Genomic DNA, 140,110 nt, shown 5'->3' with positions numbered 1-140,110 from the left:
TCATTGACTCACACTCTCCTGGTGTTCATTGACTCACACTCTCATGATGTTCGTTGGCTCACACTCTCATGATGTTCATTGACTCACACTCTTATGATGTTCATTGGCTCACACTCTCATGATGTTCGTTTGCTCACACTCTCATGATGTTCATTGGCTCACACTCTCCTGGTGTTCGTTGGCTCACACTCTCCTATGTTCATTGGCTCACACTCTCCTGGTTTTCATTGGCTCACACTCTCCTGGTGTTCATTGGCTCACATTCTCCTGATGTTCATTGGCTCACACTCTCCTGGTGTTCGTTGGCTCACACTCTCCTATGTTCATTGGCTCACACTCTCCTGGTGTTCATTGGCTCACACTATGATGGTGTTCATTGGCTCACACTCTCCTGATGTTCATTGACTCACACTCTCCTAATGTTCATTGGCTCACAATCTCATGATGTTCATTGGCTCACACTCTCATAATGTTCATTGGCTCACACTCTCCTGGTGTTCATTGGCTCACACTCTCCTGGTGTTCATTGACTCACATTCTCATGATGTTCATTGGCTCACAATCTCCTGATGTTCATTGGCTCACACTCTCCTGATGTTCATTGGCTCACAATCTCCTGATGTTCATTGGCTCACACTCTCATGATGTTCATTGGCTCACACTCTCATGTTCATTGACTCACACTCTCATGATATTCATTGAGTCACACTCTCCTGGTGTTCATTGACTCACACTTTCATTATATTAATTGGCTCACACTCTCATGATGTTCATTGGCTCACACTCTCCTGGTGTTCATTGGCTCACACTCTCCTGGTGTTCATTGGCTCACACTGTGATGGTGTTTATTGGCTCACACTCTCCTGGTGTTCATTGGCTCACACTATGATTGTGTTCATTGGTTCACACTCTCCTGATGTTCATTGGCTCACACTCTCATGATGTTCCTTGGCTCACACTCTCATGATGTTCATTGGTTCACACTCTCATGTTCATTGACTCACACTCTCATGATATTCATTGACTCACACTCTCATGATGTTCATTGACTCACACTCTCATGATATTCATTGGCTCACACTCCCCTGGTGTTCATTGGCTCACACTATGATGGTGTTCATTGGCTCACACTCTCCTGGTGTTCATTAGCTCACACTCTCCTGATGTTCATTGGCTCATACTCTCCTGATGTTCATTGGCTCACACTCTCATGATGTTCATTGGCTCACACTCTCATGATGTTCATTGGCTCACACTCTCATGATGTTCATTGGCTCACACTCTCATGTTCATTGACTCACACTCTCATGATATTCATTGACTCACACTCTCCTGGTGTTCATTGACTCACACTTTCATTATATTAATTGGCTCACACTCTCATGATGTTCATTGGCTCACACTCTCCTGGTGTTCATTGGCTCACACTCTCCTGGTGTTCATTGGCTCACACTGTGATGGTGTTTATTGGCTCACACTCTCCTGGTGTTCATTGGCTCACACTATGATTGTGTTCATTGGTTCACACTCTCCTGATGTTCATTGGCTCACACTCTCATGATGTTCCTTGGCTCACACTCTCATGATGTTCATTGGTTCACACTCTCATGTTCATTGACTCACACTCTCATGATATTCATTGACTCACACTCTCATGATGTTCATTGACTCACACTCTCATGATATTCATTGGCTCACACTCCCCTGGTGTTCATTGGCTCACACTATGATGGTGTTCATTGGCTCACACTCTCCTGGTGTTCATTAGCTCACACTCTCCTGATGTTCATTGGCTCATACTCTCCTGATGTTCATTGGCTCACACTCTCATGATGTTCATTGGCTCACACTCTCATGATGTTCATTGGCTCACACTCTCATGATGTTCATTGGCTCACACTCTCCTGGTGTTCATTGACTCACACTCTCATGATATTCATTGACTCACACTCTCCTGGTGTTCATTGACTCACACTCTCATGATATTCATTGGCTCACACTCCCATGATGTTCATTGACTCACACTCTCATGATGTTCATTGACTCACACTCTCCTGGTGTTCATTGGCTCACAATCTCATGATGTTCTTTGGCTCACACTCTCATGATGTTCACTGGCTCACACTCTCATGATGTTCATTGGCTCACACTGTCCTGGTGTTCTTTGGCTCACACTATGATGGTGTTCATTGGCTCACACTCTCCTGATGTTCATTGGCTCACAATCTCATGATGTTCATTGGCTCACACTATCATGATGTTCATTGGCTCACACTCTCCTGGTGTTCTTTGGCTCACAGTCTCCTGGTGTTCATTGGCTCACACTCTCCTGGTGTTCATTGACTCACACTCTCCTGGTGTTCATTGACTCACACTCTCAGGATATTCATTGGCTCACACTCTCTTGATGTTCATTGGCTTACAATCTCCTGATGTTCATTGGCTCACACTCTCCTGGTGTTCATTGGCTCACACTCTCTTTTTTTTTTTTTTTTCAGAGCTGGGGACCGAACCTAGGGCCTTGCGCTCGCTAGGCAAGCGCTGTACCGCTGAGCTAAATCCCCAACCCCAGCTCACACTCTCATGATGTTCATTGGCTCACACTCTCCTGGTTTTCATTGGCTCACACTCTCATGATGTTCATTGGCTCACACTCTCATGATGTTCATTGGCTCACACTCTCCTGGTGTTCGTTGGCTCAGGGCCTACAGGAGAGCCTTGGCAGAGGCATCAGCATCTCCACTATCATTGCTTCTCCATTTGGTAGCTAGGACCTCCTAACTTAGTCTTACAGCACTGCTTGGGTGTGGCGTAAGCCCCAAGCCTCAAGCCCTGGGATACTGCAGCCATGTCTGGAACCCTTCCCACAGAGGCAGACCAGGGAGGAGTTGAAGGCAGGCCACATCTCTGCCCCGACATTTCTGCATCATGATGCTCACACTTCTCCCCCACAGTTGGCTGGAGGCACCCTCACCTCTAACATGCAGCTTGTCTGCACCCACACATCTTCTTCCTTTCTCTTGGTCCACTCAGAGTCTGTGCCAACACCCCCTCTTCAGCACAAGATCATGCTCACAGCACTCATCACCCCCAAATCCTACCCCCTAACCCTCCCCTTGTACAGGGCTCAACTTCCTCACTACCCCCAAACTGATGGCATTGCAGTTACCTTGGTAACAGATGCCTTGTGGGTGGGCAGGAGAAATGGAGAAAGAAGGCTGTGCTTCAAGACACTCTCAGAAGCATAGGGAACCAGGGTACCATCTCAGCACAGGGCCAGGGGAGGGCTGCTAGGACAATGACCCCACACAGCTGCAGTGGCCGCAGCCTATATCCCTAGTCTCAGGAGAAAAGAAACAGCGGGAGACATCTTTGGGACGGAGGGGTTGCTTTGTGGAGAAAAAACTTCCCCACCTCCATGTCCCCTCACACAGAACATGTCTCCTGGGGTTATGGCGAGTGTGGGGGCAGCAGGGAGGAGGGTGGGAGGGACTGCACACTAGAGCTCAAGTCGTTCCCTTCAGGATGCCTGGGGCACATGAGGCCCAGAGACAGTTTCCTCACACTGGGTTAGGAACAGTGCCACAGGCAGTAGGAAGGCAGTTCTGAGCCAGCGTCCCGAGTGCCAGAGGCTGGTGGCAGCAGGGGCTGGCAGGGGCCCTCCTCCAGCCCCTGGGGACCTGGCTGTCCCAGATGCCACAGCCGGGAAGTGTGTCAGGTGCTTGCGTAAGAGCCTTCTGTGTTTCCATAAAATCATAATTACCGCTGCCTGCCATGGGCCTTAATCATGACAATGATATTTGTCCCTGAGGTCCCACGCCAGCTGGTGGGGAAGGTAGAGAAAATTGGGGTGAGGCTGAGGGACACTTCTCCCCAGCTGGGAGGTGCAAGCTTAGATGCTACTCACAGCCAAGACAGACTCCTGAAGCTTAGACACCCCATCCAAAAGCTTGAGGGAAAGCCCAGATGATCCTTTTGTCACTTGAGCTGTTCTTGGCCACAAGGTTCAGAGGCCCCTGGAAGGGGGCTGAGTTTGAGTCGTTTCTGAGGGAAAATATGTCAGTCCTTAGGGAAGGAAAAGGGATTCTTCACATCGAGGAGTCTCAAACACTGGAAACAGAGGCAAGACAGCTATCAGGGGTTCCCTTCCCCAGTGTTCCTTAATTAATTAGTCTGTTTATTGGTTTTTGTTTGTTTTGTGGTTTTGTGTTGTTCTTATTGTTTTTGGCTTTTCAAGACAAGGTTTTTCTGTGTAGCCTTGGCTATCCCTGGAACTTACACTGTAGACCAGGCTGACCTCCAACTCACAGAGATCTGCCTGCCTCTGCCTCCCAAGAGCTGGGGATTAAACCGTGCTCCATCACGTCTGGCTCCTGTCCAGTGCTTCTTAGTCTTTCAAGAATCTCAGATTCTCTGAGGAGCAGCGGGAAAGCTCTGGAGCCCCAGTGGCAAGTATAGCGTCTGCTGTCGGTTTTGTGTTCTTCTTTCCAGACGATGTTTACTAGCTTCCACAATCTTACCCAGCCTCAGGGGGTCGCAGACCCCCTTAAGCGCAACCATAAGTCCAGGACCGAGGGTTTCCAGGAACAATAACAGTCACTGATCACGTGCGTCCACTCGCCAGCGTTTTCCTCATTTCCTCCTCAAGATGGTGGGGAGAGGGGCAGGTGACTCGGCGAACCTAAAGACCCAAGTTTAATCCCTAGGTTCTACCAGGAAATGAGAAAATCAGTTTCCAAACACAAATAGTCGTCTGGCCTCCAACAAGCTTGCCTATGTGCCTCTGTGGAGGCCAGCCGTGGCAGTACGAATCTACGATCTCAGCGCCGGAGCAGATGCGGCAGGAGAATCGCCATGAGTTCGGGGCCTGACTGGCCTATGTTGTCAGTCTGCGCTATCCCAGGCTACAGTATGAGACCTGGCTCAAAACAATAACAAAATTTCTTAAAAGAAGCTAGGTGGTGATAGTGCACGCCTTTAATCCCAGCACTCTGGAGGCAGAGACAGGCAAATTTCTGTGAGTTCGGGCCCAGCCCGGTTTACAAAGCAAGTCCCAGAACAGCCAGAGAAGATAGAGAAATCATACCTTGAAAAAAAAATCTTAAAAGAATACAGAGTTGGGCTGGAGAGACGGCTCAGAGGTTAAGAGCACTGACTGCCCTTCCAGAGGTCCTGAGTTCGAGTTCCACCAACCACATGGTGGTTGACAACCATCTATAATTAGATCTAGCGCCCTCTTCTGGCCTGCAGGCAGAAAGCTGTATGATATATACATAATAAATAAATAAATATTTTAAAGAAAAGAAAAAAGAATGCAGAGCTATACAGTATGATCACCCACTATTTTATCTGAGAGGGGTAAGCTTGAGACAAGGTCTCACTCCGAAGTCTGGGATATCCTAGAACTCACTCTAGAACCATCTCGTCTTGCTTTCTGTTGCTATGTCAAACATCATGACCAAAAGCAACTTGGGGAGGAGAGGACTCAGTTCACCTTCTATTTTACAGTCCGTGGAGAAAGGCTACGCACTGGTCTGCTCCCTGCTTCTGCTCAGCTAGTTTCCTTATATAATCCTGGACCGGCCCAGGGCCTGCTCCACCAATCAGCAATCGAGAAAATGGTATACAGACATGTGCTTAGGCCAATCCGATAGAGGCAGTTCCTCAACTGCAGTTCCCTCTTGCCAGGTGTGCCAAGCTAGCAACTAAGATTAGTCATCAGCGTAACTAACCTAGGCGAGGCTCAAACTTACAAAAGTCCTCTTGCCTCCGCTTCTCTGTCACAGTTCTCGGTCTTGCAAACGTGGACCACCTCTCTGTTTATTACCCCTTATTGTAACCCAAATCATTCCAACCTAATCGAATCCACTTCAGCCATTCTAAAAAGAAAACCAAGATTACCCCCAAATTAAGGCTCTATCTGGTCATAAAAGGGGAATAAGAATGGGTCTCAACGTGATGGACATTGCGCATCCTTACATGGCTCTGAAGTCATCTGGTCCACCCCCACTGCTCCTGTCTCAGGTCTCCCAAGTGTTTCAGCCATTCACAAAGCTCTAATCTCCTATTAAGAAGCAGCCTGCAATCCCTCACTCCTCCTAAGGGGGCGTCCCAATCCCCACAACCGTCCTGAGGGGGCCCCTTCCAGGCACCTGACTCTTGCTCCGCCCACCCCACGTCTGAGCTGGGACAGTGACCCTCCTCCGGAGGAGAAGCAGACGTGGCTGCTTCAGCCCTGTCCCTGAGCCACTGCAGTGGGAGTAGTCAGCTCTGAAAGCAATGACTCACACTTAGTTCATGAAAGACTGCTCTGAAATACAAAAGCTGCAGCCAGGAAGGACATCCAGAGGTCATAGGATCCAGCCCCCTGCCTCCTCCACTGTGGCCCCAGAAATGCCTAGACCAGAAATGCCCTGGGGGTGGGGGTCCGCCGACTTCCTTACTCCCTGGGTTTTCCGTGGTGAGTGGTACCTCTGGCTCCCCTGGGAATTCTCCCCTGTGGTTGTCAGTCTCCCTGCCTGTGGATAGTCACTTCTTGGTCACTTTCCCCATAGACTAGAATACCAGGCTTCAAATGGCCAAGGAAAGAGAGCCAAGGAGACTGCATTCTTCCTGCTCCCTTGGGGAAAGTACTGGAAAAGCACAAATCTCCCAGAAGGAGAGGAAGGGAAAAAGTGAGCCCTTTACACTGGATTTGCCTACTGTGAGTGGAATCCTGGTCCCTCTTTTTTTTTTTTTTTTTTTTTTTTTCCGGAGCTGAGGACCGAACCCAGGGCCTTGCACTTGTGCTCTATCACTGAGCTAAATCCCCAACCCCAATCCTGGTCCCTCTTACATACTCCAACAGAGAGGGGAGCATGGCCGACAGGGCACAGTTGCCGTCATTCCTCGTTATCATGTTTGTTTGTTTGTTTGGGTGTATGTGGGGTGTGTGTGTGTCTGCACTCTCACACCCTAGCATGTATGTGGGGGTCAGAGGGTCAGAGATCAATTTTGCTTTTTTCTTTTTTGGGGGCCAGGAGTGGGCTTGGGACAAGGTTTTTCTGTGTAGCCCCCCGACTGTCCTAGTGCTCACTCTGTAGACCAGGCTGGCCTCGAACTCAGAGATGTGCCTGCCTGTGTGTGGGATTAAAAGCGTGGCAAAACAAAAAGATTGGGTTTTTTTTTTGGTTCTTTTTTTGGGAGCTGGGGACCGAACCCAGGGCCTTGCGCTTCCTAGGCAAGCGCTCTACCACTGAGCTAAATCCCCAACCCCACAAAAAGATTTTTAAAGGACTAGAGAGAGGTCTCTGTGGCTAAAAGAACTGATTGTGCAGAACTCAAGCACCCAGGTGGCATCTTATGGCTCCCAACCATCGGTAACTCCAGCTCTAACTCCAGCTGTGTCCATTACCCTCTTCTGGCTTCCGTGGGCACCAGGCATGCAACAGTGCACATCATACATGCAGGCAAAACACTCAAACATATAAAGCAGGAATGAAATCACTAAAAGCAGGGTTGGTGGCATGAACCTTTAATCCCAGGACTTAGGAGGCTGAGGCAGTCACGGGTTTGGGTTTGTTTTTGGTTCTGCTTTTCAAAAACTCTCCAAACCCCAGCTCTTACAAAGAAACAGAAGAGACCTCTGTTCTAAAACAGGAAGCGTGCTTTGCAGTGCTGGGAGATGAATTCTGAGCTTTACGTATGCTAGGCAAATGGTCTAGTACCAAAGCACAGCCCATTGTTAGTCTTCTGTTCTCATTGAGAAATCGAGTGTCTAGCTGAGTGTCTCCATAAATGGCTGAGGTGGGCCCCTGAGGTCTCTGTTGAATGTGGATAGGCCTTCTTCCTCAGCATCCTGAATAGCTGGGCCTGCAGCTATGCATGGCTAGGCTTACTCCAGCCCTGGAGAACCTGATGACTCTTGTAGTCCTGAGCTGCCCAGTGAGGGGAAAATAAATGGGCCCTGGGGGCATAATCCTCAGTGGGGCGGGTGGGAGGGTCTTCAAAGGCTGATAGTGAGGATTCCTATGGGGAGACAGTTGGGAGGGCTGAGTTTAGCATCCACCTTGGTTCCTTTGAGTTGAACTAGGAGCCGAAGGAATTCTGCAGCTGCAGTAGAGATGGAGGGGGTGGGGACTAAGCCCCCACAGCAGCAGCCTGCACACCTGCCCTTGTTCTGTTTCCACCACTGGCAAAGGAGTCTCTATTCCTGGACACAGTGGCCTGAGCGGTGCTCCAAGGGTGATCTCATCCTTGAGAGGACAGCCACTCTGCCCTTCAGGCACCACATGGAGCTGGACGCTTCCATCACCTGGGGCCTTGAGTGCCACCGCCGACAGCAGAGGAAGCAACACACATGAGCCCAGAAGTGTCTCCTCCACATATAACATCTCCCTTCCCTTGATCAGGCAGGCCAAGAGATGAAATTGACTCAGGGCCAGAAAGGTGCTGGAAGACAGGAGTGCTGAAAGGTCTGGGGAAATAGGTACCAGTTTATGGCCATGCATTAGAAGAGGCACCCTTAGGGGATGGAGAGATGGCTCAGTGGTTAAGAACACTGGGCTGGGCTTCCTGAGGATCTGGGTTCAACTCCCATGCACCCACATGGCTGCTCATAACCGTCTGAAATCCAGCTCTAAGTGATTTCACACACACACACACACACACACACACACACACACACACACACACACACACATAGGGAAAACACCAATGCACAAAAATAAATAATTTTTTAAAAAATGGAGATGCTGGGCAGTGGTGGAGGAAGCCTTTGATCCCAGCACTTGGGAGGCAGAAGCAGATAGATCTCTGTGAGTTCAAGATCAGCCTGGTCTACAAAGTGAGTTCCAGGACAGACAGACTACACAGAGAAACCCTGTCATTTTTTTTTTATTGTTTATTTCATGCATGTGAGTACACTGTCGCTGTCTTCAGACACACCAGAAGAGGGCATCAGATCTCATTACAGATGGTTGTGAGCCACCATATGGTTGCTGGGAATTGAACTCAGGACCTCTGGAAGAGCAGTCAGTGCTCTTAACCGCTGAGCCATCTCTCCAGCCCGAGAAACCCTGTCTTAAACAACAACAACAACAAAAAATTACTCTAAAGAAACTGTTGGAGAGATGGCTGAGGGGAGCAGAGCAATGCCTGCTCTTCTTTTAATTTTATTCATTTATTATATATAAGTACACTGTCGCTTTCTTCAGACACACACCAGAAGAGGGCATCAGATCCCATTACAGATGGTTGTGAGCCACCATGTGGTTGCTGGGAATTGAACTCAGGACCTCTGGAAGAGCAGTCAGTGCCCTTAACACTGGGCCATCTCTCTAGCCCAATGGCCGCTCTTCCAGAGGATCTGGGTTCAGTTCTCAGCACCCACATGGCAGTTCACAACTGTCTGTAACTCCAGTTCCAGGGAATCTCACATACACACACATGTAGGCAAAACACTAATTAATGCACATAAAATATATTTTAGAAGAAGGAGGAGGAGGAGGAAGGGAGGGGGAAGGGGAAGAGGGAGGGGGAGGGGAAGGGGAAGGGGAGAAGGGGTGGGGAGAGAACACTGGGCCCTATGTGTGACCAAATTTGAGGTGCTGCAGAATTCTAGAAGGCCTCTCTTAGAGAGGTTTGGGGACTTCCTGAATGAGAATAGAAGTCCATTTCTGCTCAAGTCCAGACAGGAAAACTACAGATCATGGCTGCCTGATTTTTCCATCCATGAGGAAAGGCTTGCTGCCCTGGCTTTTTATTTGGTTTGAGTTTTGTGTTATTTTTATTTTTTCTTTTGAGGTAGGATCTCACTGTTTACAACCTTGGCTGGTCTGAACTTACTATGTAGGTGAGACTGGCCTTGAATTGAGAGTGGTGAGCCTTCCTCTGACTCTCAGCTGCTGTTATTATAGGGGTGTCTCATTTGGCTTCATTTTCGACCCATTAAGGTGTCTTCAGTCTGTAACCTTAACATTAGGGAGGCTGAAGCAGGAAGATGATGAGTTTGAGGCCAGCCTGGGCTACATAGTGAATTCCAGGGCCATCCTGGGCTACATAGAAAGGCCCTGTCTCAAAAATAAAAAACTAGGAGTGCTGAGATAGTTCAGAAGGCATAGCACCTATCATTCAAATACAAGGACCTGACTTTAGTCTCCAGCATGTATTTAAGAGGGCCAAATGCACGGCACTGGGAAGCAGAGAGAAGAGGATTTCTGGGGCTCCACGGCCAGCCACTCTAGCCGAACTGGCTTACAATGAGAGACTCTGACTCAAATTTCTTGGTGGATGGCTCCTGGGGAAAGATACTGGAAGCTGACTTCTGCCAACCAAACTCACACGCGTGCCACTCACGTACCACGCATACAGTCAGACATAAGGGCACGCGGATCATAAACACACACACACACACAAACAGCCTGTTCTCTGCTTCAGGGAATGTCTGTGGTCTAGTAGGTAATATTTGGTGAGATCCTAGAAAGGCATCCAGTTAATGGGGCGAACGGGTCTCTTCCTCTGCCAAGGTGCGGCATCTTCCAATGTGCACTATCAGAACGCTGTAAGTTTGATTTTCCTCTCGGCCATTCTGCGGCAGCCTCGAATTATTTGTATTTCAGGACGCTACTCTCAGCGGCCCAGCCCTCCTTCAATTTTGTCCCCCACCCCCACCCCCCATCTCGGGTTTTTCAGTGTAAAACTACCCCTCCTGTTCTTTACCCTCCAAACCCCTCCCCATCTTGTCGAGCCCCCCAAGACTCCACCCAGCTGGCCCTCCTAGCCACCACCGCAGCCAATAGCTGAGAACCTTGATTTGCATAGCTGCGCGGGGGCGCGGCGGAGGGAAGGGGGAGGGACCAGGCGACCTCCTAAATCAAAGTTGGGAGGCTAGGACTGGGCGGAGGGGCCGCCGGGTGCAAGGCTGGGGCCCGCGCGGGGAGGGGGAGGGAGATGGGGGGCGGGCGCAGAGGACGGCGGAGCCGGCCGGACTCGGACAGCTCGGTCGCTCCCTGTCTCTGCACATCCGCGCATCCCTACTTCCCTCCTCCTCCCGCGGAGCGCAGCATCCTCTGCAGACCCTTGGTCCTCACACCCCGGGTCGTCCCGCTCCGGCGGCTCGGTGTAATTGCCGCCCTCTCCCCTGCCACACCGACAACTTTCTTCCCTGGTGCCTGGGGTTAGGGGGCTGCTTTGCCTGGGAGGGTTTCTCCTAGGGTCACTGGAGAGCAGACCCTGGAGAAAGGCTTGAGAGTCCCAAAGAGACGCCCGCCACTCACAGCCTGCCCCCGGCGGGCCTGCCGTCGGGTCTCCGTACCTTCTCTTCCTTTATACCCCAACCATGACCGAAATGAGCGAGAAGGAGAATGAACCGGATGACGCGGCCACCCATACTCCCCCAGGGACCGTCTCCACCCTCCAAGAAACCAAGGTAAGTCGTGGGGCGCGAGGCCTGGCACCGCCCGGGCATCTCTGACTTGGAGCGCTGATCACAGTGGCTGGGTCCCTTTGGGGTCACGGAAGGAAAACGGGGCCCGCGTGATTCCTAAGGCTGCGCGCCGTGCCGGGGAGGGAGGAGAGGGTTCGCGACGAGGGGACCCAAGGAGCAGATCACAAGAGCACGACCCGCCAGAACGCGCGAGGCGCCGACGCGCTCCGGCTCCCTCCTGGGCGGTTGTAAGTCGGCTTTGTTGGAGGGAATCGGCGCAGCGGAGGCGCAGGGCGTGTGTGGCCGTGTGTAGCGGGTGTGGGCCGGTGTACGCGCGCGTGTGTGCGTGCGAGGCGCACCCCTCCCGGGGCCGCCAGATCGCTGTCTGCAGCTCCCCGGGCCCCCTCTCTCCTGCTCCTCTGAATTCCTAGCCACAACCGTCTCCTCTCTGCGCGTGCCACTCTCCGGTTCTCTTTGCTTTCCTACGTGCTTCTCTGTGTGTCTCCGGTGTCCCTCTCTGACCCACAGCAGCCTGGCACGCACCTCGCGGACCGGTTAGGCTGGGGGCCCGAAAGGCCGCGGCCCGGGGTGCGCAGCTTTCAAGCCGGCGCTGGGGGCTGCGGCAGCGCTGGCCGTCGGTGGCGGGCGGGGACCCGGAGTGTTGCGGTTCCAGAGCCAGAGGCGGCCCCACCCCCCCGCTCGGAGAACCGGGAGAGGGGAGGAGAGAGGGCAGAATCAAAAGAAGAAGTCATCGTAATTAATGAATGTCATAATTAACCCTAATTATGTATGATTGTTACTCTTGCGGGAGTCACAATGAATAAATTATTCTCCCGTGAAGGCAGGCGGAGCCCAGACTGCGGGCACTGAAAGGGGTGGGGGAGGCCGACGCTCACGTTCCACCTCCCACCCGTAATGAGTCCGCCCCCTCCTCAACTTCTAGGTGCCCATGAAGTTCTGTGGGAAGCTACCTGAGCGCCCAGGAATGGGAAGAGCGGACACTGTGGGAGGGAGCCCTCTCCCCTTCCTAGACTTCAGGCCAAGACTTCCTCCTTTCTCCATTCCACCCTGGTGTTTGTTACCATCCTGGTCCTGTGACCAGGGAAGATGTGGTGAGAACCAGAAATGAGCGGTGTCTTGAGGCTCCCTGGAGCCACAAGCTCCTACACAGCACTTCCCACGGACCATCTTCCTTCTCTGTCCATCTTGACGACCCCTCAGAATATGAGGTTAATTCAAGGTCAAGGTCATGACCGCAGTGAGCCCGGGGAGTTGAGCGGGGTTAGCACGGAGTCTTACTGAAGCTATCCAGGTAGCTACCCTGTGCCTGCACTTGGGAACCCTGCTACTCTCCAGGGTTCCCAGTCCAGTCCAGTCCCTTGGCTTTTGAGACCAGAGGTCTCGCTAAGTATCGTTAGCTGGGCTAGAACTCACTGTGTACTTGAGGCTAGCCTCAAACTTTTTGGCCATTTTCCTCTACCTCTGAGAGTTAAAAATCACAGCTGTGCCACCATACCTGGATCCCTCACATCCAAGGCTTCGGTATACATTTGGCCTTCTGCTCCCTTCTAAAAATTACTCTGGCTCCTGGTCCGCATTTTAGACCCAAATTTAGGTGCCAAATCTCTCCTGGAAAGGAAGGAACAGTGAGGATATTCCTTGGGTTACCTGCGACACCAGGGGGGATCCTGGGAGCTGGCCTCACACTGAGCTCTGGTTCACCCTGGGCAGATAGACAGCCCCCCTGCTCTCTCTCCAGAGTCTGGAGGGGCTCCCAGTGCCTGTCATATGAGAACCTGTCAGCTCCTGCCCCTCAGGGGCTCTCCAAGGCAGGCAGGAGCCTGGCTTGGTGCTACCTCAGCAAACCCACAGGCAGCAAGCTCAGCTGTGTGTGTGTGGGGGGGGGGGGTCAGACCCTAGCAGAGCTGTACCTCTCTCCTCCAACCCAAGGACCCTGCAATGTCATCTGCTCTGGGTCTGAGCCGCAGAAGGTCTGGAGGAGTAGAAGAGATGGGCCTCACAGAAGACCCCCTCTGTACCTAACCACTTGGGTTCCCAGCCTTGGCTCCTTTTGTCCTTGTGTAGCACTCTGAAATGATCTCACAGGCAGACCTGGGGATGTGACAAGGGGCTGCTCTGTAGGGCAGAGGTGACAGGGATTTTTGTCATCCTCCTTCAGCCCTCACCAAAGAAGCTTATTTCTCTAGACTTTGCAGACTGAGAGACGGAGAAATTGCTGCCCACCCAACTCTGTGTCAGGCAGATGCGACACTGGGCCAGGTGCCCGGGAGTCATCAGCTTGGTGCTCTGAGGCATTTCTTACCAGCCTTGCTTAGTCTGTGATGGGGTCTCAGCCCTCTCTCCAGCCTACTTAGCAACCTCCTGGGTAGGACCACTCTCTTAGGATCTCATCCATCCGATACCTCTTATCACCTCCTTTGGTGTCCTCCAGGAAGACCCCACCATGCCTGTTTTGCCATCTGAGTCATTTCTTGTCACATCCGACACCACCCACTGCCAGCTGCCTGGTACTGTTTCAGGAGATGGCATGGGAAACCGAGGGGGAGAGGAACCTCCAGGGATCTCCGAGGGAGAGGACACCGGTGGGTTGGGCTCCTGCTCTAAGAAGGGATTGAGAACAGACCTGGTGACCTGGGCCACACACCAGACAGCCTGCGGGTGCCCTGGAAGGAAACCTGACCCAAGTGAAGCAGCTTGCTGAAGTGTCTCAGAAACGGGCCCCTGCAGTGGACACAGCAAGGCAGCCCGTGGGGTTCGGCGAGATCCTTATCACTGTCTTAGTTACTGTTTTATGGCTATGAAGAACGCCATGACCTAGGCAAGTCTTAGAAAGGGAACTATTTCATTGGGACTGGATTACAGGTTCAAAAGTTTAGCCTATTATCACCATGGGGAGAAGCTTTCGGGCAGACCTAGTGCTGGGGAAGTAGCTGAGAGCTCTACATCTGGATCATCGGGCGACAGGAAGAGAGAGACGCTGGGCCCGACTGGCGCTGCAAAAACCTCCAACCCAAGCCAAACATGCACACACACACACACACACACACACACACACACACACACACACACCCCACGTGCTTCCCCCAACAAGGCCACACCTACTCCGACGAGGTTGCACTCCCAATAGTGCTGCTCCCTACAAGTCTATGGGGGCCATTTTTTTTTTTTTTTTGGTTCTTTTTTTCGGAGCTGGGGACCGAACCCAGGGCCTTGCGCTTCCTAGGTAAGCGCTCTACCACTGAGCTAAATCCCCAGCCCCTTATGGGAGCCATTTTTATTCAAGCCACATCAGGTCAGAGAGTCCTTACTACCAATCCTGATGACTTGAGTTCAATCGCCAGAACCCACCAACATGGTGGAAAGAGAGAACCCACTCCCACGAGTTGTCTTCTGACATCCACACATGTGTCATGGCATGTTCATGGTCACACGCACACACAAATAACAAATGTAAACGGAAAATGGAGGGACGGCCGCAGAGACCAAGAGTCTAAGAAGCTGGAATTCCTGGCCTGGTGGAGTCAACCATTTGACAGCTCTGTCCCATCCTGCCCTCTGGCCAGGGGAGGGCCCTTTGACATCTGTCAGTCAACCCAAGTGGCAATTCTTTCTCTCCTCTCTGCCCGCCTGGGATCTGGAGTCCACAGCTGAGTTAGAAACTCAGCAGGCAGAGTGGAGGCTGCCCTGATGCAGGGGAACACTGTGTTCCTGGCACCTCTGGTACCCTTGCAGAGGTGGCTCTGGCACGGAATCCCTGGGAGGGGGTATTCCAATAAAGGGCACAGGCTACAGCTGAGGAGGACGGGCTCAGATTTACAGGAACCACTCTGGAGGGAGTAATAGCCTCAGGAGGGAACACAACTGAAGTCCCCACATGTTGGAATGACTAGGCCAGCCAGAACCAAGAGAGGAATGGGGTGATAGGCAAAAGTCACAGGCGGCAGGCTTCACCGCTATATAGGGAAGTACTTCCTAGCTACTGCCATCGTCCAAAGGTGGAATGACTATCCACCAGGGGGTGTGCTTCCCCTCACAAGAGGTGACCAAGAGCCACTCATTCAGAGACAATGCGGCCAGAGCGATGTTGTGGGGTGGGGGACTGGTCTAGGTGTCCAGTCTTTCCCATCCCTTCTAACCCTGAAGTCCTCTATTGACCCAATAGACAAATCCATGGAACAGCTAAGGAAAGAAAGGCAGAAGACCCAGGCAGGGCTCGAGGCAGCAGGGTACTCCTGGTTCCTTGATCCGAGCAGCCTGAGCCACCATCCAGTTCCTGCCTCTGCTACTCCCCAGCTGAGGACTCAGAGCAGGGGGGCATTGAAGTCCTTTAAACTCCACCCTTCATCTGAACCATGGGTCAATGATGGTCTCCCCCAGTGGGCAGCATGGCATTCAGTGCGAGACTGTGTGTCAGGTGCTAGCCCAGATCCAGTCTTCTAATGCTGAGAACTGTTTATGGGGCCACATTTCTAGTTGGCTGATCTGTTTGGACCCAGGGGTACCCAGTGTTACCTCCTTCTTCTTGGATGTGGGGAAACTGAGACTCGGAGACAGGAAGTCAAGTGATTTACATTCAGACTACAGGTTGGGTTTGCCCTATCCTTAGCACAGCTCTCTGATTTTTGCCTCCTATGTGTTCTGTGCCTGAGCAGAACATTGGTGGGAGGAAGTAGGGGCAGGAAGGGTAGCAATGGTATTCATTTTCCTCTTGGACGCCAACAGAGCCCTACAGCCCTGTGTGGTACTGGCAGCCCCAGCCTGACCCGGGCAGGTATGTGTAGGCTCGTTAGGTTTTCATTGTCCTTCTGGCTCTCCACCTCTGCTCCTGCTGCACACAGGCATCTGGAGCCCCAGGCCTCGCTTCTCATAGGAGCACAAAGAAGCCCACAGTGCTGTCCAGGAAGCTGAGTTTGGAAGCAAATGAACACCTCGGTGTGCCAGACACCCCAGAGCTCTGGCCTCCCAGCTGGCTTCCTAGAGCCTGCCTTGTGCCCAAACATCCCCTCTGCCTCTCTCTCCTCCATTCTGCTGCCTGCTGGCCTCTGGGAAGCTGCAGGGGCCACTATTTCCACCCCTTTGGCATACACAGGTGCTAGGCAGTCAGCCACAGCACACAAGCTGCCTGGCATGGCGGCTGGGAACCCTGGCCAAGACTCCCTGCCTAGAGCCAGACTTCGGCCCCCCTTTTCTATTGCTGGTGGAACAGAGTGGGCAGGAATAAGGTAACTCTCCACAGGACGAGAGAGGCTCTGGATAAGGAGGTCACCATACCTTGCTCTACACAGACTCCAAGAGACTGTGTTTGAGAGAGGAGTGTAAAGAGCTCCAGCCTCAGAGTGCCTCAGCTCTGTCAGTGATGCATTCGGCAGAGGCACTGTGACTAAGTACCTACTGTGTGTTGGGACCCTCGAGGACTGGAGGTGACAGGGCCTCTGCCTCACTCAGCCTTAGGAGCGGTTAGGAGTGGACAAGAGGGAAGTCTGCCCTGATGGAGTTCTGTATTAGGACAAGGGAGCATCAGGAGGAAATGGATCTAGCTGCTGTGAGAAAGGCTCTTCTCAAACAGAGAGGGCCTCTGGAAGTGCGGAAGGCAGAGAAAGCAATATGGGCATCAAAACTCCCAGGCATAAGTACAGAGGTAAGTTTGAGATTCCTGGTGTCAGCTTCAGGAAGACAGAAGTGGGAAGAACATACATCCCCCATCCGCCTGCCATGGGTGTTCCCTGTGGTATTGAACTGTCTCCTGAAGACCTGGAAGATGGCTGGTTTTTTGTTTTTTGTTTCTTTTTTTTTTTTTTTTTCTTTTTTTCGGAGCTGGGGACCGAACCCAGGGCCTTGCGCTTGCTAGGCAAGTGCTCTACCACTAAGCTAAATCTTCGACCCCAATGTTTCTTTTCTTTAAGCTAGCGTTTTCTTTTTCTAAAATCATGAGTATGTGTGGGATTTCTGACCCCCTGAGGTCAGAAAAAGATATGGTGCGCTCTGGAGCTGGAGTTACGGGGGATTATGAACCACCATACTCCCTGGGTGCTGGGACCTGAACTCTGGCACTCTGTAAGAACAGCGCATGCTCAGTGATACGCTGGCTGTAGGGGATGGACCATGGATAAAGTCTGCGGGAGAGGGTTCATTTGGAGGATATAGGTGTGGGGTACTTTCCTGCTCAGCCCCACCTGCTGGAGAATACGGCAAGATTTTGTCTCAACACATACAATAACACTAGATTTTTACAGGGAGTAATGGAGCATGCCTTTAATTCTAGCACTCAGGAGGCAGAGGCAAATGGATCTCTCTGGGTTCAAGGCCAGCCAGGGCTACACAGTGAGAGGCTGAAGAGATGATGGCCCAGTGGTTAGGAGCACTGACTGCTCTTCCAGAGGTCCTGAGTTCAATTCCCAGCAACCATGTGGTGGCTCACAACCATCTGTAATGGGATCTGGTGCCCTCTTCCGGTGTGTCTGAAGACAGCTATGGTATACTCATATAAATAAAATAAATCATATATCAACTAGATCCTTTTCTCTCTCTCTTTTTTCCCCGCCCCCCCCCCCCCGGACCTGAGGACTGAACTCAGGGCCTTGTGCTTGCTAGGCAAGCGCTCTACCACTGAGCTAAGTCCCCAACCCTCTTTTTTCTCTTTTTAAGATGATGTCTCATGGGTGGAGAAATGGCTTAGTAACTAATAGCACTGGCTGTTCTTCCAGAGGACCTGGGTTCAATCCCCAGCACCCACATGGCAGCTCACAACCATCTGTAACTCCAAGATCTGACACCTTCACACACACACACACACACACACACACACACACACACACACACACACGTAAAGCACGCAAAACGTCAATGCCTGTAAGATAAAAATAAATTATTTTTTAAAAGGATAATGTCGCATGCTTCTCAGAGTGGCTTCACACTCTATGTAGCCAAGGAAGATGACCTTGAACTTCTGATCTTCCTTCCTCTGTCATCTCTGTTGGTGAAAAAACCGAAAGACCTGGTGTGTTTTCTGTGAGTGGCCGGCCTTTGTGTGTATGTGCACCATGTGAGTGCCTGGTACCCAGGGAGGCCAGAAGAGGGCGCTGTATCTCTTGGGACTGGAGTGACAGAATGTGGGGAATCAGTTCAGGTCCTTCTCAAGAACAAGTGTCCTTAACTACTGTGCCAGTTCTCCATCCTGCCCTTCCCCTGTCTGTTTTGTTTGGCCCCAAAGGTTTTTGTTGGGTTTTTTTGGGAGGGTGGGGGGTGGAAAAGTGGGGGTGACATGGTTACGGGCTTCACTGGATCAGCCTTAACTGACTGGAGGAGACCAGCAGCTACTCCTTGGCCACTCGACTTCATAGTCTCCACCCTTGCTAAGCATGTACCTGCCCAGCTACAACTCCCGTAGAATTCCCTGTCTGCTCCCACAGCTCTGAGAGGCTGGATGGTCAGAGCAGGGATCTTTGGTAGTTTTTTTCTGTTGACTGTGGACCTCAGCTCTCCTGCTGCCTCCAAAAGAGATGCGGGGAGCCTTCACTGCTCAGCCCTCACGGTTCACTTTCTTTTCCCAGCTCCAGCGATTTAAGCGTTCCCTCTCCCTCAAAACTATCCTTCGAAGTAAGAGTGTGGAGAACTTCTTCCTCCGCTCAGGCTCTGAGCTGAAGTGCCCAACAGAGGTGCTGCTGACACCACCAACCCCACTGCCTCCTCCTTCTCCACCACCTGCCTCCACAGACAGAGGTCTACCCACCCCGACCCCCTCTCCGTGCCCAGTCCCTCGCCCCTTGGCACCACTCAAACCAGTGAGGCTGCACAGCTTCCAGGAACACGTCTTCAAGAGAGCCAGCCCTTGTGAGCTGTGCCACCAGCTCATTGTGGGTAGGTACCTACCTGGGTGGGCCCTGAAGCAAGCTGGTGGGCATCTGGGAATAAGTCACGGAAATCCCTGGCATTGGAGTACCTCAATGCAGGGTCATACGACCCGCTGTGCTTCTCTCCCTGGGGAGACACACGAGTGTTGGGTGGGGGCGAGCTTTGGCTCTTAGCACTTGTCTAGCATGTAATCTTCCTCGGATTTTATATTGCTGACTCTGGAAAAAAAAACGATAGAATCATGAGTGGTAGTTGTTCCCACCGTTGCTCCAAGCTCACATGTAGGCTGTGCTGATGCTGACGACATTATCACTGTAGGAGGGAGGAGTGCCAGGCCCTGAAGCCCAGCACAAAACTATTAAGTGTCTGATGCCTTTCCTTCATGCTTCTCTCCACACTGCTGCCGCCTTTCTTCATCCTCCTCCTCTTCCTCCTCTTCTTTTTTCTCTCCTCCTCCTCTTCCTCTTCTTCCTCTTCTTCCTCTTCCTCTTCTTCCTCTTCTTCCTCCTTCTCCTCTTCCTCTTCTTCCTCTTCCTCCTCCTCCTCCTCCTCTTCCTCCTCCTCCTCTTCCTCCTCCTCCTCCTCTTCTTCCTCCTCCTCCTCCTTTCTTCTTCTTCTTCTTCTTCTTCTTCTTCTTCTTCTTCTTCTTCTTCTTCTTCTTCTTCTTCTTCTTCTTCTTCTTCTTCTTCTTCTTCTTCAACTTCCTTTTCCTCTTTGGTTTTCCAAGACAGGGTTTCTCTGTGTCGTCCTGGCTGTTCTGGAACTCGCTCTGTAGACCAGGCTGGCCTCAAACTCAGGCATGCACTGCCACCACTTTCATCCCCGGGCCCTTAGCCAGGCTTTTTCTTATTGTCCCTGTCTATCGTCTATGGGGGTGTCCTTTCTTGGCCATTTCTTCTCGCTGAACCCACAATCCCTTCTAGGAAACTCCAAGCAGGGCTTGCGGTGTAAGACATGCAAGGTCAGTGTTCACCTCTGGTGCTCCGAGGAGATCTCTCACCAGCAATGCCCGGGCAAGACAGTAAGTGAGAGATGTCATGTGGTAGAATGGCTGAATGGAGGAGGCTCAAGGCTGGTTCCTCCTGAGGGGTGGCCCCAGGTGTGGGCATGACCAAGCCCTGCATAGGTCATTATGTCTCTCTGTTTTCTCTCTGCCTCCTTTTACCTCAGTCCACATCTTTTCGACGCAACTTCAGCTCCCCACTCCTGGTGCACGAGCCGCCACCAGCCTGTGCCATGAGCAAAGAGTCCCCACCTACCGGTAAGTGACCCACACTCTAGCCCCACCCCCGCTTCTCAGAGATCCTGTAAGAAATCAACACATTTCCCGGTTCCATACCTGAGTCACACAAGCACTGCCTGTTCCTGGCACTGCCTACTCCGCTTCCCTGGAGGCTCCTGCCCTGAACGTGGGCTCCATTTACTGATTTCTTCATTCATCTCCCAACCAGCAGTTTATTGAGTACCTACTTAGTTCGAGACTCTGGGTCAGACACTGAGACACCACTGAAGGAGGTGAGACCAAGTTGGGTGTGGCGTTTCATGCCAGGCATCCCAACACTCGGAAGGCAGAGGAAGGAGGATAAGGAGTTCAAAGCCATCTTTGCTACATAGAGACACCGTCTTACACACCAAATACTAATGACACATAAATCGAGCTGGATTGGGCTAGGGTTAAGTTAGCTCAGCAAAGAAAGCCCCTTGCCACCAAACCCGGTGACCCAAGTTCTATTCCTGGGACCCACATGGTGGAGCTTTGGGTGCCAGGCATTGAAGGACGGATGCTCTGCAGGGACCAGCGGGAAGGTGGACCCAGTTTATGAGACCCTGCGCTACGGCACCTCCCTGGCACTGATGAACCGGTCTAGCTTCAGCAGCACGTCTGAGTCCCCCACACGGAGCCTGGTACGCACAGAAGGGGAGGCCTAGGGGAGGGAACCGAGCATGGCTGGGCCGAGGGGCTGATCCTCCTCCTCCTGTTTCTCCCCAGAGTGAGCGTGATGAGCTAACAGAAGATGGGGAAGGCAGCATCCGCAGCTCAGAAGAGGGACCTGGTGACAGTGGTAAGCCAGGGCGAGAAGGCCCCAGGGACCAGAAGACGTTGGGGAGGTATTTCCTGAAGCTTCACAATTTGGCTTTACCTTGCTGTTCCCAGTATTCACAGCCCCAGTGGAGAGTGAAGGCTCAGGAGCAGAGGAGAAGAGCCCTGGACAGCAGGTTTGCCTGGGGTTAGCTTGGAACCCACAGGCCAGGGTGGGAAGAAATGTCACCTCTTGTCATCGATCACTATGCACATAACAACACACTACAAAGGGCACTGACTGTTTACTCCCTCCTGTGTCCTCAGGCCCCAGAGAGAGGCCACAGTCAAAAGGGAGCCATGAAGATTGGGAGGGGACTCCACTGTCTGACTCCTCCCAAGGGGAGGAGTCATGCTGCCATTCTCGAATGCAGCAGTCAGAGGGTGTCTTCCCTCTCTAGATCAGTCCCCTCCCCCAACGCAGGGGAGGGGAGCTACACATGAGACCCTATTACTTACCAGAAATTCACTCTGTCCTACCTCACAGACTCCGGGGGCCAGCATGCATATTCACAGCAAGTGGACAATGGGTGGAGCAAGGAACTGGCCCACCATCACTGACCCCGAACTTTTCCTACAGCCCCCAAAGTTGCCCGTGCGGAAGGATGTGGGGCCCATGTACTCCTATGTTGCCCTCTACAAGTTCCTGCCCCAGGAGAACAATGACCTGGCACTGCAGTGAGTTCTTCCTGTGGTCTCCCCCACCCCACCCCCACTTCTCCCGCCTAACCCCTACTGACCTTGGAGGGGAGGGTGATGGGGACCTTAGCTTCTTGCACTCAGAGGGACTGGGGCTGCCGAAGTGATGGGTGCAGTGTCCTGTCTCCTGCCCAATTCTGGGCTGTTTCAGGGACCTCTGGTCTCAATGGCCTCTAAGGGCTCTGAGAATCTTTTCCCACAGGAGAGGGGAATGCAGGGCGCACGTGCTGCCCCAGCTCTCTCTTTCCTAGGCCCGGAGATCGGATCATGCTGGTGGATGACTCTAACGAAGACTGGTGGAAGGTACCGTGGCAGGATGGGGTCCGGGGTGCAGGGGGGAGGCAGATTCTGATAGCTGTTACTCCACCCTCCCTTGGGTCTTGCTGTCAGTTTCCCTCCCCCTCTATCCAAGGCCGGAAGCCATCCCCCAGCTAGGGGCTGGAATAAGGAGATCCTGAGGTCTGGAGGGCCATAGTCCTGGCTCTGAGTAGGAACTGGGTCCAGAGAAAGAGTCCGGGTAAGGCTGATGCTTGCGCTCACTGACACCCTCGTCCCCAGGGCAAGATCGGCGACCGGGTTGGCTTCTTCCCGGCCAATTTTGTGCAGCGGGTGAGGCCGGGAGAGAATGTTTGGCGATGCTGTCAGCCCTTCTCTGGAAACAAGGAGCAAGGTTACATGAGTCTCAAGGAGAATCAGGTGGGTGCCAGGGCCCTGCCGGGGTTCAGGAATGGAGTATATACTGAGTGAGGGCGTCGAGTGCCCCACAGGAGGGTCTGAAGGGAACAAGAAAGGGAGCAAGCAGGTTAGGAGGGAAGACATTAGAACTGGGAAGTTCTATTAACTATAGCTGGGGGCGCTGATAGACCGCGTGCTCTGGGTTCCATCCCCGGAAGGACATAAACTGGACACCGTGGCACACGCCTGTTTCCTAGCTAAGGCAGGAGGATTGTCTTGGGCCTAAGGCTATAGAGCAGGTGGGCGGTGGTGGTATACATCTGGGAGGCTGAAGTAGGATTTCTGTGAGTTCGAGGTCAAGCTGGTCTACAGATTGAGTTCCAGGACAGCCAGGGCAATACTTAGAAACCCTGCATTGAAAAAACAAAGAAAGAAACAAACAAAAAACAAAGACTGTGTATAGCAAATGTCAAGGCTGTATAGTGAGACCCCCCATCTCCAAAAAACAAAAGCAAAGGAACAAAGGGATGGTAAGTCCTCCCCAGGGCCTTGAGCTGGGAGCTGACTGATATCAGAGGCAGCTGGAATAGAACAGAACACTGACTTATGAATCCACAGGCTTGACTATTTTCTGTTGTTTGTTTTTAATTTATCTTGTATGTGTAGGGGTGTTTTGTCTGCATGCATTTCTGTTGGTTGTATGCCTGCCTGGTACCCACAGAAGCCAGAAGAGGTTGTTGGATCCCCTGAGAGACTGTGAGCTGCCATATGGGTGGTGGGAATTGAACCCAGGTCCTCTGGAAGAGCAGCCAGTGGAGCTCTTTTTTTTTTTTTTTTTTCTTTTCTTTTCTTTTCTTTTTTTTCGGAGCTGGGGACCGAACCCAGGGCGCCAGTGCAGCTCTTAACCCAATGGTCAACCTTCCTAATACTGGGACCCTTTAATACAGTTCCTTGTGTGAACCACAACTGTAAGATTATTTCATTGCTATAACTGTAATTTTGCTACTGTTAAAAATTGTAATGTAGCCGGGCTGGTGACACACGACTTTAATCCCAGCACTCAGGAGGCAGAGGAAGGTGGATCTTTGTGAGTTAGAGGCCAGCCTGCTGTATAAAGTGAGTCCAAGACAGTCAGGGCTACCCAGAGAACCCTGTCTGGAAAAGCAAAACAACAACAACAACAACAAAAAATTAAAAAACAAACAAACAAAAGAATTTGATATACAGGATATGTGATATTTGTCCCCCAAAGGCATCTTGACCCATGTGTTAAGAACAACTGTGATTTAAGCATTGATCTATATATCCTCTAAATATATATATATTTTTTTCTCTAAAAGCTCTGCCCTCAGATGGATATATATATGTATATATATATATATATGTGTGTGTATATATATATATATATATATATATATATATATATATATATATATATATATGTGATCTGTGTGAGGATGTCAGACAGTTGTTTTGGGTTTTTTTGTTTGTTTGTTTGTTTGTTTGTTTTTTTTAGAGCTGAGGACCGAACTCAGGGCCTTGCGCTTGCTAGGCAAGCGCTCTACCACTGAGCTAAATCCCCAACACCTGATGTCAGACAGTTGTGAGCGGCCATGTTGGTACTGAGAATTGAACCCAGATTCTCTGGAAGAGCAGCCAGGGTTCTTAACCACTGAAACTGAGCCATCTCTCCAGCTCTTGCTTTTTGTTTTTATTAGACAGTATTTTACTATGTAGCCCTAGTCCTGGCTGGCCTGGAACTCTTCATGTAGGACAGGCTGGCCTTGAACTCACACATCTGCCAGCCTCTGCTTGTTTTTATTAGACAGTGTTTTATTTGTAGCCTTAACCCTGGGTAGCCTAGAACTCACTATGTAGGTCAGGCTGGCCTTAAACTCGGACATCTGCTCATCTTTGCCTCCAGAGTGCCAGGACTAGTTAGTTTAAGCACTAACTATGCCTTCTGGCTTGCTGGGTCACCTCAAGCTAGTCCTTCCCCCTCCACCACTTCCTCTGTGACCTGGGATCAGGGTTGGATGTAGGTTTAACTGCTCACCAGGCTCAGCTCTGTTGCTGATGTGCCGCTCCCTTGCTGTCCCCTGGGTCATGTCTCACTACTGATCCTTCCTAGATCTGCCTGCATCAGCTCTGTCTACAAGAGTTATGCCAGCCCCGCCCTCCCCCGGGGCGTGTCCTTTGGACTCAAGAGCAGTACTCATTCCTGATCTCTGTTTGCACTCAGATTTGCGTGGGCGTGAGCAGAAGCAAGGATAGTGATGGCTTCATCCGCGTCAGCAGTGGCAAGAAGCGGGGTTTGGTGCCAGTCGACTCCTTGGCAGAGATCTGACAGAAACCGAGAGAACCCAGATGCTACCCCTGCCCATGCCTGGCTCTTGCTTCTGGCCTGAGAAGGAAGCGGGCATCCTGGCCACACCCTTCCTCTCCGCGTCTCTCTCCTCAGCGTCACCCACCCCCCACTTAGGAGCCTTCTGCACTGAGGAAGGTTTTATTTCTTGGGTGGGGTATCCTGAATGGGGTGATCTTCTGGGGCTTGGGGAAGGGAGTCCAAAGTGGGAAGAAATGAGGAAGCTACAGTAGGTCCACCCAGAGCCCGAGTACCACCTAGTCGGGTTGCCGTAGCGAGTCCCACCCTAGGGAGTAATTAGCCTGCTGTCTTTCAGAGACTACCTGCCCATACTGCCTTTGCATGCCTGACTCCTCTCTGCCCACAGCCTTTGCTTGGGTCTGCGTATCCACCCACCCCTTTGCAAGTGGGGCCTTGAGAGAGGATCTTCGGTGTTCCTCAGCCCTCCTCTCTGGCTTGAGAAGACACTGAGGACTATGGGAGAGCCCTAAGCTAACCACCCGTCACCCCTTCAATTCTCAGGAAAGTTCAGGAATCTTTCCAATTACTTGAAACCTGTGCGACAGAGCAGGGTCAGGGTTGAGGTCTGGAAGGGGATGTAACCGGTAGAGGAGTCTGTTCCCTTGAGGACGGTCCCCACAGAACAGTCTGATTCTCCTTTATCTACACGAAATCTGTGTCCAAAAGGAGCCCGGACAAAGACCCAGTGGAGAAGAAGACACTGGACCCTGTGTGGTCAAAACCTTTCACTGTTAGGGCTCCAGAAATCCCTATCACCAGAAGCAGACAGCTGGGGGTTGTGAGGTTTGCTTTCTCTGAAAGCCCTGCCCTCAGATGGACCAACTTACCTTCTCACTGGGCTCTATATGGCGCATCCCTGGGAGGAATGCCTCGGGAGATGGAGGAAGGATATGCAAAGTTCTTTTTGGCCACAGTCAAATGGTGGTCTAGGAACCCTTAACCCTCCAGGGCAGGACCAATGTCCCCTTCCTCAAAGGCTGCTTTTTATTCCTGGTGCCAGCCCCCCTCCTTCCAAGCTCCAGACCCTTCTTTTGATCCTGTCAGCCAATGCCGCCGCCCCCCCCCCCCCGTTCTGGGTACAGTCCTGCCTACCATACAGTGAGAGGACACCAATTCTCTACCCAACACACCTTGCCCCACTTTTTCCCCTAAAAGGGGACTAAAGCCACACTGCCCTGTTTGCTGCCATGAGGGCCCCCCCAGCAAAATCCCCGGGGCGGGCCCAATGCCCACTGTACATGAGGCTGCATGATGGGTCTGTGGGGGCGTTGCTGAGCCCCCAGGCCCATAATTAAATGTTTCTTGTCTCAGCTTGCCTGCTCTGTGTATTTGATTGGGATAGAGAAAGCAAGCGGCTATGAGGTTCGGAGGGGGGCTAAGGGTACAAGAGATATTGACCTCTGAGAGGAGGGGCGTCAGAATAAGATGTGCTAGCTTGGGGATCACGAAAAGATGCGGGAAGGCGGGAAACGAAGTCAGGCAAGGGAGGTGGGGCTGAGGTCACCTCTGGGTTATACGTGCACTTGAATCACCCAGGGACCGACCCACAGTGACCTCATTGACGCAGACCTGCACACATCGGCCTCGGATGCCGCCTATGCCTACGGTGGGGGAATCTGCCTTTCCCTGCAGCCCCTAAGCCTGAGATTCAAACGTGGTAGAGGGGACAGTGGAGGACGTTGGGGCCAGGAGATGACTCAGCAGCGTCCGTAATCAGATGCCTGGCATGGGGGGAGGGGAGGAGGAGGGAACGGTGGGGGGAGGGGTCGCGCACGCCCCTCTGATGCTGCCACCCACCTGCTCCAGCCAAGCGGCCGCCTTCCCGCGCCTGCCCGGCCACGTCACTCGCGCGGCTCGCGTGTCCTGAGCTATTTATAGGCGCAGGGGGGGAGCAAGCGAGCCCGAGGCTACTGCGGGAGTGCCAAGGCAGTGGTGGTGCTGCCAGACCTCAAAAGGTGGGCATCTGCCTGTCTTGACAAATACCCGCGCCTCCATCGAAGTCCGGGTCTCCACCTTCGGTAGTCTGCCTGGGACCAGACTGTGGAGCCTCCTTCTTGAGCATCCTTTGTACCCCTTCGCCCAGTGAGAAAGGGATAGAGATTGAGGGTGCAGAGGGAAGAAAGACAGGCCTCTTCTAGAATTCCTCGCCCTGGAACTGGAACACACACACACACACACACACACACACACACACACACACACACAAACTGAAGGCTTCTTCTTCTTCTTCTTCTTCTTTTTTTTTTTTTTTTTTTTTTTTAATAGAACAGGGTCTTGTTTTGATCAGTAATTGACCTACTTCAACCTCCCAAGTGCTGGGATTGCAGGTAGAAGGCACCACGCCTGGCTCTGAAGACTGTAGCCAGAATTATGTAATCCAAGCATCTACTCCTGAATTTCTCAACCCTCCAGCATTGTGCACCTCTCTAGTAGCTGAGATTACCGGTGTGCAGCTCCATGCCTGCCCAGAAGAGGAGTTCATGTAATTAAGTATATGGTGTGGCCCATGGAGCATGCTAGGAACCTTATGCAATTTGGTCCCCTCAATAACTCAGACCGTGCTGACTGAACCCTTTGACAGATGAGGGGACATTCCGGTAGAGATGGTAAGTAGTTTACCTAAAGTCATCCACTTTATACAGGACAGTCTGTCCCTTTTACACTTAGGAGAACTAATGCCTTTCAAAAACTAGTGACTGGGGGTGGGGGGGGTGTTAACAAGCAATCAGGGGCCTAGACATATGACAGACCTGCCTGTGTCCCTCAGAGCCTCAAGCCACCATGATAGAAGACAGCCTGAGATGCTGCGCCAAGAGCTCCAGAAATGGATGTTCCCAACTCACTAGGGACAAGTGGGAATGTTGAATTCGAGCCTTTCAAGCCCTGCATACCCAGTGTCTGCCACCAGCCAGCAGCTGGCCTGGACCCCCTCCCCCAGTCTGTTTGCTGCACTGCTGACCACAGCAGCTTTTTTGGGTGGCTGAGCCACTGACAGCAGGCTCCCAGCCTAGGGGCTGGGAACAGCTGGTGTCCCCACTGTAGCCTCTGCCCTCCTCCTCCGTGCCTGTTCTTGGGGACATGGACCAGCCACACTACTGGCCTGCAGATGCCCAGAAATCTGCTGCCAGTGCCATGTCTGACCCACACACATCCTCTCTTCCCTGTCTCAGCCTGTGACCTCCCAATACACCCAACTTGGGTTCAAGGGAGACTCAGAAAGAAAAAGACAGGAGCCACAGATGAGGAGGCCTAAAAGGATGGATAATAGATGCTGTAGGTGGAGGGGGGACTCAGGCAGTGAGGCTCTTTTTGTGACCCCACCACCTTGGTAGCCTAGTCCTCTCTTCAGTCTCCTGCACCCCCCAGTCCCCTAGAGCTTGGACCAACTGGGAACCTGTTGGGACAGCCAAGGAATGCAGCTGTGCACTTCTAAACTCGATCTCTTCTGTTTTAAAAGGGGTGGCGTAGCCCACCCCTGCCTGAGTTTCATGGGTGCCACCAGGGAGGAGGCCAAAGCCAGCCTCACGTCCCCAGCCCATCTCCAGCTCACAGCCTACATCTGTGACTCTGTTTCATTGCTCTGTCGGGGCAGTACGCTGAATCACACCCACAGCTGGCAGCCGGAGAGCCAGACTTCTGTGGTACTAGTAACTAGAGAATGTTAAGATTCTGGGAAGTCACTTGGGCCTCAGTTTCCTTATCTAGAAAATGAATTGGATAGCCAGGCGATGTCATATGCCTTTATTTAATCCCAGCACTCAGGGATGGAGGCCGGTGGATCTCTGAGTTTAGGGCCAGCCTGGTCTACAGGATAAGTTCCAGAATAACCAGGGCCACACTGAGAAGTCCTGTCTTGAAAACAAACAAACAAACAAACAAAAACAACAACAAAAAGAAAATAAACAAGGGGCTGGAGAGATGGCTCAGGGTTTAAGAGCACTGACTGCTCTTCCAGAGGTCCTGAGTTCAATTCCCAGCAACCACATGGTGGCTCACAATGGTCTGCAATGGGATTTGATCCCTCTTCTGGTGTGTCTGAAGACAACTATAATGTACTTATTTTTTTTTAAAGATTTATTTATTTATTACATATAAATACACTGTTGCTGTCTTCAGACACACCAGAAGAGGGCATCAGATCCCATTACAGATGGCTGTGAGCCACCATGTGGTTGCTGGGATTTGAACTCAGGACCTCTGGAAGAGCAGTCAGTGCTCTTAACCACTGAGCCATCTCTCCAGCCCATATAATGTACTTATATAATAAATAAATAAATATTTTTAATAAAAGAAAAAACAAGGAGAGAGAGAGAGAGAGAGAGAGAGAGAGAGAGAGAGAGAGAGAATAAGTTGGCCTTTTTTCAGGGTCTTTACCTGGGAGACAATGAGCACCTTGGAAATATATACAACATTATTTGATGGGAATAGTTCTATGCTTTTGTTCTGTTTTGCTCTGTAGCCCCAGCTGGCCTCAAAGCTGGAGCGATCGGGCTCCTGAGTGCTGGTACCACCATGCTTAGCTAGTCATATACTTTTTTTTTCTTTTTTTTTTCGGAGCTGGGGACCGAACCCAGGGCCTTGTGCTTCCTAGGTAAGCGCTCTACCACTGAGCTAAATCCCCAGCCCCTTGTTTTTATTTTTATTTTTTTAAGATTTATTTATTTATTATATATAAGTACACTGTAGCTGTCTTCAGATACACCAGAAGAGGGCATCGGATCTCTTTACAGATGGTTGTGAGCCACCATGTGGTTGCTGGGAATTGAACTCATGACCTCTGGAAGAGCAGTCGGGTGCTCTTAACCGCTGAGCCATCTCTCCAGCCCCCTTGTTTTTATTTTTAATGTATGTGTACCTATGTATGTGCTGTATATGAGTGGGTGCCAAGGAAGGGCAGAAGGCATTAGAGTTACAGGTGGCTGGGACTGCTCAGTGTGGGCTCTGCGACTTGAAATCAAGTTCTCAGGAATCACAGCAAATGCTCTAAGCTGCTACCCGTCTCTCTAGCACACAAGTCATATACTCTGGAATGAAAGGGCCCATCTTGAGAGGCTGGAAGGGTGGAGGGGGCTGGGGCTGGTACTCATGCTAAAATACATATATACTCGGTGTGAAATTGATGTTTATGGATATGAAGTCACCACACCAGAAGAGGGCATCAGATCCCATTACAGGTGGGTGTGAGCCACCATGTGGCTGCTGGGAATTAAACTCAGATCCACTGGGAGAACAGGGGATGCTCTTAACCACTGAGTCATGTCTCCAGCCCTAGGATTCTTTATTTTTGAAGCTGCCTGAAAATTAGACTCCTTTCACATATTTTCCTGTAAAAGTGTCAGCCCATGTGGTAGGAGAGATGTTCCTTCCAGGCCTGAGGTGACTGTCAGGAAAACACAACAGTGGTGTGGAGAATGGTTTGGTGCAGAGCATTGTGTGTCGTGAGTGGGTTTTTTGAGGAGACTCCTCAGCGCATCTGCCACCTCCTCCATCTTGGCTTAGTCTGCTTCTCTGTCACTGTGTGAAAAGGACTGAAAACAACGTGGGGGAGGGCAGAGTTTACTTGGGTTACAGGTCTCAGCCAAGGGAAACCAGGGCAGAAATTCAAGGTAGGAACCTGGGGCTGGGAATGGAGACCATTGGCGAGCACTGCTTACTGACTGGCTCTGGTCTTAAGGCTGGGCGTCCAAGCAGTCCCACTCTGGCACTGAAAGCCTGAGAGAGTCCCTGGTTCAGTCAGCAATGGAAGCCTGGAACTGGCTCTGGCATCAGTGAAGGCGGCAGCAGCAGGGTTAACTTGGTGACATGAGGGAAGGTCAATCAGGCAGAAGAGTAATTGCCCTTCTGCCGTGGCCCTTTTTCCTCTGGGCTGTTTCTCAAAGGTGCCACCCGCCTTCCAGGGTGGGTCTTCCTAACCTCTATTATTAAAGTCAATCGGAATTCTGCAGGTGAGGCTCCCTACATGGCAGATTCTAATTTGTGGCAAGTTAACATTAGAGCAAACCATCATAGGGCTGGAGGCAAGGCTCAGAGGTTGCTCTTCCAGAGGACCTAGGTTCAATTCCCAACATCCAACTCACTATTTGTAATTCCAGTTCCAGCAGACCTGGTCTTCTTCACACAGACATACATGTAGGCAAAACATCACTGCACATAAAATCAAATAAGTCCTTAAAACGAAACAACAAAACATCACTATCTTTCAAAATAACCCAATGTCAACCAAACAAAAAGCTGGCATGAAGCTGGAGCCTGCAAACCACCGGCAAGCAAACAGCGCCATCTTCTGGCTAGGAATGGAACCGTGGCAACTATGGTTGGACCACTGCATTCCTTAGATGGTCCCTTGTAGAAATGGGGTGGTCTCTAAACTTTTCCTTTGGAGTTGGGCTGGAGATGTCCAGGTTAAGCTTAGAGCCAAGGCCACTCCTCCTCCAAGCCTTGCAAAGCTTTTCTATTAGCAAAGTCTTACAGGAAGAGCCCAGAGTAGCAAGCGCAGGATCCCAGAAACCCATGTCCCTTTGTGCCAGGCCTTGTTCCTGGTGACATAGGGAGGTCCTCTGAGTGCTTCAGTCTGAGCTTTGTAGCCTGCCTTCTTCCCTGGCCAGAACTGGATAAAGATGAAGCAGAGCTGTGGGTTCTACTGGTCCCTGCATCTCTGAACACCTACCTCCCCCACCTCACTCTTCCACAGTGCCCTTCTAAGGCTGAGGGAGATCTGAGCTCAATTTTCAACAACCACAGGGTGGCTCACAACCATCTGTAATGGGATCCAGATGCCTTCTTCTGGTGTGTCTGAAGACAGCTACAATGAATTCATATACAGTGAACTCATATACAATCAATCTTAAAGAAAAAGGCGGGGCTGGGGATTTAGCTCAGTGGTAGAGCGCTTGCCTGGCAAGCACAAGGCCCTGGGTTCGGTCCCCAGCTCCGAGAAAAAAAAAAAAAAGGCTGAGGGAGCCACACATTTACCTAATATGGACCCAACTTCCCTTGGTAACCCAAGCTTAACCCATAGCTCACAGATAACACATAACTGGACATCTTTTTTTTTTTCCGGAGCTGGGGACCGAACCCAGGGCCTTGTGCTTGCTAGGCAAGCGCTCTACCACTGAGCTAAACCCCCAACCCCATCACTGGACATCTTATCTCAAACCACCACACTGCTTTCTCTCCTCACCAATGACCTGGGAATCAGTCTGAACTGCCTCAGCCCATGTTCACCTGCCAGCCACAAAATGGATTGGCTGACCCTACTTCAGTATTTTGTGAAGACCAGAGGGTCAATGTAAGAGTAATGTACAGGGGCTGGGGATTTAGCTCAGTGATAGAGCGCTTACCTAGGAAGCGCAAGGCCCTGGGTTCGGTCCCCAGCTCCGAAAAAAAGAACCAAAAAAAAAAAAAGAGTAATGTACAGCAATTACTATACACCTAAACCTGCCCAGCTAACGGGTAATTGCTTTAAGAGACCCTAAGGCAGGTTCCAAGCAGCCGAGTACACACAGGCATACCAGAATTTAGGACTAGAATCCTTCAAGCAGGCTGCTTGATGGATACCATGGTCTCAGCCACTCTAGAGAACCAATCAATACACCGTCACTTAAGCCTATGAGAAGTAGGCAACCCCCTCAACCAGTTCCAATACCACCACGAAACCAAATCCTAGACTCGTAAGACACACCAGCCAAAACTGCTACAAAGAGGGCAATGGACAAGGACGAAGGCTTGTTTTATTTTAATGACTGATCCACGTGAGGCCATAGCCTGGCCACTATGTACAGACACGAGGGAAGCTTCATTTCTTGGTCTCCTCCTCCTTGGACAGAGTCTTGATGATCTCCTCCTTCTTGGCTTGGAGGCGCTCCTCCCGGCGCTTTCGTGCTTCCTTGGTCTTAGACCTGCGAGCCTCAGCCTGGTCACTGGTATAAGGAAAAGACAAGTGTGGGCATGGGCGAACAGCTGAGGAGACAGCGCACCCCCAAACCTCCAAACCCTACGATCTGCTTCAGCCCAAAGAACAGCAGCTCCCGTCTCACCCAGACCAGTGAGAATGGGCAGGCAGTAGGCATGACAGTTGCTCACAACTATCTTTTAAAAAGATTGTCTGAGTACACTGTTGCTATCCTCAGACACACCAGAAGAGGCTATCAGATCCTACTACACATGGTTGTGAGCCACCATGTGGTTGCTGGGATTTGAACTCAGGACCTCTGGAAGAGCAGTCAGTGCTCTTAACTCTCTCCAGCCTGTAATACCACTCTTGAAGAAACTTACGCCAGTAGCTTCTTGCGGGCCTTGTCTGCCTTCAGTTTGTGGATGTGCTCCATGAGAATCCGCTTGTTTTTGAACACATTCCCTTTGACCTTCAGGTACAGGCTGTGATACCTGCAGGGGACAAGGACCAGAAGCTCAACAACGGACATGTGGTTGTTCCTCTCCCCATGGTCACTAAGCCCATGGTTATTTATATAGGACTGCTGCCCTCCCCCCAAAGACCTTTGGGATAGCCCCTACACACAACTTGCTTGGCCAATTCAAATCTTGGGTAGCTCTGATAGCTACCTGATAGCTACTCTGATAGGGGAAACCAACCCACTAGACTTAGACAGCTCCCTTGGCAGGATTCCCTACCCAAAGCCACCGCACAGAGGGGGTGAAAAGACAAAGCTGTAAAAGTAACAATGTGCTTACATATGACGGTCAATCTTCTTAGATTCCCGGTATCTCCTGAGAAGCCGGCGCAGGATCCTCATCCTTCGCATCCAGGTCACCTTCTCGGGCATCCGAGCGTTGGCAGTACCCTTCCTCTTCCCTGAGCAAGAGTTAGAGACTCTGAGCGGTCTTCCCTCACTCAGCTGTCTTTCATTTTAAGAAATATTCAAGTACTTAATTTCTTTTACCAAGTCAAGAGAACAACAGTGGAGGCTGATAGCTCAGTACAAAGCTAGTCAGAGCTGTAAAGGAGACAGTCTCAACGACCAACATTAACCTCTCCTTTTGGGACTGGGGGACAGCATCAAAACTGGCCTTGAGGGGTTGGGGATTTAGCTCAGTGGTAGAGCGCTAGCCTAGGAAGCGCAAGGCCCTGGGTTCGGTCCCCAGCTCCGGAAAAAAAAAAAAAAAAAAAAAAAAAAGAACCAAAAACAAAACTGGCCTTGAAATTGAGACCCAACTCCTGAGCCGCCCCTCCAGCCCCCAGTTTTAAAACACTCAGTATAACTCCCAGCACAATCAGAATATAGATTTAATGTTGACATCTTTTCCCCATCAACAAACCCCATGGATGCTAACCTGCATCCATGCAAAAGAAAATAGTATTTGCCCAGCAATGGCACAAGACGGCAGAAGAGAAGATCACCAGTGTCCGTGTAGACCTCAACCAGGTTCATAAGCTTGCCAATCATGCGCTCTATCACTGTACCCATTCTTTATGAGGCAGGGTGGAAGGTTAGAGCATTCTCACCTATGCCCATATGCCTGCCCTTCCGTCGGGCCAAGGTGTTCTTCCGGCATCGAGCCCGGGAATGGACAGTCACAGGCTTCCGGATGATCAGGCCATCTTTGATCAGCTTCCTGATCTGTTGACCTGGGAAAACATACCTGTTGTTAGCAATGTGCTGGCCACAGAACTCAAAGCTTTCCTGAAAAGAAGCTGAAATCCTGGCAAACACTTATGAAGAAAAGATTATTCACCTCATAAATACTTCATAGCTTATCTGGTCTATCTGAAACACTGGTTAAGGTCCTTGGAGCCACCTGTCTGATACTAACAAGCCTTGCTTATGCCTTAAAGCCTCACCCAGCATACTGTCCTCAAATATCTTTTTTAAACTTCCATACGGCTACAAAATACTTTGCTTATAATCTACTAATGTAACACTGGATGTTGCATCCTGTATATTAATGTATATATAATCTATAAAAATACATATCCATCCTTTGTAGGTGAGGGTGAAGGATCATACTCACGAGAGTTGGCATTGGCGATTTCGTTGGTTTCATTGGGGTCCAACCACACCTTCTTTTTACCACAGCGGAGGACGCTAGAGGCAAGCCTCTTCTGTAGCCTAAGCATACTGGGGTATACAGAAAACACTATTAAGCCCTGAAAGCCACTTCTGAGCAACAACAAACACTCCAAGCAAAATCTCCCCACCTAAGTCTTAGTATCTATTTAAAAAATGGGCAAAGTACACATCAATAGGTATTAAAGGAAATATACTCCCTAGCCCTAAAAATTTTGCCACCCCTTCCTGTCCAACAAACTCCAAATCAAGATCTTAAATCCAAACCAAGACCTGGGCAGTGAACGTGGCCACGATGGTTAGCCATTCGGGATTTGGGGGAGGGGGTTAAGCTCTTCCGGGTATTTGGCTCTGTGAAGACTTTAATGTTAAGTATCGGACACCAGTGGATCAGGGCTGGGACGTAGCCTGTTTACCCAGGAGTACAGGAGTAGCTTTTCGCTTTCTATGCTTTTTTACACTAATACACGCCGTCCAGCCGTTAGGGTGGAGGCCAAACTGGCGCCTCACCCTCAGCACTCGGAGGCCTGGGCTTGCCCGAGACTTGCCCCATGTTAGAGGTCCGCTGGGCCCCAGCGCACCAAGAAGCCACTCAGTGCCCAGTCGTCACCAATCTCCCCGTGTGGTGCCTCACGACGCGGGACAGGCGGAGCGGCGCCCGCCGGAGGTCTTTACGGGCCACGGCGTCCCGCGGCCCACCCTCCGTAGGCCCAGGTCGCGTGTGCTCTCTGCGCTCCAGACATGGAAGCACCACGCCCGCCTCCCCTCTCCCTTTTGCCATTTGTGGTCCCGGCCCGGTTCCCCGCTAGGCTTCGCCGGGCTTATCGGTCAGAAACCGAGAGCCGGGCCTGCTCACCTCATGGCTGCAGACGCAGCAGCGAAAGGAAAGAGCTTGCTGGTCGCGGGCTCCTCCCATTAACTACGAAGGGGAGAGCCCAAGCCCCACTCCATGATTGTCCTGTATTTTCGCTAAGCTATTTCATCTTCCTCCATTTCACACTCACTTACTTTCTTCCTAAAAGACCGTGATCATAGATGATCAAGATCGAGAATCGGTTTTAAGCTTTAAAACACAAAAGGTGTACCCCTTTCGTCGGGCAAAATGGTTCAGTCCAACTCCTCTTCACACATGCGCACTGAGGGCATTTGATCACGTGGGTGTTTGGCTAACCGGAAGTCACGCTAAATCCGCGCAGGCGGACTGAGGCGGTTTTGGCCTGAAAGGCCTAGTCTTCGTAGAGGACTGTTTTCTGTGAAAGGTTATTAAATTAGCCGGGAGAAAATTAGCGAAAGGAGCGCTAGAGCAGAGAGAAGCAAACACTACCTCGCTTTCGCTCTCGTAGAGTAAGAACTCGTGTGCAGGCTAAACCCAAGAGATTTTTGTCGGCGTCACCACCGCAAATCCCTAATCTCTGGATGCTTCAATTACCATGATTGTAGTCTGAACCAAATTCTAATATTTCTGCTATCCATTTGTGAAAATCATATGCGTCTACTTTTACAAAACAGGCATTAGCAAAAGCAAGCGGAACCAATCTTGTTTGGCTCAATCTATACTGTAGCATGCACATGAGAAGAAATACATTGGTTAAGTAAACGAAGGGTTGTCAGAATGAAGAGTCCAACAGCTTTGGAGACCCCTGGTTGAAAACCCAAAGAGAATGTTCTGGGGGCAGAGCAGCTGGCTTCCTTCTTTAATCCTAACAGGAAATGAGATGGAGGAGTTAGCGAGGCGGCCAAGTTTAAGGCGGTCTAGGCAATCTGGACTACAGAAAGATGCTGTTTTAAAAACAAAAACAGTTATCTGGGGGTGGAGAGATGGGCCTTGTGGTTTAGGAGCACTGTTTGCTCCTCCAGAGGTCCTGAGTTTAACAGCAGCCACATGGTGGCTCACCATCATCTGTAATGGGATCTGATGCCCTCTTCTGGTGTGTCTGAAGATAGCAACAGTGTACTCATATAACTAAAATAAATAAATCTTAAAAAAAAAAAAATCTGGTCAGGGCATGGTGGTACACACCTGTAATCCCAGTACTTAGAAGGCAGGAGGATCAGAAGTTCAAGGCCATCCTCAGCTACATGTGGAGTTCAAAGCAAGCCTGGATACTGGAAGTCCTGGAAGCCCATATTCAAAAAATAAAATAAAAACTTGGGAGTGGGACTAGAGAGATGGTACAGGCTTGAGTGCTTGCAAAGGATTGTAGTTGGGTCCCCAACATCCATATCTGGTGGTTAAAACTGCCTGTAACTCTAGTTCTTGAGATCTGGTGCCCTCTGCTAGCCTCCCAGTGCACCAGCATACAATAGGTATGCTGGCATACAGGTACACGTACACATAAATAAAAATAACCCTTGTTTTTAAAGTCCTAGATTTGAGCTGGGCATGGTAGTGTATACCTTGGATCCTGGCACTTAGGAGGCAGGTGAGTCTGTGCGAGTTCGAGGCCAGCCTAGTCTGTATGGTAAGATCCAGGACAGCCAGGACTCCACAATAGAGACACCTTGTTTCAAAAGACAAAACAAGGGCTAGAGAGATGGCTCAGTGGTTAAGAGCACTGGCTGCTCTTCCAGAGGTCCTGAGTTCAAATCCCAGCAACCACATGGTGACTCACAACCATCTGTAATGAGATCTGATGCCCTCTTCTGACGTGTCTGGTGTGTGTAATAAATAAATAAGTCTTTAAAACAAACAAACAAAAAAAAGGGGTTGGGGGTTTAGCTCAGTGGTAGAGCACTTGCCTAGCAAGCGCAAGGCCCCGGGTTCTGTTCCCAGCTCCAAAAAAAAAAAAAAATACAATTTTTCAAAAATCTTCATTTTGGTGGTGGTGCATGCCTCCAATCCCAGCACTGAGGGGGCAGATGCGAAGCAGATCTCTGGAAGTTCGTGGCCAGCCTGGTCCTGGCTCTTACCATGTTGCCGGCTGGGTGGGCTACATAATTGAAACCCCGTCTCAATCAGTCAATCAAATAACACAAACAAAAATCTACTTTGCTTTAGACTTATGTAATAGACTGTCTTTCTTTTCTTCCCCCTCCTTCTCCTCCTCCTCCTTCTCCTCCTCTTCTTCTTCCTCCTTCTTTCTGGGAAGGAATCTGTACACCTTGAGCAGCCTGCACTTCCTCTGTAAACCAGGCTGGCGTTGTGCTCACAGAGACCGGCCTGTCTCTGCCTGTGGAATGCTGGGATTGAAGGCCTCTGCTGTTGTCCTTCCTAGCTAGAGAAGCCCATGCCATTCCTGTGCCCAGCTCTGTTGTCCTCAATACGCAGATAGGAACCCTGCGAGTGTTGGCGATGGTCATGGAAGGATACAAGGTTTTCTCACTGCTCACAGTCCTTATTAGAAGATGATGTGATTAGAGAATCAACCATCACCTCTCAGAGTCCACAGTGAGGAGTCTAAACAGCCCACGGGCTCCAGGCAAGCAGAACACAGAAAATAGTCTTTATTTTAGGGCACTGGACCTTGGCAAGGCTTCATCTTACTTCTTATCTCTCTGCTCTCTGAACAGCGAGCTGGGTGGAGGAGGAGGAACTGGCGTGCCCTCTTGCCACAGATGGCCCCCACATTGCTCATTAAGCACACCCAGAACCCCAGCCATCTTTTTTGTTGTGGGGCATGTTTGTTTGTTCATTCATGTTTTGTCTCTCTTCAAACTTAAGATGAGATCTAGGCTGACCTCTAGCCCCCAGCAGTGCTGTTCACCATCACACCGCTTCCCGGCTTCTTATTAATTTCAACCCGCAAAGACACCATAGTGTTAGCAACATAGTATTAAAGGAAACAAAGAATGACTGGTTTATTCCAGACAGGGCTTCTCTCTGTAGCCCAGGCTGTCCTGAGGGTCACTTATGTAAAGAAGGCTGGCCTGGAATTCACAGAGATCATCCTGACCCTGTCTCCACAGTGTTGGGATTAAATGCGTGCCCTACCACTGCTTGGCTTGAGGACGACCCTTTTAGGATCCAATAACCAGCTGAGCCTGAGCCAAATTGGCCCGGAGTTGCTAGGATCCTACTTCTAGCCACAGTTCTGGGACATTCGTTCCTTGGACAAGGATAAAGGAGAGACAGGCCTAGGTCAATAGTCATGGAATATAGTTTTGAATAGCCCCTCCTCCATCTTCATTCTTCCTCCTCTTTCCTTTCTTTAAGAAGCAACAGGGGCTTACTCCTGCCCTTTTGGAAAAGCCTAGGGGACCTTAGTTATTGATGAGGCCGAAGTAATTCCTGGGTCCCTGGACAGCATTCCTACTATCCCTGTTGGCCTTCTCCTTTGGACACTCACCCCATCATCCATCCTCAGCCTCCAGGCAGCAGTCCTAGAGTCAGTTGGAGAGGGAGGTCTACTCAGCTAGTTTCATGGCGGCCTGGGCCTCACACTGGGGAGAAAGGGGTTAAAGCCAGGTCCCAGGATCACAGGGATCTGGAAGTTCCGGTGGCCCAAGCTGGAGTCGCTCAGGGAGACCAGCTGAGAGAGTAGTTTGGGACAGAAAGGAAAGCGTACCAGTCGAACCAACCTGCTCTTCACCCCCATCAACGCTTGGCATACACTGGTAAACGCCCCCCACCTCCATCCCAGCCTCAAGGCCAGTTTCCCCTTGGTCTCCTGCTGGCAGACCTCATCCCAGACTAATCAGAGGACAGCGGTCAAGCCCCTCCGCCTTCGGGAGGCCAGCCGGGCTCCGCCGCCCGGCCATTGTCTGCGCGCAGCGGGCTGAGGGGCTCGAGGGGCGGGGCCGCGGCGCGGGGCGGGAGCGAGGGAGGGGCGGGGGGAGATGCTGAGCCTTCAGGGGCGGAGGCGGCGGCGGCGGCGGCGGCGGCGGCGGCCGCAGAGAGCAGAGCGCGAGCCGGGAGGGCAGCAAGGCGGCGAGCGTGCAGCTGGGCGACTGCACCCGGTGCTGGCTGCGCGACGCCGCGCTGCTCTCGGCTCGGACGGCCTCTCCCATGCGCTGAGGGCGCCCGGCTGTGCCGGGAGGGCGGCCGGACCGGAGGATCCTCTCCATGGTCCAGAAGAGCGGCATGTCCCGGGGCCCTTACCCACCTTCCCAAGAGATCCCTATGGAGGTCTTCGACCCCAGCCCACAGGTGAGACGAGGTGCCAGGCTCGAGGGAAAAGACCGCTCCTGGGGTCGGCTCGGAAAATCCCGGGAAGGAAAGGGTTATATGCCCCGCGTAGATGGGAGAGGGACGTCTGCGCGACCCTCCATTCCCGAGGGTTAATGATCGATGGACTGTTGGCCCGAGTCGGGCTGCGGTGCTGCGGAGCGAGCGGAGGCGGGTGGAATGCCTGTCAACCTCGCCTCCAGGTCTCCCCCGCGTCCAGGTCCCTGCTGCTGGGGTACCGGCTCCAGCAGGCTGACAGCGGGGATGCTGATGGGGGTTGGGGGGAATCCAGGCCTTGAGAAGCGGAGTTGGAGGGAGCCTGGAGAGCGAATCAGGCGAGGGGGGCGACGCAGAGCACGTTTAGGGGCGCTAGTGGGTGTGGGTGGGGCGGGGGTAGTACTGGGAAAAGGCAGAGACGATGGTCAGAGGGCGTTGCCAACAGGCCTTCGAAGGCTCAGGCGTTGGCTTTCTAAGGTGGGAAAGGGATCAGCTCTGGGTGGCCTTCCCCTAGTCACCTGGTCTCCATCTCTCCCTTGGATGTTTCCCTACTCCCAACACCCACATTAACTTACCCCTCCCCTTACCCCAAGGGGTGGGAGCCTCCAAAGTTTGGAAAGTTGGATGGGTGCCAACTCACTGTGTTGGAGTGGAGGACGCTGTTTTACCTGGGGGAGGGGCGCTGCCTTCTGGCACACTCACTTTCCTATGTGCTTCGGTTACCCCTAGGTAGGGGCATTCTTGGGCATACAAGGTCCCCATAGAATGACCAGCAGGGTATGTGGTAGCCATGCCAGGGGATTTCTCTAGGACTTGTCCTTCTCCAAGGATAGCATTAACCCTTGCATTGCTGTGGCCAGCCTGGAGCAACTGTAAGCAACATGATGTGGTTGATGGGTGTGTATGGGGGGTCAGGTCAGACCTAAAAATACTTTGTTTCTCCACCCCAGGCCCCTTGGAGCCTGGGAGGCAGCTGACTGATGCCTTCCTTTCAGCTGTCCCCTGTCCCTCTGAAGGCCACTCCCTTTGCCCAGTTGGGGTGGGGTAGTGGTGTGAAAGAGTCTGAGGTTGTTCACTGAAGAATCCTCTTAGGTCTGTGGAGAGCATCAACACTAGTTTAGCTGTATGTCTAGTTTCAAAGAAGGAAAGAGGACCATAGAATGTTCAGTCCGTGTGTGTGTGTGTGTGTGTGTGTGTGTGTGTGTGTGTGATAGGATCTTATATAGTTCGGGCTGGCCTTGAACTTCTGATCCTCCTGCCTCTACCTCCAAAGAGTAGAAAATTACAGGTGTGAGTCACTATGTCACTAATCGGCTTCCTTGTTACCAGGTCTTAGGAGTCAGAGCCTACAGTGTGGTTGAGGTGCCCCTAGGTTCTTTGGTCTAAAAAAGTCTGGGATAGAGGCTGGGGGCAGGAGCTTTTGGGCATTCTGCTCATTCTGTACTGGGCAAGGGCCAAGAACATGAGCTTGTGTGTGTGTGTGTGTGTGTGTGTGTGTGTGTGTGTGTGTGTGTGAAGGAGAGAGACAGAGACAGAGAGAGATGCTCAATAACTTTGGCGTGTGAGAGGTCAGACAGGATCCCCCCACCCCAGCTAGAGCCCACTAAGAGAGAGTAACCATCTTACCTGGTACTGGCAGAACTATATGTCCTAGTCTCAATTTGAGGTGGGGCCTAAGGGCCTTTGAGATTGATGGAGCAGGGTTAGTACCATGGGGATGGGGCATGGGCAGTAGCAGCTGGCGTGGGAGTAGAGTGGATCCTGCCTTTGGGAGGAATATAAACACTGATTGCCAGGATGGAGGTTGAGAGAAAGTTCTGCTAGGGTGGAGGTGAGAGTGGGAAGCTGAACAATCTCCCCAGGCACCAGGCCACAGGTTGGATGTTTACTTCTCAGAGACTCCCTCTTTTCCTTCCTCAGAAACATGACTTTGGGTCTTCAAGAGCAGAATGCCTTTCCCTCCCCGCTCTGGGCTCGGGAGAAACCAAGCCTGGCCCTGGGTTGCCTTTTCTCCTCTCTCTGGGGGCACAGCACACTCTGCCCCCTCAGCTCCAGATGCAGGGGAGAGGATGTCCCCCTCTCTTCCTCTGCCCCCCAGTGCTGCAGGCAGCCTCTCCCTTCCCCCCCGAGGCTGCCGCAGCCCTGCCCAGCATCTTAATTAGCTTTGCTGCCTAATGAGCCTTCTATTCCTCGGGCTTTCTGCTTCCCAGCCTTCCACTTGATTCGGGGATTCCTGGGTGTGCATCTCAGGCTCTCTTGCACGGTTCCTCATGGTGGCTGTTGTCTAGGCACTGTCCGTGAGGTGGAAGACCCTCTTTTCTTTCAGACTGGTTACCTCTAGGAGGAGAAGCTGAAGTGGGGGTGGGGCAGAGCGGAGAGTCCCCAGCTAGGCTGACCGTATACAGCCACAGCCCCGGCAGGAGGTGGACTGGGAAGGCAGGCGTCTTTCTGATTCCACTCTTGTTCCTTCCCCACCTCTCCAGGGCAAATACAGCAAGAGGAAAGGGCGGTTCAAAAGGTCAGATGGGAGCACCTCCTCAGATACCACATCCAACAGCTTTGTCCGTCAGGTAACAGGGAAGAGGGCTTGGGAGATGCAGCTGACTGGTGCAGACTGCCTTTCGACGTTCTCGCGGGGCACCTTTTCTCACGTCACTTGTCACCTGCCTGGAACTACCACACCCGACGCCCCGTGACCTCTCTGCACCCACTGCTTCCGCCCCTCCAGCACCAGCTCCCAGCCCCTGCTGCCTGCCTGCCTGCCTGCCTGCGTCATCTCATTCAGGGACAGCCTGGCCTGCCTCCTCCTGGCTTGCTTCGGGCTGTCACCCACTCCCCCTGCCGGCTGTGTGCTTCCATGTCCTCCCCCAGAATCTGTGGTGGGGTGGGGCTGAGGCAGGTGCATGGAAATAAGCTGAGATACCGGGCTCTAGTCAGGAATGGGTCAGGAACATACTCTCTCCACTCCAAACGTCACTCTTGTAAATATGCAGAGAGAGAGAGAGCAACGTGTGGGATAAGGGGTGTTTTATTTTACAGGGATGTAGCCTGTATCCCTAGCTGGAGTTGGTGTTGACAGTAGTTCTCTGGGCCCTCATGCTGAGCTGGGAAAACTGCCACTTTCCTCTCTTCCCTCAACCCCAGGCCATCTTAGGCTGGGGAGAGGCAGTGAGGAGGCATGTGGTTGCTATGACGACTGAGCATCTCAACAAAGCCTGGTACCCGAAAAAGGCAAGGGGGGCTCAGGATCAGACAAGGAAAGGCGTGTGGTGAGAGGGCAGAGGACACTTGGTAGGAGGAGCCCCCTGGGGTAAGAGCCCCACTGGGTCCACAAAGAAGTAGTAGTAGCAGGCAGATCGGGCAGACCCATCGCTGACTGAACTGAGTACTTTATTTTGAGTTCCTCTGCCTCTGGGTTTTCATGTGTGAGCTCGGGCCTAGCTCCAGAGACCAAGGGAGGTTTTGATCTGAGTGTGTCTAAAATACACAAACAGATCCAAGGTTCTTTCCGTAGTAATCATTCCTTTAGCCCTCCTGTTCCAGAACTGGCCAGTGCCAGGTCTAGAAACAGTGACACCATGCTTTTGTTGTTAAGACAGGAAGAGCCTTCAGCTTCCCCTTGCCAGCCAAGGGGTTAGACCCCCACAGACTCCCATTCTTCTTCTCTTAGCTTCCCAAGTCCTACTCCCAGTAGGTGGCAGGAGTGGGGGGCAGACCTTGCCACATCTCTGAGCTAAATATACCCTAGCAGTTTGCACATGTAGCAATTCTGCTTGTAACCTGAGCTCCTGGGGGAACGGGCTGTGTGGGCCACCCCTAGGCCGGCAGGGCTGGGCACTGAGGGCGCCGGGATGGAGGTGCCCAGCCGGACCCTGGTAGTGGTGAGCTGGGCATGGGGCAGGTGGTGGGTGGGTGGAAGAATCCCTCAAACTGCTGTCGAGGGCCTTTCTGCAGCCCATCTCTTTGCTCCTTTACTCTGCCTGTCTCCCATTTCTGGCTGTGTGTGTGTGTGTGTGTGTGTGTGTGTGTGTGTGTGTGTGTGTGTGTCTGTGTGTGTGTGTGTCTGTGTGTGTGTGTGTGTGTCTGTGTGTGTGTATGCATATGCATATGGGAGTCTGCTGGGGTCAGTGGCTGCCTCTCTGTCCATCTCTACTTGTCTCTGGGCACCTGTCTGGCATCTGTATTCTTGTTTTGGGGGACTGTGTAACAAGGGAGAATGGGGGTCTTTTGCTTCTCCCCCTGGTTCTGGGTCTCTCCAGGTTTAATTAGTCACCCAAATGTCTAGCCTACCCTTCCTCCAGTGAACTCCCGTTCTAGGATTTTCCCTGGGAACGTAATGCTTGTCTCACCTGATGACTTAGGGAGAGGTAGGTCTTCGCCTCCACTCTCCCAATACAAACCAATGGACAATCCCGGCCAAGTGACTTTTTCCTGCCCTCAGGAGAAATCCCTCACATACCTGTAACTCCATGTCTTCTCTGTATTCCCTCCTAGACTTGTCTGCCGCCCACCCCCTCCCGAAGTCACACCAAATCCATGCATCCTGTCCTCCGCCACCCTTTGTCTCCCACACTCAGGGACACAGACCTCTGGGACGCCCTTAGTGTCTCAATTGTTCACACCCAGCACACACTCTGGAAGCCACATTCTCGAGCATACTTTTTTGTATCCCGAAATATACACACGTCTGCGCATTCGTGAGCAGTGCCGTGACATCTGTATGGCTTCCATGTGTCTCATCTGATAGATGTGTTGCTACCGGAGTCCTTGGCACTCTGGGACGGTGACTGTAGTCCGCCTTGGGTTCCTGTCACACTCACTCTTCACAACGGGACTTTCTGCCATCTAGCAGCCTAGTGTCAGGGCAGGGACCTATCTTCCACTCTCCCTCACACCTCCTGCTGCTCTGCCCTGAAAATCATAAGGCAGCTTGGCCCTATTCACAAATTCCCAGCCAGAGGAGTTGGGGAGGTGGGTGTTTTGCTCCCCTGAATCTTGATCAACAGTTTTGGTGGCCCTGTGATCCCAGTAGATGCCATGGGCAGCGGTGGGGATTCAGGCCTGAGAAGGTGGCTACAGTCCCTGCAAAGGATGGCGTTGAGTTTCTGCTATGCCTCCTCGGCCACTCAGGGGCAGGGCAGAGAAGGAGGAGCTGAGAGTTAGAGTCATCCCCTGGCACTCCTCCCTCGGGCTGTGCCCCTATCAGGTTCCCGCCCCTCCCAAGCCCCAAGCAGCTGTCATTAGACCTGCCTTAACCTCCAGCTGGCTGCTGTCACCTTTCCTAGGGTCACACTCGTCCCACAGGCTTGCAAACTTTGACCCCTGGCCTCTTTGTTCTAATAATACCTCCTTTCTTGGCCTTGTGGGATTGTGCTGGGCTGATGGGGTTTTGGATTTTTAGAATGGGTGGCATCTCCATGCCGTCCCAGGAGTCAGAAGAAGTGATGCTGGCCTTCAGCTGGTCCTCTCTGCTTTCAGGGCTCAGCAGAGTCCTACACGAGCCGGCCGTCAGACTCCGACGTGTCCCTGGAGGAGGACCGGGAAGCCTTAAGGAAGGAGGCAGAGCGCCAGGCCTTAGCCCAGCTCGAGAAAGCCAAGGTGAGACTAAAAGACCTGTGGGCATCACCTGTGGGCATTATCCCATCCCCTCCCCCACCCTCCATCCTGAGAGAGCCTGGGCAGACTGTCAAGTTTTGGATGAGTTGCTTACAGAGGTCTGTGCCTGTGTCTTTCCCCTGTGAAGAAAGTGTAGGCTGTGATGGTCTCTTCTTCCTCACGCAGCATGTGAAGGGTCTGGTGCTAGTTCCACCTCGCTTGACAAGTGATGGACTTTGCTTCTTCCTGGGCAAGGGACGTAGCTCAATGTAGAGTGCTTGCCTCGCTGGCACAAGGTCCTGGGTCCGTTCTCCAACGCCACAAGGACAATAAACCCACTTTCTACAATCCAGCTATCCCTGCACCTACACACACACACACACACACACACACACACACACACACACACACATGCGTGCGCGCATGGGCATGTGTTTATGGTATACACGTGTGTGTGCACACACCCACCAATGCTGTAATGTAGGCCAGAGGTCAGTGTTCGGTGTCTTCCTCGGTTGTTCCTTACTGACCCTGAAGCTTTCCATCTTGACCTTACTGGCCTGCCTGGATCCACCTGTCTCTGCTGTGAAACCCCAGTGCTCAGGTTCCAGATGTGCACCTCTGTTCCTGGCCTACATATGTGCTAGGGTATTTGTCTAGGGGTGGGACATTGCCACCCCAGGAGAGGATGTCGGCCAGAAGTCTCAGGGCCAATCGACCTCTGACCGCACCCATCCCCACTTTTCCATGACAGCATAGTGTACACAAAACAATGTACCTGATGCTCTGGAAGTACTAACAAGGTTAAATGTCATATTCTAGGTTCCCTTTTTTTTTTTTTAGAGACAAGGTTTTTCTGTAGCCCTGGTTGTCCTGGAACTTACTCCGTAGGCCAGGCTAGCCTTGAACTCACAGAGATCTGCCTGCTTCTGCCTCCTAAGAGTTGGGATTAAAGGCATACACTACCACCAGCCCCACCAAATTCTAAATTCTTTTAAAAGACTGCTTTATTGGGGCTGGACAGATGGCTCAGCAGTTAAGAGGATTATCCGCTTTTCCAGAGGTCCTGAGTTCCATTCCCAGCAACCACATGGCTCACAACCATTTGTAATGGGATCTGATGCCCTCTTCTGGTGTGTAGATGTACATGCAGATAGAGCATTCATATACATAAAATAAGTAAGTGAATCTTAAAAGAAAAGTTCGCTTTATTTATTTGTTTGGAGACGGGGTCTCATTATATAGCTTTGGCTATCTTGGAACTCACTATACAGACTAGACTGGCCTTTCAAGTGCTGTGCTTAAAAATGCCCTACTGGGCTGGTGAGATAGTTCAGTGGTTAAGAGCACTGACTGCTCTTCCAGAGGTCCTGAGTTCAATTCCCAGCAACCACATGGTGGCTCACAACCATCTGTAATGGGATCCAATGACCACTTCTGGTGTGTCTGAAGACAGCTACAGTGTACTTATAAAATATTAAAGAAAAAAAAAGTGTACTAGCACACAGGGCCTCAACATCTCTATCTATCTATCTATCTATCTATCTATCTATCTATCCATCCATCCATCCATCTATCTATCTAGTACTTATGTGTGTTTCTGTATGCTAAGCTTGTATAGATGCCCACAAAGTCCAGAAGAAGGCATATGAAACCTGGAGCAGGAGTTATAGTCCATTGTGAGCCACTTGTGGGTGCTGGGAGCCACCTGTCTTCACCTGTATCTGCTCACATCACTGTGTTGGACATTATTGAGCGTCACTGAGCTGATAAGTGTTATGGATGTCACAGGGAGGTTATACTGGATGAGTGATCAACTCAGGCCTGATTTGAAGTCAGGACTCCTGAAGAATGGCGGCCTGGACCAGGATGTAGTTCAGTTGGTGCTGTGCTTGCCTAGCACAGATATGGCTCTCGATTCAATCCCCAGCATCACAAAACAAAGCAAAACAAACAAACAGACAAAAAACCCCAAGCTTAGTGGCACATGTCTAATCCCAGCAATTGGGAGGTAGAGGCAGGAGGAGAAATCCAAGGTCATCCTTGGCTACATATTGGGTTCAAGGTTAGCCTAGACCACTTAAGACCTTTTCTCATATCTAAAAAAGAGAAAAAAAAGGGGGGGGGTGTGTGGGGCACTGGTAAAGTTGCTCAGGTAGTAAAAGCACTTGCAGGCCTGACCACCAGAGTTCTATCCTTAGACCCATAGTGACAGGAGAGAGTTGACTGCTGACCAGATAGATACTATGGACACACACACACATTTATTTATTTTATGTCTATCAGTACACTGTCACTGTCTTCAGACACACCAGAAGAGGGCATTGGATCCCATTACAGATGGTTGTGAGCCACCATGTGGTTGCTGGGAATTGAACTCAGGACCTCTGGAAGAGCAGTCAGTGCTCTTAACCACTGAGCCATCTCTCCAGCCCATAGATTGCATGTTTAAATACTTAAAATTTATCTTACCTTTGTAAGTCTGTGCTGTATGTGCTGGGATACGTATGGAGGTCGAGGACAACTTGTGGGAGTTGGGGCTGACCTTCCACCACATTAGTCCTGTGGGTTGGACTCAGTTATCTGTCACTCAAACTTGCTGGCAGACGGCTTTGCAGGCTGAGCTATGTTTCTCCAGCCCTAAATTCCAGTCTTTGTTTTTTTCTTTTTAATGAGTATATGTGCTCTTATGTGTTTGGACATGGTGCTGTATGTGTGAGTTGCAGCACACTTACAAAGGACAGAGGATACCCGTGTAAGGTCAGCTCTCTCCATTAGGTTCTGGGGATCAATGCCAAGTTTGTACGGCAAATGCCGTTATCTGATGAGCCATCTTCCCAGCGCCCCACCTGTCTCCATTTTATTGTAAAAGTTACGGGAAACCACACAACCCATTCAGTATACATTTCAATGAATAATTTATTTACAAATTGAACAACCACACAGTCACTATCCCAGTCAAGGGAGGTACTCCTCAGCTTTGGCCCTCCGCCTTCATCCACCTCCTGTGTCCCCTCCAGACCAAACCAGTGGCCTTTGCTGTTCGGACAAATGTTGGCTACAATCCGTCTCCAGGAGATGAGGTGCCAGTGCAGGGAGTGGCCATCACCTTTGAGCCCAAGGACTTCCTGCACATCAAGGAGGTGGGCTGAACTCCTGGCACCTGGAATGGGGCGAGGGTGGGACATTAAAGGTGTAGGAGGGGTGTCAGGAGAGGGGGATACCTGGAAGTCTAGTGGGAAAAACCTGCTGAGCTGTGCGCATCTGGACTGAGTCTGCTGTGCACCTTCAGGCAAACCTCTTCACCTCTCTGAGCCCAGTTAATTTTCATTGCTTGGTAATGTCTAAGTCACAGAGATGCTGAGAGGGCTTGTTGTGAGCCCCGTGATAGAGCGGTGGTGTGCCTGGTGCACGCGTCTGCTTTCACTCCTACCCACGGCATGAATCTCGGAGGCGGGAGTTTTCTTCCCTTCTCTCTAACAGAGGGTGGTCCATGCTCACACAGAGTCCTGGTCTGGTTGATGTCTTGGAAATTGGGAGGATCTTATCAGAGGCTGAAGCCAGGGGTGGGGCTTCTTTGAGGGAGCCATTTACTGGCTGGGTCCGAAGCCTGGAGGTCTCCCTAGAAGGTAACTATGGCTCCCTCCTCCAGTTTCCCTCTTGGTCTCTTGTTCACAGAAATACAATAATGACTGGTGGATCGGGAGGCTGGTGAAGGAAGGCTGTGAGGTTGGTTTCATCCCCAGCCCTGTCAAACTGGACAGCCTTCGCCTGCTGCAGGAACAGACGCTGCGCCAAAACCGCCTCAGCTCCAGGTGTCCGCCGAGGGGATGGGGAGGACACTGGCTCTCCCTGGTGAGGCCAGCAGGGAGGGGAGACCTCAGAGCTAATCCTTGACCTCCAGGGCATGGACCTGCCCATGGCCTTAAGGGGTGGGGGTGGGGGGGTTGGATAACTACCCTGCATGTACGAATGAAGCATCGAAGTCCCCGGCCCACGCCCACCGTTGCTCATCAGTTCCTTTGCTTCTCCACCCACACAGCAAGTCAGGTGACAACTCCAGTTCCAGTCTGGGAGATGTGGTGACTGGCACCCGCCGCCCCACACCCCCCGCCAGTGGTAAGAGCTGCCTGCAACCCAGGGGAGGGAGAGTTTTTCCTGGGTGGGGTGGTCTCTCCACAGGGGTGGTCCCTCCTCCCTGTGATAGGAGGTACCCCAATTCTGAGTCCCCCAAACACACGCAGTAGTACCGCTCCGTTAAGGATAGGCTATCTTCCGAGCTGAGTCTGTCACGTCTCTCCTGTCCCTTTCTGTGGTAGCTCCATCTCTCTGCCTTCCCCCATACCCCCATCTCCCATCCATTCTCCTAGCCCCGTTCCATTCACTTCTTCTTTCTTTCTCCCCCATCCCATCCTTGTGTTCTACGCTGTGTCTCGTGCTCATCTCCCTCTTCCTCTCCCTTCACCTCCTTCCTGACTGGTCCAGGTAACGAAATGACTAACTTTGCCTTTGAGCTAGACCCCCTAGAGTTAGAGGAGGAGGAGGCGGAGCTAGGGGAGCACGGTGGCTCTGCCAAGACTAGTGTGAGCAGTGTCACCACGCCGCCACCCCACGGCAAGCGCATCCCCTTTTTTAAGAAGGTAATTCCGTCTGGTTTCCTGTCAAGACCCAGCTCTTGGCAAAGAAGAGGCTGCAGTAGTACAGATGTGGTTCATTCTCTGCTTCAAGTCTCTGGGCTTTCTGTCTAGCTGGATGTACGGGGCTGGGCTGGGCTGGGGACACACCTCTCTTCATTAAACTCCACTCCTTGCCTCTCAGGAAGAGGCAGCTCTTGCTTTGTCTAGTAATAAACACATCCAGTTTGGTCCTTGTGGCTAATATATGCCCTGCTCTGGATTGAAGAGAATGGAATAGCATTCATTTGTCCCTTTCCAACTCTGAGTAGATGTGTGAGGGGCTCTATTAAATGCAGAACAGGTCCTCAAGGGAACCCTTAAAATATATAGGCAGATACACACTGGGGCAAAGTGTGGGCCCTGGGTTAGGGGCATCCAGTGTTTCTAGCTCTTTTCAGAGCTAGTAGGAGGGCAGGAGGCCTGACCCACTATTCTCAAATCCACTGGATGACTGTCCGTCCTGCCTCCAGCCTCCAAGGCCACCTTTGCTCCCCTGTGGCACGGGGTCCCATACCTTCTCTGGCTCTGTCTGTCACTAACACGCATGCCTGTTATTTTTCCTCGTCTACCTGCTCTCTTGCCCCTTCTCCTGTCCTGGCTCCTTCCTGGCCCTCTACCCCTGCCTGGTGCCTTCCCCTCTCTCCCTCCCTTCCCCATCCTGGCAATCTCTGGACCCAGCCAAACAGAAGCAGAAGTCGGTGAGTATGACAGCCTTCTGTGTCTGCCCCCCTGGGGATGAGCTGGGGGCCCTTCTAATACCTGTTTCCAGATCTTTCTCCCTTTACCCTCCTTCCTAGTCCTGCCTGGCCATCCCCCACCCCCAACCCTCTGACACCGACATTTGGGCTCTGGGGTCAGAGGGAAGAAAGACTGCACGGGGAGCCCAGACACTTGGGGAGAGGGGCTGATGCCGTCTCTCCTTTTGGGGTTTCCCTTCCCTGCTTCCCTCCCAGACAGAGCACGTGCCCCCCTATGACGTGGTGCCTTCCATGAGGCCCATCATCCTGGTGGGACCATCGCTCAAGGGCTATGAGGTAGGAGCTCTAAAGGGTAGTACGGGCCCAGACCTTCACAGTGTGCAGCTATTCTAAAGGGCCCCAAAGCTCATATACCTTCAGGGGAAACCCTTAAGGGAGCCTGACGCGTGGGAAGTTTACTCAGGAGGGCCCAATCTTCTGAGGAAAATTCTTAAGAGCCCCTTTGGAGATGCTATGTAAGAGGCCAATGGGAATCAAGCTGTATCAGGGGCCCCAGACCCTGAGGAAGCTCCCACCCAGATTCTAGAGGCACCTTCATCTCAAAGTTTTGAAGGAAGGTGGGAAGGGGGGTCCTGATGCCCAGCAGGTGGACCTCCTGGGGGGTGGTTTCAGGGCCTGATTTCCCTTCCCCTCTAACCCCTGCTTGACAGGTAACTGACATGATGCAGAAGGCGTTGTTTGACTTCTTGAAGCATCGGTTTGATGGCAGGTAGGACCCTGAGAGTTGACTCTCCACTCGACTGTGGCTCCTTCCTCCCACTTGGGGGTACCCAGGATGTCTAAAGGGACCACCCTGGGACTTTTAGACAGAGACGAGGGCGGCAGGCCTGGAGTCTGTGAGTGGACGGTATGTTCTTGCCCACCCAACCCCTGACCCCTTCCCCGCCTGGTCCTTCAGGATTTCCATCACCCGGGTAACGGCTGACATTTCCCTGGCCAAGCGCTCGGTCCTCAACAACCCCAGCAAACACATTATCATCGAGCGCTCCAACACTCGCTCCAGCCTGGGTGAGCCACCACCTACTCTCCCCGTCCCAGGCTGTCAGGGTGGGTGGGGTGTACAGTACTGGGAAGTCTCCAGAAGTTTCCCTTCGCTCCACTGCCTCCTGGGGGTGCCTTACGATCCCCTCTCCGTCCCCATGCCCCAGCTGAGGTACAGAGTGAAATCGAGCGGATCTTCGAGCTGGCCCGGACCTTGCAGCTGGTTGCCCTGGACGCCGACACCATCAACCACCCAGCCCAGCTCTCTAAAACCTCGCTGGCCCCCATCATTGTTTACATCAAGATCACATCCCCCAAGGTGAGTGCAGGAAGCTGGTGCTTATGGTGGACACGGACTACAAGGCGCTTCTGGAGACAGGCGGGCTGCACGGGTCCTGGCCGGGTGCCTTGGCCTTAGTTTCCTTCTGTGTGAGTCTCATGTGGATATATGGATGGAAAGAGTGGACACACTGCACCTCCTGTGAATTCGATATTGTAAATGTTATTAGGGTTACACAGGTCGGTCTCATTGCCAATCTTCTGGTCCATCACCGGGTCAGAAAAATGAAAGAAACTGGTGTAGCTTGTTCCAAGGTTGCCCAGCTGTGTGGTGGTTGGAAAGTTTTGAATCTTCTAAAGTCAGGCCTTTTTTGCTGTACAAAGTTGCTCCTGCGGGACTTAGACACAGAGGGTGGTGGTAGGGATGCCACGAACTTTCTCCTCCCTCCTTTCAAAATTTTTCTTTTTATTCTCGTTAATTATGTATATGTGTGTGAGTATGTGCATGTGAGGTCAGAGGCACAGAATCTCCCTGGTTGTCAGTTGTCCAACTTGGAGGCCAGGAATCATATTTGAGTCCTCTTCGCCGCTGAGCCAGTATTTCCTTTGCAAGGCAGGGTGGCCCTGTGTAGCCTAAACTTGCTATCCTCTTGCTATCTTAGCCTGCCAAGTATTGGGATCAGTCATGTGACGTGACACTTGGCTCCATGAACTTCCTGTAGATACTAGAGTGGATTTGAGAGGCATGGAGGAAGGATTTAGGTGAAGGTTCTGTTCTGACTTTTTCACCCAGTTAATCAATTTGAAGGCTGGGTCACTTGTAGCCCAGGCTAGCCTTGAACTTACAGGCCTAAGCCAGCACACCTGACTCTAGGATTAGAAGTGATGGAGGGATGGGATTTACATACCTGAGCGTGGAGAGGTTGCAAAGATCAAACAGTGTAATGGATGCAGAAACATTCTGTGACCTAGAAAGTAACAGGTTCGCTTCCTCCACCCAGGTTATGGACGTGGGCTCCGAGTGCCTGGGTTTCCTACCCTGGGCTGTCACTTAGCTCTCCTAGCAACTCTGTGCCCTAGTTTCCCCATCTTCTGCTTAGTCACGCTTCAGTGATCACTGTGAAAACTTACTGAATGCATTAATTATGTAAAAAGCTGGTGCCCACGAAGGTACCCTATTCTTTCCGTCAGCTTTGGTTCCTGTTTTTAGGATCTCATGTAATTTTGCTTTGGCTTCTTAATTCACTATGCAGCTAAGGATGGCCTTGAACTCCCGATTCTCTTGACTTTGTCTCCCAAGTGCTAGGATTTCAGGCACAAGCTAGCATGTGTTGGTTTGGTTTGTTTGTTTGTTTGTTTTTTGAGACAGTTTCTCCGTGTCCTAGAGCTCACTCTATAGACCAGAGAGATCTTCTTGCCCCTGCCTTCCCAAGTGCTAGGATTAAAGGTGTGTGCCACCACCACCAACATGGTTTTGGTTTTTTGTTTGTTTTTTGTTCTGAGACAGGGTCTCCTCTGTCCAGGCTGATCTTGAACTATTTCATGTCAAGAGCTTGTGTGTGTGTGTGTGTGTGTGTGTGTGTGTGTGTGTGTGTGTGTGTGTGTAGGCCAGAGAACAGTATCCAGGTGTTTTTGCGACAGGAGCTCTCGCTGGTCTGGTGGGCTAGGTTGACAGCTGGTCTGGTAGGTTGACTGGTCCCAGGGACCCATCATCCTCTACTTCACCAGCCCTGGAATAATGTTAGCACCACCATACCCAGCTTTTTCTGAGACCAGGCTGGCCTTGAACTCAGATCCTCTGTTTCCCCTCCCCAACTTTTTAATGTTGATTCTGGGTTCGAACTCAGGTCTTCAGGCTTGGGAGGCAAGCACTCTACCAACTGAGCTACTGGTGATCTTGAGCTTTTGGTCTGCCTAATCCCACCTCTTCCATTGCTAGGGACCAAACCCAACGTCTCCCTCATAAGTGCTGTGCCACCAGGCGATACTGCTAGTCCAGTTTTATTTTATTCCAGTTGATTGATCTCTGTTCTTATTATGTAGCCAAGACTGGCCTCATCCCCCAGACCCTCCTGCTTCGGACTCCGGAGTACTGGGATGTCTGTGCCATCATGCCCAGCTCCGATTTTATTTTATTTATTTTCATTTATGGTTTTGTTTGAGACAGGGTTTTATGCCACGTAGCCCTGGCTGGCCTGAGACTCGCTATGTAGACCAGGCCTGTGCTGCAGAGATGACCCACCTCTGCCTCCTGCATTTGGGGACTAAAGGTGTGACCACCACCTGAGCCTTTCATTTCTATTTGTAAGATAATAAATTGTAAGCTCACAAATAAAGCATGAGCCCCTGGGTTCAGTTCTCAGCACACACTTAGGAACAGATCTGCCTTCGTTTCGTTTACTTCAGCTTTTTGGGAGAGTGAGTCAGGAGGGTCAGAAGTTTGGGTCAGCCTCAGCTACATTGTGAGTTCATGGACAGCCTGGGCTACGCTATGTTAACTAAAAATGTGGTGTACACCTTTAATCCCAGCACTCAGGAGGCAAAGCTGGGTAGATCTCTGTGAGTTCCAGGCCAGCTGTAGTTACATAGTGAGACCCTGACTTAAAAAACAAACAAAAAACAAAAAAGCACATATTCAGCTTTTTTTACTGCCCCAATAATCCCCTCCCCCGTCTTAGTTATGGTTTTACTATTGTGAAAAGTCACCATGACCAAGGCAAGTCTTATAAAGGACAACATTTAATTGGGGCTGGCTCACAGGTTCAGTGGTTCAGTCCAGTATCATCAAGGATGAAGCATGGCAGCATCCAGGCAGGCATGGTGCAGACAGAGCTGAGAGATCTACATCTTCATCTGAAGGCTGCTAGGAGAAGACTGACTTCCAGGCGGCTAGGGTGAGGGTCTTAAAGCCCACACCCACGGTGACACACCTACTCCAGCAAGGCCACACTTCCTCCAGGAAGTTTCAGGAGGACTAAATCAGTCATGTAGAGAAGCATAGAGTGGCACTCAGGAGAATAGACAGGAGGCCGCAGATCACTGGTGCCCAGGACCTGTTGGATGTGAGCCTGGGCATTATAGCTAGTCCTCATCTCAATGACCAACAGCCTGGAGCAATGCTAACATCCAGCCAGGAGTTTCTCCATGAAGGATGATTGCTGGACAAGAGGGAGTGAGACTGGAGAACTAGAATATAGTCTGTGGACAAGGGGTGTGTGAGTGTATGAGTGTGTGTGTGGGTGAGTGTGTGAATGTGTGCGAGTCCGAGTGTGTGTGTGCAAGTGTGTGTGTATGAGTGTATGAGTGTGTTGCGTGAATATTTGAGTATGAGCTCGTGAATATGTATGTGCATGAGTGTGTGAGAAAGTGAGAATGTGTGTGAGAGTGTCTGAGTGTGTGCGTGCATGTATGTGTGTGTGTATGAGTATGAGTGTGTGTTGTGTGCCATGTGATTATGTGAGAAAGTGTGTGTGTGCATCTGTCCATTTATTTGTCTGTCCATCCGTGTTGCGTGTTGCCCTAAGCCTGAGCCTCGTGTAGTGGACACAGAGCTTGTGAGCTCATTTTGGCAGAAATGCACAGGACAGAGAATCATGGAACATTCCACCGCTCTGACTCTGACTTCCCACTGGCTCCAAGCAGAATCTGCCTTTTAGACTTGGGTCATTGCCTGTGTCCTTCTAGCTGGCTCTCTCTCTTCCCCTCCAACCAGGTACTGCAGAGGCTCATCAAATCCCGAGGGAAGTCTCAATCCAAACACCTCAATGTCCAAATAGCAGCCTCGGAGAAGCTGGCACAGTGTCCCCCCGTGAGTGCTCAGACCCAGGAGAGGGAAGGGAAGGTGCCCTTTGGGGTTCTCCTGTTTCCTTCAGCCTGCATGGAAGACAGCACGTGGGACAGGTCTTTTGGTATAAACTGGTCCTTCTTAAACCGGCCCTTCGGTAAAGAGGGATGGCTGGTTTGCCAAATGGTTGGCCACGTCTCAACTTCTTGCAGAGTCGTGCCCTGATTTCCCTATCCCTAGAATGACAGGGAGTTGGGTTGAGTTCGGTCACTTGTAGGTCTGAGCGTCCTTTTCTTGCTCCACATCCAGAGGCCTTTTAACCTTGTCCTTCAACCCCCTTGACTCCACCCACTGCACCCAGGTCACACCTTCAACCCTTGGCCACGCCCCCGCTCATCCCAGCCCCGCCCCTAACCCCACCTCCACAGGAAATGTTTGACATAATCCTGGACGAGAACCAATTGGAAGATGCCTGCGAGCACCTGGCGGAGTACTTGGAAGCCTACTGGAAGGCCACACACCCGCCTAGCAGCACGCCACCCAATCCGCTGCTGAACCGCACCATGGCTACCGCCGCTCTGGCTGCCAGCCCTGCCCCCGTCTCCAACCTCCAGGTACAGGTGCTCACCTCGCTCAGGAGAAATCTCAGCTTCTGGGGCGGGCTGGAGGCCTCACCGCGGGGAGGCGACGCAGTGGCCCAGCCTCAGGAGCACGCCATGTAGCCGATGTCCCTCCGGTTTTTCCTCCCACCCTGGAGTGCAGGGCACGTGAGGAAGGAAGGGAAGAGCTTTATTTTGTAAAAAACGTGGTGAGCGGCAGCATCTGGTGTCTGTGGTTTTTGGTGGGACTGGGGGCTGGCTGGTGCTGCCTCCCTGGACCTGGTCCCTTAGGACTGCATCTGCTGTCTGTTGGACTTGAGGACCTCTTTTAAGTCCAGGTACTAGGAGGAAAATCTGAGGACGAACAATAGGCTTGTCCGCTGGACTCCACGCCTTTTTCTTTTTGTTGTTGTTGGTTTGTTGTTGGCTTTTTGGAAACACAGTTTCATTCTGGCAGTAGCTGGCCTGGAATTTTCAGTGTTCCGGACTGGCCTCAAACTGGAGGCAATCCTCCTGCTTCATCCTCCTGGAGGCTGGAATTACAAGCTAGCACTACAATTTTCAGCTCCACACCCACGTTAGATCTAACAGAGTGGGGGCCAACGGATCCAGAAAACTTGCCTTTCCCTGACATCCCTCAATCCTTGAAGGACCCAGCTGAAGCATCTATGAGCTAAGCTGTACCTTCCACCGTCTCCCAGGGAAACAGAGTCCAAGAAAGGCTCTCCTCCCACGGAGCCACAGCCCATCTCTGAGCCCACACCATTAAGTGTGTGTATGGTCTGGCTTAGAGCCAGACCACCATGAAGTCATTCTAGACTGCTGCATCTCAAGTGGGAGCCCACTTGTTCAGTGAAACTGAGCCCCCCCCCCATCCACTCACGGGGAGCTGGAGGCCTAGCCTCCCCTTTCCCAGCCTCAGGGACCACAGAAGCACTTCTTTGCCCAGCCCCACTGCCATAAACCAGCTCCCAGAAGCAGTTGGGAAGCTGGTGCCCTAGGGCAATTCCCATCACGCTCTAACCAGAAGATGGTGTCACAGAGAGGATAGCTCTGTCACACAGCTCTTGGAGGAGTTGTCAGCTACTGGTGATGAGGGCTTCGGGCCACCCTGTGATCTCCAGCTGTGGGTGTGGAGATGGGGAGGGTAGAGACTGGAGTCGTGGGCCTTCTTCCAATTGGCGGCTTTGAGAGCTTTATAGGGGGCAGGAAAGGAATCTCATCAACGTTGGAGACTCAGGGTTAGTCTAAGGAAGAAGTGTGGGTTTCTGGAAGCCTGGGACTGAGGTCTAGTGTGGGCAGAGGAAGCTGGGGGAGGTCAGTGAGTTTGAGCTGAAATTTCAGTGTATTGGGGAAATTGGAGCAATTGACTAACCCGAGCAACGACTAATGAGCGGCAGTACTAATGAGCTGTTAACGATGATTAACCCAGGAAAGCATTAATAACACTCGCTGAGGAAGCGGTGACTAATTATTCAGGGCTCCTTACCATGGTTACTAGGGGAGTTCATGCTCTGATGAAGTTGGGTGCCCTCAGGCTGCTAGAGGGAGGAGCAAATGGCCTGAGCAAATGTCCTAAGGCTTGTCCTTAGGCTCAGCTCTCTCAGCCATCGCTCTGCTCCTGTGTGCCCCACCCCTAGAGCCAGCGCGCTCCAGGAGCCAGGCTGGTGTCTTGGCTCCATCACTAACCTGCCTTGCTTTGTGTTTTTCTCACCCCTGCTTGATCTGCATGGTGCGTGCCGTCTGTCTGCTAACCAGGGACCCTACCTTGCTTCCGGGGACCAGCCGCTGGACCGGGCCACTGGGGAGCATGCCAGTGTGCACGAGTACCCCGGGGAGCTGGGCCAGCCCCCAGGCCTTTACCCCAGCAACCACCCACCTGGCCGGGCAGGCACCCTGCGGGCGCTATCCCGCCAAGACACCTTTGATGCTGACACCCCCGGCAGCCGAAACTCTGCCTACACGGAGCCAGGAGACTCGTGTGTGGACATGGAGACAGACCCCTCAGAGGGCCCAGGGCCTGGAGACCCTGCAGGGGGAGGTACACCACCAGCTCGGCAGGGCTCCTGGGAAGAGGAGGAAGATTATGAGGAGGAGATGACCGACAACAGGAACCGGGGCCGGAATAAGGCCCGCTACTGTGCGGAGGGTGGTGGGCCGGTTCTGGGGCGCAATAAGAATGAGCTGGAGGGCTGGGGACAAGGCGTCTACATCCGCTGAGAGGCAGGGGCAGTTCTGGGAGAGAAGAGGCTCTGAACTCGGGGAGGGGAGGGCAGAGGGGCGCACCACCCAAGATGTGTCTTGCCTCCAGGGGGCGCTTTGTCCCTCATTTTCAGATGCCTTTGCTCAAAGCTTGGGGTTTCTTTGGTGGTTATCATTCCCAACTCCTGGGAGGTCCTTAATCCCCAGCTGTAGGTTTTTCCCTAAACTGCTGTGGGTGGATGGGGGAATACCTACTTTCTGAAGTGCCCCCTTTCCCCATCTTTGGGGCTTTCTCCCTCCCAGAGAAAAGGTGCACTTCCTTAACTTTTTACTCGGGGCTGTAAGCGGAGGTCCTAATTGGGGTGGGGTGGAGGGGTTTCTTCTACCAACGCAGGGGTACTTGGGAAAGGTTGGGTGCTTTTCCTGAAGAGAACCCGCTGAATCTTCCACAAACCCCAGACCCGGGATCCCCCACCATATCCATTCCATAACCTAGTTTCCTAGCAGCATTCTCTGGTGGGTGAAAGCCACAGCTTGGAAACCCATGAAGAGCTTGCTTTGGGGAGCAGAGCTGGGTGCAAACTGACGGGCATCAGTGTGTGCTCTCTGCCCTCCATGGTCATGGCAAGAAAGCAGGGCCTAGAAACTTGAGGAGTGAGCAACTCAAGATGCTGCCCCCCGCAACCCCTTCCAGCCCTTGTCTCCCCCCGGGAATGAGCTTTGTCTACAGCATACCCTGCCTGCTGCCATCAGAAGAGAGGGGCCCTCTGCATCTGAGCCCCACATCTCCGTGCCGCCTGGGTGTGGAGACCATGAGACCATGAATACGTTGGGTCCACCTCATTCTAAACCAAAAAACCTGCTCTTTCACCTTCACCCCGAGGCCCCAGGGAACAGGCTCTATGTGTTGGTGCCCATGAGGTGACCGCCATTCAGGGGCTTCCTGAGGACCTTGGGTCTCCCCTAGGGGTCTTGGTTGCTGCTGCTTCTCTGTATTTGCCTCTTGTGATCCTGTCCTTTCCCGTGTCCACTTTCCCCAAGAGAGGCCTCGGTAGCCCCTCACCCCTGGGGTTCCCTTAGCCTCGGCATCCCTGTAGTCCAGCAGCCCTGCCCCTCCCCAGCATCACAGCTGGTCCAGAGAGAGCCGATTGTGCCAACGAGGACTGGGCCCTGCCCAGCTGCCCACCTCAGGGATGGGCACCTCATGCCTGTCTCGCCACCTCCTGTGCCAATGTTGCCCCACCCCTTCCGGGGGTGGGGCACAGCTTCCACTAACAGGTTAGAAGATAGCACTGCCCAACCTTTCGCTCCCCGTCCCCATCTACTGTCTCGTGCCCATCTGTCTGTCTGTCTGTCTGTACTCCTCTAGGAGAGATATTTTGCCACATATAAAACCGCAGTTCTGTCCTTTGCGGCCACCTCCTGAGCCTGTTTTCTTTGTTGCCACTACACTTTGTCAGCCCGGAAGCCTCACTGTTAGGGAGCAAGGGGGCGTGCGAGCAAACGCTCTGCCCCAGGGCGGCGTCGAGGCTAAGGAGAGATGGTACTTTTATTCCACGGCTTCTGGATTGTCTGTAGGTGTTGCTCATTCAGCCTCAAGCTCACATCTTCCCTGCCAAGGAGGGTGGGAGTGCTGCTAACTGAGGTGCTGCTCACTGAGTGGGCTCAAGCCTCACTGGTTCACATCTTTTTTTTTTTTTTTTTTTTTTTTTCCTTTTCTTTTTTTTCGGAGCTGGGGACCGAACCCAGGGCCTTGCGCTCGCTAGGCAAATCCCCAACCCCACTGGTTCACATCTTAAAGGCACTTTTTATTTTTGCCCCTTTCTGCTTTGACCTCCCTGTGCCCTAGCAGCTCACCTCCCTAGGGAAGAGTGAGCTTCAACTCCGCTGGGACTCAGAGGTTTGCCTGCATCTGCCTCCTGACTGCTAGGATGAAAGACACACGTATGCCCACACCCTCAGCAACCAGTTTGTTGCTGGGTTTTGTTTGTTCTCCACTCCCGAGACAGGGTCTCGCTGGGTAGACACAGCTCACCTGGAGTCCCCATGTGTCTCCAGCTGTCCTGGGATTACTTCAGCTTCCCCAGACACTGGGATCACAGCTGTGTGTGGACTGCCATGCCAGAATATTTTATTTTTGGGACAGGCTTACAATGTAACCCTGACTGACCTGGAACTCATGTAGCTGAGGTGGGACTCAAACTCATATCGATTCTCCTGCGTCACCCTCCTGAGTGCCGAGATTACAGGGTTACAGATGTGCTACTACAAAGGTCCTGAGAACCAGCTTTAGGGCTGAGAAGGTTATCCGATCGTGTGAAGAGGCGACTGTGTGAAGAGGCGGTGGAGACCGGCCCCCTGAGACATGTGAGAACAAAATAAGCAGGTGGCAGGCCCCTCCTCCACCGCCAGCTGGCAGGATGTGGGTTCGGATCGCTGTTACTTCTGTCGCCTGTATCCTGCCTCACACAGCACCTGCAAAGCTTCTTTACCTTCCTGGGTCTTGTTTTTGAGGTGGTGGCTCTGAGAGGACTTTAATATCTGGGTCCTCCACCAGAGAGCTCTGCTCATAGTTTTGTGTTTAAAGGTCAGGGTGACATGGGACCCCCGATGGCCTCCAGATGAGCCAGCAGATCACAGACAGGGCAGGCCAGGGGCAGAGTCCCTTGGGGAATTGATAGAGTTGTTGAGAGCCCGGCTCTGCCTCCCAGCCTTCCTACTATCTTTGCATGGGAATCAGTCTTTCACTTCTATGTGGACCAGCATTGGAGCCAGCATTTATTAAAGATCTCCTACGTGGTAGGCACAAGTCAAGCTCGAAACCACAGAGAGCGCTCTGAGTTTCTTGCCCTGGGGAGAATTTGGTTCTGGGAGCACCAGTCCCTTAACCAGGGAGCTCAGAGAAGGCTTCTAGAGGGAGGTGAGGCTCACTTGAAACCTGGGAACACGGTTAGGTTAACCTATCCAAGGTGGAGAGGGGGGCTGGGAGGGGGGCATGAAGTTGTTGGAGGGAGTTCCTAGTGAGGGGGGGGGACATGCATGACATACACCTGACTAACAAAGCAGGGTGATAGCTGGTGGCCAGAGTGGCAGGAGCAGGTCACAGCAGGCCTTCTGCCATGTTAAGGAATCAGAGTTTTCTTCTGAAACTGACATGCAGAAATGGAAGGACTGTAAGTGGTAGTGACAAGATATAGCCTCCCCTGCAGACAGTGCTCATATGACACTTCTGGGAGGAAACTTAGCTCAGGTCGTAGTGGAAAGCAGCCACTGACCTCTAGAGGAGTCCAGCGGGATTTGAAGCTCTTGGAGGGAGGGAATTAGGTTGGAGAAAATTGGGAGTCACCTGGGGCAACTTCACCAACCCTACAAATACCATTATGTGCTGCCTGTGATCCCCAAGTTCAACTAATTCTTCTGCTCCAGGAAACACTGATTTTGGAAAGAGCAGAGGTCAGGAGGTTGAGGGGAAGGAAGCGGGTGTCCGAATACGTGTTGTCTCTGGGTGCCTTCTGCCTACAACTGCATTTGCTCAGAACTTCTAGGTAGGCATTTCTAGTTGGCATAGAAAATAGAGATGGGGAGAAAGTCTTGTTTTTAGGTAAACACACCCTCTACCCACCCACTCAGGCTGCTGGGTCAGCAAGGCCGTGGACATGATCACGTGAGGCTTTTAACAGCCATGACATCAGCCGGCTCGCTACTGCCACAGCTTCCAGGTCTCAGAAACCGAGGCAGGGGGACCGCTCCTAACCGATACCTTCTCCTCTCTGCTTCTCTGAGTAGCTGCTTCCATTTCTAGTGGATGCTGCCTCCATGACCTGAAGTGGGACAGGCCACAGATCTCAGGTCCGCCCTAAGGTTCACTATCCTGAAGTAGACTGGGTTAAGCTGAGGCCACTCTGGCCCAGGCTGGGCTCATGGTTCCAGTCCAATACCCTAACTCTTGCTCCATAGTGCCTGTCTAGGTTCCCTTCTAAATCAAACCTTCTCAGAGTGTGTGTGCACACGCGCATGTGAGCGTGCACGCCCATGGGTGCAACCGCCATGGAGGCCAGAAGAGGATGCTGGATCCCCTGACCTACATGGATGCTAGGAACCAAACTCTATTCCTCTGGAAGAGCAGCCACTCTTAGCCCCTCTTAACCTAGCCCTCTCCCCAGACCCCACGGCAGTTCTTTTCTGTTCACTCAGTGTGCTTCCAGCTTCCCAAGTATCACTTTCGATTCTGCAACTGGGTGACAAAGCCTTTCTCCCCCTAGAAACCAGATGGCAGCAATACTTAAAACACAGGTGATTTACCCAAATACCTCCTGTGCCTCTGTCAAGCCTCACGGCCCCAATCCCAGCTCCTTTCCTAGGGCTGAAATGGAGTCAACTCAGATGGACTGTGTGGATTGTGGCCATCAACTTTGTGTCGTTCTAGCTCTGTTCACCGAGCAGAACGGGATGGAGACGTGTGTTATATGTGCCTTGGTGGGCCTGTGGAGGTCAGAGGCCAACTTCCAAGGGTTGGTCCTGTTTGTCTTTGCTCACTACAAACATCCCAGTTAAAGGCTTCAAGGCATTCAAGGAGACGCTGAAACACAGGCACACGTGAGAGATCTGGCTGAGACTGGGGCCTGAGTGAAGACCAGCGAATGTAGGTGCTGCAAAGACGGGCAGGCAGGGGCTGTTCATGGAGGCTCTTGAAGGCCACATGAGGAAGCTGCTTGGAACTCTGTGGGCAACAGAGAGGCATCCAAAGCTTATGGAGTGGGGAGCCATGGACCCTGACCTGTCTTTAAGAAAGGTTGGTAGCGGGTACTGGAGAGATGGCTCAGCGGTTAAGAGCACTGACTACTTTTCCAGATGTGAAGAGGAGGGAGGCCTTGAGCTACAGTAGAAGTAGAGGTAAAGTCCCCCACTAAGTAGGGGACAGACAGCCATAAGGGGGCCTTAGGAGGACACTGCAGTGTGGGGATGTGATGACTGCAGCCCCTTTCTTGGAGTCTCCTTTGATTTGTAGTTTGGGAGAAATATATCAAAGATCTCCAGTTTTTTCAGGGCCAAAGAGAAGATGTGAAGTCTGGGACTCTGAGGTTCTCGGCCTAAGTTCTCCTTGCCTTTTCCCACTTCTCTTTTGATTTTTCTGGGTTTACCCCAGGTTGTGAAATTCACAAACAACACATTTTTTGTCCCCTCCCTCTTCCTGCTGGAGCTGCTGTTTTCCTCGTGACCCACAAAACCCACTGTTGAGTCTGCCTGCTGCTAGAGCCTGTGCGGACAGCCCCTCAGAAGTCTGAGGCAGTAGGATTACTGGAGTTTAGGAGTTTATAAGCCAGTCAGAGTGACAGATCCTATATCCAGGTCCTCTGAAAAAAACAAACAATAAACAAACAAACCAATCAACAAATAAAAAGACTGTTTCTCCTTCTGCTGAGAGAGACTGACTGGTTTATATTGTAAGAGAGAACCTCACTATGTAGCCCGGGCTGGGTGTTTACTGTTTTGCTTCTTTTGGGAGGGAGAAGGGGCCTGGAAGTCACTTTGTAGACCAGGCTTGACTTGAACTGAGAGATCCACTTGCTTCCGTCTGTCTCCCAAGTACTGGGATTACAGATGTGTGCCACCACTTTGAAGTTTCCCAGGCTGGTTTTTAACTCAGGATCTCCTCAGCTCGACCTCCCCAGGACTGGAATTAAAGTGTATGCCATGACCTCTGACTCCTCTATGTGGCCTTTTGCCTGGGACCCCTGTGTACAGTCACTGGCCAGAGGATCTAGTCTTCAGGGTTCAAACATTGGCCAACCACCGGAGTGCTCGGATTGTCAGAGAATTGCAGAAAATGACTAGGGGTACCCATCAGAGACCCATACTCTTTTCTAGGGGAGCTCCCTTTGAGTGCACCCAGAAAACTCCCTATTAATGGAACCACTGGAGACCTGGAGGGTGGAGTGTGCTTTGTGAGCCTGACTGAGGTTTTTTATTTTTTTAAATTGGATTTTTTAATTTACATTTTGAATAATATCCGCCCTCAATGCCCCGCCTGAGGTTTTAAGTTTATTTTCGACTTCTCTGTGTAGCTCTGCCTGTCCTGGAACTCACTCTATAGATCAGACTGGCCTTGAACTCAGAGATCCACTTGCCCCAGCCTCCTGAGTCCTGGGATTAAAAGCTCATGCCACCATGCCTGGTCATGGTGATTTAAAATTTTATTTTTAATATTTTTAATTATATATAGGTGTGTGTATTTGCATGTGGGCATGTGCACAAGAGTTCGGGTGTCAGCAGAAGCCAGAGGTGACAAATTCCCTGGACCCGGAGTTAGTTGTCTGATGTGACTGCTCCGAACAGAGTTGGGATCTCTGGAAGAGCAGTAAGTGCTCTAACCACTGACCCATCGCCTCAGCCATCATTATGATATTAGGCATGTCTAACCAGCGGCCTACAGGCTGCATGCAACTGCATGTAGCTAAGGATAGCTGTGAATGCCATCTAACAAAAAATGGGGGAAATTACAACATTATGTAATTAGGGGCCAGAGAGAGGGCTCAACAGCTAAAAACATTTGCTGCTTTTCCAGAGGACCTGAGTTGGGTTTCCAATATACAAGCTGGGATCTGAGGCTATTGTTTGGTTTCCAACGGTACACATGTATTCAAACATGTAGCATGTGGCACACGCTCTCTCTCTCTCTCTCTTTCTCTCTCTCTCTCTCTCTCTCTCTCTCTCTCTCACACACACACACACACACACACACACACACACACTTCTTAAGGAGCTGGGCTTGGTGGTACACGCCTTTAATCCCAGCAATAAGAGAGGCAGAAGTAGGCGGATCACTGATGTTGGAGTCCAGTCAGGTCTACAGAGAGGTCTAGGACTGCCAGGGCTACATAGAGAAACCATGTCTCGAAAAACAAACAAAAAATTTAAAAAAATGTTTAAAAATTTATGAAATTGGTTCGGTAAAACATTTTGAGGTTTTTGTTGTTGTTTGTTTGTTTCTTTTGTAACTCGGTTGCAGGGTTCTTTAGTCTGAACTTTATAGATGAGAACACTGTGTCGCAACATGAAAAAGTTGGACAGCCCTTGGGGGGTTTTGCCCCAGCGGTGGCTGTTGGGGAGGAAGAGCAGACATTCCCTTCGCACATTGCGGACTCTATTTGCATCACTAGAGCATTTAGTCCCAACTTCAGTTTTATCAGGGTAAAGAGGACTCTGGGATTTTCCTTGCACTTTCAATGCCCTGGACCTTCATGTGACATCACTTAGACCCTCCGCACGGGCGGGGAGCTAGCGTCCGGCGGGAATCCCAGGTCTCGAGGCGTCACTTGGGGATTCCCACATCTGATAGGAGCAGCGGGTCCGGCCCTCCCCCAGGCGGTGCTTTGAAGATTTGGGGCCAGACTCCAGCCCGGGAGGCTGCTGAGCCCCGCAGGTCCCCAGCTCCGGGAGTGCCATGGGACAGCTGATAGCCAAACTGATGCGAATTTTTGGGAGCCAGGGTAAGAGGAGCACCGGCCAGCCCAGTGACCTCTTTGAATCCGCTGTCTTCTGGGGCTCTTGGAATTTTGGAGTCGTCGGGGAAGACCGACTGGGAACCTTGGGCTGCTAGCGTTGGTTTTGTGCACTCTCATAGGCTCCGCCGCCTCCTGCCGGCTCTCCTCCCGCGCCCCCTTGACTGCGCCTCAGTGTGCTCGGCGCACAGGGGTGGGAGAACCTTCTGTCCCCAACACCACCTCCCAGCTGAGCTATGCGCGACCCGGATGGGCCCCAAAGTCAGTTTCCTGATACTGTGACTTAGAGCCCAGCATGCTTCAGACCCTTCAGACAATCGCCGTCTAGAAAAGTAGAGGGAGGTGGGATAGGGGTCCTGAGGGGGTGTAGGAGTCCGGTCCGATGGCAAGTAAAGTGGTCCAGTCTCCGGCAGAGGTCTCCAGCCCGCCAGGAACGCGTTTCCCTGCTTATCCTAGGAAAGGGAGGATTGGAGGGAGGCACGCAGAAGGCTGAGATACGGAGCTTCAGTTCCTTCCTTGTGGTTGGGTTCGGAGATTGCCGAGAGATGGGTAGAACCGGGAGAGAAGGCGTCGATCCAGGCAGGAGCGGAGGGTGAGGAAGAGGCCAGGATGAGACGCCTACTGGGGACACCCAAGCCGGTGCTCATCCGGGTTGGTTCTGACCTTACCGTTCCCCTGGATGCCTCCAGAGCACAAAGTCATCATCGTGGGACTGGACAATGCAGGAAAGACCACCATTCTCTACCAGTTGTAAGTAATTACTGAGGGGGGGGGGGGGAACAGAGGGCTGGGCCTCACATCAGACTGATAGTCATTTGCACCAATCACCAGAGCCCTTCCCTGGGTTAGTGGGTAGCAGTAGACAAGAAAAGTGATGGGAGGATGGTGGTGTGACCTTTCTGATTTAGTGGCTGCCGGCCGGGATTTGAATCCTGCCAGCTACGGGCGACCTCAGGTCCCACGAGATCCCGCCAAACACATTTCAGTCCTGGCAGGTGTGGAATGCGTGGCGGCTTCTCGCCTCACTGCTCTTGGCTCCCCCTGGCGGCAGGACCCTTTGTTCTCACGCTTGCCTTTACACCGGGTTAAACCCCAGCCAGGGCAAACCAGAAGCTCTGCTCTATGTACACGCTGTGCGAACAGGCCACCTTCGCTTTCCTAGTCGTTTGCTCCGGATGGAGTCTTTCCTGATGTGGAGACTCTATTGAGAGCTCCCTGCGAAAGGAATATATGTAAGATTAATTAATTAATTAATTAATTAATTAATTAATTAAATTATATTAGAAAAGAAAGGTCTGGAGGTGTTGGTCAACGGTAGAGTGCTTGCCTAGAATTCTTGAGACGCTAGATTCCTGACATTGTAACGTTAGAAAAAAATTAAAACAGTACAAAGATTTCACTCTCAAACTTCCTTCCGTATAACTTCTTGGTAAGCTTCCATAAAACAAGCTTAGGCATTGTGGCCCTTGCTTGTAATCACAGCACTCTGAAGGTTAAGGCAGGAGGATCTCATATTTGACGTCATAGTCACACATACACACACACACACACACACACACACACACCCCAAACACATAAAACAAAACATAAACAAAACCCAAGGAAACCAAACCAAAATACCCCAAACTGACAACAAACAAAATTTTTCTTTTTTTTTTTTCTGTCCTTAAACCAGGAACAGAAAAAAAAAAAAAAAAAACCAAAAAAAAAAACAAAAAAAACAAAATGTCTGATGGCCTTGCGGGGATCTGTCTGTTTTTTTCACAGCTCCTAAAATTCCAGTGTGGTCCACAGAACTCATTAGCACTGCAAACCACCAGGCCTCAGAATCCTAAGCTGCATCTAGACAAGACTCCCAGGTCTTTCTGCCAAGTCTGAGGATTTAGGGTTGTTCTAAGGAGCCTCTCTTCATTGGGGTCCCAGGCCAGGCCACACTCGGACTAACTTGTATCTTTCTTTCCCCAAACCAATCACAGGATGTGTCTGGGCCTTGGTTAGTGCTTGGTCACCCCGAGTTGAGTTGTTCTGGGCTGGACTCAGCTTCTTTGGGAGTAGAGAGGGAGTCTGAGCTGGGAGTGAGCTGGGCAAAGACCATAGAACCTTCTCTTGCCTCCCTAGTCTGACCAACGAGGTTGTTCATACCTGTTCCACCATTGGTAGCAACGTGGAAGAAATTGTTTTTCAGAGGACCCACTTCCTCATGTGGGACCTAGGAGGTCAGGAGGCACTGCGCTCCACCTGGGAGACATACTACTCGAATGCTGAGGTAAGGGGGGAACCAGATCTGGGAGGTCAAAGAGGTGGCTGGGCATTAGCCTGTTAGTCACCTGCCGTTTCTCTGAGCCTTCGGCCACCTGGGACATGGCAGTCACATCAGCCGAGAGGAAAGATAATACATGCTGTGTCAAATAACACAGTGTAGCATCTGGGAAGACTTTTAAAATATTTATTTGTTTGTTTGTTTGTTTATTTTATGTATATAAGTCCACTGTCACTGTCTTCAGACACACCAGAAGAGGGCATCAGATCCCATTACAGATGGTTGTGATGCTGGGAATTGAACTCATGACCTCTGGAAGAGTAGCCGGTGCTCTTAATCTCTGAACCATCTCTCCAACCCAAGACTTTTGAATCCTAAAAACAAAAGATAAAAGAAATAAAAATTTAAATATATAAATATGAAAAGGAGAAAGATTTCCTAAGATGATACATGTGATGTTTCATGCCTATAATCCCAACACTTGGGGGACTGAGACAGGAAGCCCATAAACCCCACACTAGTCTAGGTTACATCCTAGAATTTTTGTCTCCAAAGAATAAAATATAAGGTGGTTAAAAATGGGCCCAGCCTGGTGAGTGGTGGATTGTACAGGTCCTTTCCCATGGGGCTGGCACCTGCCAGGGCAGAGGCCAGTGATCAGAACCATCAGTAGGAAGCATTGTTCACCAAACAGAAAGCTTGCAGCTCACATCTCAACCTGCTGGACAGTTTGTCATCCTTGTGATAGATAGTACTGACCGGAATCGGCTGTCGACCTCCCGGGAGGAGCTGTATAAGATCCTGGCCCATGAGGTAAGCCATGAGGTTTGGGGGAACCCGGAAGTCATCCAGTGAGACCAGCTGTGCACTCTCAGACTGGTCACACACCCTCTCTGAGGTTCATTTCTGAGGTGCTAATTTGAGAGCCCTATCCTTGTAACATGGGGAGAGCTAGTGTACTACAAATGAAGGGTTCTGTCAGCCCCTTCAGAACCACTGAGCACAGAGGCCAGAGTTTCTGGCTCAAGGGCTAATCTTGCCTCTCACCCATTGTGAGACCCTGAGCAAGTTGTTTCATTTCTTTTTTTCTTTTTTTTTTTTTTTTCGGAGCTGGGGACCGAACCCAGGGCCTTGTGCTTGCTAGGCAAGCACTCTACCACTGAGCTAAACCCCCAACCCCAAGTTGTTTCATTTCTAATAGGTTGCTTCACTTCTACTAATAAGGAGGGTCCTTGGATCCTACCTCACGAGGGGAATGGTGGCTCTTGCTGACAATCCAGGAAACTAAAACAGATTGTCACGAGGCTGAGACCAGCCTGCGCTCCATATTGAGTTCCAGGACAGCTTGGGCTACACAATAAGATTTTGTTTTGAAAAAACAAATGAGCAACAACGATGGCAAAAGAATGTCTGAGGCAAATGGCGGAAGTGCACTGTGGAGGCAGAGGCAGGCAGACCTCTGAGGTGGAGCACAGCCTGGTACAGAGCAAGTTCCAGGACAGCCAGGGCTACACAGAGAAACCTTGTTTCAGGGGCTCAAAATCCCAAAAAGCATAAAACACCAATGTCTGAGGTTCTTGTAACCATCCTGTGAGCAGTTGGAATGTGCTGCGTCATTAGATGGGGCTGCTGTTGTTGGGGTGGGCCTCCACCTCTGTCCCACCTGGCCATGGGCCTCTCTTCCTAGGACAGTGGGGCAGGGATCCTAGAGGACTGGAGAGACGGTGGGAGGGAGCTGGGCTGGCTGGCTGGCTGGCTGGCTGACCTGGGCTGCTCTTCTCATAGGCACTTCAGGATGCCTCAGTGCTGATCTTCGCCAACAAGCAGGATGTGAAAGACTCCATGACCACAGCAGAGATCTCCCAATTTCTCACACTCAGTGCCATCAAAGACCACCCGTGGCATATCCAGGGCTGCTGTGCTCTCACAGGAGAAGGGTCAGTCCCCCTCCCCTGCCATCACCTGCCCTGGCCCATGCAGAAGGTTACAGGAAGCCCTCTCTTGTCTCTTTCCAGTCAGAGTCTGGCCCATAGTTGGCTCCAGGCCCAGAAAGATGGACACAGGCCCACTGCTAAGGTGCCGTGAGTCTGCAGACGCCTGTGCTTCAAGGGCTTGCTCTAATAATGGTACAGGCTAAGACTCCCCAGAAACAACAGTGATTTTACGGACTGGGAAACTCTTTGGAGAAAATGAAATGGATAAAGTGAGAGAGTCAGGGGTTGGTCTGATTTTGTTTCCGGGCAGTGATCGCTAAGATCCAGTGAAGAAGATGAAGGAGGAAGAGGAGGAGGAGAGGGAGGAGGGGGGAAGGAAAAGAGGGGAGAGGAGGAGAAGGAGGAGGAAGAAGAGGAAGAGAAGCAGCAGCAGCAGCAGCAGCAGCAGCAGCAGCAGCAGCAGCAGCAGCAGAAAGACCTTGCAGGGACAGGACTTCAGGGCAAAAATCACTGATTCTCTGACTTTCTTACTTGTAAGGGGAAGGGGTAGTACTTCTGTCTCCCCGGTTCTGCAGAAAGTGATTAGTTTTCTTCATTAGACTTTTTTTGAATCCCTACTTGGTGCCTATTCTGGGCACTGGAAAACCATGGCTAATAAACTAGGCAGAAATGCCTGCCTTGGAGCCGGGGCTGTGGCCTAACATGAAGCCCTGAACTATTGCTTATCTGTAATCCCAGCACTTGGGAGGCAGAAGCAAGAGGATTAGAAGTTCAAGGTTATCCTCCACTATAAGTTGAGTTCGGGCTAGACCGGGCTACACATCAATGCCACAAAAACCAAAACCAAAACAAAGAAACAAAGTGATAAACGGGAAGATGGAGAAAGGAGAAGGTTAGGACTAGCTGGAGGAAAACTCACGACTTTGTATGTGTGTGTGCATGTGCACCTGCCGGTGCGAAGGATAAAGGAAGGATCCTAGTGCTTGGATCGAATACTTCAGGGTGTGAAGGGCTAGACTTCTCCAAAATGGCCTTGCATGAGGCCTGGAAAGTTCCTTTCAACTCTCCTGTCTGGACACTCTTTTGATGAAAAGGAAACTTTTAAAAAGTACATCTAAGGGACCACGGATTTCTGGCCACCTTCTTGTTACCATGTTCCAATCTACAGTCTAGTTCTCAGTACTCCATGGGTCCCCGTGTGCCATGCCCTGGGCCAGGCAAGGCTGGTTGATGATAGACAAGGCCATGTTTCCAACTTGGCTCTGGAGGTGCTTGCTTACGGAACCTCTTCCCAAGCCTTCGAGGTCACCCTGCCACTGCCCCCAGTGACAAAGCAGGACAACAAAAGGCTTGTCCAGAGACACTGCTCAGTGGCCCAGGAAGGAGAGTCCCCATGGTGCCTTCTCAGAGGAGCCTCGCTGGTTCCCAGAGGCCTCCGACTCCCTGTTTGTTGGGTTTGCTGGGCTGTGGGTGACCTTCTTCCCAGGAGCCTTGGTCTCCAGCACAGTAGCTGCTGATACGTTCTGGAACTCAACTTGATTCCCTTCTGCCATTAGGTGATTGAATATAGCCTTGGCTCCCCTCTCAGTCTGTCCCAGGCAGAGGCTTGGGGTTTTCCAGCCATCATCGTATGAAAAAAGCTGATGGTTGCTTTGTCCCCTCCTCCCTCCCTGCAGGTTGCTGGCTGGGCTCCAGTGGATGCACTCTCAGGCCACTACCAACTGATGTCCCAGCCCAAGGCTAACCGGAAGCCACATGGTTAGCACCAGTGAGAAGCACCAGTCATTTGTTGGTGGAACAAGGGTGGTTATAGACAGAGAGATTACTACAGTCCTCTCAACTGTCACCAAGAACTGGATCAAAGACTTCAAGTTGGTGCAGACAGGACTACAGATGAAACTGCCCCTCCCCCCAACTCCATCACTGCAGGTGTGTGGAGACATCAGGGAACTCCTGGGGGTACTGGGGACATCAGGTCTCTCCCAGCCCTCACCTTCTGTCTGCCCGGCAAGCAAGAGATCTTCGACATTGTTCCATATCCACTGGACGAAGGAGATTCTGATAAAAGAGGCGATAGGACCTGGCCAAAAACTGGGGGGGTGGGGGTGGAGAGTTGGTGAATGGGAAGATAGAACATTCCAGACAGACGCAGTCCTCCACACTGCAGGATTCTAAGCCCTTCCACCCCCACCCGCTCGCCTTCCTGCTCCTTCTTAGAATCCAGGACTACAGCTTTGGGGGGCCGTGGAGGGGGGAGGAGTCACCACGTGGAATCTCCTTCCCTCTCAGCATCCTTCCACTATGGGTGTGATGGGTTTGAGTCCTCTTAAATGTTAAAGCTTTCTATAGGACCTACTTAGTTTGTCTTTATGTCATATTTTTTTAAACATCTCATTAAGATTTAAAACTTAAAGGTACATAATTAGTGCCCCTGAAAACGCCTCGCCTCTTATTTCTGTCTGGTCTTCAAACTGGCTTTTGTTCTTTGGGGAAAGATCCTCCTTGGAAACGAGGTGGGGGAGCGGGGACTGCCGCACCAATCCATTTGTCTAGAGAACTTGGCCAAGCTGAAGGGCGTTGGTACCAGGCTAACCAGGACCAGAGCTGTTGGCTCTCGGCCTAGTGGAGATAAGCGGCCTGTTAATGATCCACTGAGAAGGGGACCCCAGGGAGATGGGAAAAGCCCCTAAGTCTTTTATAGGCGGTGCTAAAGATGGATCAGAGGCCCACGGTGACCTTCTAAATTCAGGGACCGAGACAGTATAGCCTCTCCCCTTTCCGAGCAGGCAGGGGACCTCTGGGGGATTCTGGGCAGAGATACCAAGTGCCCAGATTTTAATTTTGTAGTTTTTCTGAGATGTGGTTATGAAGGGAGAGATATTTCGGACATACTTTGGATTTTCATTAGGTTTTCCTTGATATAACGAAAAATTTAGAGTACCGTGAATATTAATCACCATGCCACGGCTTCATAGAAATCGATTACATCGAAACCTATTCTGGTAAGCCCTTTTCAGCGGACTGGGGGTATAGCTCAGTGGTAGAGCATTTGACTGCAGATCAAGAGGTCCCCGGTTCAAATCCGGGTGCCCCCTCGCGGTTATCCTTTTGTTATCAGCACACCTAGCTTGAGACCTTAGAGGAGAGATGCAGGGATTTCCCCATCTATTTTGCCACCGTATGCTGTTGTACGGTGGCTGCAGTAAAGTGTATGTCCCTGGTCTAAATGAGACGTGAGCCACCGTAATTCCGCTGGGCAGCCGCTGGAGGCCCGCAGGGAGCGTGGTGCCGGTTGGCGTATTCCGGTGCGGGCGACCTCCACGCCTGTCCCTTAGCGAGATGTGAGTGTTTAGGGTTGGGGCCGGGTTGGAGCCTGAAGGGGTCAAGAAGTCGCGTGAGCGTGTAGGAGGGAGAGAGAACGCGGAGAAGCCGCGGTGGAGCTGCAGAGTGGGACCCCGCCCAGAGGGGCGCCGGACAGAGAGGCGTGCCTCTATCTTTTAGAGGACGTATACTTGTACCTTCAGACGGGATCTCGGATTGTCAGGAAACAGCTTTTGTTTTGAAGCTTGTAACCTGGCACGTCAGCCCTGGTGTTCCTTGATAACTTAGAACCAGAATCTTCTTTCACTTTTAGAGCAGCTTTAGTGCGCTTGCGCTAGAATAGCACTAAGTAGTAACTGTCGCGGAGCTGCCAGCAGAGGGGGTATAGCTCAGTGGTAGAGCATTTGACTGCAGATCAAGAGGTCCCCGGTTCAAATCCGGGTGCCCCCTGCTAGGTTTTTACTTTACATTTTTCCTTAATCGGCTTTCTTACGTCCCACATATATTATGGAAATATTTCCCTCGCTAACTCCCAAACAGTCAGAGAGCGCGGACAGTGGTAAGGAACAAAGAATGTTAAGGCAGTGCCTCTCCGAATGTGATTAGCCCCAACACTTGAACCCCTGCTAGAAAAGATTCCTAGCCTCATCTCTGACCCAGTGAACTATTCTGGGTTGGGGCTAGAAATGTGCGTTCTGAGAAGTGTTTCCCGTGCATTCTGGAGGGTTACGTTTAGGAATTTACCCAAGTCGTTTGCTTCTAATATTTCCAAGTTGTCGCTTTTGCCTGAACCCTAGTAAAAGACTTTATAAAGTGGAGCACGGGCATCGAGACCACGCAGGACGACACCAGAATTGAGGCCGGAGGTCCATCTTGGGACACTATAGACGCCCTCCGCGGCGCCTGCGCGGGAAATCTCTCAACTCTAGTAGATTAAACGCCAGCCCCGTGGCTTATCACGTGTCCGCTGGGTGGCGGTAGGAGGCCACAGCTGGAAGGGACAGTTTCTTAGCTCCCTCAGAGGCTGTCCTGGGAGAATTCAGGCTAGGAATTAGAAATTCAATGGTAAGGAATTAGAAATTCAATGGCCGGCTGGGTTTGGTGGTTTTACCACTGTAATCTCTTCAATAGGCTGAAACGGGAATAGTGATCATGAGTTCGAGACCAACCTGGTCCACGGCGTTACTCCTTGTCTGGAAAAATAACAACATTTCCCTTCAATTGCAGGTCTCAAAGTATTACATGATATTACATTAAGGTCTTGGGAAACCACCCTTAGGCTTTTGGACACAGAGGAGCGTGAGACTGGGATTCTGAAAGATGACAGAATCTTTTGACCTCAGTGCCAGGCCACCCACCTACTCAAACCCACACCCTACTTCTGCCCCCAACTGCACCCTTCTTCCCGGGATTCGCCCCAAGAAGCAGCCTATGCACCCTTTCTTTCCGCACTCTCCAGGTCACGGGCACCGAGGAAGCCAAGAGCCCCTCAGCCCTCTCCACTCTGTAGGCCCCAGTTCTTTGCCTTCCGACGAAGTAGGTCAGAGGCACCTTGGTGCCTTGACCTGATTCCATGCCGTCTATTAAATCTCCTAAATTGCGGGTATTTTTATTCCATCCTTGAAGAGGAAAAAAAAGGTGCCCTATTCCCAGACTCCGGCAGAGTGTGGTGGCAGTGGGCGCCACTTCTGGCTCTGGGTCTATCTTGGACTGCTCTGGCCTTCCTCGGGAGGGGGCACCCGATCTGCTTCAGAGTGGGAATGTGCCAGACTCCAGCACCTACTTGTCTGCTGGACGGGGTCGGAGGAGAGTCGGTGCTGGGGACCCGGTGTGAGGCAGTCAAGTGGGGGGGGGAGATGCAATTCGTGCCTCTCTTGGGGCAGAAGCTGGGGGGCTCGGCTGCGTGAGATTCCTAGTGCATGTCTGTGTGCGCGCTTGTGTACAACACCAGGAAACCACAGAAGTTCAAGGACCAGCTCAGAAAGTCGCGTGCTGTGGGGATGGGTGGTGGGAGCCAACGGCCCAAGTAGGGGCGCATCCTGGGGTCCTCCACCTCAGCCTTTTCCTTAGGTTTCTGGGACAGCCGGGTTCTCTCGGTGACCAGAGATGTCCCGGCGCGGTCCTGGGTCCTGTGGGGTGCGGCGCGGAGCTCCGGGAGGCGGGGACCCCGGCGTCGCGCCCCGCCCTCTGGGTCCTCCCGCCCGCGCTCCCCAAGGCCGCAACGCCGCGCAGCGCTCGCGGTGCCCGCTTCGCTCCGGCTCCCCATTCTCCCAGCCCCGGGTCGCCTCTTCTACAGCCGCTGCCGCTGCGCCGACCCGGAGGTCGTCCGCGCCCACCATGCGGGCTCAGCTCTGGTTGCTGCAGCTGCTGCTACTCTGCGGGACCGCGCGCGCGCTCAGTCCCGCAACACCCGCAGGTAGGACGCGCGTCCAGGGCAGGTGCAGACCCGCCAGGGGTACCCGGGTGCTATCTGCGGGACGCCGGGGATAGGGAACAGGGACCCTACTTTGCCTGTGTGCGCCCAGAGGGTGCGCACTTCCTACTTCTGTCGGAAGGACATGAAGGGATCCAGCCTGGGACCCGCGATCATTCCAGAAAGGCGTTCGCTTTTCTGTGCTCTTCCCTGCTGCCTCTCTCAGCTGCTCTAGGTGGGGTCCCAGTTGGGCTTGGAACTGCGTGGGAGCCGCCGGAGGATGGGAGACATCCTGGCACCAGCGTGGCCGTCTAACTTGCTTCCCCTACCTATTGCGTACTGGTGGAGAGGCAGGGAACCCAGGAAAAAGCAGTTTGCTACTCCCCGATCCCCCTGGGTCAAGGGTCCCCTCCTCCCTCCTGCTTGGTTCTGCTTGGCTCTCAGTTGCACTGGCTGCGCATGGAGACAGGGGAGTGAGGGTGGAGGAGGAGCTCCCATTCCGCACACTCTTAGACCAGTTTCTCAAGCCATTTCCTCCTCTTGGAGATCCTTTCAGGGATCTACTTTGAATCCCTCATGTTATCAAGAAAGGCCGTTTTTAAATATATCATTTAGGTTCTGCACCAGGCTTTCTCGGGGAGGGAGAGCTGGGAGTAAGGGTGGATTTTGTTGTTGTTGTTGTTGTTGTTGTTGTTGTTGTTGTTGTTTTTATTTCTAGCTCCTTAAAAGAGAATTGAATGTCCCACACTTGATCAGGGAAGAGATAGTTCATGGGGCGCTGTTGTTGGCTGTTGTGTCAGCGGCGTGCCCAACTGTGTTCTTGACTTTGATGGTCACAGTATGTAGTCCAAATGAATCTGGGTTGGGATGAGGTATACGGTGGACGATGTTGGTGGTAACCGCAGGGGGGCAGAGGACAGAGAAGTCTAGAGACTAGTATGGAACTCTCAGTGTTCAGGGAGTGCCCAACAGAAGCTAGCTGGACACTTGGCTTTTAGTTCTGCTGTCTCACTTGCTGTGTGACCTTGGGCAAGTTACTTGCCTTCTCTGGGCTTGGTTTTTGATTTATAAAAAGAGGTTATTGACAAAATCTTTGACTGTTGAAAGTGGAATTACAAAAGATTTTTTTTCCCCTTAAGACATTCTTTCCTTCTCAAACATGTACAGGCAACTGATAATTCATTTTAAAATTGTAACTAGGAAGGGACTGAGTGGGTTAATTCCTGGTTCTTTTCAGCCTTAGCGTGGTATATTTCCTGAACTCAGATATAGCTGGGTTGGTGAGGGGTTTGGGCCATGGAGAGGGCTGAGGAAGGGGGTTGGCTACGTCAGGGGGCCCATGCATCACTTGTGTAAATTCAGACTACTGGGTCTTCTTTGCTTTTAGATTTATCTAGAAGATGCAGGGCATCTGCAGCAAGCGAAATTGAGGTTAGACCCTGGGAAGCTATAAAAAGCCATCAGGGCAACTGTTGACTCATCCCAGGTTGGGCTGAGGTTTGGTGGTGAGGTTTTGTAGAGGCCATCTAAGGATGTGTGGAAGTGGGGAAGCCTGGGAGGGGTCCTTTCACAGAGACTGGCTGCTTGCTCTGTATGACAGAGGCGCCATGGCCAGTGAAAGCAATATGGGGAGAGGGACCCAAGGAGGCCTAGCCCCACTGGGGCGATGCTGTCCCTATGAGGGCTGGAGGGACTGGTAAGCAGCAAGGTCTCTCCACCCCTACAACCTTGTTCCCACATTCTTACAACGGGAACAGGGGACATCAATGGCCTGAAGAAGGAGTCTATTGAGGAAAGCAGAAGCAGCCAGAAGTCAGGCAGAGGGTAAAATGGCCTCTAGGTCCAGGAGATGGTCACTGAAGGTTTGGTCCCATGGGAACCAGAGGCACCCAAGACACACACAGAAGGGAGGCCATTTTGAAGGCCACAAGGAGTTCCAACAGCTTCCTCTTTTCCAAGCCAAGGCTGCCTGCCTGTAGTTTAAGGGCTGAACAGATATCTTATAATCCAACCACCCTTAACCTGCTCTCAGTTTCCTCCTTGCCCACCAGGAACCACCCAATAAACCAATACACTGTAGCTAAAATTCAGATTCCTCACAATGGCTTCTGGGATTGCTACTGCTCTGTCAGCTGCAGTGTTCCCCTCCTCAGAGAGATCTACTCTGCAGGGAGGGCCTGGGACCAACCCATACTCTGTCCTGATTCACTGTGCTGTGTCTATGGGAAGAAGACTAGAACGTTTGGGCACAGGAACGTGCCCGCCTGTCTCTGAGAACGCCTCCACACCCCCACACCCGCCCGCCCACACCTTGTGTGGAAATCTGCTCAATAAATGGTGTGTGGAAAAGCTCGGCATGGCGAGCCACACTGAGAAGCAAGGCCACTTGGAGGAAGAAGGATGGGAAGTTCCTGCTACATAGTGAGTTTGAGGCCAGCCTGCTCCATGAGACCCTGCTTAAGCAAAACAAAACTGTTCAACAGTGAGTACACAGGTGCTTCTGACTGAACTCGTGGGGTAACCTTCAGAAAGCAGCACCCCCTCCCCCACCTTCCCCCTCCCCTCCCCTCCCTATCCCCACCTTCCCCCTCCCCTCCCCTTCCCCCCTCCACTCCCAACCCCCACCCCTCCCCCTCCTCTCCCTATCCCCCCTCCCCTCCCTAACCTCCCTCCCCTCCCTATCCCCCCTCCCCCTTCCCCACACCCCTCCCCTGCCCCTCCCCCTCCCCCCACCCTTCTTTCTTTTTTTTTTTTTTTCTTTTTTTTCGGAGCTGGGGACCAAACCCAGGGCCTTGCGCTTGCTAGGCAAGTGCTCTATCACTGAGCTAAATCCTCACCCCCCCTTCTTTCTTGTCCAGTTTTAATCTCCAAGTGGGATTTGTTAAGTCTGGGACAACCTTGTATGACCTTGTATGAAGCAAAGAATAGGACTTTGAGACACAGTGTCATACAGCCCAGGCTGGCTTTGAACTCACCGTGTAACTGAGGATGACCCTGACTTTCTGGTCTTCCTGCCTCTTCTGACAGCACTGAATAATGGGATTACAGCCGTAAGGCTCTCATGTCATGTTTATAGAGCACTGGAGACTTCAACCCAGAGCGCCTGGCATGCTAGGTGACATGCTAGGTGACATGCTGGGTGACATGCTGGGTGACATGCTAGGTGACATGCTAGGTGACATGCTAGGTGAGCACTCTGCCAACTGAGTTACAGCCCCTACCCGCTGCCTGGGAGGTTGGTTTTGCTGGCTGCTTTCGGTAGATGGTTTGTTAGAGAGTCAACCCAGCGAGTGGCAGAACTGTTCTCATGGCATCATCTCTGTCAGAGATGGAGGCTTCCGGAGAATCTGTAAATTGTGGCATTGTGGTTCAAGGTTGGGCCTCCAGCTTGGTGGCAAACCTGCGTTTTCTCAGGACTGTGGTAGGACAGTGAAGGTCTCCAGTAGAGCTGTGCCCCAGGGATTGTCTCTGTCCTAGGAGGCTTGGTGCTGAGTTTCTCCCTTCCCCTGCCAGCCTCCCACTCCCTCCAGTCACTGGTGCCTCCTGAACACTTGTCCTTGCAGTACCCAGAATTCCAGATGCAGAGGCGACCAAGGGCATGATGGTCCAGGACACCAGCTTCGGTGGTGCCCATGGCATCTGGGTGAGGAGTGGTCTTGGCTGAGAAAGCATTGTGAACCTATGATGGCTGGAGAGCATGACTGGGTCCTAGAGGGCTAGGAGGGATGTGAGAGAAAGAGAAAGCAGGAGCCTGGTCTTAAGAGCCTTCAGATCAGCTGCAGGGGTGCTGTGAGAGGGATGCAGGGGTGATGGGTCATGTGGGTCTTCTCCATGGCTTGCTCTAGCTAGAGTGTATGTGCAGCTGGCTCTAGGGCATACAAGGTGAAATGAATACCCAGAGAGAACTTTGGTGGCCAGAACATAGCAGCGGTATGGCTAGGAGGGCTAGCTTGAGTTGGGTCAGGCCCCAGGTGGTTTAACCCAGCTCCTCCCCAGCCCTAGAATACTGCAGCAGGGTGGGGCCAGGTCATGGGATGGAAGCATGATCCTTGAACTCCCCCATATACAGTCCTGGCTGTCCCAAAACTTGCTCTGTAGGCCAGGCTGGCCTTGAACTCACAGAGATCTGCCTCTTGAGTGCTGAGCTTGAGGGCCTGTGCTACTACACTTGACCTTACCGCATGGTGCTCTGTGGTTCTGACCAGACTGGAGCCAGCCAGCCTTAGTTCCAGTCCTGCCTTGGAGTGAGTGGGTAACCCTGAGGCAGGTTATTAGCCTCAGTTTCCCCATTTACAAAATAGATGTAAAGCTGGTGCCCGTCTCCTGGGGTTGATCGACATGGGGATGAAAGACTAGTGCCCACTGAGAGTGGCTGGCAGTCTCTCAGAGCCACTGCCATTAGATGGTATAGCCCTTAGGAGGCTCCCTCCGGAGGGACGGAGTTCAGTCTCTGTTCTGGAGGCCAAGGATGGAATGGAAACAGAGGCAGAATCAGCTCCAAGGGCGTCCAGGGGTGTCTAGGCAATGCCATCGCTGTAAACCTGTTAGGCTGTGACTTTCATTAGCTTTCAAGGCTACGTGCCCAGACATCTGTATGGTCCTGAGCCTATGTGACCAACCGGCTGTACTGCCTCCTGGCACGGACTAGGAGGAAGGGCAGACACACTGAAGCTGGAGGGACACTTCTGGGGATTCCTAGCTCTTAGCCTCCTCTGCTCCTTCTCCATCACCCCGCATCGAAGCCACACCCTACTCCTGGATGGTTTCTTCCCGAGACTTGGATCAGCCCTGTTGTTGGTGTGGTTATGACACAAGGAAGCTGCAGCTTAAAGAGAAAAATTCCCAGGTCCAAGCTTAGGGGTGGTTGGCTGGAACGGGAAGCCCAGATGTTTGTCCTGCCATCCTGTGGGCCTCCTACCTCCTCATCTAACATCCCTCTCCAAGGTCAGTCCAGACTTAGTACTTCCTGCCTGTCTATCATCAGCCTTCCACTTGGCCTGCATGTGTGCCTTTCCAGTCCTAGCTCTTGCCCTGCCCTTGGGGACACATACAGGACGACTTGGGGAGAAGGCCACCCAACCTACAAACAGACCCGACACAAACAGCTGTGGCCTTGCGGATGAGATAGCTTGGGGAAGAAGTCAGAACTGCCCCTCTGCCCATATTCTCCAGGAGCATCTGGTTATGATTAGGGGCAGAGACGTGAGAGGGGGCCCGGCAAGAGTCCAGCTGGTACCAGCAGCCAAGAATGACTTAATTGGATAAAATGTCTAATGACAAATCAGAGTCCTGCACTAGCATCCTGGCTGGGCCTCAGGCCTGGTCCAGCCAAGCCCTGTTTCAATCTCTGTCCTTGCTGCTATCAGAGAGCTATCCCCTAGTGTGGTGTCCTCAATTAAGCAGTGATTGAGCACTTACTGTTTGCCAGGCATTCTGAGGTGAATGGAGAGAAGCCTGAGGAGCACAGGTCTCCCTGAGAGAGGGAGCAGAGTGGCCTCAGGGAGGGGGTCTTGGACAGTGAGAACCACTCGAAGAGCTTTGGTGAGCAAGGTGGATGGAGTCAAAGGTGGAGAGGAGAGGGGTGTCTGACCTAGGAACCAAAATTGATGAAGGTCACAGGCAGGGTGGTCTGCGCCTTTCATGTATCCAGGGCGGGAGTGACAGAATGCCACTGCCTTGGGGACAGAAATTTGGACACAGCTTTGGGAACCTACCTCTCTGAAATGGAGAAGGACGTTTCTAGATCGTTTACAATTAGTTTATCAGCCCCTAGAGAGCTGGATGCTTGGAAGACCTACCTCTGTGCAGCCACTTGCCAATCCTTTGCTTGTGACAGACATTACTAATCGATCATGACACTCTCTGCTGCTAAACACAGATGAGGCTTTGGGATTCCTGTCTAAGAGTGCTTCTGGCTGCCACTAATTAATGGGAGATGGCATGTGAGATGAAAACCTCTCTGCCATCCCAGCTGGTTTCTGAGTCCATGTTACAGAAGGGACCTGAAGGTCAAAGCTTGAAAATAGTGATGCCCCTCAGCAGGACAAGGAACCCTAGCACCCTAGGGGCAGATACAGGCAGATCTCTGCGCTTTAAGGCCAGCCTCATTTACATAGCAAGTTCCAAGTCAGCCGGGGCTAAGTATTGAGATCCTGTTTCAAAACTAACAAACCAAATCAAGTCTGCAAGGGGGAATGATTTGCTTCCAAGAAGTTTCCATAAAAGAGGGATTTTCAGCTGTCAGAGTTGGTGTGGGGGGAGGGAGAGTGGGGTGCAGCTGGGTCTACTAGGTAGAGAGAAAGATGCTGCTAAGTAGCTTCCAGAACAACAATCCAGGCCAGCAAGCCACCAAGTTTAGAATGGGCCAGAGTCTTAAACTGTTTTTTCCAAATCAAGTGCACAGCCAATGGCACATTAAACGATGCTCACCCCAACGAATCATTAAAGAAATTCGAGTCAAACACAGCAAGCACGTAGCACTTCCTGTCCATCGATTAGAATGGCTTTCCCAAGACCCTGGGAAAGAACATAATTAGATGAGTCTATTAGGAAATAGGAAACCTCAGGCACCACTGAGAATAAAAACTGTCCTTTGGGGCTGGCAAGATGGCTCAGTGGTTGAAAGCATTAGCTGGGATTCCAGAGGACCTGCATGGCTGCTCACAACCATTTGTAACTACGGTTCAGGAGACCCGACGTCTTCTTTGGGCTCCACGGACACTATACGCTGGCAAAACTGCCAAATACATTAGACGAAATCATTTAAAACCTACAAAAATGAACTAGTCTAGTGACTTTACATGAAAAACAGTATGGAAGGAAACTGAATTACTTTATGAGCCATTTCTGGCCATATAACCCGAAGAATTTAAAATAGGTCCCCAAAGAGATGCTCGAACCCTCTGTTCCTTTTAGAATCATTCACGGCAACCAGCTCATGGGAACAACCTGCGTCTATTGTCAGATGGACAGAGAAGCAAAATGTGGTATAGCGGGGAATGCCATTCAATCTTTAGAAAGAACGCATCTGATCCTTGAAGACATCGTGCTAAGTGAAATAAGCCAACGACAGCAAGAGATCTATTGTATGATTCCACTAATATGAGATGTGTGGAGTATAGAGATAGAAGTAGAAGAACGTTGTTGGGCATGCTGGTCAGTGGTAGAGCCTGGCACATGGGAAGCTCTGAGTCCCAACCCCAGCACCTTTAACCGCGAGTCTGATTCTGGTTTACCAGACATACCTTGTCCACTATGGACGGCTGAGTGGCTTTAGTATTGCATGTGCATGTTTCTGGGCATGGTAGGAGATTTATGGCTCTCAATCTGTATTGCGAGCCTGCTGTCCCAGTCACCGAGTATCCCCAGAACCAAGGATGGTGTAGTGGTGAGGCCTCTGCAGGACAGGTCTGGACGCCTTCTCCCATTCTTCCTCAGGACCACTCCCCACTCAAGAGCTCTGTTCCTTCTTCCAGGTCACGATGAAAGGCAAGGCTCTGCATGGACTGCCAAGAGGACCAGACAAGGCTGGAATCGGAGGGTCCGAGAGAGCCCTGGGCAGGTGTTAAAGCCAGGCAAGACCCAGCTGAGCCAGGACCTGGGTGGAGACTCCCTGGCCATTGACACACTTCCGGACAACAGGACTAGGGTGGTGGTGAGTGCAGAACCCATATGGAGGGAGAGGGGAGCTGGAGCCTGCCTAGGTCTCAGATAGGAATGTCTAGGATCCCAGAGAAGAGGAGGCAAGCCAGCTCCAGGCTGGATCATAGGATCAAAGCATCTCAGAGTTTCGGAGGCTGCTGGCCTCTGCCAGGACCCGGAGAGGTGAAGTAATCTGTTCCGGGAGACGCAGTGCAGGCTCTGAACTCCACCAGGACTTGGAGAAGGAGCGAAGGTGGTACGGTTTACACCGAAGCTGCCAGCCTAAGCGCCACTCCTCCACATTTCTGCCTCGTTAGACTGTGAGGCCCTCAAGGTTAAGGACAGGGCTGCAGTAAGAGGCATCCTGAGGTGCTTGGAGTGGAGGAGAAACCGTCCAGCTGTCACTGAGGTAGAATTTCCAGGCCTGGGGACCGGAAGCTGTCTGTGGGAGGAGTAACTCTGAAAGCTGAAGGGCCTCTGCAGCCGTGAGTGACTGACGGCTGGAGGCGTCGTGCACCGGTGGCTGAGGAATGTCACATATTGTGTCCACGGCCACAGTTAGCCACTTCCGGCGGCCTGCGTCTGGGATGAGTTTGAGTGAGTGTTGAGTGAGTGTTGGGAAGGGAAGGGTGGAAGCTCAGGATGCACAAAAGCTACAAAATGAGGAGCAGCAATGAGAGGGCGAAGTTCGCAGGGTCGATTTCTTTATTTCCCGTGGAGCTTTCAGAAATGTCCCAGTCCTCAGGCAGTGTTACAGAGGCGGCGGGATGTGGCTGCGTGTGCCTGTGGTCCCAGCCGAGCATAAAACCGAGGCGAGAGGATGGTCAGAGCCCCGGAGCCCAGGGTCAGCATGGGCGGTATCGGTCCATGTTCTAGAATAGCATAGTCCTATAGTTCCGGAAACATAGAAGACTAAACACAGAAGTCCCAGGCTCCCCCCACCCCACCCCTCCTCAGCCTTTCCCACAGCAGGATACCTCTGGTTTGTTGTTTCCCGATTATTCTGTCCCATTAGCTCCTTCAAGCGAGCTTTGCCGGTTCAGTTGGTTTTGAGGCAGGCTTATCACTATATAGCTTTGGCTGGCCTTGAACTTGCTATGTAGACCAGGCTGTCTTGACCTCAAAGAGATCTGTCTGACTGGTCTGCCTCCTAAGTGCTGAGCCTGAAGGTGTGGGCCACGAGACCCAACACTGAGTGGGCTTCAGACATTATCGGCTTCTTGTCTGTCATGACAGAGGACTCGACTCTGACGTTCTCCCCAGAACTTTCTTCTCCATCTTTCTCAACTCATGTGCCTTTCCTTATAGCACCATCAGGTGATCCAAGCAGGGTACTGCCTTGTTGCTTATATTATTATTATTATTTTAATTTATTCATTTCTGGGTTTGCATGGGGATACATATGCTGAAGTGTTTGTGTGTGTGTGTATGAGAGAGAGAGAGAATGTGTGTGTGTGTGTGTGTCTGTGTGTGTGTGTGTGTGTGTGTTTGTGTGTGTGTAGGTCAGAGGAGAAGTCAGTTCTGTCCTTCTACCATGAGTCCCAGGGATCAAACTCGGATCATTAGGCCTTTTGGGAAATGCCCTTAACCACTGTCTCTCCATCCCTGTTTCTTGTATTTGTTTTTTTCTGGGACCTTTGCCTTCTCCCTGGTCCTGCCTGCTCAGTTCTCTGTGCTAATCCCAGGAACGCCTTCTTTTTTTTTTTTTTTTTTTTTTTCTTTTTTTGGTTCTTTTTTTCGGAGCTGGGGACTGAACCCAGGGCCTTGCGCTTCCTAGGTAAGCGCTCTACCACTGAGCTAAATCCCCAGCCCCCCCCCTTTTTTTTTATTTTTTTATTATTTTTTTTTTTTTTGGTTCTTTTTTTCGGAGCTGGGGACCGAACCCAGGGCCTTGTGCTTCCTAGGTAAGCACTCTACCACTGAGCTAAATCCCCAGCCCCCCCTTTTTTTTTTAAAAGATTTATTTTATTTATTATATATAAGTACACAGTAGCTGTCTCCAGATACACCAGAAGGGGGCATCAGATCTCTTTACAGATGGTTGTGAGCCACCATGTGGTTGCTGGGAATTGAACTCATGACCTCTGGAAGAGCAGTCAGGTGCTCTTAACCGCTGAGCCATCTCTCCAGCCCAGGAATGCCTTCTTTTACGCCGTCCTTTACTGTCAAGTGTAATTTTCAGTGTGGCCAAACTTGTCATCAAGGGAGCTTATCATCATGGGAACTTGGCATTTATTAAACCTGGATTTGATCCCCAGAACTGCATAAACTGGGTGTGGTGGTGCACACCTGAAATCCCAGCCCTTTACAGAGACAAGTAGGAGGACCAGAAGTTCAAGGCTATCCTTGACCACGTAGTAAGTCCAAGGCCAGCCTGGGCTACATAAGATCCTGTTTTCGATGCCCAATATCAAAGAAAAATAAAAATGTGCCCCAACTTGGTGGCCTGCTCCCCTGCTCCACAGTTGGCAGCTTGTACTCCCTCCTCCTTTGTCTCTCGAGTGTTGGAGCCCTGGTCCCTTTCCCCTGCATCTTTCCCTTTCCTGGTTGGTTCTGTGGCAGTTAAGTTTCCTGACAGTGGTCACCTCTCAGGAAAGACTCTCCTGAGGACATGCACGTCTGAAAATTCGTTTGTTTTGCTCTCCCTTTTGATTGATGGCTTCACCAAATGTAGACTTATAACTTAAAAATAATTTTCCTTTTAAAGCTTGAAGGCGTCTCACCATCTTCTAATGTCACCGTGGAGGGCTCTGCTCTTACCTCAGAGCGAGGAGCTTCACATCTATAATCCCAGCACTCGGGAGACTGAGCAGGAACAGGGCCAAGAATTCAAGGCCAGCCTGGGGTACCTAATGAGCCCCACAGCTCAACACATACATACACCCCTGCTTCCCACCCCCAAAGAAATTTGGTGTTGGGGTTGGGTATTTAGCTCAGCGGTAGAGCGCTTGCCTAGCCAGCACAAGGCCCTGGGTTCGGTCCCCAGCTCCAGAAAAAAAGAAAAAAGAAAAAAAAAAAAAGAAATTTGGTGCAACGTAGAGTACAGTGGCTCATGCCTGGACTACTAGTACGTGGCCTACATAGCAAGTTCTGTCTCAAAAGAGAAAAATGAAATTTAATGTCACCCTAATTTTGACCTTGTCATCCGTGTGTGTGTCTCTGTCTGTCTGTCTGTCTGTCTGTCTGTCTGTCTGTCTGTCTGTGTGTTAAAGAGTGTTCACTATCACCCCAGCATTCTGAAATCATAGTTGGCTGCCCAAGCCAGCCTGGAATTTGCTCTGTAGGCCTGGCTCACCTCCAACTGGAGCAACCGCACTGTTGTGGGGTATCCACGAGAGAAGACTGATCAGATATGGGGTTAAGCCAATATAAAGTCTTTATTGCGTAGCTGGTGTCTACACTGGGTGTTTGGGCAGCCCCGAGCCTTTCTCAGGAAGAGCTTTTAAGAACAAAAACCATACCCTGGGTTGACATACTTTAGTTAACAAGAACAGTTAGCCAGAAGCAGAGCTACAGAAACCAAATGGCAGAGCTGGTACGTTAGAGACTTTCCCAAAACTATGGACTTCAATGGGTTAGGTCTACGTTTACATTTTGGCAGGTGGTGCTATCTGTGTGCTGAGTTTAAGGCCTGAATGATATCTCCATCATGGAGTCAGTCATGCTAAGGTCTCAGGGCCCTGTTATACACCTGGCCAGGTTTTTGAAAATCTTCCTTCTTGTGTGTCATGGATGGAAGGTCCTTTCTCACTAAGGGGATTTCATAAACTTTGAGGGTTTGGTTCTGTGTTTTGTTTCCGTCTTCTCTGTCAGTTCACATTTTGAGATTTCATTCATTCAGGTGGCATCAGTATTGGCACTGATGTTGATTGTCGTTGTTTTGGTTTTGGTTTTCAAAGTCAGGGTTTCTCTGTCTCTGTGTATCCCTAGGGTTCACTCTGTAGACCAGGCTGGCTTTGAACTCAACAGATCCACTTGCCTCTGCCTCCTAAGTCCTGGGATTAAATGGGTGTGCCATCACTATCTGGCTTTCTAATGTTGGCTTTTAAAATGCTGAATTAAGATGTTCTTCTCGGGGTTGGGGATTTAGCTCAGTGGTAGAGCACTTGCCTAGCAAGCACAAGGCCCTGGGTTCGGTCCCCAGCTCCGAAAAAAAGAAAAGAAAAAAAAAAAAAAAGATGTTCTTCTCAATGCCTGAACTTTTTGGTTCCCTTACCATTGTACCTGACATTAATGACTTCCTCAGCAGGCCCTCATCCCAGCCCTGAGGTGAGCTCTCAAAGGACACAGCCCACTCACTTCCCATTCCAGCTTGCTTTCTGGAACAGTCAGAACTGAGGAGCAGGGTAGGTGTGGAAGAATGGTGGCATGGAGAGCCAGCCCATGAGTTCCTAAGGAAGGAACTCCTGTCTCCTCACCCCATACCTCATTGCTTTCTTGAACTCTGGATTAACTACTGATACCTGCTCAGGCTCCAGACATGATGGTTGGAAGGGTCATGTCCCAGCCTGCAGGAAGAGGACGTCACAAGAAGTAACCACAGAGACACAAACTTCTGGAAGCAATTGTCTGTGGGTGTCTAGAAGGACCAGCTGCGTTTGGTGAGCCCTGGGGACTCACTAACACCAAGGCTTAAAAACAAATACACATTCTTGGGCTCCACTCTGGACAGATTAGTTCTGAAGCATTGAAACCTGGGGGTTTGTTTCTTTACAGTACCCCACATGGTGCTGGAGAGATGGCTCAGTGGTTAAGAGCACTGGCTGCTCTTCCAGAGGTCCTGAGTTCAAATCCCAGCAACCACATGGTGGCTCACAACCATCTGTAATGAGATTTGATGCCCTCTTCTGGTGTGTCTAAAGACAGCTACAGCATAATTATATATAATAAATAAATAAATCTTTAAAAAAATCTGCATGCCTGTTGGGAGGAAGCAGCAGGTGGCAGGAAGATTACTACCAGTTCAGAGCCAGTTTGGACTATGTAATAAGTTGTGCATCTTGTCCCCAGTTTCCTGAAATAACAGCTGCAATGCCAGGCTTTTGAGGTACCATTGTGGCAATACTTGAACACCATCTGGAGGCCTCAGGACTCCCTCGACAGCCACACAGCAAGAGCCACTGCAGCTGGGTGTGGCGGCCACACCTTTAATCCAGTATTGGAGAGGCAGAGGCAGGCAGATCTCTGAGTTTGAGGCCAGCCTGGTCTACAGAGTTCCAGGACAGCCAGGGCTACACAGAGAAACTCTGTCTCTAAACAAACAAACAAAAACAAGTAAACAGTGAGTCAATTTTAAAAAGAGGCTACACTATAGAACAAGGCCGGCTGGGGGAAGGGTCCTCTGTAGCGTTGTCCCCAGCTCCACTTAAGAGGTGAGATTGGAGGATGAAGGCTTAAGATGAAGTCTGTCTGGAAGGAACTTCAGCCGCCACACCAGGAAGAGCCTCCCATCCTTAGTGGGATGGAGTGACACTTGCCTGGACACAAATAAATCCAGGGGCTTAAGGCTTCCGTGGGTCCGTGACTCAAGCACAGCCCCTGAGGGAAAGGCTCCTCCCTGCAGTGGGCTGGGGTGAGTCAGGAGCAGGGAGCCTCTGCCAAAGAAGGAGGCGGGAAAGCAGCTGCTAATGGAAACCCATGACGGCTAGGGACCAGAGCCAGGGCTCTGGGATCGCGCAGGCTGTCTTGTGGCTCTTTTGAGTCCCTTTCAGGTGCCTCTCTAGAGCTGGGAGGGGCCGGGGGACTGTAGAGGGGACAGTTAAGAGACCTGATCCCTGGCAACATGGAGGGAGCCGGTACTTCCTGTGCAGGGAAAGCTCTAGATGTGGCTGTTTCCTGGCAGCCACAGGGCCGTGAGGAGCCTGAGGAACCCTCTCACTTTGCCTCTTGTCTCTTGGCGCCCACACTGCAGTCCCTAGAGGCATTTGTATTGCTTGCCTCCCTCTGACACTTTGTCTGTCACTTGTGATCCCTGCCTGTCCCTGGTAGATACTCCTCTGACAGAGCAAAGGAAGGCGGGGCTCCCCACCTCTAGGTCTCCAATGGTGTTAGAGAGAAGACCCAATCCCAGGGTGGACTCAGGAGCCTCTAAGCCTCTGCTCCAGTGCCCTGCTCACTCACCAGCGCCCTGTGGGAGGGGCTGCCCGTGTCTCCAGCGACCCTGTCCACATTAGCTCTGCCCTAAGCCACATTTAGCAACACTCCTGCCTGGCCTCTGCTTCAGCTCCTGCCTCCAAGTTCCTGCCCTGACTTCCCTCTTGCTGCGCTGTTACCTGCAGGTAACCTGTCCTCCTTCCCTTGCTTTTGGCTGTGGTATTTTACACGGCAACAGAAAAGCCTAAGACTGGGGGTTGGGGATTTAGCTCAGTGGTAGAGCGCTTGCCTAGGAAGCGCAAGGCCCTGGGTTCGGTCCCCAGCTCGGAAAAAGAGAACCAAAAAAAAAAAAAAAAAAAAAGCCTAAGACTATCTGGCTAAACTGATGACCCGAGTTCGATCCACATAGCGAAATGATCCTACTCCCACAAGTTTCCCCTGAGCTTGTCACTAAAGAGACAGATGGGTTTTTACTTATTTGGTCTGAGACAGGGTTTCTCTGTGTAGCCCTGGCTGTCCTGGAACTCTGGAGACCAGGCTGGCCTCGAACTCACAGACATCCAACTGTCTCTGCCTCCAGAGTCTTGGGGTTAAAGGTGTGTGCACCACCACCACCCAGCCATATATTGAATATGTATATGTGTATATATATATGTATGTATCTGTAGTGTGTATGTGTATGAATATGTAGTGTGTATGTGTATGTATATTATAAATTTTTTTTTTTGGTTCTTTTTTTCGGAGCTGGGGACCGAACCCAGGGCCTTGCGCTTCCTAGGCAAGCGCTCTACCACTGAGCTAAATCCCCAACCCATAAATTTTTTTTTAACTCAGAAGTTGTTTGCAGAAGAGAGAAAACACAGGGCATTTTCACCTTCTAACAGGTTGCTCTTGTGATAACCACGCTAGTCATTCAAGAACTTCATGAATCTCTCCTAAGGACCACACCATTCTGAAAGGTCCTGTCAGTGATATATTTTGGATCAGAGTTTCTTACCTTGAGCACAGCTGAGGTGAGAGGAAAACAGGAGATAATGTTAAATGAACCTTTCCTGAGTGCAGGTCTCTGTCACAGCCACCTCATGGGCAAGCGTTTCTTTCTTTTAGTTACTGTGTGTGTGTGTGTGTGTGTGTGTGTGTGTGTGTGTGTGTGTGTGTGTGTGTGTTTAGTGTGTCTGTGTGTGTGTCAATGCCATCACAAATGTGCAAGGGTCACAAATGTGCTTTCAGGAATTGGATTTCTCCTTTACTATGTGGGTTCAGGGGACAGAATGACCATCTCAGTCTCAGTGCCTTTACCCACTGAGCCATCTGGCCAGCTCAGGACAGGTGTTTCAGATGTTTCATTTTCTCTTGATCCAGAGTGGACAGAGGATGCCTCCTGCCTAAGGTCATGCATCTAATGAGTGGCAGAGTCCAGACAGGAAGGCCAGGCCAGTTCTTAGCCACCATCTCCCAGAGGATGAAAGATGTGTTGGCAAACCTTTTTAAAGGACTTATCTATTTCATGTACGTGGGTGCACTGTCTCTGTCTGCAGACACACCAGAAGAGGGCATCGGATCCCATTACAGATGGTTGAGAGCCACCATGTGGTTGCTGGGAATTGAACTCAGGACCTCTGGAAGAGCAGTCAGTGCTCTTGACCACTGAGCCATCTCTCCAACCCCAATCTGCCTTTAAAAAAAACCTTGAGGGTTTTATACATATGTGGGCTCTGATTCTGTAGGTCTGGGGTTAACTCAGGATGCTGCCCTCTCTTACCTTCCCCACTTTCTTTTCTAGTTTATTTAAGAGTTTCCCTCCTTAGCTCTGGCAGTCCTGGAGCTCACTCTGTAGCTAAAGCTGGCCTTGAACGGGTAGCAACTCTCCTGCCTCAGCTTCCCAATACTAAGATCACAATGAGCCCTCCATATGTGGTTTTTTGTTTGTTTGTTTGTTTGTTTGTTTGTTTTTGAGACAGAGTCTCACTGTGTAGACTTGGCTGGAATGGCCTAGTCTTCCTTGAACTGACAGAGATCTGTCTATCTTGGCCCTCTGAAGCTCTGATTTTCATGAAGCTCTCACTTTGTTCTCCCCCCCCCCCCCCCCCCGGAGCTGGGGACCGAACCCAGAGCCTTGTGCTTCCTAGGCAAGCGCTCTACCACTGAGCTAAATCTCCAACCGAAGCTCTCACTTTGTAGAGAGGCCTTGAACTCTGCCTGCTTCTGCCTCCCAGGCAGTAGGATTGAAGGCTTGCACACCACGCCCAGGAGAACTCGGCACTTCTAACAGGCTCCTCCATGGCTTTGCTGCTGATGTCCCCAGGAATGTTTTGAATAGCTGAGATCTAAAACACATTCCTGAATTCTTTCAACCCTCACCAACTGGGGCGATCGGGAGACCCTCTCTCAGCGGCACTTCCAGGGTTGGCCCCAGCTGCCTAAACGCTATCCTGACAAGCCTGGCTGGCCAGTCAATCTCTCCTGACAGCTCTGCGGGTGCCCCTGGTTGCTTGCCCAGAATGCCTACCAGCCAACTGGCTGGCAGGTGATGGGCTGATTGTGAGAGCTCAGCTGGAGTTTCTTTTCCAGCAACATCTTAGGCTCAGCCAAGGTAAATACAGTCCTGCTGTCAGAACGGAGTGCCTGGGAGGAGGAGGGCACATAAGCAATTTGAGAGAGAAGAACTCTTGTCATGCAGATAATAGGATGGGGGGGAATGTTTGAGGAGATAGCCTGTGCTGTCAAAACATTTCGTGGAAAGGTCCAACGAAATCATATAAGAACTCACACTTACCCGACACCTGCTGCGGGCACCGGCTGTGAGCTTTGTGTTGTCCTGCTCAGTGGAAGCCTTGGAAGCCTTTCAAGAGTGCAGCACTGTAACCAGGGAGAAGGGTGATGCTTGACACCAACCATTGTCATGTTTGGGTTTTGAACCTGGTTCGGGCTGACACCTAAGCCCACGCACTTTATCTTGGAACAGTCATTTTCTAATGGTGCCCCCACAGAACCCCAAGAATTCCTGGAGGAGTCTCGCAGGCTGCTATGGGGTGGAGGGTGCTGGAGAAGGTGTCAGAAGGCACAGAGTGGCTTCACTGTAGTGTGCTGTAGGTGCTGAGCTGCCAAGAAGGAAAAGGAGTCTGAACTCACCCTGTGGCTGTGAATCAGGGGGATCACTGATGTGTGCACACGTCAGGATACTGTCTCCTTGTTACACTGACCGACCCTCTTTGTAATGCAAAACCAATTCTGCGTCCAGTCCCCGCACCTAGGGACCAGCCTCCAGGGGAACAAAGAACAGGTATGCAGTGATGGTCTGTGGACGGTGTGAGCTCCTTGACCTGTTCATCCTGAGTGAGGCACACAGTATTGAGTACTATGTTACCTGGACATAGTATGTTTGTGTACTGTGTTAACTGGCCAGGGAGACCAACTAGGGCTTGCTTCCCTGCCCCACCCCCATTTCTCTCTGTCTCTCTCCCTCCTCTAGAAGGGCTGGCCGTGATGCCTCTGAAGTGCCAGCTTGGTGCCGTGCCAGCACCACAAACGCCACCTCCTCCTCTTCCTCCTCCCTTCCCCTCCTCCCTCTTCTTCCTTCCTTCCCTCCTTTCCTTCCCTTCCTTCCTTCCCTCCATCCCTTCCTTCCTTCCTTCCTTCCTTCCTTCCTTCCTTCCTTCCTTTCTTTGAGATAGTATCTCATACAATCCAGGCTGGCTTCAAACTTGCAATGTAGCCAAGGCTGTCCTCAGGTTCCTGATTCTCCTGCCTTTACCTCCCAAGCACTGGGATCACAAACGTATCACCAGGCCCTGCTCTTTGCATTAATTAGAATGCACATTCAGCTCTCATAGCAAATAAATGCCTTAATGGTTGGGCCTTAGGACACAAAGTAAACCTCTTTCATCCCAGAGAGCGGCATGAGCAAGTGCCTATCAAGGAGTCTCCGTGGTGTGGGGAGTGTCCCTCTGCCTTGTTGCTCTGCGCTCTGCAACCCTGCCTCCCATTTCTTTTGTAATCTATGGTGGATATTTCGGTTGTAGCCATCACATCTGAATCCCATTTAGGTTGTGGGGAGGGCACAGAACTCTGCTGCTCTCCCATTGGTCATGCATAGCTGTGTAGCTGTCCCTAGCTAGGAGGACTGGTGGAGGTGCAGTCAGACTAGGTGGCCTGTGACTAGCTAAAGTAGTGCATCTGCTATTGAAGTGAGATGGGGACAGTGGTTGCCGGGAGACCATTGTCTGTCTCTGCCATAGTGGACATCATCCATCAAGACTGCTGGGGCAGGTGGCAACGACATGATAACGGGGCTGGGAAGTGTCCCTGAGGTTCATTCCAAACTATGGCCCTCTGCTCTAGTGTTCAGGCAAGAAGCCAGCTGTGGTTGGCTTTGTGTGAGAACAAACAAGCAAACATGGTAACCAAAGAACTCCTGCCCAGAAACTTGGTTTTCTCATCTCTCTTGCTGTTCACATTTGTGCTGTTTAATGAAGGGCTGCCGGGGTCCTTCTGGAGGTCTTTCTTCTGGTCACCCCATAGGGAAGACTGTTCCATGTAAGGTCCCTTCGGTTCCTAGCAGCCACCCTAGCAATGCCACTGAGGTGGTTAGACAACTGTTGGGAGTCAGAGCTGCTTACTCTGCCTCCTGTCTCATTGCTGTTCTTCAGTTATGACATGAATAAATGTGTGTGCTAGAGCGGGAAGCAGAGAGCTGTCTGCTGTCTGTGGACCAGTGTCTCCTGTGGACAGGGCAAGGCGGCAGCTTTAGCTCAGCTCTCCAACCACCAGCTCCTCACCCATTCAATTTTACTCTCCCTCTGGAAGGATCAGGAAGCTTGGAAGACAGGATCTGGTTTGAGCTGCAGAAGCAATGGATGACGGGTGTCCACTGGGGAGGAGGGTGTTGAATCATGTAACCTCGGGTTTCCAGTCAGTGTGGCTGAGGGAGCACCAGGTGGCAGAACATGGCAGGTATGGTCTGAGAAGAGGCAGACATTCTTGGATGGGGTCAGGGAACCCTAAAACACATCTGCAGCTGGGCATGGTCCACACATACACAGCAAGACTTGCAAGGCCCAGCCATCCTAAGATGTGCGTGGCCCCTCAGTGGTTAAGGAGATCTTGTAATCCACGGATCAGGATACAAGTCAGCCATCTTGTATCTACAAAATAACCAGGCTTAAAACCAATGGTGAGGAAAACAGAGAAGGCTCAAATACTTGATCTTGGTCTTGAGGCACATTACTAATCAATTGTGTCACCGAGACACCAGGGTCTGCTTGCCTTACTCCGGTCCTTACTTCCTCTTGAGGCCGGGACTCCTCAGGCCAGGACCCCTCAGGTGGCCCAGTCAGACTGAAGCCAGGTCTTGCCTTCTAAATTTCCTGAATGACCTTAAAGCCATGACCTTTCTGAGCCTGAGCAAGGAGATGTCCTACCTCAGTGGCCGTGGGCAGCTCTCTCCAGCCCTGCCGTGGTCCCAGTGTGAGGAGACCTTGATGACAGGAGACCTCTGTGTGTCTGTGTGTCAGTCCTCCCCCACCCCTGTCCTGCTGCTAGACCCCTGTCACTTGCTCTCACAATCTTCCTCAGCCCTGAAAACATCACTTTCTTTCTTTTTTTTTTTTTCTCTCTCTTTTTTCTTTTTTTTCGGAGCTGGGGACCGAACCCAGGGCCTTGCGCTTGCTAGGCAAGCGTTCTACCACTGAGCTAAATCCCCAACCCCTAAGCATCACTTTCTTAGAGAAGAGATTCAGAAACAAAGGTGTCAGCCTTTGTACAGAATGGCCTCACTGTGGAAATGTGTTCCAGGGATGAGGATTCCCTGAGGAAGGAGCCATTTCTTCACTGATGGCTTCTGGTGATAAGAAGACATTCTTTTTTTTTTTTTTTTTTTTTTTTTTTTTTTTTTGGTTCTTTTTTTCCGGAGTTGGGGACCGAACCCAGGGCCTTGCGCTTCCTAAGCAAGCGCTCTACCACTGAGCTAAATCCCCAACCCCTAAGAAGACATTCTTGTTCTTTGCCGCGTGGCTTGGGAACATTGACTTTGAGATTGTTCAACTGTGTCACATCTTTCAGGTACAGGTGATGAGATGGAAGGGACTCTGTCCCTAAACCCCATCTGCCTCCATAAAGGACCCATAGTTATTCCAGTGTGAGAGGCACTTGATGCTGTCTTTTTGAGTTTCACTTTGTTGGCTGGGGCTGCCTTGAAGACATGGCCCTCCCACCTCGGCCTCCCGAGAAGCTGTGATTCCAGATGTGCACCACAGCCCCTCGTGATGGGAAAGATTTTAATTCTTAATGGAGAAGTGTCTCAGGTCACCTTCTAGTAAGACAGCTGCTGGAAGTGTATAGTGTAGTGTGTATCTTTCCATACATGTATATGTGTGTCTAGGCCTAAACATGCATGCACCCTTGTGCTTGTATGTGCATGTGTGACTGGAGTGTGGGTACATGTGAGGTACATGTGTGTGTGTACCCTCTGTGTCTATGTCCTGAAGGCCTGCATGCTTCAGGATCTGCCAACAAGAAGGGTGATCACTAGTCAGATATAGTCCCTCCCATCTGGAGCAGGCCCTGAGCTACACTTACAGTCATTAGCAACTGGAAGGGCCTGGGACAGAGTTACAGGTGACAGCTCTTTAAATGCCCTTGATCTCAACAAATGCAATCTTTTGTCACCTCAAAGATGTCACTGGAGGGTCCCTAGGGGACTCCAAGAATGAACCCACATACCTCCCTCAAATGCTGCAGCTGGAAGTTGGGCTATCACCCAGCTGTGGACAATGCTATCACTCAGTTGTGAACAATGCTGTCACCCAGCTGTGGACAATGCTATCACCCAGCTGTGAACAATGCTGTAACCCAGCTGTGGACAATGCTATCACCCAGCTATGGAGCTGGCTATCACAGGGTGTGGACCTGGCTATCACCTGGCAATGAACAATGCTATTACAGGCTGTTATCCCATGGTGTACAGGACTCAGAGCCATGGCCCAGCCAGACACATTCCCAGAGTTCCCACTCTCTCTAAAGGAGGTAACAAGAGGTGTGTTGGCATCTGTTTGTGTGTCAGAGTGTGGTAGCTTCTCTCCCATGTTTGGGGGACACTCTTGCCTTGTGAGTCCCGAGAAGCAGGCTGACAGAATCTGACTCCTCTCAGCCACCATGTGCCATCCTCAACATGGCTGTTGGAGTGGGTGGGCCTCAAGGGACTCCCATGAGTCGCTGAAACCTTGTTTTCTCCTGCTGTCATACCTGCATGGTAACATGATCTGTGTCTGGAGCCAATGATAGAAGCTATAAAACAGACGGCTCTTGTGCAGACCTTGTGTCCTGTGTCCTGCTCAGCAAACCCTGCTCTGGGCCAGAGCTCCCTAGAGGAATGCAGCCCCTGACCTGAGGGTACTCACATCCTATAGGTATAAAAGTCAGTAAAGGGGGGCTGGAGGGATGGCTCAGAGGTTAAGAGCACTGGCTGCTCTTCTGGAGGACCCAGGTTCGATTCTCAGCACCCACATCATGGCTCACAATAGTCTGGAACTCCAGTTCCAGGAGAGCTGCTGTCTTCTTCTGGCCTCGTCAGGTACCATGTACATACCTGGTACACAGACATATATGCAAGTAAAAAGTAGACCTTAGACTTTCAGTTGTGAGCCTAGCCTTTAACAGTTTAGCCATCTCTTCAGCCCAGAAGTAAGTAAATCTTAGTGAAAGAAAACTTGAAGAAGCCAAATAAGAAATCTCTAGGCCAGATAAGAAATCTCTGAGGGAGAGACTCAGAGTGTGGGATAGCCTCTTGAGGGAGTGACCTCTTACTGAGTAGAGTTATATACTCGACTCAGGCCCCAGACAGAGTCTCATGCAGCCCAGGCTAGCCTCAAACTCACTTGTAGTTGAGGATGGCAGTAGTTCTGGGATTCTAGGCATTTGTACCAGGCCTGGTTGAGGAGCCATCTTTTGACTGGATCATGGGGAAAACTATTTTAAGGACAGGAGACACCGAGGCCCTGAGGCAGACAAGTGTTGATGATTTCCAGAACGGAGAGAAGCCCAACAGGCAGAAACCCAATAAAACAGGGAGAGAAAGGAGGGTGCAGAAGACGGGGTAGGGCAGGGAATCAGACCACTGCCATCTGGAAGGGTTTGTTTAGGTGACGGGCTTCAGAGACTTAAGAGGCATCCGTCCAACATGTCATCCAGAGCCTAGGCCATTCAGCTCTGTGCTCTTCCAGGCTTAGGACGTGGCACTTGCCCTAACTTACGTGTGGTTCTGGCACTCCAGCTATCAGGGCTTCGTGCCAGATAGGATAAGGAAAAAGCTAACGGGGACAACAGTTAAATCGGATTTCTTCCCAAAGACCCCACCAAAACCTCAACAGCCAGTAGTTAGCTTTCTGTTTTGCTTTTGTTTACTGGATATGTCGCTTACTGTAATGCTTCATTAGTGAAGAGGGATGGGGAATGCATGCTGGCTAGATGACGCTCGATTGTGGCCCGCAGGGCTTTGTACATTGTGGTAAGAGGCCCAGCATTCATTCTCTCTAGCTGGGCGCCAGGGTGTCCTAAGTGGGGCAGTGACAGGGAGAGAAGCAAACATCTCCAGGTTGTCCTCACGGAACCACAGCAGCGCACAGCTAAGGGTGCCTGAATTCATTTTCTGCCATAAGAAAACATTCATTCTCTCCCAGGCCTAGTGTCTGAAGCCAGCCTCCCTCTGGAGGCCCTTGGAAGAGCCTCTCCTGCCAGCCTCTTAGCTCCTAATGACTCCTGGGCATCCCTGACCCTCCTTGGTCTAAGGACATCAGCCCAATCTCTGCTTCCATGGTCACATGACTTCCTGGCTCTCATTTCCTGGATCTGGCTCTTGTCCTCCAGTGATAAAGACAGCAGCTGGGCTGCCGTGGCTCATGCCTTTAATCCCAGCAGGCAGGTGGATCTCTGAGTTCAAGGCCAGCCTGGTTTACAGAGCCAGTTTCAGGACAGCCAGGGCCACACAGAGAAACCCTGTCTAAAACAACAACAACAAAGACAGCAGCCATTGAATCAAGCTTCTCTAGTCCAGGGCAACCTTGACTCTACTTCCCTGTAGGGACTCTGCTTTCTAGGAAGGGCACCTTCGTAGGTGCTGGAAAATGGGATTGGATGTACCATTAGGAATGCTGAGCTTAAAGCCACCGCAGCATGCCCAAGGATCTGAATGTCCTTCCCACTCCTCCCCTCTGTGCCAGCCAGGCCTGTAGCCCGAGATCAGATTTATTTTCAAATTCTCCACCCACTGCAGGGAACCCATCCGTCACTAGTCTCTTAGTCACAAGAGGGCAGGCACATCGTGCCTCAAACGCAGTGCAGTTTGTTGAAATTTCTTCTGTTGCTCTCCTTGGACCAAACCCTGTGCCTTGCATGTGTTCTCCACCGAGCTGCGTCCCAAGCTGGCTTTTGCTTGCTTTGTGTTTATTTCTTTTATTATTCCTTTTTATTTTGAGGCAAGGTCTGAAAAGTTCACCCGGGCTGACCCAGACTCTTTGTAGCTCTGGCTGGGCTTGAACTCGTGAGCCTCCTGCCTTAGCCTTCCAAGTCCCTAGGATTTCGAGCCTGTGTCGCCTGACTCCCACACACTTTCTGACCAGGTGAGGGAGAACCTTGGTCCACAGGTACAGAGGTGACTTGCTTATTCCTGTATGTCAGGGGCTCAAGTTGAAGCTGAATCGGTCATTGAAAGCAGCATGGTCGTACACGCCTGAAATCCGAAGCACTTGAGAAGCAGAAGCAGGATATTGGGAGTTCAAGGCCAGCCTTGGCTACATAGCAAGTTCTAGACCAACCTGAGCTATGCAATGGAGACCGTGTGTTAAAATCAACCTGTGCAGTAGTGGCACACACCTTTACCCCCAGTCCTTGGGAGGCAGAGACAGGATCTCTGAGTTTGAGGCCAATCTGGTCTACAGAAGCCAGCCGGGGCTACACAGAGAAACCCTGTCTCAAAAACAAAACAAAACAAAAACCAACAAGGTGTGTGTGTGTGTTGGGTGGGGAGGAGACTTGATTTCCTTTTTTCAAAATTTTAAGCTTTTTTTTTTTTTTTTTTTTTTTTTTTTTTTTGGTTCTTTTTTTCGGAGCTGGGGACCGAACCCAGGGCCTTGCGCTTCCTAGGTAAGCGCTCTACCACTGAACTAAATCCCCAGCCCCAATTTTAAGCTTTTTAAAAAAAAGGTTTGTTTCTTTTTATTTATGTGAATATGCATGCCCGCAGAGACCAAATCCCTTAGAGCTGGCATTATAGATGGTGCGAACCTTGCAGTGTGGGTGCTGGGAACTGAACTCTGGTCCTCTGCGAGAGCGGCAAGCACTGTTGGTTAACAGTGAGCTGTCTCTCCAGCCAGAGCTGGCCTCTATTAAACTGTGTTGCAGCCTGCCAGTAGCAGGTGATCCCAGCAAGCACCCCCACCCCACCCCACGCCGCCAATGTTCCTTTACTCGACCCCCTCAGCCCACCCTAAGCCCTATCACGGGAAGCTCTTGTCAGAACTCTGCTTCTCTGAAGACATACAATGGCTTCCACTGGGCTCAGGCCAAGCGCTGGTTAGGCAGTTGGCTGCTCAGCAGGAAGAATACGGTTTGTTCTGCCACGTCTGCAGCCTGATTAATGGTCCATGATGCCCAGGGCATCACCGCAGCCGAGGGAGCCTTGGGAGCCTTTGACCTCTTTGATGCTGCCTTCTGTGAGGTGCTCTTGGGCCAGCTCCAGGAAGCGCTGAGACAGCCCAGAGCACTGGCTTTCCCCTTCTGTCTGCCAGCTACTTCCCTGGCCTGCTATAAGTGTTGGCCCCAGATGCTCCTCTGAGGGAGACTGTGGAAAGAACCCAGCCTGCTGTGGTATCTGCATCAGCCACACAAAGAGATGCAAAATTATCCCCTGAGGAATTCCTTGCTTCTCTCCTCCATCTGGTGACTGCAGCGAGAGCACTACTGTTTTCTCGACTCTGCTCATGCCTCTGTGTCTACCTTCCATTGCCTGGGTCCCGCCTCCGCCAACAGACTAGCAACTCTCCAAGATGGAGATATTGGGAAGTCTGGGTAAGGAGGGCAGAGGATGGCGCCCTGCTTGCCTGGCTCCTCCCACCACCTACGGGTTCTGTCTCTTTCCCTGCAGGAGGACAACCATAACTACTATGTTTCCCGTGTCTATGGCCCTGGTGAGCAACGAACAAGAGATCTGTGGGTAGACCTGAGTGTAGCCAACCGGAGCCACGTGAAGGTCCACAGGATCCTCTCAAGTTCTCACCGACAGGCTTCGGTGAGTGCCTAGGCCTAACAGAATAGTCTGGGCAGAGAAGCTCAGGGCTAGGCCAGCAATGGCTGCCTGGGAGTACGCATAGTTATGGCCTGAGATTTATAATTGGGCTGGGTTCTGTCAGCGGAAGCACAGTGGGGTACCTAGCTATAATCCTAGGGGGACTCTACCCTAGATATGCCTATGCCCACACTATTCAGACAAGTCTGGTGCAGGGAGGGTGAGCAGTGTTTAGCTGACCGTACCACCCATGGGGACTCTCTCCTGTCCCTGCAGAGAGTGGTCTTGTCCTTTGATTTCCCTTTCTATGGGCATCCTTTGCGGCAGATCACCATAGCAACCGGAGGTAAGGACAAACCAATGAGGTGGGGGGAGGACTTGGGAGGTCTCAGCCTGACTCAGGGAGGCTCTTGAGGAACTCACTGAAAGCAGGTGGATAGATGGGCTAGGGGAGAAATCAGGGGATGACTTGAGTGTCCCACTGACATCAGGTGATCTGTGTGCAGGCCTGAGTGGGCCTGAGCGTGTGTTCATTTCTCCGCATCCTAACAGCCGGCTTGTGTATTTCTGGGGTCTCTGCTTCTGAAACCCAGGGAGCAAGGACTTGGGTCCCTGTTGATATGAGGAGCCTCTCTGACTTCCTGTTACTTTCCTCCTATTTCCTGAAATAGGAGAGGTTGGGAGTCACTTCCTCTTCCTTCCCCTACCCCTTGTGGTCTGTGCCTACCCAGAGATATGGGGCAAGCATTCTCTAATCTAGGCCATTTTTCTATCTCACCAAGTCCCAAGGCCACTGGGTAGGGAGGAGGTTGAGACCGTCAGACTCTTTTCTAGCCCCTGCCAGTGGGGACGGGGAACCCTAGAGGTAGCCCTTTGAATCACCTCCAATCTTCTCTGTCCTTAGGCTTCATCTTCATGGGGGACGTCCTCCACCGGATGCTCACAGCTACTCAGTATGTGGCACCCCTGATGGCCAACTTCAACCCCGGCTACTCAGACAACTCCACAGTCGCTTACTTTGATAATGGTGAGGTCCGATCTCAGAGTATAGTCCACCCAGCATCAGGGTGGGGCTTCCTGGTCTAACTGTTTTCTGGGAGCCCTCGACCCACAGTCACACAGGCAGGCAGCCACCGTTCCTTCTACCCTGTGCTGTCGTCTCCTCCGTAAGAAGGGTACTGAGGGGGTGCTGCCCAGCCTTGTTGAGCCAGATGAAGATGTCAAAGCTTTCTCGGGGACCTCCTCTACTCACGCTCACGAGCCCTCACTCACGTAGGAGACGGGCACTTCCATGTTTTCATTTTGTTTCCAGGAGTCAGGAGAGGCAAGAAAGAGGTGTGCACATTGTAAGAGATGAGCGATTTGGGGACCTGGAGCAGAAACAGGATCTTTCGGGGGCCTCTATGACTTGGAAGCCAGGCTGGTGCCTGTGGACTGCCTAGTTCCTGCTTCTCCAACTCACAGATGGCTACCATCTCTGATCACTGTATCTGCTGGGTCCCCTGCTCTGACTCCCTGTTCAGCTAGGTCTCTGCTCTCCTCCCAGGGACCGTGTTTGTGGTTCAGTGGGACCACGTTTACCTCCAGGGCCGGGAGGACAGGGGTAGCTTCACCTTCCAGGCAGCCCTTCACCAAGATGGCCGCATTGTCTTTGGCTACAAAGAGGTGAGTGTGTTTTAGAGCCTCTCATTCATCCAGCAAAGCATTGTAGAGGCTCTGTAGTGTGGTGGGGGCGGGGCTTGGTGCCCAGACAGCTCTGGGCTTATCTGGACTTGGTGCTTCTGCAGCTACAAATCTCATCAAGAGAGATGATTACAACGGCAAACGCTGGATTGCCGCAATGACATAAAGGCTCCTGGTGCCAAACGCCTGCTGTGGGGATCTTCACACCGTCAGGGGCCAAGGAAGCCTGATGATGAATAGGGGTGAAGGAAGTGAAGATAAGAGTAGAGTGTATCCGGGGAGAGAATGGCATGTACAAAGGTCCTGTGGCAGGACAGAACATGGTTTATACAAAGCACTAGAGCCTATGGGTCTCAACCTGTGGGTTAGACCCCTTGGGGGTGTTGAATGAACTTTTCACAGGGGTCGCCTAAAACCATGGGAAAAACACAGATTATCTTCGTTCATAACAGTAGCAAAATTATAAAAATGAAAGTAGCAATGGGCTAGTTTTACAGTTGGGGTCACCACAACAAGAGGAGCTGTATTAGAGGGTCACAGCATTAGGAAGGTTGAGAACCAGTGCAATAGAAGGTGGCTTCTCTGGAATGGAGGGTCAGGGGAACAACCAGATGGTCTTTTGAAAAAGCTATTCTGGCTTTAGAGCAAACAGACTGTTGGGGACTTAAAGGAATGCTGGGAGATGGGGTAGGGAAAGGGACGCAGCTTGGCCTTGGGAGAGGAGAGAACTGGGCAGATATGAGAGCCACTGGCTTGACTCACAGTATTTGGAGACGGATGAGAAGAGACGAGGGTAAAGGAAAGAAAGGGAGAAGCCAAGGGCTTCTCTGGCCTGTGAAGAGAGAGGATCAGTGCAGGAGGAAGGGCGGGAGGCCTAGAGTGTGGTTGCAGGTGTCCAGGCCTCGAGCTCTGAGCAGACAGATGGGGTGGAGCTGGGTGGGCACTTTGTGGCCACAGAGGGTTCCTCTTCTTCCTGATGCAGATCCCCATGGCTGTCCTGGACATCAGCTCTGCCCAGCACCCTGTCAAAGCAGGCCTGTCTGATGCTTTCATGATTCTCAATTCATCGCCAGAGGTGCCAGGTGAGTCTCCAGGGGCCTGTGTCTGACCCAGTTCCATCCATACCTGGCTCTCCTTGTTATGGCAGAGGGGTCGTTTTTGCCTCACTGTGTCTAGAGAGAGGCTTTGCCCTGGCTGCTAAGAAGGGGGTCAGGAGCCCCTGTATTCAGCACCTACTGCATTTGCAAAGTCTCCAAAGACTCTCGTGGCAAGAAGAACGCCATCATCCCGACAGTCAGTAAGACTTCCAGAATTCAAACAAAATGGCCTCTAACCCAGGGGATTAACAGGTGACGAGGGTGTGTCAGAGATGAGCACCCCTATACCCTAGCCCTGCTGTGATCTTTCTCCTTTGGCAAACCATGTTCCCTTCAGTCTCAGGTCCTCTGTAACATGGGGGAGGGGTAGTGAGAGGGGATCTTCCTGTAGTGCTGGCCTTTGAGGGGACCTCGGCTTCTCTCCCATAGCTGTTGTCTGACATCTGGCCCACCAGGACAGTGGACCTGTGTTAGAATATCGCCTACACTCAGCTTTACAACTCAGGGCTTTATAAACCAGCACACCAAGGACTTCAGGAGATGGTGTGAGAACCGATGACAGCCCAGTGCTGGCATGCCACAGGTCGAGGACTTTCAAGGCACATGTCATGGTGACGGTGCTTCTAAGACATTCCTCTTCTACACACCCCTGTTGGACACCGTTTCGATGATGCGTAGGCGATGGTGTTGTGTGCCAAGGCAGGGAGGACCCTGTACTGTGGCCGTATTTTTATTCCCCTGATGTAATTGTCATCCCCGAGGCTCACTGTCTCCATCTGCTAACCTAGTCCTAGTCCTGGAAGCTTCCAGCCTCTGTGTAATCTAATCTAGGCCTAGAGTGTTTTCAGTCTCTGAGACCTGCTGCTGAACACGTTCACCCCTTTTTCGTTCTTTTTTTAAAAAAGATTCATTTATTAAGTATACGATGTTCTGCCTGCAGGCCAGAAGAGGGCAACAGATCTCATCACAGATGGTCATGAGCCACCATGCGGATGCTAGGAATTGAGTTTTGGAAGAGCAGCCAGCGTTCTTAACCGCTGAGCCATCTGACCAGACCACCCCCTTTTCTAGTTCTTCCTGAAATCTGGCTGGCTGGTTCAACTTAGGTGCTCTGGCTCAAACGCCTCTCCAAGCTGACTGATTCAGTCTGGCTTTATTCTTGGCCCCTGACTGAATTGCTCTGTTTGGCCTCATACAAACTTTGGCAATGTGTTCTCATTTTCTGGCTTGCTCTGTCTTCACCTGTGTCTAGCTCGTTCTCTCTCTGCAACCTGTCTCTGTATAATTCTCCCAGTAAAACTGCTCTCTCTTTCTCTTTCTCTCTCTCTCTCTGCACTGCCCCTCAAGTAGCTTCCCTTTACCCTCTATTTTTGGGAGACTTGGGTATATCATATTCTGTCAAATCTTTCTCTGATTGGTCACTTTGTCTGCCACTCAGACATCACTTTCAAACATGGGTGCTTTCTTCTACAAACAAACCTTACCTTTATCGTTTGGGATTAAAGGTCGGGCATGTCTGTATTCTAGCCATAGGGATTAAAGGTGTGTGCTAAGGGTGTGTGCTAAGCCACACTACACCTAGAAAAAAGGTTTTTTAGTAAATAACACAGTCTCAGGGTTCACACTGTGATCAAATATCCTGTAATCCGTCACATGCCGGGGAAGTGTTCTGCCACTGAGCCACAGTATTAGTCTTTAATTTCATTCATGAAACAAGATATAGTTTTCCCTTCTTTATTAATTTATTTATTCACTTTACATCCCAGTCCTACACTCACAAATCCCTCCCCGTTTTCCCTTCTTTTTAAATTTTTATGTTGTTGTTTTTCAAGACAGGGTCTCTTTGTAGAAAAGCACTAGATATCCTAGAACTTGCTCTGTAATCCAAGCTGGCCTCAAACTCACGGAGATCCACCAGCCTCAGCCTCCTGAGAGCCAGGATTGAGGGTATGAGCTGCCATGTGGGTACTGGGAACAAAACCTAGGTCCTCTGGAAGAACAGCCAGGGTTCTTAAATGTCGAGACAGCTCTCAGACCATCAGAGTTAATTTTTTTTAATATTTATTTATTACATATAAGTACACTGTCAGTCTTTTCAGACACACCAGAAGAGGGCATCAGATCTCATTACAGATGTTGTGAGCCACCATGTGGTTGCTGGGATTTGAACTCAGGACCTCTGGAAGAGCAGTCAGTGCTCTTAACCACTGAGCCATCTCTCCAGCCCCCAACAAATAGTTTTCTTGTGAGTTTATTATAGGTTCCTTCCTTCCTTTCTTTCTTTAATGTATATGAAATATAGCTATCTTTAGACACACCAGAAGAGCAGAAGAGGGCACCAGATCCAACTTTAAATGGTTGTGAGTCACCATGTGGTTGTTGGGAATTGAACTTAGGACCTCTTAAAGAGCAGTCAGTGTTCTTAACCACTGAGCCATCTCCCCCTTCTTTCTTTTTTTTGAAGAGATAGATTCTCATTGTGCTTCTTCCTGTGTTGGCCTTGAACCGGACTCCAGTGAACCTTCTTCGGCCTCCCAAGTAACTGGTTCTACAGGCAGAATTATAACTCTATTTCTCTTTGTAATCAAGTGTTTCTAGGATAAAACTCAAAAGATAAAGTGCAAATTAGGTTTCTGCACTGTCCTGACCTCTGTCCCCCAGGTCCCCTTCCCAGAGTCACTCAGGGCAAATGGAGTGACTCCATGCCCATTACCTGCATATCAGTTACTTTCCTCTTCCTGTGACAAAATAAACCATAGTGGCAACCTAAGGAATGTGGGTTTGTGCTGGCCCACAGTCTGAGGGATACAGTCCACATGGTGAGGCAGTTGAGGCTGGGGGAGTGTGAGGTGCTGGTCACACTGTGTCTGTCCGTTGTCTGGAAGCAGAGAGTGACACATGGTGGTGTTCAGCTGGGTTCCTTTTCTTTTCTTTTCTTTTCTTTTCTTTTTTTTTTCTGGAGCTGGGGACCCAGGGCCTTGCGCTTCCTAGGCAAGTGCTCTACCACTGAGCTAAATCCCCAACCCCTGGGTTCCTTTTCTTTTCTTTTCTTTTCTTTTCTTTTCTTTTCTTTTCTTTTCTTTTCTTTTCTTTTCATTCAGTCCTGGCCTCTAGTCCATGAATAACACACATCCCAGGCCATTCTCCCTTCCCCAGCTAAACCTCTCTGGAAAAGTCCTTTAGAGCTGTGTCTCCCAGGTGACCCTAAATCTAATTTAGTTGATGATGGAGACTAACTTCCCTGCCCTCGGTATCCATCGGGGATGGGTCCTAGAACCCTTTAAGATCTCACCGTCTGACCATCCGTGGCTAAAAGTACCCACTTCCACCAAGCCCCTGTCCCTTGATCATGTCACAATGTCGTAGGATCTTTGTATATTTCCTGGAGGGCTGTCTCCTGCCTTGGCTGAATGTGTAAGGAGCAGTCTTTGAACTTGTACACAAGGCAACAATTCTTCCTAAAACTGAAGTCTGAGGCTCGCCTAGCTCCATGCTGTGTGGCTTCTATGCAGGCCTTGTTGTTATTTAAGTCCCAATTCTAACCCTAAATGCTAGATTTAGGGCTGGAGGTCAATGAGTGCAACTCGCTGTGGTGTCTGTTGTTAGAAGTGGAGAGGAACTTGGCATGTGGCTCAGTGGTTAGAGCTTTGTGTACCCCGTGCAAGGCCGCAGGTTCCATCCATTGTCAAAGTATCAGGGAGAGGCACATCAGTTCATCTTTCTGAGACAGTATCCCCGGCTTTCACTGAGTTTTAAAGTGGGCCATGTAATACGTGCAAGACCTTGGGCTCACTCCCTAGCACCACAAAAACTTAAATTAAAATAAGCCCCAGCCTCTGCTTTCAGGAGTGATGACTCCTCAATGGTTACAACGCCAGGCTCGTCCTCTAAGTCTGTTCCACTCCGCTCAGCAAACTGGGGATTTACTTGGATTAGATTGAGCTGAGTAGCAGTAACCCCAAATGCCTGAGGCTGAACCTGGCCAGGGAGATCACTCTGCAGAGCTGTTTCCGTGGATACCCCATTGTCCAAGCCCAGAATGGGAGGCCGCTTCTGTCCTGTGCCCGCACTCAGCTCTTTCCTGCCTGAGATGACACAGAGGGGACTGCAGTTCCTGATGTTGGAGATTCCCCGGCGATCTGTGTGCAGTGACATATCTGCAACCTTAGTACTCTGGTGGGAGAGGCAGGAGGATCAAGGGGTTCAAGACCAGGCTGGGAGATGCTGCCTAGAAAACAAAACTAACTAAAACCAGACAGCAAAGACAGAAAACCAAACCAAGCAAGCAGTCTAGGGAGATGACTCAGTAGATAAAATGCTTGCTGTGCTAGCAGGCGTACGAACCTGAGTTCAGATGCCCAGCATCCACGTAAAACCCAGGCATGGTGGGTGGCACGTGCCAGGAATTGTAGCACAGAGGGGGCAGGCACCTTTGAACTTGATGGCTAGCTAGTGTTGCTCCATCAGCAAACTCCAGGTTCAGTGAGAGACTATGTCTCAAAACATGAGGTGAAGAGCAAGAGGGAAATGCTGGCATTGTCCTCTGGCCTTCACATACATGCAAACATATGCACCCCCAACACACACACACACAAGATGCTCCAGCCATTGAGTCCTTCTGACTGGGGGAACTGCGTTTTTGCCCTGCCAGTCTGAATGGGGGAGGTCTCAGGATAACATCACATCCTTCCTGGGACTGGAAGAAGATGCTGAGCACAGCTGGGCTTCTCACCTTTACTCCCCTACCGTAATTGGTAAATCTAAATCGTTGCTCACACTGCGCTGCCGAGTCTGCAGAGAAAAGCTGTGCCTGTCAGCAGCATCTGCTTGCAGAGGCGCTCAAATCTTCCATGGTGGTCCAAATGCTCCTCGTTTGGCTGGGAAGACTGCCAAAACTCCCTTCACTTGTCTTAAGAAACTTTATTTCACCAGGGCGGCGGTGGTGGTGGTGCATGTGTCTTTAACCCCAGTATTCAAGAGGCAGAAGCAGGTGAATCTCTGAGTTTGAGGCCAACCTGGTGTACAAAGAGAGTTTCAGGATAGCTGGGGCTACACAGAGAATCCCTGTCTTGGCAGGGAGAGGAGGAGGGGGGGGAGGGGGGGGAAGAGGAGGAGGAGAAAGCTTTAGTTCGTGGAATTGTCAAAACTGACAGAATGTAAGTTGGCGGAATCAGTTAATAAAGGCCAGACTATCAGAGGCTCTGGATTGTTACATGACCTCTGGATGGCACCTGATGGCCTCAGGCGGTCAGGCACACTACTCCTCCTTTCCCAGAACTTCCTTTCCACATTTGACTTGAGGGCAGATGTGGGTTAGAAGCATGTGTTGTGTCTCCACACTCGTTCCCATAGTCCGGGGGTTTTTGTTTGTTTGTTTTTGTCTTTGATGTTGTTTTGTGTTTTTTGTTGGTTGTTGCTATTATTGGTTTTTTTTTTTTTTTTTTTTTTTGGTTCTTTTTTTCAGAGCTGGGGACCGAACCCAGGGCCTTGCGCTTCCTAGGCAAGCGCTCTACCACTGAGCTAAATCCCCAACCCCACTATTATTGTTTTTTAGAGACAGTTTTTCTCTGTGTAGCCCTGGCTGTCCTGGAACTCACTTACAGACCAGAGATCTGCCTGCCTCTGTCTCCCGAGTGCTGGGATTAAAAGTGTGCACCACCATGCCCAGCTTGTTTGTTTTGTTTTTGACAAGGACTCTGCATAGCCCTGGCTATCCTAGAATTCACTATGTAGACCAGGCTAGCCTCAGACTCACAGAGACCCACCTGCCTCTGCTTCCAGAGTGCTGAGATTAAAGGTGTGCGCCTATACCCAGTTCACTCCCATAGTTCTTTAAAAACATTTTTTCTTAGATTTATTTTACTATTTTATGTGTTTGAGTGTTTTGTATACATGTATGTATGGCATCACGTGAGTGCCTGGTACCCTCATAGGTCAGAAGAGACCATCAGGTTTCCTGGGACTGGAGTTCCTGGTGGTCATTTGCTGTCCTGTGGGTGCTGGGAATTAAACCTGGGACCTTCCTTTGTAAAAGCAACAAGTTCTCGTAACTGCTGAGCTAATTCTCCAGCCCGGTCTCATTGCTCTGAGGGGACCCTCTCCTAAGACCATGGGACCCCAGTAGACGCCTGCCAGATACTAAAGATATTTTTCTTCATTTGAAATAAGGTTTGTTTTGGGGTTTGTTTGTTTGTTTTGGTTTGAGGGTTTGTTTGTTGGTTTGGTTTTTTTTTTAATTTTTCAGTTTTTAGTCTTTTTTTTTGTTTTTTGTTTTTTGTTTTTTTTTGGTGGGGTTTTTTGTTTTGTTTTGTTTTTTTGTTTGATTTGTAGTCCAGTCTAGCCTCAAACTCAGTATCCCCCTGCCTCAGCCTCAAGGTTGCTACTTGGAAATCACATGCCACTACACCTAGCTAGCTGACTACCTGTCATTTTCTGAAGCTTGTTTCCACTGCATCTTCTCGCCCAGACCAAAGGCTGTTTAGCAGGTGAGCTGGTTAGTTCTTGTCAGCTTCACACAAACTTAGACATATTTGAGAAGAGGGATGCTTAACTGAGAAAACGCCTGGGTAAGCCTGGCCCGGAGACAGCACTGGTGGTTAATGATTGATGTAGGAGGCCCCAGGCCACTGTGGGTGATGCCACCCCTGGGCAGTTGGTCCTGGGTTTTGTAGGAAGGACTGAGTAAGTCATGGGGAGCAAGCCAGGGAGCAGTATGCCTCCTCCAGAAGTAGTAAGACGAAACAAACCCTTCCCCCCCACAAGTTGTTTTCGGTGATGGTCTTTTATCACAATAGTGGAACCCTCAGACAGTAGGAAAACAAACACACCATCCTCCAAGTTTCGAATGCTGGTATAATTGTTTACTTTCAAGACAGTTATGCAAATGCTCCCTCTGCCTCTGGCCCCTCCCAACTCATAGCAATCCATCTGGCTTAGCTCCCTGAGTGCTGGGATTACAGACGCGTGCTAGGACACCCAGCTGAAACCTGAGTCTTAAGTAAAATACCCAGGATCCCCTTGTTTCCGATTCTTCTTTTGTAATGCAGTGCACAGGGACATCTGTCTTCAAACTCCAGGGCAAACGAGATGGTCTGGATCTGGGGAGGAGCTCTGACTTGAGCTGGATAGAGCTGGCCCCAGACGGCCAGCACATTGTTGAGTGCTCAAGGCTTAGCAGATGTCCACACTTACATAAGGAATGAGGCTGAAGACACTCACGGTGGTGCTGACTGGGCTCTGCTACAAGTTCCCACTCAACTGCACGTGTCCTCTATTTAAGGCTGTGGAGATCCTTGGGTGATAATGTGCTATAATATATAAAAATGTATTGGTCTGTGGGCTAACCTGGCTGTACCTCAGCTTCCCCACCTGTAAAATGAACGGCGGGACAGTATCTTGGCTTACTTGCAGCTCAATCTCAGGCATCCGGGTGTCCCTTCTGACAGAGCTTACACTGGGCAGTACTCCCCTGGGAGCCCTGGGCTACTCCCCCCACCCACTCAATCCAACTGTTTGCCTGAGGATCCGCCTGGGCTGGAAGGAAGGGAAGAGGAAGCGGGAGCCTGGATCTCATTAGAAACCATCTGGGTCCTAAGCAGGGGTCCCCAAGGAAGGAAAGAGCCTCAGGCCTGGGGGCGGCCATCTTCCTGGGCAGGAAAGAAAGGTCAAGGTCCTCCAACAGCTCCAGAGAGCCAGCAGGATGTGGGAGCTTGAAACAACTGTGGTGGGGAGGGAGATCTGAGATTGGGGTTCTCTGAACTGTCTTTAGAAAGTAGTTGTTTGAACCCCAAGACTGGTTCACTACCCAAGTGTTGACGGGCTAGTGTTTCCTGTTGCCTTGCTTTCTGGTGATAGCCATACAGTGGCTGGGCCGGCAGAGGCTAGGCTAGCAAAGGCAGGGCGCTCAGATTGTTAGCCAGTAGTCAGGGCCTCTGCGGAGGGTGGGGATTGGGGACTCTTGTCACAGCGACTTCTAAAGTAGGAAGGGACAGCAGTAACTGATCGAGATTCTCCAACAGCAAGTATGCCACTGCGGGGAAGGAGAGAATGAGCTGGCATTCTTCCTCTCCGTATTTGAGTTTATAAACATGAGGCGTTTGGAGATGCTGAATGTGCCTGAGAATCTCATCCAAAACAAAACAAATGCAGAAATAAAGCAGTCGGGACCGGGAGGAAGGAGACAAGTTTGTCTCTTTAAGTCTCAAAGCCAACTAGAGTATGGTGGTGGTGGTGACAGTCTTAGTTCGGGTTTTACTGTTGTGAACAGACACCATGACCAAGGCAACTCTTATAAGGACATTTAACTGGGGCTGGCTTACAGGTTCAGAGGTTCAGTCCCTCATCATCAAGGCAGGAACATGGCAGCATCCAGGCAGGCATGGTACAGGAGGAGCTGAGAGTTCTACATTTTCATCTGAAGGCTGCTAGCAGAAGACTGACTTCCAGGCAACCAGGATGAGGGTCTTAAAGCCCACACCCACAGTGACACACCTACTCCAACAGGGCCACACCTCCTAATAGTGCCACTACCTGAGCCAAGCATATACGAACCATCAGAGTGACAGTGTACTGCTGCTGATAGAGTCTGGTACCCTAGCGGCAGAGCCAGGCAGATCTTTGTGAGTTCAAGGCCAGCCTTGTCTACATAATGAGTTTCAGGCCACCAGCCAAGGAGGAAAATACACAAAACCACAACCAAAACAAACAAACAAACAAACAAAAAATCCAATGCCTCAAAACACTGCCATCAGTGGATTTTAAGTAGTCTCCCTTTTCAGTGTGGCTCACTGAACCTCAATTCTTCATCCAAGGTCACCTGGGCAGGGTGGCAGCAGCCTCACTTCCTCTTCCTCATGGCAAAAGTCATCTCTTCTCTCATGGTCTCCGTCAGTTTCCCGGATGTCATTCCAGGCTGTCACGAAGACCTCGGGCTGACACGGGAGCGGGTGTGCCACCATCGAGCACAGGCCCCAGGGCTACATCTCTGTGGTCACTCCCATTGGCCAAAGGTCTGCCCAGATCTCACATGGACACTGAAGCAGTTTCTTTCTTCTTGTGTGAATTGAGGTTCTGTAATTTCCAGTGTTTGGGGGCTTTGGCCCCAAAGCAGACAAGCAAGATTAGGAGATCACCACGGCAACTGGAGTTCAGCCTTAGGTTAAATAAGTGGGGACAGTTCTGAGGTTTAAGATAAGCCATGATGGAATGCAGGTGACATCAAGTGACATACCAGCCAGCGCCCCCTTGCCCTCCTGACATCCAGGTTCATCTCTGTGTTACGGATAACCTGACTGAGCTCTTCTGTCTTGGGAAGTTTTTCTCCAAACCACCTTTTAGCTGATGAAAACCTTGTGTTTCTGCCTGCTCTGGGTTCCTAGCTGAAGCAGAGAGGGGCTTGTACTTGGCATACTGAGGTGGATCAAAGATCTACAGGCAGAGTTGAGGATCGGGAAGGGCCAGGGCAGGCCTGTGCACCCACCGGTATTTCTTGCTTCTCTTCACAAAATGGCTTCATTCTCAGGCTTTCCTCACAGGACTGAAACTTCCCATTCACAGCCAAGCTTGCTCAAAGAGCAAAAGGGTTCTAGGTCACAAGCAGAAAGGCACGAAGAAGGTCTCTTATTGGTCCAGCACTGAGTCAGTCACTGCAAGGCGGGACCTTGGAAGGACAGGATCCCCCCAAGGCCACGTCCATGTAGAAGTGGGTTGGGCACAGTTGCCCCAAAGGAAAAGCTGTTTACAGAGGGAGGAAGGAGAGTTGAGCAGACAACCTTGGCTCTTCACCGTGTGGGGAAAGTCACTTCCTAAGGTCAGCAACTGGCTGCTGGTCATGGTTCTTAGGTAGGCCTGGTAATAGTAGGTATATCAGAACTTTCTAGACTGCCCGATTAGCCCCAGTTCTTCACCCACATTTCTAGTTTTGCCTCTTAAAGTCATTGTGATGACTGTTTCTCTTTCCAGCGTATTAGCAAAACACAGAGGCTCAAGTGACTTAGCCATGGTCACCCAGTAAGTCAGGAGAGGCTTGACTTGGACTTCCATTGTCCTGACTGTGAGGACTGGGGTAGGGATAGGACAGCCATAGGCTTTAGGCTTGGTTCTTGTCTCTGAGGGGAGAGGTGGGGCATGGCAGGGCAACCTGTCTGTCTGTGAACATTCGCAGACCATTCACTGGGGTCACGTTCACGGTGGGTGCTCACCACCCGACCATTCAGAAGTTAGCAGCGGAGGGAATGCAAGATAACCTACAGAATCAACTAATCTAAGCCTACAGGGGCTCACAGAGACTGGTGTCGACCAGAGAGCATTCGTGGGACTGACCCTCTGCACACCTAGCCCCACGTGCAACAGTTGTGTAGCTTGGTCTTCATGTGGGGCCTCCTAACAGTGGGAGCAGGGGCTGGCTCTGACTCTGTTGCCTGCTTTGGGGACCCTTTCCCCTAACTGGGGTGCTTCATCCAGCCTTAATAGGAGAGGATGTGCCTAGTCCTACTACCTCTTGATATGCCAAGCCTGTTTGATGTCCACGGGAGGCCGCCCTCTCCTTTTCTGAAGAGAAAGGGAGGAGTAGTAGCTGGTGGGAGGAGGGAAGGGCCGGGAGGAGAGGAGGGAGGGAAACCTGCGGTCGGGATGTAAAGTTAATTAATTAATTAAAGTAAAATTTAAAAATTAAAAAGAAGAAGTTAGTAAGGCAGTGTGGGGAAGGTTCTGTGCCTGAGTAGAACAGAGCAGGGAGCTGCCTGAGAGGGCTACTCGGAGAAGCAGTCCTTCAGCGGCCAAACCTCCCCATAGCTTTGTCAACCTTACCTCAGGCTGTCAGGCTCTTCTTCCCTCACTGGCTGCATCCTGACCTCTGCTGGGGTCCTGGGCACCTTCTGACTGTGATGTGTTCCAGAGACAGCAGACCCTGCTTCGTTTTTCAGAGTCTCGGAGACGGACTATCTTCGAATACCACCGTGTGGAACTGGACTCCAGCAAGATCACCACCACCTCGGCTGTGGAGTTCACCCCATTGCCAAGTGAGCAGGGGCAATCTGCTAGTCTAGAAAATGCTTTAGACTGAAAAAAAAAAAAAGTAATGGGTTCTGATCTCAGACCCAACCTCCAATCCCTAGGGGGACTTAAGGGGACTAACTCCTAACTCCTCTGGGCCTAATGTCACCAACCTGCAAAGCCAGGTCAGGGCTGGAGCTGCACAAGCCAGGCTGTGTACAGAAACAGCAGCCTTGATACGGACCAGCCTGGGTGTAGCTTGTGTCTAATCAATGCCATCTACTGCTAGGAACACATATGTGAAACCCTAGAGACCTGAGCCTTGAGACGGCTTAGACAGGGATCCAGAACTAGATCTGCTCTGTACTCACTCACCGTCTTCCTCTAGAGAGGTATCCCTACAGGCTGCCTTTCCAGTGGCCATGGTCGCCATGGAACAAGCTATGTAACCAAAGCTGGTTTCTCCTCTGCAGCAATCCTCCTGCCTCTGCGTCCCAAGGGCATGTGCTACTACTGCACCTGGCTCAGAATCCCATTTTTGCAGACTGTTTTGTTCCTTCTCTTGATGCCACCTGAAACTGTAGTTGGCTGTCTGTGACAGTTCTTGTGTCCCATTCCACTCCCAACCACATTCTTCTCTTCCCTGGAGGCCCTGGGAACAGATAGCAGGGAAAGGTGAGGAAGAGCCCTGGGCCTCATCTCAGCCTGGGCTCAGGCAAGTAGCTTCTCCTGGGATAGGGATCCCAGAGTGACCAGAAGATGGGGGCACAGTTCAGTCACAGCCACATATCAACCTAGCTACCCTCCATTGAGACAAGAAGCCCATAGACTGGGAAGTAGGGGTTTCCCTAAGACTAGTAAGAGCAGATCTCAGGTTGGGCCTGGTGACGCAGGCCTATAATCTTCTTTGGGAAGTTAAAATGGGAGGGCATTGAGTTCAAAGTTAACTTGGGCTACGTAGAGAGACTTTGGGAAGAATCAAAGTTGAAGTCTTTGAGTATATCCAAGGCCAGGGCCAACTGCCAGGACAGTAGTGAGAAGTCCTGGGAGTCCATGTCTAAGACTAAAGCCTGGAGCTGGACGGATGGCTCAGTGGTTAAGGGCACTGACTGTTCTTCCAGAGGTCCTGAGTTCAATTCCCAGCAACCACATCTGTAAAGAGATCTTTAACCATCTGTAAAGAGATCTGATACCCTTCTCTGGTGCATCTGATACTCAGATACATAAAATAAATCTAAAAAGAAGACTAGAGTCTGGGAGAGGGGTACCAGGGCTGTAGTTAGCCATCCCAGGAGAGCATCTCGAAGTCTAGAATCTAGGAGCAGGGTAGGGGCTTCTGCAGTGGAACCTCAAGGCTGGACATTCTGACTCCAGGCTCAGTCCCTGATTCAAACCCAGACCTGCCACTCTCAGCTCCACATCCTGCCAAGCCTTAGTTTCCCATATGACATGGGGTAAGGAAAGCTCCCATCCATGGTTTCCATGTGTTCTAGGTCCCCCAGGGTGTATGAATGTCCTGTAGTGGTTATTTTTCTTGCTGATGGGACAAAATACATGTAAAGGCCATTTAAGATGGACGGGTGTACTTGGCTCACAGTTTGAGGGTGCAGTCCATCTTGATGGCTAACCTGGTGTGTTGAGAGCAACTCATATGGAGTCAGCAAACCAGAAGCCTGGTGCTCAACCCACTGGGCTTCCACTCAGCGATGGCCCCACGCACACTCAAGCCGGGACTTCCACTCTTGGTTATATCTCTCTGGGTAGATGCTTACAGACGTGCTCAGAGGTGTTTCTTCTAGGTGATTCAAAACTTACCCAAGTAGATAATGAGGAGCAATCATCCCAGAGGCCAATAGCCAGGCGGGTCGGGTAGAAAGAAGAGGGAAGGAGGAATTGCTCTCCAATAATCTTAGCACTCAGGAGGCAGAGGCAGGGGGATCTCTGGGAGTGTGAGGCCAGCCTGGTCTGCAGAGTGAGTTCCAGGACAGCCAGGGCTACACAGAGAGACCCTGTCTCAAAACATAACAGAAGGGAGAAGAGAGATGATAGTGACCTTTAGGGTCCCCTAAGTCAGAGACACTGCAGTTCAGGAAGGACCCTGAATTCAGAAGCTTTGCCCCAGGAAGCAGTGATACTGACAATGGCCACCTCGTCTCTTGCAGCCTGCCTCCAGCATCAGAGTTGCGATGCTTGCATGTCCTCGAACCTGACCTTCAACTGCAGCTGGTGCTATGTCCTGCAGAGGTTCGTGTCCAGGTTACACACCAAGTTCAGAGAATAGACCATTGGGGTGGGCAGGGGGTAGCCAGAGTCCACTGACAGCCTCAGACTTCACTGTCCACTGTCTGCAAGCATTAGAATTTCTCTGTCCAGTGTCAGTCTGGCTCTTAGGACTAGAATGTCGCAAAGTGTCTCTCAAGGCTTATACCTGATCAGGGTGGATGTGTAGCAGAGTAAGACCTGGGGTGGCTGGGCTTCTGCCGGACCATCCAGAGACCCCAGAGGCTAGAGATCTTCCTTGCTCCCAGGAAAGCTGGCTCATCCTGAGCTAGGGCGTCATGAAGAGTAGGTCATAGCTGTGGTCACACCAGAATCACTGGCCTCTTCCATCAGGATTTAAAGAGAGACCCCAGGCCTGCATCTTAACGTGGCAAGCTACTTATAAGCAACTGACAGACCATAACACAAAGACTCGTCATTGCTGGGTGAGCTCCATGGCCCCGCAAAACTATCCCAAGATCCCTCCTGGGCTGGAACGGGGTTTCCTGAAAACCAGGGGCATGGACACTAAAGGTATCCATGGTTACCCAGGAAGCTACAGAGCTCTGTTTGCTTGCTTTCAAAAGCTCAGGACATTCTGGATGAGATTCAGTTTTGTGGTTAAATTTCTTTTTTTTTTTTTTTTTTTGGTTCTTTTTTTTTCGGAGCTGGGGACCGAACCCAGGGCCTTGCGCTTCCTAGGCAAGCGCTCTACCACTGAGCTAAATCCCCAACCCCTGTGGTTAAATTTCTTAAACCCAACTTATCTTCCAGTCCTTGTTCTGGAATCATCTCCTTATAGATTAGACTCATAATTCAACCTCTGTTCTTCTAGCCAAGATAAATAAATGGGTGGAAAAGACTCCTTTGAGGATGATGACTTTCCTGAGAGTGTGAAGCCTTTACGGCCATCTTGGAAATGGCAGACTTGCAGGCTCCAAGTCTCTGTGCAGCTGTTGTACAGCTGTCAGCATTTCCTTTGCTTCCTTCCAACATCCCGGAGCGGAAATAGAACCTCTTGATCCTAGAGGCTGCTGGCCTGGCATACTAGACAGCAAACCACCATCAGGGAGCAGAGGGCATGGGGCGCACAGGGGGCTCGGCCTCCCCATTGTTCTTCCCCTCAGCTATGCCCAGGGTCTCTTTCTTGGGACCTCAGTTCCCTATGAAATGGCCTAGCATTGGTGACTCGGGGAGTCATGGGTGTGGCACACACTGTTACCGCGGCTCCTGCAATGCCAGATTGTATTTTACCAAGCACATCCAGGACCCTTAGGAGGAGAGGTATAGAGCCCCAGAAGTAACTGGCATAGACCCTTGGCTGTCTTCCAGGACTCAAGCTTTGCTGCCTGTGGACTCTGAGAACCACCTGGAAGGCTGTAAAAAAGCCAGCTGGGAGGTTGGGGATTTAGCTCAGTGGTAGAGCGCTTGCCTAGGAAGCACAAGGCCCCAGCTCCGAAAAAAAAGAACAAAAAAAAAAAAAAAAAAAAAAAAAAGCCAGCTGGCCTGGGTGTCGTGGTGTAGGCTTTTAATCCTAGCACTTAGGAGACAGAGGCAGGCGGGCATCTGTGATATTTAAAATCATCCTGATTTACATTGTGAGTTCCAGGACAGCCAAGGCTGCATAGTGAGAGCCTGTCTCAAAAGAAACAAAACAAAACAAGCCAGGTCAGGACTGGAGAGATGAGTCTGCCGTCGACACTGGTTGGTCTTCCAAAGGGACACTGTTCAAATCCCAGCACTCGGAGTAGCTCTGTCTGCCATTCCAGTTCCAAGGATCTAGCGCCCTCTTCTGACCTCTGCAGGCACTGCACACTCACGGTACACAGATAATACACGAAGGCAAAACATCCACATATGTAAAAAAACAAAAAAGATAAATCTTTAAAAAGAAAAATCTGGTCATGGTAGCGCATGCCTACAGTTCCCACCTGAGAGGAAGGTCATCTTTGGTTGTGCAGTGAGTGTGAGAGCAGCAACCTACGAAATGTGATCCTGAGGGGCCAAGATCCCAGGAGTGCTTCATCTCATACATTTTTCTATCCGTCTCTCTTTCTATCTCTTTTTTAGATTTTACTTATTTTATGTATGTGAGTACACCATTGCTGTCCTCAGATACACCAGAAGAGGCATAGGACACCATTACAGATGGTTGTGAGCCACCATGTGGTTGCTGGGATTTGAACTCAGGACTGGAGTTACAGGTGGTTGTGAGCTACCATGTGGGGACTGGGAATTGAACCCATGTCCTCTGCAAGATCATCTCATGCATTTTTAAAGCTGAAGAGCGTTTTCTGAGCCTTGGGGTGACACCTGAGACGACCTCACATGGTCCCTGGGATCCTGGGGCTGCTGTAGACATGGTTCAGCATCCAACCCATGCTGAGCCTTAGGAAAACAGTTTCTGCAGACAAAGCAAACCCTCCCTTCACTACCCCCCCCCCGTTAGTGGCCACACCCAAACTTAGAGACAGACAATGCAATGAGACCCGGAGTTCCTGGGTGTGAAGATGCTGGCCAGGTGGGGAAATTTGGAGGCTCTGCTGATGGGTTGTACCTCTGTGACAAAACAGATACTCTGTCAGAGAGTAAAAGGGAGCTGAAACCACTCATCCAGACAGACACCCACAGCATTGAACTCAGCCCATGTTTCCCCCAGCCAGCTCTCTGGAGCCTTAGTTCTAAATGAGAGTTAATCCCAGGTCCCTGAGAAGCCAGAAGGCAGGGCCAGTGCCCCAGGCATATCTGTGGGTCTCTTCTCCCACTCTTCCAGTTCACTGTAGCCACTCAGGGCCTTCCCTCCCTGCTCTGGAGAGAACAGTTTCACTGACCGTGCAGGTACGTTTGCACTCTACGCTGATCTACACTTGTCCCGTTGACTCACAGCCGAGTCCAAGGGTGGCTTCAGTCCTGCAGCTCCTCAGCCATTCCCATCTTGTCATTGTGAGGGTTTCTGGAGATGGTCCGGTGCAGAGGCCCTCAGTCACGGCCTGTTCTCACTCCCTTCTCTGAGTCAGTGTTGGCTAACTTGAGACGTAACTTGTGGCGCAGTTAAACTGAGGACTTAGGGTTGTGGTGGTTTTCGGTCTTTTGGGTTTTGATTTGTTTATGTCTATGAGTGTTTTTGTCTGGATGTAAGTCTGTGCACCACGTACGTGCCTGGAGCCCTTAGAGGCCAGAAGAGGACATTGGGTCCCCTAGAACTGGAGTTAAACACAGATGTGAATTTCAATGTAGTTTCTGGGGACAGAACCTGGGTCAACTTGCTGTGTACACCAGGCTAGCCTTGAACTGATTCTTGGGCAAACACTGCCACAACCACTGTGAAGACTCAGACTATTCTGTCTATCTGTCTGTCTGTCTGTCTGCCTGCCTGCCTGTTTTTTTCAAGACAGGGTTTCTCTGTGTAGCCCTGGCTGTCCTGGAACTCACTCTGTAGACCAGGCTGGCCTCAAACTCAGAGATCCACTCGCCTGTCTCCAGAGTGCTGGAATTAAAGGCCACCACTGCTTGGCCCAATCCAGTCTTGAAGGAATTTGCCAACATCATCAAAGAAGCCCAAGTTCCAGTCTCCAAACTCCTCTTTGTCCTCCATCCCCTAAAAAGTGGGCTAGGATATCCTGAGAGGAAGAGTCGTTGGCCCAGCTCAGCCTCTGAGGCCTCTGTGGATGGCTCTTGGGAAGCATTCGTTGCCTTGACCTGCCCAGAGTGTGGGCATGGCAGCTGCTGCGATGTGAGTGACTAAGCTCTCTCTGTGCTCGTGGCACGGGCTCTTATTCTTCCGCTGCCAATTTGCCTGGGTCGAGTAGGGCTTAGTGGCCTCCTTTGGCACCCAGAAGGAAGAATGGAACTTTAAGCAGGATGATACAGAACACCCTTCAGTCCATGCGTGTGCCCCGCCCTCTCCCTAGAAAAGCCCTTGGCATCTTCTGTCCAAACTGCAATGTCCTCTTGGGAGAGCCTTGTCGGTGTCCGGCACCATTCTCACTGCTGCCTCCTTGTGATTACACAGGGGGGGTTGGCTACATCGGCTGATGCCACCCAGCCTCTGCTACTGAAGGGAGACTCCTCAGTGGTGATGGGAAGTCCTTGAGTGAGCAAGACTTTCTCCTGAGAAAGCCGTCACTGACGTCCCAGATTCCCAGCAATGCCGTAGGACAGAGTTGAGGGGACCCGGAGAGTTCCCAGGATCCTGCACATACACACAGACATGCTGGGCAGAGAGCCTTGATCAGAAGGAAGAATAGAGAGCGGGAGGGTCTGACTGCCAGTCCTATAATTACCTCCTTCCCAGGGCACTTATCCAGGAGCCCTTCCAGAGCCTAACCAGCCACCCTCAGTATCCTCACAGAACTGTAATGAGTAGAGGGGTAAGTGGGGGGAGCAGTCCATGTGGAACCCTCACATCTCCTGTATCTGGTCTCCTCTAGATGTTCCAGTGGCTTTGACCGCTACCGCCAAGAATGGCTGACCTATGGCTGTGCCCAGGAGGTGAGCTTATGTGAGCGATCTGCAGTAGTCCCTGCTTGGAGGTGGGATGCTGCCAGAGGACTCTACCCCTGATAATGCTTCTCCTGGTGGCTTTACCTTGTGACAGCCTCATCGTCCCCTTCATCCCAGATGTGTTTTCTGTTCTGCTCTGTGTCACTTTGGGATGTTTTCTGAGGCTCCTTGTATCCTTGACACTAGTTCTGTTGGTGATGTGGCCTTGAACAGCAACTTGGTTACCTCAGAGGAGAAGGGGTGCTGCGTCTGGCCTCAGCCACAGCTGATCCTCTGGGCCACCATACTCTTTGTAATGTTAATGAGGCTCTCACCCTCCTGATTTTGAGGGAGATGATAATTCTGGGAGTGAGGGGGTTGTTCTATTCTTTTCCTACTTCCCCTCAGGTAGGGCCTTCCTTTGAATCTAGGCTAGCTTCTACCTCACACATCTTTCTGGCTCTTCTTGCAAGTCGGGCACACTGTGTGTACCGAGCACTTCACTGTGTGCTGTTCTGTACTCACTCTTACTTAACATGGGGACCAGGGCCCTCACTGACCAGAGGAGAAGCTGAGAGGCAGAGAGACATTCAAAGACTGGCCTGGCAGTTACCACAACAAGGTGCCAGGCTCAGTGTTTAAACATGAGCCCTTCTGCCTCCCTGTCATGCTCCCACCTTTCTCTGGTCTTAAGAAAAAATAATCAGGGCAGCAAAATGGCTCAGTGAGTAAAGGTGCCTGCTGCCAAGCCTGAATGAAGGCTGAGTTGATTCCTGGAACCCATGTGATGGAAGGCAAGCACTGACTCCCACAGTTTGTCCTCTCACCTCCGTATGCTTGCTGTAGCAGTTACACGCTTTTTTCTTTTCCTTTTTTTAAATTTTACATATTTAATGTATGAGCGCTCTGCTGCATATACATCCACAGGACAGAAGAAGACATTAGATCCCTTTACAGATGGTTGTGAGCCATCATGTGGTTGCTGGGAATTGAACTCAGGACCTCTAGAAAAGCAGCCAGTGCTCTTAAATGTGGAGCCATCGCACCAGCCCCCTACATGCTTTAAATAGATAACAGATATACACTAAATAGATAAATGAAAAAAAAATCTGTCCAGCCAGTCATATCTGATTGGCTATTAGTGACTGTTAAAATGTGTAGCTGTTATTATTGTTACTGGGGTTTTTTGTTTGTTTCTTGTTTTTTAGATAAGGTCTCTGTGTGTAGAACTGGGTGTCCTAGAACCCAAGCTGGCCCCGAACTCACAGAAACCTGTTTGCTTCTGCTTTCGGGTGCTGGGACTAAAGGAGAGCCCCCAGCTAGTGACTATTAGGATTTTATCTCTTTATTTAAGATCGACATCTCAACCCCCTCCTTAATGAAGGATTTGAAGTAGCTGACAGAGAAATTACCCTGTACAATAAGACGTTTTCAAGGTGAAGTGGGAGACCCCATCTTAGTTATTTTCTGAGATATGGTCTCACTATGTCGACCAGGCTGGTCTGGACACCCCTCCCTCCATATCCCAAGTACTTGGGTGTAAGTGCGAGGTTTGAGTGCATTCAGAGCTGTCCGGAAGCAGCACTGGGGTCTCTTGCAGGCAGAAGGCAAGACATGCGAGCACTTCCAAGATGAGGGCCACTACTCAGCCTCCCCTGACAGCTCCTTTAGCCCCTCTGATGGCGGCTCCACCACCTCTTCCTCCCTCTTCATCGACAGCCTCACCACAGAAGGTAAGACGTGAGTTCTGGGGCATAGAGAAGTCCGTGGAAGAGCCTGACCATTCCTGACTGGGACGATGTCACAGGACAGGAAGTGCCCTGGCAAGGCGCCGCAGTCAAGAAAGCTGAGCTATGTTTCTGGAGCTGACACCGAAGGAGAGGCTCTGCCTCTGGGAAGACTGACCGTGGGACTATGAGACGGAGGTCCTCTCAGAGAAGGGGAAATGGATGTCTGTCTGAGCACCCCAGTTCCTCTCAATATTAACTTGGCAGAGCTGTGAGGCCACTTACGCTGTAGGAGGCATGAGCTGTGTCCATGCAGTCAGCAGAGAGGGAAGACTGCGTGATTTTATAACCTTCCTTTTTTTATTTTTATTTTTCTTCTGGTACTGAGATTGAACCAGGGCCTTGCACAATTCTAAGCTCTCCCACCACAGGGTATGTCCACCCCCTTTTTTTTTTTTTAAAGATTTATTATATATAAGTACAGTGTAGCTGTCTTTAGACACAGCAGAAGAGGGCATCAGATCCCATTACAGATGGTTGTGAGCCACCATGTGTTTGCTGGGAATTGACCTCAGGACCTCTAGGAAGAGCAGTCAGTGCTCTTAACCACTGAGAAATCTCTCCAGCCCCACCCCTTTTGTTTTACTGAGACAAGGTACATACTAGTTACTTTTCTATTACTGTGATAAAACACTATGACCAAGCCACCTTTAAGTGTTTACTTGGGATTGCAGTGTCAGAGAGCTAGAGTCCACGGTGGTAGAGCAAAGCCACGGTGGCAGGAACGGCTGAGAGCTCACATCTCAAACCACAAACAGGAGGCAGAGAGAACACACTGGGTTTCTGAAATCTCAAAGGCTCCCCACAATGTCACACCTCCTCCAACAAGGCCACACCTCCCAATCCTTTCCAAAGAGTTCCACCAACTGGAGACAAATATTCAAACATATGAGCCTGTTAGGGGAGGGACGTTCTCATTCAAACACCACACAGGGTCTCACTCCGGTCTCACTCTCCTAACCTGGTCTTGAACTAGTAAGCAATCTTTCTGTCTCAGGCCTTCAAGTTCTGGAGTCACAGATGTGAGCTCTTTTTTTCTTTTCTTTTTCTTTTTTCTTTTTTTTCGGAGCTGGGGACCGAACTCAAGGCATTGCGCTTGCTAGGCAAGCGCTCTATCACTGAGCTAAATCCCCAACCCCGTTTTAGCTCTTTTGAGACAAGGTCTCATGTAGCTCAGGCTAGCCTGGAACTCCTTGTGTAGCCAAGGATGACCTTGAATTTCTGATCCTCCTGCCTCAGTCTCTCAAGAGATGGGATTTTTTTTTTCTGAGGGGGTGAGAGTTGAGACAGGATCTCTCTACATAGCCCCGGCTATAGACCAGGCTGGCCTCAAATTCAGAGATCCTCCTGACACTGCCTCCCTAGTGTTAGGACAAAAGGAGTGTAAACTGCCCTTCTTCTGATTCATGCCCATCCGCTGCCCACTGAGGCCTGATCATCTACAGGGCTCCTCTGCTACGTCAAAGCCTGGGGATCTTGGAGTTGCTAATGTTGAGGGTTCCTGGAGCACCATGTGAGTGTCTCTGGCAGCCCATGCAGCCTCCAGTCCTAAGGACTCTGAGTCTTTTCTGGTCCTCAACTCTTTAGGATTCAGTCTTCAATCGGATCCCTTTCTTTAGGAAGGCTGAAAGACGTGTGAGTTATTTAAAGTTTCCCCAGAAAGGAGGGAAAGGGAAAAGAAAAGGCTAGCACACTCAGTCTTACATGAGATTAGGGGGCTTCTGAAAGGTCAAAGGAGGTCACTAAGGGCTACCTGAGTGCCCCCGCCGTTCTAAACATCACCTAGAGGACTAGAGAGACAGCCGACCTCAGACCTGACAGGAGGAGAGTGAGCCATCAATGAAGACACCTGACATCATGGGGGACCTGGCCATCCAGGAGGATGTACAGTTAGCGTCCCATCCTATCTCACAATCCTGGATGTTGGTGTTGCTGCATTTCTGTTTTGTAGAGAAGACACTACAACTCAGAGAGGTGAATGGCCAAGGACGTGGGCATGGGCACGCCTGTCTGTAATAATGCCAGCAGCACTTGAGGCTGAGGCTGGAGCATCCCTAGTTCAAAGCTCGCCTGGGCTATATAGTATAGCAAAATTTTATCTCAAGAGATAAAAAGGGGCTGGGGATTTAGCTCAGTGGTAGAGCGCTTGCCTAGGAAGCGCAAGGCCCTGGGTTCGGTCCCCAGCTCCGAAAAAAAGAACCAAAAAAAAAAAAAAAGAGAGAGATAAAAAGACAGGGAAACATTAAAGCAAGCAAGAGAGGCTGATCAAAATAGTCTTAATTGTCATTGGGCAAATTAACTTCACTGGGAATTTAGGCTATCCAATTACTTGAAGACTGTAATTTTTTTCAGTTTTTTGTTTTTTTGGTTTTATGTGTGCGAACGTTAAGCCTGCATGCATCTGTGTACCATGTGTGTGCTTGATGCCTGGTTACTGTGGAGGTCAGAAGAGGGCATTGGATTCCTTGGGAAAACCAAAGTTGCAGATGTCTGTGAGCCACCATGTGGGTTCTAAGCATCAAATGGAGGTCATCGCAAATGCTCTTCACCACTGAGCCATCTCTCCAGCCCCAAGAACTTCTGTAAGAATTCAGGTGCTGCTCAGCCCACAACACCCTCAGTAGCCATTCCTCTCTCACAGACACAGATAAGCACTCTGCTGAGACATTGTCTGGGAGCAAGTTAACAGACTCTGAGTGACAGGGTTTCTCACCTGAAGCAAGTTTCCATCAAAGCGGCTATGGGTGGTCACACATCCTGGCCCTGCCCCTTCCCTGACTCTTTCCTGGGAAGCAGGGAACCTGACTGAGCTTGTGCTATGAAATCATTCCCATCCTCAGGGAAGGTACAAGGAAAGATTGAACTCCTGATGTGTCTTATTAAAAAGAGAGAGCCAGGATATATTTTGTAGAGCCAGGTATGGCGAGGTAAGAGGGCTTCTTTGGTGGGGCCATGCTGAAGCGGCCCTTCCCCCTGTGGTATGGCATATATATATATATATATATATATATATATATATATATATATATATATATAAATAAAATAGAGTGTATTTAGGGCATGGGTAGGGGAGTTGGGAAGGGGAGGGGATGGGGGAGGAGAGGAGAGAGAGGAGAGGAGAGGCGGGCCAGGGACACATGGAAGGGAAAAGAAAGGAGAGAGAGGGAGGGGACAGGGGAGGGGAGCAGAGAAAGAGAGAGAGAGGTCAGCCAGGAACATATGGAGAGAGGGAAAAGGAAAGGGGAGAGAGGGAGAAAGGGGTCAGGGAGAGAAAGGGCAAAGAGTAAGAGAGAGAGAAGGGGGCAAGTAGCCCCCTGTATAGTAAGCCAGGCTTACCTGGCTGTTGCCAGGTAACAGTGGGGTGCAGTCTAAAAGGAACGCTAACACCTGCCATGTTTGCCCTGATTCATTGTCTCTTCAGCACACACACCATATTGTTGTCTGTGGCATTAAGAACTCGTCTAACAAACTCTCTGTGCCCAGCCATCGTCTCTGAATCCCTATAAGACCTTTCATTTATAGCCCAGCCCACACCTATCCTGGCAGACAACTGACCTCCTGATTGCCTGTTCCAGCGGCCATCTTGCCAGGGCTCTGTAAAACATGAGGCAGCTCTCTAATCAATGGAAAGATTCTAGCACAGGAAGCCAGAGATATCAGATGCCCCTGGGATGGAGTTCCAGGAAGTTGTGACCTGTGGAACATGAGTGCTGGGACTCACACTCAGCTTCTCTGCAAAAACAGCCAGTGCTCTTAATCACCGAGCCATCTCTCTAGCCTTATAAACATTTAAAAATTATAATTAGTGTGTGTGTGCGTGATGTATGCAGGAGCGCACGGCACAGTGCATGTGTGGAGGTCAGAGGACAACTGGTGGAGTTGACTCTCTCCTTCCACCTCCACATCGGCTCAGGAATCAAACTCAGGTATTATGCTGTGGAGCAAGCTCCTTTAATTCTGACCCAAGAGATTGGCTTCTAAAAGTTGTTTATGTATGTAAGTACACTGTCACTGTCTTCATGCACACCAGAAGAGGGCATCAGATCCCATTACAGATGGTTGTGAGCCACCATGTGGTTGCTGGGATTTGAACTCAGGACCTCTGGAAGAGTAGTTGGTGCTCAAAACCACTTAGCCATCTCTCCAGCCTGAGATTGGCTTTTTATATTTACATTTTACAATCATTTAGTAATTGAAGGGTAATTGTTAGGATTTCAAAGTAAAGTCTATAAAAGCAGGGATATTTGACAAATTTTGGTTTCATGTTCCCCCACCTCTAGCTTATTTCTCTTGCCCATAGAGAACAACTTTAAAAAAAAAAAAGATTAGTTTTTGTTTGTTTGGTTGTTTTGTTTTATGTGTGTGTCTTCCCAGCATGAAGTATGTGTAGGTGCTACATACATGCAGTGCCCACAGAGATCAGAAGAGGTTGTCTGATCCTCTGGAATTGGAATTACAGAGTATTGTGAGCTGCCCTGGGGGTACTGGGAATTGAACTCTGGAAGGATAGCCAGCACTCTCCCCAACACCCACTAGGCAGGGTTTCTCTGTGTAGCCCTAGTTGTCCTGAAACTCACTCTGTAGACTAGACTGGCTCCAAACTCATATCTGCCTGCCTCTGTCTCCTTAGTGCTGAGATCAAAGGTGGGGGACATCACTGGCCTAGAACAGCAAACACTCTTACCTGCTGAGCCATCTCTCCAGTCCCCAATGTAAATTTTCTAAATTTTCTTTAAAAAAAAAGATTTATTTATTTTATTTATATGTTAATACACTGTAGTTCTCTTCAGCCTCTAAATTTTCATATTCTGCTTTTCTTCCATTATCTACATTTTGACACTTCAAGACTCTGAGAGAGCAAACAAATATGTCAGGTAGATGTGGAAGCATGAGGATCCCAGTGCCTCAGAGAGCAGGTGCCAAGGACAGGGAGGGATGGAGAACAACAGACGGTCCCCTGGGAGGTGGCAGGACCAGAGTAGTGAGCAGGACATTCGACTTGGGTGAGGATTTGAAGGAAACTCCAAAAGCCCCAAAAGTAATGTTTGAGTTTAATGCAGTGTTTGTAAAGATCAAAATTAATCTAAAAATTCCATGATGCATCAGATACCAAAGTTTTCGATGAAGGATGGGACTTGAAAGTCAGTCTTGCAGAGTTTTCTGTGGTGAGACTTGGCAGGAGGAAGTGGGGGTGGGGTGGGGCTAGGGGAGGGAGGGCAGAAGGCAGAAGTGACAATACACTGGCCAAGGGGGTCTAGAGAACCTTGAGCAGCTTCTCCAGCTGCTTCCTTTCCAACAGCTTCTCCACAGTGAGTCATATAACGGGAGGAAAAGAGGAACCTACTAGGACCTAGAACGTGGGACCCACTAAGAGTCTCAAAGAGTTTGGATGTGGGCTGGAGAGATGGCTCAGTGGTTAAGAGCACCGACTGCTCTTCCCAAGGTCCTGAGTTCAAATCCCAGCAACCACATGGTGGCTCACAACCATCTGAAATGAGTCTGATGCCCTCTTCTGGTGTGTCTGAAGATAGCGACAGTGTAATCATAATATATAATAAATAAATAAAATATTAAAAAAAAAGAGTTTGGATGTTGGAGGCCTGGTTAAGACTGTTTGCAGTTGAAGTGATTGGAGCAACAACTTGCACTGCTTTGCGGCCTTCGATGCTGGCTCCCTTTGCCCCCTGTGACGAAACCCCAGGGAGAGAGGCTTGGCTACAGAACAGACTGAGAAGCTGCTGATGTATGCGTTGAGGTGTAGAGAGGGTATGAAAATTGCTGCAGGCCCTGGAGTCTGCAAGTGAGCCTTCCACAGCTCCTGGCTTCTCCTTAGAAGGCTGGGCAAGATTTTCCCATAAGGCACCCCAGCCAGCTGCCTGCCCCTTTCATCTCTCTACCCCGTAGTAGACACAGCTGGAAAATTCTTTGACTCCGGGCCTCCCGGCTCACTAGCTTAGGATCACATCCTCCCTCTGGGAAATGTTCGTTGGTTCCCAAGACCTGGGTGAGGCCTGAGAGACATCATCATGATGTAAAGTTTATTTATTTATAGGTTGTGTGTGAGAGAGAGGGAGTGTGAGTGTGTGTGTGTGTGTGTATGTGAGAGAGAGAGTGTGCATGTGTGTGAGAGAGTGAGTGTGCATGAGTGTGTGTGTCTGTGAGAGTGTGTGTGAGTGTGTGTGTATGTGTGTGTGAGAGAGTGAGTGTATGTGTGTGTGAGTGTGTGAGTGTGTGTGTCAGAGAGTGAGTGTGCATGAGTGTGTGTATGTGTGAGTGTGTGTGTATGCGTGTGTGAGAGAGAATGTGTGCATGTGTGAGAGAGTGAGTGTGCATGTGTGTGAAAGTGTGTGTGCGCGTGAGTGTGTAAGTGTAAGCTAAACCCGAAGCTTCCCACATGCCCCAGGCTTGGCCTGTGCTCAGTGACTGAGCTGCCGCCTGGCACTGTGAGTGCTATTCCCCACAGCTTAGCTGATGTAGGCGGGGGCATCTACGATCTCACTAACTCTACCCCCCAGTGCCAGCCCGTAATAAACACTCATATAATGTTTGTCGATTGAATGGCACATCCCAGTCTTCCCCGGTACACTGCTGTGTAGTTTTGGACAGGACACCTCCCTTTCTGGATGGAGAGTTAAAAATGAACTTCCTCAGAGTCCCATACAGAACCAGGGTGCTAGAGGTCTGAACGAGTCCACTAACTTTGCTCCTTCTGTTCTGTTCTCTTTGAAGATGACACCAAGTTGAATCCCTATGCAGAAGGAGACGGTGAGTACAAAACCCCTTGCCTCTTTCCATAGATAGCGGTGGGCTCATCCTGAGGAGTCATAGCAAGTGAGGGGGAGGAAAGAGGGGCCAGGGTCCCAGGCCTCTAGCTGAACAGGGGGTGTCTGGAGTCTGAGACCACAGACCCCTCAGTGGATGGAGCATGTCTACCCTAGACACCTCTCATCTCAGCCATGAGCCTCCTGTGTCTGCTGCTCTAGAAGGAACTTGAGGAAGGAGCTGAGCCAAGGCCACCAGCAGGGGGACTTGTGGCTCCGGCCTTGCCTCTCTGTGGACCTCGAAGCTGTGTGGAAAAGCAGTTTCTGCAATATCTGGTCTCCTTCCCAGGCAGGGAGCATGCAGATGTCCGCTGCCTGCTCATGGGGTACCAGAAGGTGGGCTACCACCAGGCTCAGGGAGGATGTTCCCTGGTCATAGGAAGGGCCCTCCTCCCCTGTCAAAAGCCACGTCTTCGATGTAAGGATGGACGAGGGAATCCCTTTCCAGATCAAGGCTGGAGGTAGTCCTTGGGAGTGCAGCAGGAGAGGCTCCTCTTTAAGGATTCAGTCTGGCGTATCTCACAGTGGAGATGATGCCATTGTTCTGCTGGAGAGACTGTGTGGTGGGGGAGGAGCCGGGCTAGGCTCTTCCAGCCTGTGCTCCGTGCACATCTGTCACAACCCCGAAGGTCAGATCACAGTATCCCAAGCTAGGGGCTGGTGGCCAATCAGCAAATCAGCAGAGGCTAGCCTGGGGTATAAGTCCTTTCAACTACCCTACTTCATGCTGGTTGGAGGCCCCAGCATACACAGGCATGGCCTGGATACTTTTCTATCCTGGGTTTTTTTTTCTGTGCACACGGTGCCCAGCAGAGACAGGTGGGGGTGGCGGGAGTCCTGATGCTTTCCCCGTCCATCGAAATCCTCACTCAGTTGCCTCCTTCCTCACCCAAGACCTCTGTGAGAAGAACTGCGTGTTTCTATGGCTGACATCCACATCCATCTTTTTTTTTTTTTTTCCGGAGCTGGGGACCGAACCCACAGGGCTTTGCACTTGCTAGGCAAGCGCTCTACCACTGAGCTAAATCCCCAACCCCCACATCCATCTTTTTGGCCCATTCCTCCATATTAAGTAAGGGAGGCAGCAAATACCCACTCAGATAATGTTAAGGAACCCTGCTTCTTAGCGGCTGACACTCACTGTGTGTCCTTAGGTGAATGGCGTACCATCTCTGTGTTTCCATTACCCCAGTCATAGAAGAAAGGGTGGGTCTGGATGAGCCTCTTGTCCTTGGGATGTATTTTGGAAGCTGGGAATGTTCTCTAAGAATGGACTGTGGGTGCCTCCGGAAGGTCTGGCTTCCCCCGTGAGTTCGGTCGGAATGGGGCCCTCTATTTCACAGTGGGCCCTGTTATTTGCAGGGCTGGAGGTGCTCCTGCCCTCCAGCGCATCTCAGTCTGGCCACAGACAGAAGCAAGGATGAATGCGGTCATTTGCTACCACAGCAATGAATACTAGTTCAGGACTCCCATGGCGCTGGGAGCGGCTCTCAGGGCTTGGCGTAGCTCTGTCGTTTTCTCTACTGCATGCTAACCCCGGCTAGATAGCTATTGTCCTTGTCCTACGGAACTCAGGTCATCATTCATCCCGTGAGCCCCCAGGTCCCCTACTGTAAACTATCACATGCCCTTTGGGAGTTCCTTAAAGCACTTACGAGCACGTTTGAGGAAGCTTCCTATGACTTCTGAAGAGCAACTTCCAGATGATTCTAGAAAGTGCCCTAAAGGTGGCAGAACATTAATGTTGTTCCAATCATTCCCAATTCCTGCCACACCTTTCTGTGGGTCTGGAAAGGTGGGCATTCCTCTTGTCAGAACCCAAGTCCCCTGAGGCCCAGCTCGTTTTGCTTCCTGAAGCCTTCCTCTGACCCACTATCTCCACAGGCCTTCCAGACAACTCGTCCCCAAAGACCAAGGGTCCGCCCGTGCACCTGGGCACCATCGTGGGCATCGTGCTAGCTGTGCTCCTGGTAGCAGCCATCATCCTGGCTGGGATTTACATCAGCGGCCACCCTAACTCCAATGCCGCACTCTTCTTCATTGAGGTCAGTGTGAGATTTGCCTGCATCTGCCTCAGACGAGTTTCCACAGCAATGGTTCCCTTGGCACTCAGAACCCGCCTCGCCCCATCCCATCCCTCTCCTCCATCATATCTTCAGTGACCGCTACCATGGCCCATCCCCACACATCCCCAGGACTGGGCACCTAGGCATCCCCTCCCTGGGAAGTGGTCTATCTGCTTTCTGGAGGTTAGGAAAGCCCCCAGAGGAAGCTGATCAAAAATGGTGGCAGGTGGCTTTTCTATAACGACTTGAGGTTTCTTGTCCCCAAATTCTAGGTGTTGGTCTCATCCAGAGCCACTGTGTTTCACTGCTTCTGTGGGCTTTTTAGGTGACAGTTGACAACCCAGATGTTAACGAGGGCTATGCTCTCCGGGAGCTTGACCTGAGGATGTGGCAGTTGTGAATGTTCCAGAACTTAGTGTGAACAGTAGAAGTACAGCTTGGGAAGTGAAGCTCAGCCCTTGTCTGTGAGCCAGGGAGCTCAGTAACATCTGGCTCTCATCCCACTGCTGAAGGCGTTTCCATGGTTTCCGAGGACATAAAGATGGAGACACTGGCCCTGCGCTCTAGTAGATCGCCAGTGGGTGATCAGCCCTTATATAGCACATCACAGTGAACTTCCCTTATTGAGAATTGGGAAGGATCATTTGGCTGGGGGAGGTGGGAGCGGGTACAGTGCATGCCTTTAATCCCAAGACTGGGAGGCAGAGACAGGCAGATCTCTGTGAGTTCGAGGCCAGCCTAGTCTGCAGAGTGAGTTCCAGGACAGCCAGGGCTATACAGAGAAACATTGTCTCAGAACACACACTCCCACCCCCAAAGAAGAATCATTTGAGAAGGTTCCACTGGGACATCTGTCTCTTTCTGGGTTGTAAGCCCACTGACCTCATCCCCCAGAGGCCAAGGTGGTTCCCTCGGTTTTTAAAAATGAAACAGGGTCTTTCCAGTTGTTCTGAATTCTTAGCCTACCTGGATATCACCTAGGACTACTGGTGCCCAAGCCACAAGGACTTTGATGGGCGGATTCAAAGTAGGCCAAGGCATCTGCATTTTAATAAGCCCCCTGTCTATTCTGATGTGGAACCTTGCTATCTTGTCACTTCCAGAGTAGGTACCTGTGGCCTGCTTCATCACTTCCTGCATACAGCCTGTCTCTGGTCTGCTATTGAAGCTTCTAGCTCAGTTCTACAAGCCACACGGTGTGCCCCTTCCAAACCTGCTTCTATAAATGCCACACACAGTGGTGCACGCCTAGAATCTCAACACTTGGGAGGCATGAGCCATCGGGGGTTAGGGGGAGTGGGGTTCTACAAGTTCAAGGCCATCCTGGGCTATAGAGAGAGTTCTGGGCCAGCCAGGGCTAGGGCTTCTAGTGGCTGAGGGTTTTCACTAGGGAATCTTGCACAGAAAGTGGCCCCCGCCACCAGCTGTCTTTCCACAGTGAGCCCCCATTCCTCCAGCACCCTTTTGAGAGGAGGTTTTTTCACGATCTCTCAGCGATGGCGTCCAAAGAGGCAGTATTCACTGACATTGCCTCTGTGTTCCTGCAGCGGCGACCTCACCACTGGCCAGCCATGAAGTTCCACAACCACCCCAACCACTCCACCTACACAGAGGTGGAGCCCTCGGGCCATGAGAAGGAGGGCTTCGTGGAGGCGGAGCAGTGCTGAGAGCACCAGGCCAAAGACCTGGGGATGGCGTGAAAAACAAGTCACAGCAAAGAGAAGCGATTGTTTTCCCCTGGCCTCCTCTGAGCTGGTCCTGGGCCAGGAAGACAAGATGACAGTTTATGGTGCCAAAACTACAGTGTGGTCTTCAGGGTTCAGGAACACAACCGTAAAGGTTTCTTAAAGGAACACTAACCTCGCAGTTCCCTGTTTCAATGGGAAGAGGCTTTGTTTTTCTGGGTCTCTCGGTGGTCTGCAGCTATCACGGAGCCCCTGCCCACTGGAGACAGCCTCCTGTTCGACCGCTGCTCGCTGAAGCCCCCGTGGTGGTCTAGGGTCTATAGACTCAAGCGCTGGGCTTCCTAACGATGGAGTCAGTGCACTGGGCTCCAAACTTTGTGGCTCTGGAAGCCTGAAGAAGGGGGCCCCTCCATCGGAGAGATCTCCCTGAGGTAAGCCAAGTGAGAGGAGAGAGAAATAACCTTGGAGGACTTGTATTTTCTGGCCTTGGTCCTTTGCTTCATTGTTTCTGCAGAGGCCAGGGGCCCACATCAGCACACTGTAGCCTGCAGCTCATTCCGCGCCCTGCCCTGCCCCTCAGTCTCCACCTTGCAAGCCGGTCTTGCATGGTTGCCTGTAATAAGTGGGACCCTTACTGTGCCATGAGCCTGGTGCCTGCTTCACTTGTTGACCTGTTCTGTTGCCAGTGACAGTAGTTTCCTTCAAAGGGACAGACGATTTAACTGGCTCCTATTTTTCCTTAGAGGACTCAAATTCTTGTAACCATTAAAAACAATTAGGGGGCTGGGCGTGGTGGTGCACGACTTTACTTCCCGAACTCAGGAAGCAGAGGCAGGCGGATCTCTGAGATCAAGGCCAGACTGGTCTACAGAGAGTTACACAGAGAGAGCCTGACTTGAAGAAACAAAACAAATGGGGGATGGGGGAATTGAGGTTTCTTTGAGACACCCCTGCCTCAGGAAGGGGTTTTCCGTTGGATCCTGCTGAAGCAAGGCTGCTGTGAAGGTAGGGCGGAGAAATCTGGTCTGGGAGGGAGGGGCCTTGACCTGGAAAGTTGCCTCCATATCTCTAGTTCTGCATAGAGCTTTGCGAGCAGGGAGTTGTCCCCGCATTCAGCCTGGTTTTAACGGACTTCCTGTGGTGGGCCAGGGCGGCTTCGAAAGAACAATGAAAATCTAGAGCTCACCCTTTTCCCAAAGAAGCATCATCAGCAAATAAATATGGCATAGCCTCCACTCTGTCACACCTAGTGTGCGTGTAAGGAAGCGCACAGAAAGAAGTTTGAGCTCCTAGGGGATCAACGGGAGGAGGGAAGGTTATAGGCAGAAGGTTATAGACATATCCTGTGCAGAAAATTCCAGTCACTCCACAGCTGACTCATGGAAGGACACTGACGACATGTACAACTGGAAGTATGCTGGTGTCTGCTTTGCTTCCTAAGCCAAAGGAGAAAGGCTGTGTGGGCGGGGGCTGTGTGGGCGGGGGCTGAGGAGGAGGGGCTGTGGGGGCGGGGGCTGTGGGGGCGGGGGCTGTGGGGGCGGGGGCTGTGGGGGCGGGGGCTGTCGGGGTGAGAGCTGTGGATGTGGGGGTGGGGGCTGTGGGGATGGGGGCTGTGGGCTGTGAAAGGGACTTGAGAAAATGGGTAGAGTACTTTTCGAACTTCTGAAGACAGCTAAGTCTGTGACTTCGGCATCCAGCCCTGTGGCTGTCTTTGCCAGTGACCAACCAGCAAGCACAGCACCAAGGTTGGGTCTGAGATGATTTTATAATTAGGTTTCTGCTGCTGTCCGGCAAGACAAGTCAGTGCCTCCCCTGCTATGTACCATCAGCCAGACTTTCCACCCGATAGTACATCCAAGATGGCTGCCAGTGACTTTTCTACTTGATGCCTGTGAGCATCCTAGGGGAAGTAGGTGGGGCTCTGTAAAAGTCCATCTCAGAACAGAAGGCGCTAATCTGTGAAAGTGGAGGAGTTCTCCCTGTTGTTCAGAGTGCTTGGCAGGTCTTAAAAAGGCTGTATCTTGTATCCTTAAGAGACCATACCAAAGAAATAGCAAGATGGCTCAGCAGGTAAAGGTGTTTGCTCCAACCTGAAGGCCTGAGCTGGATCCCTAGGACCAACAAGGTGGAAGGAGAGAACTGAAACCCACAGGCTGTTCTCTGACTTCCACACACATATACACATAGAACACACACACACACACACACACACACACACACACACACACACACGACCAGAGTGTAGGCTGGGTACTCGAAGGTCCTCTGCCTACCCCATTCAGCCACTCCTAGATTTGCAAACTTGTCTCTCGCGGTTTCTGATTCTAGAGCACAAGTCATATGAGCCCACTGTGAACCCCAACACCCAGGAGACCCCCATTCAATACCATTGCCGGAAATCACTCTCCGACCATGACCCTGCTAACCAGCCCAGCAGACACTTGTTTGCTTGTTAGCCACTTGTTAACCTGGAGCCTGAGGTCAAAGATGTCCTTTGGTCACCGTGAAAGGTTCTTGGTGAATCTATAGAGACTTTTTTAAAAAGATTTATTTTATCTTCAGACACACCAGAAGAGGGCATCAGATCCCATAACAGATGGTTGTGAGCCACTATGTGGTTGCTGGAATTCGAACTCAGGACCTCTAGAAGAGCAGTCGGTGCTCTTAACCACTGAGTCATCTGTCCAGGATAGGAAACAGTCTTTAAAATTGGTACATCTTATTAGGTTCACTGTGTCATGTGACTCTCTCTCTCTCTCTTACACACACACACACACACACACACACACACACACACACAGGCACCCCATACACACTTTACTGCTAAAATCATTGAAGAAACACTTGGGGGATAATGGTAAGAGAATCAGGAGTTTGAGGTCATCCTTGGCTACATATCAAGTTTGAGGCCAGCCTGGGCTACATAAATCCCTATCTCAATAAAAAAGAACAGTGATAATAACATGCTGGTTGAGGCTAGAGCTGTGCTCAGCAGTCAGCTGAATTTGTTGGGACAGTGGCAGAAGCTGCCTGAGAGTCACACTTCCAGAAGCAGGGTGTTCACCACTTGAACAGACCCAGGCTGGTGGTGTGCAGAACTCGGTCTTCCTGGTTGTGGGGAACAGTCTCAGACTGGCATAGAGTAGCACTCAGGGGCTGTGCCCAGACTCCCAGGCCATGAGAACACGCAGCAGCAGAATCAGTGTCATCAGTTAGAGCAGTCTGTCTTTCTCCAAGAACGCCCTGAAGGACCTACGTTCTGAGGGGTCCCTGGCTTCCCTAGAATGGATTTGTTTCTCCTGTGAATTTCCAGTGTTATGAATAAAAATAAACTCAGACTAGTTTACAAAGCGAGTTCCAGGACAGCCAGGGCTACACAGTGAAACCCTGTTTTGAAAAACTAAATTAAAAAAAAAGACTAAAACGAAGCCATCTCTTCCAACCTTGGCTCTGGGTAAAGTGTGATGCAGAGGCCGTGGAGCCCACCCCTTTGGTCTGAGGCTGCTCTCTGAGCTCTTCACTCAGGCCCTGTCCCTGGCTGTGGAGAAACAGCCTCCAGCTGCTGGTCCTTCCAGTGTCCAGGAGCAACCCTGGTGATGAACTCTTGTTGGGTTTGTAAATCCCCAGAAGCCAACCTCATGCATTTTTTTTTTCTTTTTTTCGGAGCTAGGGACCGAACCCAGGGCCTTGCGTTTGCTAGGCAAGCGCTCTACCACTGAGCTAAATCCCCAACCCCCAACCTCATGCATTTTTAATCTTCTATCTAGAGACACAAAATAAATCTGAGTGAGTTGATGCTGTCACATTTCTGGATGTTTCGCATTCAAAGAACTTCGCAGCCTCTTGGTTTTATTCCTTTGTGGGGTTCCCCCCCTCACAAAACGTGGGTTAGCAAACCAAAAGGAAAAAAATCGAACTCCTCAGCCCAAACCACAGATGCCAAATTCCAGGTTCCAAACAAGCCAACTTATAAATAAGCGTGCTGCGAACGCCAAAGAGGAGCATGCTGGGTAAAAACTGTTGGCGTCAGACGGTGGGAGCTGGAGCCTCAGCAGTGTCGCTGTGTGACATAAGACAAGTCACTGACAGTCTCTGGGCCTGTTCCCGCCTCTATAAAATGGGATGGGCTGATTGCCAAAGAGAGACCTTAGCAACCGCCCCCACAGATCACACAGCAATTTGGACCAAAGCAAACTTTTCTCTCCCATCATCCTGACAGGGCTACCACATTGTTTTCTTTGGTTCAAGACTCTCCTGGCTCTAATCCTGAAAGTCCTGCTTTCCAGAAGGCTCTTTGACCTTCAGCACTCTCCCACCTCACTGGCCGAAGAGATAATGTTAACTTGAGAGCTGTAGTCAGGAGCCTTTCTGGTCCACATATGTCCAGATGGTGTGAGGCAGTATACAGGACCCAGCCCCACCCAGTCCAGACACGCATTTGAACAATCTTGGGAACTCAAGGGAAGCAATCACAGGATCACAACCTGTTAGCGAAATGTCGTTTTTCCCCATTTCCCAGATGAAGGAACCAAGGCTCCAGTAGAGGCTTATCTAGCCATCATGTGCACCACGGACCAGATGACCCATCCTAGTGAACGAGTGACTCAGCCAAGGTGACACAGCTAGTAAGACAAGACCCAAGCCCAGGTCTTCCAAATCTCCAACATAATAGAAGACTATCCTTTGTGTACCTCAGAACAGGGATAAAAACATGTGGCCACAGTGTAACGGTGAACCTCCTAGTCACAGGGTACCATAGAAACAGGCTGTGGATTCTGACAGAACAACCCTGTCCCATGGGGATCCCCAGTTAGATGCACAGCCATGACTTCCAGTGGCCGCTGTTGGCTCCTGAAGCTGTTTGTGATCTTCCGTTCATTTATACAACCCAACGATTACACAGATGTTCTTGATGGTGCCTCTGTCACCTCCATCTGCTTAGCAGCTGGATCACGGGAAGGAGGCACCCTGGAGGAGCCATGACTGCAGCTGCCGCTGATGACGATGGTGGTGATGATGGTGGTGATGATGATGGTGAAGATGAGGGTGATGATGGTGGTGGTGATGATGGTGATGATGGTGGTGGTGATGATGATGGTGGTGATGGTGGTGATGATGATGGTGGTGATGGTGGTGGTGATGATGATGGTGATGATGGTGGTGGTGATGATGGTGGTGATGATGGTGATGATGGTGGTGGTGATGATGATGGTGGTGATGGTGGTGATGATGATGGTGGTGATGGTGGTGGTGATGATGATGGTGATGATGGTGGTGGTGATGATGGTGATGATGATGGTGGTGATGATGGTGGTGGTGATGGTGGTGGTGATGGTGGTGATGATGGTGGTGATGATGATGGTGATGATGGTGGTGATGATGATGGTGGTGATGGTGGTGATGATGATGGTGGTGGTGATGATGGTGGTGATGATGGTGGTGATGGTGATGATGGTGTTCTAAGATTTATTTTTTATCTTATGAATACTATGCCTGCGTGTCATGTATGTCTGTGTGTTGGGTGAATGCCTGGTGCCTGCAAAAGGCCAGAAGAGTTACAGACAACATAAGCTGTCACACAGATGCCAGGAACAGAACCCAGGTCCTCTGCTACTGCAGCCAGTGTTCTTAACCACTGAGCCTTCTCTCTCCAGCCCACTACTCAGCTTCTGGAAGGAGA

The 140,110-nt window shown here is 51.0% G+C and overlaps 5 protein-coding genes and 2 non-coding genes across 23 annotated transcripts; 6 read left to right on the top strand and 1 right to left on the bottom strand.

Annotated features, from left to right (window-relative positions):
• Window positions 1-10,837: 10,837 nt before the first annotated feature.
• Window positions 10,838-26,426, top strand: Stac2 (SH3 and cysteine rich domain 2). Its single transcript, NM_001399483.1, is given in 11 exon segments — window positions 10,838-11,407; window positions 18,976-19,282; window positions 20,200-20,297; window positions 20,447-20,537; window positions 21,069-21,181; window positions 21,267-21,339; window positions 21,432-21,493; window positions 21,937-22,034; window positions 22,307-22,358; window positions 22,614-22,751; window positions 24,973-26,426. Coding segments are annotated over 11 exon segments (1,227 nt in total). The 5' UTR covers window positions 10,838-11,317; the 3' UTR covers window positions 25,078-26,426.
• A 6,401-nt stretch (window positions 26,427-32,827) lies between these two features.
• Window positions 32,828-36,030, bottom strand: Rpl19 (ribosomal protein L19). The gene is given in 6 exon segments (NM_031103.1): window positions 32,828-33,035; window positions 33,391-33,501; window positions 33,808-33,928; window positions 34,580-34,702; window positions 35,086-35,192; window positions 35,998-36,030. Coding segments are annotated over 6 exon segments (591 nt in total). The 5' UTR covers window positions 36,003-36,030; the 3' UTR covers window positions 32,828-32,911.
• Window positions 36,031-39,589: 3,559 nt separating this feature from the next.
• Cacnb1 (calcium voltage-gated channel auxiliary subunit beta 1) lies at window positions 39,590-60,541 on the top strand. Of its 7 annotated transcripts, none has more exons than XM_087573824.1 (14): window positions 39,590-39,695; window positions 42,726-42,812; window positions 45,721-45,840; window positions 48,858-48,980; window positions 49,516-49,652; window positions 49,880-49,956; window positions 50,323-50,477; window positions 51,467-51,547; window positions 51,922-51,980; window positions 52,170-52,279; window positions 52,420-52,571; window positions 56,244-56,339; window positions 56,744-56,929; window positions 58,673-60,534. In XM_087573824.1, exons 7-14 carry the CDS (start codon window positions 50,331-50,333, stop codon window positions 59,132-59,134), a joined length of 1,293 nt encoding a protein of 430 aa, XP_087429950.1. In that variant the 5' UTR covers window positions 39,590-39,695; window positions 42,726-42,812; window positions 45,721-45,840; window positions 48,858-48,980; window positions 49,516-49,652; window positions 49,880-49,956; window positions 50,323-50,330; the 3' UTR covers window positions 59,135-60,534.
• A 1,078-nt stretch (window positions 60,542-61,619) lies between these two features.
• On the top strand, window positions 61,620-73,250 carry Arl5c (ARF like GTPase 5C). 11 transcript variants are annotated; one of them, XM_087573735.1, is made up of 8 exons: window positions 61,636-62,036; window positions 63,667-63,908; window positions 67,075-67,210; window positions 67,308-67,368; window positions 68,737-68,884; window positions 69,608-69,691; window positions 70,664-70,815; window positions 72,489-73,250. In XM_087573735.1, the coding sequence occupies exons 2-8, from the start codon at window positions 63,795-63,797 to the stop codon at window positions 72,535-72,537; spliced, it is 744 nt and encodes a 247-aa protein (XP_087429861.1). In that variant the 5' UTR covers window positions 61,636-62,036; window positions 63,667-63,794; the 3' UTR covers window positions 72,538-73,250.
• Window positions 73,251-73,835: 585 nt separating this feature from the next.
• Trnac-gca37 (transfer RNA cysteine (anticodon GCA) 37) lies at window positions 73,836-73,907 on the top strand. The gene has a single exon. It is a non-coding gene; the product is annotated as a tRNA-Cys (tRNA).
• A 604-nt stretch (window positions 73,908-74,511) lies between these two features.
• Trnac-gca36 (transfer RNA cysteine (anticodon GCA) 36) lies at window positions 74,512-74,583 on the top strand. Its single transcript has one exon. It is a non-coding gene; the product is annotated as a tRNA-Cys (tRNA).
• Window positions 74,584-76,344: 1,761 nt separating this feature from the next.
• Plxdc1 (plexin domain containing 1) lies at window positions 76,345-135,656 on the top strand. Its single transcript, NM_001107046.1, is given in 14 exon segments — window positions 76,345-76,549; window positions 84,022-84,200; window positions 101,418-101,561; window positions 101,835-101,904; window positions 102,463-102,585; window positions 103,105-103,223; window positions 104,224-104,323; window positions 115,261-115,356; window positions 117,493-117,574; window positions 122,020-122,080; window positions 123,672-123,804; window positions 130,588-130,623; window positions 132,564-132,724; window positions 134,293-135,656. Coding segments are annotated over 14 exon segments (1,503 nt in total). The 5' UTR covers window positions 76,345-76,470; the 3' UTR covers window positions 134,413-135,656.
• Window positions 135,657-140,110: the final 4,454 nt, after the last annotated feature.

Source organism: Rattus norvegicus, chromosome 10 (genome assembly GCF_021556685.1).
Source record: "Rattus norvegicus strain SHRSP/BbbUtx chromosome 10, alternate assembly SHRSP_T2T, whole genome shotgun sequence".
Taxonomy (NCBI): domain Eukaryota; kingdom Metazoa; phylum Chordata; class Mammalia; order Rodentia; family Muridae; genus Rattus; species Rattus norvegicus.
The sequence above is the reverse complement of the archived record's forward strand: the minus strand, read 5'-3'. Positions and strand labels throughout refer to the sequence as shown.

What these genes read in the sequence shown, in the direction of transcription:
- Cacnb1 (XM_087573820.1), top strand. Translation starts at nt 40,144, where the DNA reads ATGGTCCAGAAGAGCGGCATGTCCCGGGGCCCTTACCCACCTTCCCAA. An exon ending in CATCGCTCAAGGGCTATGAG is followed by an intron (nt 51,548 to 51,921) that starts GTAGGAGCTCTA and finishes CCTGCTTGACAG; the next exon opens with GTAACTGACATGATGCAGAA. An exon ending in CCCCCGTCTCCAACCTCCAG is followed by an intron (nt 56,930 to 58,672) that starts GTACAGGTGCTC and finishes TCTGCTAACCAG; the next exon opens with GGACCCTACCTTGCTTCCGG.
- Arl5c (XM_087573734.1), top strand. Translation starts at nt 66,561, where the DNA reads ATGGGACAGCTGATAGCCAAACTGATGCGAATTTTTGGGAGCCAGG. An exon ending in GCGAATTTTTGGGAGCCAGG is followed by an intron (nt 66,607 to 67,074) that starts GTAAGAGGAGCA and finishes TGCTTATCCTAG; the next exon opens with GAAAGGGAGGATTGGAGGGA. An exon ending in CATCTAGACAAGACTCCCAG is followed by an intron (nt 68,478 to 68,736) that starts GTCTTTCTGCCA and finishes TTGCCTCCCTAG; the next exon opens with TCTGACCAACGAGGTTGTTC.